The sequence below is a fragment of the Xiphias gladius genome, chromosome 8 (assembly GCF_016859285.1).
Source record: "Xiphias gladius isolate SHS-SW01 ecotype Sanya breed wild chromosome 8, ASM1685928v1, whole genome shotgun sequence".
NCBI classification, from domain to species: Eukaryota; Metazoa; Chordata; class Actinopteri; order Istiophoriformes; family Xiphiidae; genus Xiphias; species Xiphias gladius.
Genome location: NC_053407.1, coordinates 8,406,172 through 8,536,356, shown reverse-complemented (window position 1 = coordinate 8,536,356; position 130,185 = coordinate 8,406,172). Strand labels below are relative to the sequence as shown.

At 40.3% G+C, this 130,185-nt stretch overlaps 1 long non-coding RNA gene across 2 annotated transcripts; it reads left to right on the top strand.

Annotated features, from left to right (window-relative positions):
• Positions 1-17,906: 17,906 nt before the first annotated feature.
• Positions 17,907-116,993, top strand: LOC120792922. Of its 2 annotated transcripts, XR_005707899.1 has the most exons (5): positions 17,907-18,015; positions 58,468-58,616; positions 106,263-106,319; positions 115,922-115,985; positions 116,568-116,993. It is a non-coding gene; the product is annotated as an uncharacterized LOC120792922 (long non-coding RNA). The 2 variants fall into 2 exon arrangements; XR_005707900.1 differs by lacking the exon at positions 58,468-58,616.
• The last annotated feature ends 13,192 nt before the right edge of the window (positions 116,994-130,185 follow it).

Genomic DNA, 130,185 nt, shown 5'->3' with positions numbered 1-130,185 from the left:
TGTGATATAAAACAGTTTATTCACTATAATCATTAGTGAATTGCATCTGTTATTACTGCCACTTACAGTCACAGGTAAATTATAATGTAATTTAACATAATAAGACTATCGATCCATCTAAGCCTGTCAGTGAAATGTCAAAATGATATTTAAACGATCCTGTGGACTGTTATCATGAAGTCAAAGATATTTTGATGTTTATTTCAATTGTGCTCTTCACCCGTGGCATCAGGTGGGAGGACTGTGGAGATTTTAAGCCTCCTGTTGGCAGCTGTGGTTGAGGTCACCTGCTCAGAGGTCACTTGTTTTTTGTGCCATCTGAGTGCAACATCACATCTCCCGGTGATGCTGCTTCCTTGTACTTGGCCTCAATCTGGGTACCAATGTCCCTTTCAGCTATGTTGAAGGAGGTTCTACAACTTTATATACAATACACAGCCGCTTTAGTTCCTCTTTCAAACTATCAGTTTTATCTGTCTAAAATGCGCACATTCTGTTCCACAAAAATGTTGCCCTGAGCTGAAAAATGACTGTAAATTACTCATCGCTGGCATAAGAAAATTGTTTGGTGTCATAAAAGTTCAAATCTGCAAACTCTCTGCACTTCACTGAATAGACAGTTTTGCTCTGCTGTTATTTTTTAGGACATGATCCTTTGGGTGAACTAAGCATTATCACATGTTGCCAGATTTTTAAACTGCAATACTGTGGTCTATACAAATCCCCTGGTATTTCTCAAACTCTGGCCACATATGGGATGACAGTGGGGCTCTGTTCTGTGCTTTGATCAGATTTTTTTTCATTGTCGATCTGGTGTATTTCTGTCAGCCTTTGTTTGTATTTTAAGTGAGAGTTAATCAGGCACAGCAAATAGGCTTTTAAAGCTTCTGTTCCTTAACTTTAGCCTTTGTGTTTGGTCATTTTTTCCTGGGAGTTTATTCAAAGGCGTGAATCAAATGCAAGGTTAAATCCCTGCGTGACATCAGAACTGAAGAAGCCATTTGGATGAATAGTGAAACATGTAGTTTAGCTGATTGTTTTGCCCATAATGTGGTTGTACATGGTAAAGATTCTTAAAGGAAATGTTCGACATTTTAGGAAATACACTTATTTGACAAGAATTAGATGAGAATTTTTTTTTTAATTTTAGACATAGGAGAAAGTCAATAAGCATATATATATATATAAGCAGTATATTTCCTGAAATTTCCAGCTGTTCATTTAAGATATTAACATAGTGTAGATTTCTTAGCTTCTCTGGCTGGCTGGTCTGAAAATGAGAACCCTGTAAACAATAAACATGTACAAAATCTGCCTCTGCCTTTTCCATTCATTACAATAGAATGACATACAGTATACTTTCACTTATGTTTCACAACATTTGATTTTATTTTTCATTTTAACTATTTTTCCACATTAAACTGGTAACTTGCTCACACATACTGTTTTAACTAAAACTACAGCTACTACTACAAATATTACAATTACCAGTATTACCAATGGTACTACTGCTATAGCTCATGATTTTACTACTATTTTTCTGTCAGACTTAGAAATTAGCTCTGTCAGTCCCATTCGCTTAATTTTTCTGAATGTAATCAAGAACATCTGAGTTTTCAGTAAGACAGCAGACAGGTTGTGTGTTGCTCTGTATGGATAGAAATCTGTAAATCAGCTATTCAACCTGTCAGCGTTTGAGGGGAAAAATTAAAATTTTGCAGGATATTGCAAATCATGATCCTGTCATAATGATATGCTTTTAACTGCCCCCCACCTTTATTTATAAGTTTATACTGACATGTGAATGTAATTCGGTTTAAGATTTTCTTTCTGTCATTCAAGTTTGACATTGTGAAAAGCTGAACTCTCATGAGTTCCAAGGATCTTTTGGGCTGTGAATCAACATGTACATGAAAAGCACAGCAGTGAAGAAGAAAACCAAAAAAATTACATATTTTTCCCTGCTAAAGGGACTGTTCATTTGCATAAGTGGGCATGCCCACAAACACATTGATTAACTAACACATTGATCAGATCTCTTTTGCTATAATTCACTATTATTTTGTGCTGGTGGTGAGACAGATTGGAATGAAGTTTGTTATTAATAAGAAATAGACTTGAAACACAGTCTTTCTGTCTAGTTTGATATTGCTTAAGATTATTACAATACAGAGAACGGATGATCCTCCTGTGTAGTTATCAGTATTTAATACTTGTTCCCATTCTGACATAAGAACATTTCACTTTTTATCTCGTTGCCCTTAGAAATGTGCTTTTAATGAAAATTGTGTTTTAAAAAAAAGTGAAATCTTTTATCTGTTCTTCCATCTGTAGTCCAGCCTTTTTTAAGCTTGACGAAGGATAACAGACTGTGTATAAATTCCCAAAAAGCTGTGTGTAGAAAGAGCATATAGGAATGTAAGATTATCTAGCAACTCCTTGCTTAAAAAACATGATGGTCTTAGATTCCTCATTACCTTCCTGTCTTCTCCACAGCACCATGATTAAAAACATCAAATGCTCTGGCTTTCCATGTGTTAGCTTTTTTTCCCTCACTGCAAGAGAAAAGGAACTTACAATTTCCAAAACAAGCTCTAAAGACCAAAGATTGTCCAACTAATTATATATTATCTGAGACAACAGACAGCCATGGGAGTACCAAAAAGGTACACGCTCAACCACTAAGCAGGCAATTACAATTAATATCAGTTCCAGAGTTTCACTGATGAGGAAGGTGATAATGGTGATAGCAAAGGAGTAATCAGAACTGACGATTGGACCCTGCAGCCACAAGGACAGTGCTAACAAGGTACCCTGCTGAGAGACAGATGCAATCCAGGTAAACAGGACAGGAAGTGTAATCAGTCACGTAATGCTGTGTGTGGAACCACTGATGGCTGCAGAAAGAAAAAAATCTGTTTTGACAGTTTTGAGCACTAGACAGAAGCCATGTAGCCTTTTGACAGTCACCAGGGGTCTTCCCTACAGAAGAAATAGGAAGAAAATACTCCTATGGGAAATGGAAAATGTTCTCACCTTCACAAAAAAGTCCAGGGGAGAATTTTAGGTGGCATCTCTCTCAATTAATTATGCTTTATTGAAAAAGAACAAACATCATGGGGCATTATCTCTCTCAAGCAAAAATTAATCAGCCACTTATTATTTAGTACTACTTAGCTGGAAAGTAATTGAGCTTAGTGTCCAAATCCTAGTGGCAACACTATTCTAGTAACTGACTCTCAGTTTGTGCAAGACATAGTCATACAGTCCAAGTGAAATTAGATTAATTGAAGAATTTTCTTATGTCTGGTCATATATTTTCCACACATTTTCAGCCACCTCCTTGAAGGGTCACTAAATGCCCAACTGGCCAATTTGTACTACAGCATGAAGTCAGTCTCTTGTGGTGCTCAGCTGGATTGCTCTCGCAAAACAAAGTAGCTTGCAGGGAGGTGAAATAATGACTATGGTTTTCATTAATTTAAGTCACAAGAATACATTTGGATAGTATAACATGCAAATTTACATTTTATATTTAATTCCCTGAAAAAATCAACTCTTTCACTTTTTGTAAATGTTGGAAGGACTGGTTCCACAAGGATGTACCCTTCATTTTAAAATCCTCTTTTCTACCTAACATTTTAAAAATTGTTTGAATGCATCCAGAATTTTTCTAATTCAATTTGTGTGACTAATAGAACAGTATATGTCACTGAAGGTACAAGGAGGCATCATTGGCATCTTGCTTTTGTAATGAATTCTTGGTTAAAGTGGCTAGAGATTTTGTGTAGACAGACTGTTCAAAATTGTTTAAAAGTGTTTACAAATATTGGTTTGCAAAATTTTATTATGTGATTGCAAGTGGATGTGATGTTAGGATTTGAAAAATATATATGAATATATATAAATATAATTTCAAAAGTTAAAGTGTGGTTTTTGCATTAACAAAGACACAACAGTGTCATAGAGTTAAAGCTCTCCAAAGTGTGGTAAAGTGGAGGTGAGTGTAGGGCTACCGAACAACAGGATGAATCTGTGTGGGGAAAGTAAAAAGAAGCATTTGCCTATACCTAATGACCACCACTTAGGCCCCCTCGAGCAAGGCTTAAACCCCTGAGTGCTCCAAAGGAGCTAGTTTGTGACCAACAGATCAGACTGTGGCTGTACTAGGCAGCTGGCGTGATTGTATGTAACTGTGTGAGTGTGAACAGGATGTTCCTGAAAAAGAGAGCATTACTCTAATTGAAACTTCCCTGCAGAACGACAGTTTTAAAATAGTAAATGAGCCTGCTTCAGGGTTATCTGAGGACACTGCCATGCCCCTGCTGACCACTAGAGGGAAGAGAAGCCAACTGCAAATGAACGAGTGATTGGATGAGTTTCCTGAGAGATATGGACAATTCGGTAGCAACATAAAAATCCCTCTAGCAATTCATTATGACCGGAACACTAAAGTTAGTCCATTACATAGGTCTACTTCAAGAAGAAGTAAAGAGTAACACCAGTGTTTTGCTGCCCTCTCAGATTTAAAGTTTCCAGCCTGTGACACTTCTGACCACACCCAGCATCACTGAGAGGCAGAGTTGCGTGTAGTGTGGTCAGAATTGTGCTTTGTTGTACCTATAACCATACCTGTGAGGCTTATGTCTAATTTCAGATGCCACCTTAGTGGATTTGTTGTATACCTGACACAGTTTCAGGAGCAGGGCACTATTTAATCAAGCGGCTCACTTCACTCTGATCACCGCATCTTGCCTCACTAATCCGTACCTCCTAATTTAATCACTCCATCCTCTCCAGGGATGCAGTGGTAAATATAATGCTGGCCTTCAGTTGGAGATCAGGAGAACAACCATCACTAAACGAGGAGACAATATCATGTTCTAATCATTACCTTGTGAGTTTACTGTTACACAAACAGGATACACAAGAGAGAAATACAGATGCATGTGCATTATATGCTACTGTATGTGGTGTCTGCCTGACTCAATCACTATTTTTTACAAGATATTATAATGACGTATTTTGTTTTTACATGTACTCATTTGTTTCCACTTTTGTTTACCAGATTTGCACACTGTCTAATTATGTGGTAATTTGTCATAATGGGCTCACATGATTTCATGTATACGTTTATTGTATGACAATACAAACATATAATCATACAAACTTGTATATTATAGCTCATAATATGACAGGCAAGCAGCATAAAACTCTTTTCAAGAGTACCTTTTTCAAGGGATCTTGAAAATAGCCTATATATTCAATATATGAGCTGATGCTAAACTCCACTCCTCCTACTACAGCTAAATGTCATCAGTAAACCTCCATTAGCTGTTCCCAATAATGCATGGTGATGCTATACACTCAGCAGTTTATTCAAAATACCATACTAATACTGGTTAGTGCCTCCCTTTGCTCTCAAAACAGCCTCAATTTTTGTGGCATGGACTCCACGAGCTGTTGGAAACTCTCCTTTGAGATTCTGTTCCATGTTGACATGATTGCATCACATTATTTCTTCAGATTTGGCAGCTTCACATTCATGTTCTACCACATCCCAAAGATCTTCTACTGGTTTCAGATTTGGTGACTGGGGAGGCCATTGAAATTCATTGAACTCATTGTCATGTTCATGAAACCAGTTTGACATGCACCATGTCACATGGTGCATTATCCTGCTGGAAGTAGCTATTAGAAGATGGTAAATTCAATAAATAAATTGTGGCCTTAAAGGTATCCACATGGTCAGCAACAATACTCAGATAGGCTGTGGCATTCAAACCATGATTGACACAAGGAAGGTTGGGTCCGTAGATTCATGCTGTTAACGCCAAATTCTGACCCCGCCATCTGCATGTCTTTGCAGAAAACAAGATTCATCAGATCAGGCTACGTTTTTCGAGTCTTCAGCTGTCCAGTTTTAGTTAGCCTGTTCCCACTGCACCCTCACATTTCGATTATTGGCTGACAGGAGTGAAACCAAGCGTGGTCTTCTGCTGTTGTGGTGCAGCCACCTCAAGGTTTGATTTGTTGTGCATTCTGAGATGTTTTCTGCTCAACACAGTTGTAAACAGTGGTTATCTGAGTCACCATAGCCTTCCTGTCAGCTCCAACCAGTCTGGCTATTGTCCTATGACCTCTCTCATCAACAAGGCCTTTCTGTCTGCAGAACTGCCACTCACTGGATGTTTTTTGTTTTTTTGCACCATTCTGGGTAAAGTCTAGACACTGTTGACCACGAAAGTCCCAGGAGATCAGCAGTTTCAGAAATACTCAAACCAGCCCGTCTGGCTCGAACTACCATGTCATGGTGAAAGTCAATGAGATCACATATTTTCCCTATTCTGATGTTTGTTGTGAACATTAACTGAAATTCCTGTCCTGTGTCTGAATGATTTAATGCACTGAACTGCCACCACATGATTGGCTGGATAATTGAATAATTGCATGAATAAGTGAGTGTACAGGTCTTTCCTAATAAAGTGCTCAGTGAGTGTATACCAATCAGCCACAAAATTAAAACCTAATGTTGTGGCTGAATGGCATATATATATATATATATATATATATATATATATATATATATATATGCTGTATGTACACATCATTCAGCCACAACATTAAAATGGGAAACTGGTTTTAATGTTGTAATGGCTGATCAGTGTACATCCATTTGAAACCAAGGGCTGGGATCTCTGCTTTATTGTGACCCAATGTATTGTACAAATTTACACATGCTATCAGTTTTTAATTCAACTCATATTTTTTTTTCTGTTGACCCAACTGATGAAAGAGCATTATGAAACAAAAATTAAATAACACAACCTCCCTGACTGTGCCTCTTCTCCTACCTCCTTCTCTGTTTGCAAAGAATCAAGGATATAACATCTGCGTCCTTGCAGCCCAGATGGATCAGTGGGTGGCCTGAATGCACCTGAGCTTTGCTGTTGCACCGGAACCCCTGGTGAGATGAAGGACTCTGTTTACTGAAAGAAAAGACCTTCAAAAGATGGCTGACATCATATCTACCTGCTGTAACAGAAGACTTACATCAGGGCGACATCTCAGCATCTCTTTTGTGCAAAGCCTCCTGCTACAACTGAATATGTATGTGTTTGTGTCAACTTGTCTAAAATTTTCCTCTCTTTTCCTGTGCATAAGATTTTTACATTAACAAATTCCGTGTTTATGATTACATATGCATACACGCCTACAGCTAGCCTGTCTGTTAAAGATACTACAATGATGAGGAGGGCAAATAAATACAGGAAAGATTTCCATTTACTGCTGTATGTATCTTGTAAACAGATGACTTCATTTGCCCTGTGCTCTCTGTGACTGAAGCCTCATGCCACACAGTTGTTTTTATCTGTCACTCTGTGTACTTTTCCTCCACCTACTGGCAGTGGCACACACCTGCAAGCCTCTGGGTGTTTTGTCCATCACAGATCATAAACATAGTCATTTTTCACTATAGCCCTACTATAAAAAGGACATAGCTCAAGAAACAGAATGTTGAGCTACTGCCAGCTTTACAAATATATATATATATGTGTGAGTGAACAACTACACAGCCACACATCTGTGACATTACAGCATGAATATTTCTTTGGAGCCAGAATTTTGTGTCTGTGGAGGGGGGATGAAAAATATGAATCGAACTCAAAATGTTTTAATCAGGGTTATTAAAGTGTATTATTATTATTATTGTTGTCGTCATTATTGTTGTTGTTGTTGTTATGTTCCTATTCTTTATGCCAAATGACAATTTCTTTAGAACCAGACTCTTGATTAAAAATCCCTATTTTTTGCTTCACTTTATATGTACAGGTATAGATGCAAATATTCACAAACACAAATAAGCTTCAAATGGGGAGCTTATCTTCATTACTTGTCACTGTAGTAGACTCATTTGTTTATTGTCTTGACATCTCTTTCTTTTTTAGGAGCATGTGCAGCTGGGGCTTTTCTCAGCATGCCTTATGTCGCAGTCAAGGAGACACTCACATTCATACTTATTTATAGTCTCTGATGCATCCAACCTGCTTGTCTTGGGGCCCCATGTGCTAGGCAATTGTTTTTTTCATTGGACAGAGCTGAGCCAGCTGTTTTCATGACATGAAAGTGGTATCAATCCTCTCATCTAATCAAAAGAATAAGAGTTTTTACCAATAATTTTCCAAAATGTTGAACTAATCCCTCCCTCATTCAAATTGTACCATTCCAATCTTCTTAAATTTCAAAGGGTAGTAGATCATTAGTTCTCTTTGTCATCAGACAAAAGCTGGGTGCAGTGTAGCAATTTACAAGCGCTGGTAATCATGCCTGTTTTACCACTAGAAGACTATGGATTAATCTATGTCATAATATAACATCCACAAACTACCCACCCACCACATACTGTATGATTAGGCTCCAGGTTAGTTTTCCTAGGCACTATGCTCTCAGCTTGCAAATGAATGCTGCATCCAATGTGATATTACAGAAAAACAATGCCTGCAGCTGTAGGACTTTACATCAGAGCCACAGAGATTGGAAGTGATGGATTTACTGCCCCCCCCCCCATTTCTGCTTGTGTCCTTGGTGGGCATACCATGAACAGTTGACTTAGATTAATAAATGTCCATACACAGAAGCAATGAAATACCCTTTTTCATGAATCACACAATCACACAAATATCTGCTTTGATTAGGACAGTAAGAATATTCAATAAAATCATGCAATTTATGTTTTACAGTATGCCCTCCATCTGTTACCAGTAAGTAAATGTATCACTGTGTTTATAACTCCTTTTTCAAACCAGTGACTGTTATGACACCAATGTCTGTCCACTGGGCAGAGTTGATGTTTAGTCACTACAATCAAGTTACTGAGGTGAGACTGATAGAAATTACTCAGTAATGATAACAAGAATTAAATAAGCTGCCTTTCACTGTGAATCGTAAATTTCACAAGGGCACTCTAAGACATGTGTTCCCACAAAACAGAGACACACATGGTCATGGCTGGCTGTTCTATCTAGGCAGTTGAATTTAATGGTGTCGAATGTCAGCTGTGAGCTAATTTCAGCATGAGAAAAGTGGTAATAAATTAAAGAAAAGAATGCATTATGATTGAAGAGGAGTGCTGAAAAAGAGCAATTATTAAACTGGGATGACAGTTCTGCTGAGGATGCACACTTTTCACAGTAATTTTTGTAGGGCTCAAAGGAACAAGGTTATATTGTATTTAAATCCTCCTCACATACAAGTAACTTTATCATATTCATTTATATTTCCTTGTATTGGCCCTGGTTCTCTAGTCCCAAGTCAGCTGCTATCTGAAATCTGCAAATAATTAACATTCTCTGAATCATATCCTCTAAACATAATAACATTAACATAACCAAGATTCTCCTACATTGTTACTTCAGAAAAACATTTCCTCATTCCCATTCAGTTCTTTGATTTAATTACTGCTGTGCTTTGTTCTAACCCTCAGGAGAGCCTATGGATTAAGCATCATAATTAAGCAAAACCACAAAAAACTGCTGCATCCACTTAGAATAGTTTGAGCCAAAGATCAAAACTGTGTGGCTTAATTAAACAATCAATTGTTATATCTATCTATCTATCTATCTATCTATCTATATATATATATATATATATATCTTCTTAGTTTTTTTTAATCAATTTGCATACTGATTTCCTGTCTGAAAAAAAACAACCTATTTCTATTTTCATATCTTCCCATTAGTCTGTGCTCAGGTAACTGTACACAGACTTCTCAGAGATAGGTAGCTGGTTCTTGCTGTGAGCCATTAGTGTTTCTGTTAAAGAGGAACTGGGAGAGACAGATGAACATGAATAATTCTGTCATTCATACTGCCAATATGTAGTGCTTTGGGGGCAGCGTGGTCGTTTTAATTGTGTACAGATTTCAGAGCTAAATGAAGATGAAAATGTGTTCTTTTAATGGGATAACAAGACATAAACATACACAATGCATATAAATGCAGAAAACAATTTAAACATGTTGTAGGTTGAAGTCACTTTTGGGCAAAGTGAATCAAAAAGTGAATGAGCCATGTTAGGAGTGTTATTTTTCATGTTGTTCCCTTGAAAGGAAATTTCATCTAATAATTTGACAGAATATACAATTTACTGTGGCATATTAAAATTTACCTTGCACAAAAGAATCACATTGCACAAAAATATGATTTGGTTTATCTCTTACTGTGCCTCATTTGTTGAATTGGTATAATACTAATGTAGAGATGTCTGTTGGCAGGTTATACATAAGTGTAAATAGCTTAATGGCACACTGCAGGTATTTAAACAACCCATTTCAATTCTATTTTTAGCTTTGCAGAGTCAGGCATCTTTAAAATTAATATAAAGTGCTAGTAACATTTTGATTACTCTATCAAATTTAATATTTAATGACAAAATTTCAGCTCACGCTTGGACTTGAATTTCTAGGACTCACCTCACTAATAAGAAAACAAATAGGGAAACATGAATGTTATGCTTACTTATACTATATTGGTGCCCTTACTGACCGCAGCCTACAACAAAATTGCCATCAAAAAAAACTTCAGTAACAGGAGCTGAATTCGAAGCCTGCTGTGTGGAGAGTGAACATGAAAGGTCATGATGTGGTTTCCAGAGAGCCTCCTTTCTGTTCTGCAGCATTTCCAACACAGTGCTCTGGAGCAGGCCGAACTGCATGCTGGTGTCAACCGGCTTCACTTTGAGCTTCACCCTAAGGGGCTGGATGACCATGAAAGCAGTGCAATCAAAGAATGTGATTGCCATCATGCAACCACCTCTCTGGGTGGGAATAAGCCCTGTGGAGCTGGTACGTGATGAAATTGTCCACAGCCATTATGGTACTCCACCTCAAAAGAATAAGCTGCATTTGAATGGAAGAAAATGTCTTTATTGTTATATTATGACAGTTTGTCCAGTGTGGGGAGTCATTTCTTTCCATATTTAACTACTCTCAAATAGATCAGTTGGACTGCTGAAGATAAAAACCCACATTGCTGTCATTAATAATCTTTAATATGTCTATATTTATGAGGTTATAAATTGATTGATTTATTCTTAATATTATTTCATGTGTTTCCCACTGCTCCATTTCTACAAAACCTGCACTCTCTAAATAGCAGACTCCTAGGACCAAGCTCCCCTTCTCAGCAAACAGCACTAGCACAGCAGGATGAAAGTAATCATATACATCATTGGTGTTTTCTAAGAAGAACTGTGTGATTGCACACTGAAACTGAACTTCTCTAAGGCTAAAATGGCTATGGCTGGATTTGCTCTTTTCTCCACCAAGATCTACAAAATGTTACAATTATTTTTATAAGGCAATGACCTAGTAAGTGGCACTTCCAGCATATGATTACTTATCACTAAAAAAGTTCAGTTCTTTCACTACAAGAGGTATAACATTGCAAACCCATTGCAAGATAATCAGCCCAGTGGCATCAACAATGCGTGTGTTTGTGTGTGAATGTGTGGGTGTGTGTGTGTGTGTGTGTGTGTGTGTGTGTGTGTGTGTGTGTGTGTGTGTGTGTGTGTGTGTGTGTGTGTGTGTGTGTGTGTGTGTGTGTGTGTGTGTGTGTGTGTGTGTGTGTGTGTGTTAGGAAGCACATGTGTGAATGATATAAAGCAGGATGAGGAAAAATAAATGATTAAACCACCAAAAGGTCCCACTATGCATCTCTAAGAAATTTTAAATGTCACCTGTAAACAAATTTGTTTCATTCCTTCTTTGATATCCTCCCTCCTTGCTCCTTGCTCCTATCCTCCCTTTTACACAGACACCATGACGCCTATGGAAAAATAAATAAAGAAATAAATTTAATCTTTTCTTTAATAATCTTCAAGATTATTATTTTGTCTCATCAAAGCCACTCCTTCAGTTAAACCCACTGCTGTAATATACTTATTATGTGAACCCAGCAAGTTGAAAGTTGAATTCTATTTCTGGCTCTTCCTATGAAATTCATATTCATTAATCAGAACCTTTTTTGAGGCTGTAGAGATACAGGTGACTTTCACTAAAGCAGCAGGCATCCAGGGTAACATGTGATACCTTAAACTGGATAAGCTGGTGTGAATACGTACATAGACATATACTCAATATACGCACATGGATTCTCATTGCATTCTTATTAAACATGAAATATCACATAAACACAAGGATCAGAAATAGAAACATTGAAACACTATTGGCTTGATTTATGCTCACAAAATGTGCTACTGGTGCAATTAACATTTGTATTCTACTCTCATTGCAGATTGTATTTAGTAGATAAGAGGTCATCAAATTAGATGGTATTTACTCATTAAAAAATAAAATTTTACAAGATTAAATCAGCAGGAGGGTTAAGGCTTATTAATAGTTATTGGTGCCTTTTGTCTTCATTTGTTTCTTCTTTTGTTTTCACAGTTGCTGACCAAGCCGTATAGTTTTTGATACAGCACATCTCATTCATCAATGTAAAACAATGGCCGAGGAAAAAAATGAAATATCAACCGGACATCAGTTGCAGAGTTGAAGACATTTTTCAAGTCATCCATAAGCCTTCATCAGTTTTACTAGCTGGTGAGAGGTTACTGGCATTTAGACCTCTGGGGAAGACACTAGGATGTCACATAATGAGCATTGTTAAGATAAATATAGTCACATGCCTTACATGTAAGACGTTCATCTGAGTCATTTAAGGCGTGAATTGTAGTATGATGATTTGGAAAGTGGTGATACCAAAACTGGGGGGGGCCCTCTGAATGTCTCCAGATGATGTCCTGTCCCGCCATGGTGGGCCAGTGGATGAGTTGGAGAAACATATATTGGTTGCCAGCTGGGGCTTTTCAAGGATTTTACACATTCTTGCTGTGCCTCTGTATGTTTTCTCTTGGTACTCCGGTTTCTTTCCGTAATCTAAAAGCATTGATGTGTTAATAGGATACTCTAAATTGTCCTTAGGTGTGAAGTTTTAGCCTTAGGAACCAGTCCAGGATGCCCCACCTCTCTTTGAGCTAGGATGCTCCTGCACATGATAAGCAGATATAAATAATGGGTGGATGGTGTTCAGTGGTAGGAGAAGTACCTACAGTCCCGGTTGAAAAAATTGGAACTGCTGATTTTTAAGCACAGAATTTATAATATCTTCAGAAATAAATGCAAATAAACCAATTTTGTATAATCAAAATATTTTAATACAATGTCAAAGGTTACTGAGCAAAAGAAAATAAAAAAAACAAAACTTGCATAATAGTAAAATATTACAAACACAAAATGTACCCTAGACATAATTATTGGCAGGTTTCACTAATATTTGGTTGCAGAACCTTTTGCAACAATGAAAACCTATAAAAGTTTCTTGTTGCCATCTGCTGCTAGTTTCCGCCACTCTTCCATTGGTATGCGTTCAAATTCTTTTAAGTTTGCAGGAGTCCTTCTTGCCATGGCAGATTTCAGCTCTCTGGAAAGGTTTTAAATTGGATTTAGGTCAGGACTTATTGCTGGACAGTTCAAAACAGTCCATCTCTTCCTTTTCAACCATTCTTTTGTGCTGATATGTGCTTTGGGTCATTGTCCTACTGAATGATCCAAGACTTTCGCCTCAAACCCAGTTTTCTGATGCTTGCTATCACATTTTGCTCTAAAATTCCTTGGCAATCTTCTGTTTTCCTCATTCCTTTGATACATTCAGTGCCTCCAGTACCAGAGGCAGCAAAGCAGCCCTGCAGCATGATAGAACCTCCACCATGTTTTACTGTAGGTCAGGTGTTCTTTTCCTTATGGGATTAATTTAGTTGCCTATAAACAAACTGATGCACTGCATTCCCAAAGAGCTCTTCTTTGGGTTCATCTGTTGTTAGATCTAGCAATTTGTCAGCGCGTACGTTGATTTGGGAAGAGAATCCAGGAGATTAGTTATTTCTCAATGTAACAATTTATTAAAAACCAGAAAATCAAATTGAACATGTACATTGAGAAAACCACAGTCTGCAAGCAGTTCGCTATAGCCAACTTCCTAGAAAAGAGTGTCTGTCTTAACGTTACACAGAGTTTTCAGTGGGAATGTGCATCTATCTGATTGGTCAAGAACATTGGGGAGGCGCCGTGGCTTAGGCTTAGCCCTTCCATTGGCTGGCGGATAGGTTGGTCCCTCCTTTCTTCCACAGGCTTCAACCAGTCGCGAGAGATGGCACCCTAAACAGGAAGAAACCCTGCACTCCCTCACGTGTAGCTCGTTCTGAATGTATAGTGTTTATCTTATTCGACTGACCTGACCCAGTATGGGTGTAGTACAAGATATTCTTGTACATGATATTCTTTCCTTGTCTATCTCTTTGCACAACAGAAAGAGTTCTTACATGACTAATCAGATAATGTCTTTATGTTTGTGGCATTGTGACCATCAACTGTCCTCCTTAAGACATCGCCTACGGAATGGCCTGTTTTCATAAGCCAATACCTTTCTATGTACATACAATAAACTCTGTGTCCAAACAGCATATATCTTTGGCGTGCTTCTAATATTCGCATGATTAATAAAACAGCTAGATCTAAGACTATCCATAGAACTCTACTCCAGAAAGACTGTGGCTTATCTATAAAAGTTTTTGCAAACATTAGTCTTGCCTTTTTGTGTCTTTCTTTCAATAGTGGTGTCCTCCTTGGCCTTTTTCCATGGAGCCCCACTTGGTTTAGAGTGCGGTGTATGGTATGGGCTGAAACCACCACCCCATATTGCTCCAGGTCAGCCTGAAGCTCTTTAGATGTCTTGCGTGATGTTTTTTCCACATTCCATGTATGGAAGAGAGGTCCTTGAAGAAAACCTGCTCTAGAGTGCATGTGACCTGAGACTGAAGCGACGGTTCACCTGTCAGCACAACAATGATCCGAAGCATATAGCCAAGACAACGGTGGACTGGTTTCGGAACAAGTCTCTGACTGTCCTAGGGTGGCCCAGCCAAAGCCCAGACTTAAACCCTATAGAACATCTGTGGAGAGAGCTGAAGAGGGCAGTTCACAGATGCCTCCTATCCAATCTGATGGAGCTTGAGAGGATCTGCAAGGAAGAATAGGATAAACTGCCCAAATCCTGGTGTGCATAGCTTGTAGAGACTTATCAAGAAGACTGGAAGCTGTAATTGCTGCTAAAGGGGATCCTACTGAATTAAGGGTCTGAATATTGTTGTAAATGAGAGATTTCAGTTTTTTGATTTTTAATAATTTTGCAAAAAATTCTAAAAATATGTTTTCACTTTGTCATTAATTGGTTATTGAGTTTCGATTGATGGATAAAAATATAAATTTTATCAATTTGAAATAAAGTCAACAACAGAAAAAAGTGTGCAAACAGACAGGGGGTCTGTATACTAATTTTTGATGGTGATTTGTTTCTCCATTTTACATATCTGTACCCTTCTCAGTGCACTTCACTTCCTAGACAATGTTGCCCTGATGATGACTTTGTCTCCTAAAAACTGGATATATGTACTACTAGTCTGTTTTGCCAATTATGTTTTGAAGCGAAATATAATTGCTGCCTAGATTATATCGATATGCCCTGGCAATGTTCAATGTATTGTGATATAAATGTACAGCACACTAGTTATAGGGAAGAGTTGGTCGGGAGGGTGATAGGCTTACAAAGAGCAGGACTTTGACACAAATGACCAGGGGTTGCATCCTGAGTCCTGTGTGTTGTTAGGTTTAGGCGACAAATACACTTTGGTTGAGATTAGGTAAAAAGATTTTGGTTACATTTTTATGTTACATGTTTACTTTTTCAATATCTAACCAAGACCATGGTCTTTCTCTAACCTTAACCAAGTACTGAGACAGCACCATATCCATAGCGGCAGGGGTCTACCACAGCAGACAGAACCCAAGGTGCAGGCTTTGCAAAGATGCCCCTGATTAGCAGGGTATAAAATGCAAGCTGGGACAGCATCCACTGAGAGGCATAGCCAAGTGCCTGGGATAGTGCACAGGAACCCTAGCCCCGATGGGACACGCGACCAAAAGTGGTTGAGAAAAAACACAGCTAAGATCCTGTGGGACTTCACGTTTCAGACTGACAAGTAGCTGCTGGCCAACCAACCAGACATAGTGGTGGTTGACAAGTATCAGAAGAGGGCAGTTGTGATAGATGTGGTAATCCCTGCTGACAGTAATATAAGAAAGAAGGTGCACAAGAAGATTAAGAAGTACCAGGGGCTGCCAGAACAACTGGAACAGATGTGGAAGGTGAAGTCCAAAGTGGTCCCAGTGGTAATAAGACCATTAGGACCACACACACACACGCACGAACACATATACACACACACACACACACACACACACACACACACACACACACACACACACACACACACGCACACAGAAAAACACATGGGAGTGAGAGGGAGATATAATTTCTTTTTTATCATGCCGGAATTGCTGTGGATATTGTATTGGAACAAAACAAATGAAATACTACTAATAGATAAACATTTAGCAAATAGGTTCACAATCAATATTTTGTGACTTGGCAGATATGATACTTAATAATGTTTCTTTATTGTGTTGATAGAAAAAGTCATCCTTAGGGACATTATTTTTCTTACAAAACTTATTAGCTATTGCAAATTAGTAGTAGCTGCTCACTTACAACTTTAATGTGACCTTAATGAACTCAGCAACTCTATTGTGACATCTTGGGGTGAACACACCAGCCAGTAGAACTGACAGTTAACAGTTTCATCGCAACATGACAGGATTTTGGCAGATTGATGACTCAGTGAGCAATACAGCACAACAGTATTGCAACATACAGTACAATACCTGTTAAGGGATATGAAAATTGGCATTTAAAACTGTGGAGTGGGGAATATAAAGGCCATTATAGTATGACTGTAAATGAGACTGGGAGCCACCAGTTGCAAAGATGACAATTTATTATATGTTCAAGAGCAATTTCATTCAATAAAGCACATTTGGGGCCAAAAACAAACAATTACAGAGATATTCCCTTGAAATTCTTGTTTCTATTTGTCTAGTCTAACGGTGCTTGAGAAAGAATGGTGTGTCTGTCAGCCATGTGATTTATTGTTCTATAGTTGATATCAAATGAAAAATGTAAGAATTCAAACAACTTTTTATAAGTCCTATAAGTAGGGTAAGTCTATACAGCTATGTACTGTATCACTGTGCAGCAGAACCTATGTGTGGTCATCTGGCAACTCAAGAAACTCTAACTCACGGCAGAAGGCTGCATTATGTTCCATGTTCATAATACATCGCAAACTGACAGGCCTAAATAAGTACTAATAACAGGGGCATTGATCTATGGAGGGCATGTGCAAGATGTTAATTGAATTCAGGGAACAAGATAACCAGCAGGGGTTCAATGATGAAGTACCGCAAGTAGGCTATAGGTAGCAAAAAACATTTTTTACCATTTCTTTCTTTTTCGTATAGGCTGTACCTGTAGGGCAGAAACCTGGGAAGCCCTGAAAAATAGGGGGGGGGAATCTTTTCTCATTCTTACTTTTGTGGAAACGCGGGCGCCGAATGTGCTGTTGCAAGTTGTTACTGGTACTATAAGCTGTAGCTATAAGCACAGAGAGCGGTCCAGTTTTCAGTTATCACAGGTCTTGTTGTTTTGCTTTCTTCGTGTGTGTCTGCGTGCAGTTGACACTGGCTTAACGGGTAAACGTGTGCTTCAAAAAGCCAAGGAAAACAAAGCCCTGGGCAGCTTACCATCCATTGCACCATCACTGTCTCGCCTCCTTCCCTGCGTTTTCAGTCCGCGGGAAGGCAGCGAGTCCAGGAAACAACGTTTGAGACTCGGCCCTGTGACCGAGGTTTGGGGCGTCGACTAAACCTCACTCAGACCAATGGGAGTCCACGGTGGAACTTTGTAAACAACCCTTACACGTTGTTTTAAAGCTGATCTTATGTATTTACTCCACAAACGACTCCGCGGGGCCGCAGCAAAGTGAGTCTAAGGCCAAAATCAGGTGAGACGCAGTTGTGTTCGGTCGCCTTTTTTTAAGAAAACAATTTGTGCTGTGCTTTCGTGCCGTCTGCGCGCGCGCGCAGAGTGTTTGTGTGTGTCTGCTCGCGACTCGTAGTAGAAACGGTGCTAGTGCAAAAACAGCTGTCATGTAGTGTAACCAGAGGAGGGGGGTAATGTGAGGGATGGTTTTTGTAAAACGACAAAGGATACATAAGGGTACGCTATGTTACCTTCTCACGACATAACGTTATAAAACTCCTTAATGTACCGAACGACGTCGCCACTACACTGTACAGTAAAACGTAAAATTCCTGTCTTGATCACCCCAAACACACACTCTACAAGTGTCCGTTAGAGGATCACTGTCTGTTTTGCTTAAAGTTTGGCTTTTACCCCACTGAAAGAATCACTAGCCTGTTTGATAGGCCTGTTCAAAACATTAAAAACGGTGGATGAGATTTTAATCCAATTTGAGAGACTTTTAAGGGTGTGGTGATGTTCCCACCTCAGTGGCCGAGGACTGAGTCTGACTGTGCCAAAAAAAATCTTATAGTTCTGTTGACACTTTCTGCTTTCCTCTGTGTCCCTCTACTATTTTTTTTTTTTTAAACCGATAAGAGACTACGTGTTTTGGGTAGAATAAGGGCTATAGAGGAAACTCGACGGTTTAAACTCAACAAGGCTTTCGTCGATTTTCTGAGTAATTTCAACGAGCAGGCAAATGATGGAGGAGAGTTCATTTAAAAATCACCCAGCATTTGCCAGCTGACTGAGACCGAGACAGAGGCTACCTGTTATTAGGCAGTTTCGCAGCCTGTGAATGTGTCAGAATGGTGGTAAATGGCAAGAACTGCTTGGCCTGCTTCAAGTGTGAGACATGGACTTGGCAGGTGGTCACTGACAGGAGAAAGGGTTCATGTTAAAACGTCACTCACACACATACTCACAGACTACAAGTTCCTGCCCAGCCTAAATAAGCCATTGCAGTTGTTGTCTCTGAGCTCCGTTGTTGCTGAAAGTGAACCGCACCGTAGCTGTGCTGTATTTTGTTGCCTGTTGTTTTACTGTTAATCTGAACAGTTTGCCATAGGCTACAAAAGTCTTCACTCAGAACGGATGTGGGCACAACTTTCGTTGTGGAACGTCAACATCTGCATGCTCCGTCTTCCCTCAGCACGCCCACCTCAGCTGGGGTGGGTGTGTGTGTGTGTGTGTGTGTGTGTGTGTGTGTGTGTGTGTGTGTGTGTATGGGGGGGCTTCCTGTCAGAATGGCTGAGCAAATGAATGGCTGAAGGCTTGGCAGAGGCTCAGGCCTGGTTGGGGGGACTTTATACATGCAATCATGATTTTTCTTCACTGTAATTTATCTGGAAATGTGACGCATTTCTTTTTAGTACATTTGTGGTTTGGACAGCTTGCTAACTTTATTTCATCTCGATTGCACCGTATTCTTTGCCAGTGGGTTTTCTATTTAAAAGGAACTATCTCTACTCCTCCAGTCACTTCTCTGTCAACATTTGACAAACAGCTTTTACTAAAGGCTTAACGGCAGTATATACTCATCTCCAAAAGTCCTTGGACCGTCAAACACTTAGTGGTATTTTTGGCTCTATTGCTGGCAGCTTTTGGCTCCTTGATATTGTTTTGGATGTAAAATGACACTGTGGCAACAAGGTTAAAATGTAAACTGTGAGCTTTAACTGCGATCATATTTAAGCCATACTGGATAAATCACTCTAAAGAGAAAAATTAGTGGTCAGGAAGTATCATTAAATATTTTTCTTGAAGTCATTCAGCTGCTTACTCTAAACTGCTAATGTTACATGTTTAAGAGCAACAGATACAGTGTAAAGCAAAGCAAAGACAGATGGGAACGGAAGAAATATACCTCAATAAGGCATTCAAAAAGATAAATATCACATTAATCATGTCTGTCTGGAAATAGTTTCCAACTTTTAAATATAGCGACCGGTTTTCACAAATTCTTTTAGATTCCTCTACCGTTGCTCTGATGTGAACTGCTAATTGATACAGTCATATCATGTCCAATATAATGAAACTTACCTCATAAAAGCCAACCTATGGTTCTCACTTTTCTTACCTCGGTCTGGCAAAGTTCAAGAGGAAGATGATGACATGATTAACATTTTTTTCCTTCACTTAGATACACACACCTGACTGAATGAACACACCACTAACTGGACTGTCATTTTTCTTTGCATCTGATTTTACATCTGGAGAAAAAACTAAAATGCTATGACATGACCGCTAAAATACCCAGTAAAACCATTTTTTAATTAATTTGAGGTGAGAAATTGGCCCTGGAGTTTCAGAATGATAATTCGTTCTATATATCACACTTACTTTCACTAGATTTGGAGTTATGACTGACAGCAAGTCAAGTCATGATCTAAAAATTCCCCATATGTCACTGATCAGTCCATCACACATCTGGCAGGCTCACTTGCTCCTCCGTGGATGTTGATTCTTGCTGAGCTCGCAAGCGGTAATGTGGTTTGGCTTAATTTGTAGGTCACTTAAACAGAAGGGTTTGTCATAATATTCCATGCATCTATTCGCATTGAGTTACTGTGAAATGTTTACCATTGTCGGAATTCAGCTGAAAATCAAAACCTTAACCTGCTTGTCAGTAATCTCAAAAAGGAGATGAGAATTGTTTGTTTTCCTGTTGCATTGCCCTCAGCAATAACCAGCTCGCAGTCTTACATGAAGCACACTGATGTCACCGCTTCCTGTCACACTACCTATACACAAACAAGGCATACTGTATGTCAGCAGTAACATAGAGACCTTGGTGTTTCGCTTTAAATGCACAATGCAGTTGTACTAAGAAAACACTTAATTTTTGAAGAGAGTGTGAATCAACTTTATTGGCCAAGTGCTGTTCATGTGACATCAATGGACTGTACCAGATACATACGAAGGAAAAAAAAGCTAAGCTAGACAAACAACATGACTTCTCATTTACTGGAAAAAAGCAGAACAGTGTTTATTCATGCAGTCAGCATCTTTGTGCATGCGATATGAGCAGAGTTGTACTTGTGCTGGTGAACAAGAGAGTGTGTGAATGACCAGTTAGCTAAATCCTACATAAGACAAAAATAAAATAGTGTTATTCACAAGTAAAAACTTCATGTTGATGTAAGTAATGTAATTGTTGCTCAACAATTATGTTATTTACATAATTTTGTGGTTCTGCATTAAGTAAGGAGTGGCTTGAGAATTAACCCTCGGAGGAGACATGACTACTCTTCTTGTAGTAGGTATCACATGCCTGTATGCAACATAAACTTTTCATTGAATGTTCTTTTCATCATGCAAATCCACAACAGATGATGCAAGCAGGGAGGACTTATTTTTACTCTAAACTCATACCCTGAAAACCGGAACTTTGCAAACAAACCAAACTAAAGCTGTAGTGTTTTCTTGCTACTGCTCAGCATCACTAAGTGGGTTTTGTGTAGAGCCTGCCTGTGAGAGAAAGAAAACCGAAAACGGTTAACAAACATCCTTCGGTCTATGAGAGACAAGGTTGAAATGAAATGGTCCTTTAATGGCTGGCTGCTGGCATGTTTTCGGCGCCGCAGCAGCAGGAGGAGGTAGAGGAGGAAGGGCAGTGTCACATAGTGTGTACAGATGTGTCTACTATAGAATTGGAGCAGGATCAACTATGAGACTCTGCAGCTGCTCTGCAGGAAGAACATCCTGGCTTTGCAATACTGATTATGCCAGCTTACATACTGTTGGAATGCAGTTACATGAGTTAAACGTCAAAGCGTCCATGTCAAATGAGCTGTCTGCACGTTATACAGTATTACAGCAATTCGTATATTCATTTTCTGCTCTTTGTGTGCTTTTGGTTGTATTGTGTGCATCTGAAGCAGGTAGGAGTTTGTTTTTACAATAAGTGCAAAAACTAATTTCAACAATTTCATCCACATTAAGTGTGCATAGATTTATTTATTCTAACTCAACTCTTGCATGAATGTGTGTCTGTTTCAAGCCACGAATGCCAACCAAAAGAAATGACAGCTTGGTTTCTTTACAAATCTGTGAGCTAGAGCCTTAGACTATAGCACAGCTTTTTTGCTGCTTGTTTTCACAAACTGTTTTTGTTTAATGTCATTCATAGCCTTGCATTATTAAAAAGAAGCACAATGTGTGCCTTTGCCTGCTTGCTGAGGCTTGTCGTGTGGTATTTTTTGAAGTGATCAGTGAAGTAGAAACGTAACTTTTTTGCAATCATCATTACAGAAATTTTTCTTTAGTAGTCGGTACAGTTAGTCAGACATTACAGCTGTTTTAAGGTGTGTCTCGCTCTCTGATAGGTATGTCAGCTGCTGACATTGTAATAGTGCGGTGCTGAAAATTTCCCTAAGTGCCTACGTCAAGGCATGTCAACACATTTCCCAAAGGTACATGCAGAGTTGTTATGTCATGAAGTCTGCTAGGTAGTTTTTTTTTTTTTTTTGCCCTCACTTACGACTTATCTTGAAAATGATCTCTTCATCCGTAATGTAGATACACTCAAATATACTGATATTTATGTACACCAAAAAGTTGCTCAGCAAAAATGTATTTTTTTAGAAAGCCATAGTCTTAGATTCAGCCTTGAAATTTGTACTTGTTTACAACACTTTTTTTTAGAAACAAGGGTTAGTATTATGACAAAATAAGAATGTTTTGCCATTTATGTTATGATGAAAATATCAAGACTAGATAAATACTAGATTTTTCTCAGCACATCATCATATGTGTCTTTTAAAGATACTTGGCTCCTCTGTTTTATGTTTACCAGGACTGTTTTCTGTATCTCAATACAATCTTTCACTCATCTTTGCATGTGATAATCATGCAGTGCTTGATTAATAGTGACTTTTCCCTTCATTGCAGAAGAGGCTGTATTGGATCAAGCATCCCCTTGAACTCCTTGGATTTTGATTCTGCTGTTTTCAGTTGTTTTTTTCGCTCCACTGTGAGTGAAATTAATGTGGCAATGTTTTTTAATCCAGGGTTTAGTTCATAAATGGTTAATCTCTGACCTCTAGTGGTCAGAAAAAGTTCTGCAAAATGAAGCCAGCCCATCTACATCTACACAACATAATGAGCAGCGTGTGATGCACCAGGCTGTATTCCCTCTCCTAATGTGCATATACAAACATATACTAGACACACATCTCTCTGGCTATCAAGACAATGTTGTATCAACTTGATATGCATACGGACTTTCAAAAGTTTGATTTAATTAATTATTCTAAAGTGTTGTTTTTAAGAGCTTCCATTGAATTCCAGTCACCTAATTCTAAAGAGAGACTTACTATAAATATACTTTATATAACTATAAATACATGTCATCAACACTCACCATCATTTGTTGTCATCAGAAATTATTTATTATTAATTGTTTACTTTGCATCATCAATAATTAGTTTAATCATAGTTTTAAAGTTTCTGTAATATCACCATATTATTTTGCTTAGGGAAAACTAACCCCTACTTATATTTTAATAACTGAGGCATGTATTTAGTGTATAAGATTATGTTATGAATTTGTGGTTCAGGCACACCTATCTAAATTTGACTACAGATACACATTTACTATAATATCATATACTGTATATTATGTATTAAAAGTTTAAAAGTTCTGACATGTAGACCACATTTCTTCCATAAATTGATGGATTTAATTAACACCTCAGGGTGTATGAAAAAATGTCATTCAGATATTCACATTGCATTTTTGATGAATGCACAATAAATTAATACACTGTCTTCTTGTAATGATAAAATAAAATGGCAAACATCTAATGAATGTTTATAAACACTTATACGGTTATACTACGAGTCCTAGGGGACAGAATACTCATGGCTGCTGTTCTCATACCTCACCACCAGATAGCAGAAAAGTCAAGCTGCTGAAATCAAAAACAGGGTTTAAAGGTACACTTAGTAAGACACATTGCCTCATTGTGACATGGTTGTATGTGATGAGAGCATGTCTCAGCTTCAGTTATAGGAATAAACAAAATTGGGGTCTACGTAAGGTAATTTACAATGCAACACAAGAGTTTTCTATTAAATTTTTACAGTTGGGAATTATTTGGAATAATTGAATAGTAGTGCTCTTTTTGTTACCTTACTTTGAGAAATACAAGCACATTTTTCACTAAAGAAGTCAAAGTTCTCAAACGTTGAATGCTTTTTAAACACAAGTAGCCGTACAAGAACTTTGTGTAAATAAAATACTCTGAAATCGGCTTTAATTCTTTGAATTCAGTGAATTTGGATTTAATTCATGAGCTATGTGATCAAATAATAATTAACAAGAAGTATTAAAACTTGATATTCCGCCCTAATTAGCTTATATAGATCAATAAATGAGGTGGTTGAACTAGTTCTTACTATCAGTGGATAGTTCCCACAAGTTTCCACACAAAATCAATATTTATCTTAAAGGTCTTTGCTAGCCACTGAATTGCCTCACACTGTCACAGCATAGATTTAATAATCGAGTTACCAAATGATGTTTGGAATTTAATGAATACTAATAACCAATCAGAGAACACAAATGTTTTTTTTTAATTTCATTGCAAAACTGTTTTGTGCAGAAAAGTAGTTGAGACATTTTGAATGCAGCAGCCAGCTAACATAGCCTTGTCTGTCTATCATTAACAGGTGGAAACAGACATGCAGGGGATGTGAGAGGTGCAACTAAGGGCAGAGAAAGTACTAACAAACTAGCTCCCCTGCTTAGGCCTGTTTCTCTTTGAAGTCAAGCTACATGGCCTTCTGTTGGCCCCTGTGACACCAAAATCTGACCCCAACTGGGAAGTTTATATTAGACGCTAAACCAATCTAGAGTGTGCTCCACGAAAAGGATGGATGTGGAATAGAAGGGAATGTAGTGTGTTTGGGTACGTATGCTTGTATGTAAGAGAGAGACAGAGAGCATGGCAGAGTGAGAGAGGCAAACACTGATAATAAAGTAAAAGAGGCCAATTAAAGACAGAGCCCTATTCAGAATGCTCATATACCGTAGGAAGGATGTAGTATTTTTAAAACATTTCCCAGAGTTGAACCCTATGGTGAAAAGAACTGAGCCATATTGTTGCCTAATGTTACTTCTTCATTTTGTGCTCTGAATCTCCTTGTTTAATGTGGTGGATGGCTCAGGAGGCTTGGGGGTCACTTGAAGGTTAGTGTCGCTGTGTGTGCATATGTGAATGTTTTTGTGTTATATTTTAATTGAAAGTAAACTTCCCTTGATGAAGAGTTTCCAGTGAAAGATGAGCTTTGTATAGTTTTGGCAATATGGATGAGGAACTCTAGTCTGAATTGTATTACTACATGTAATCTGGTGTATGGCAGGTAATGGACACCTGAAAGACGCTTGTGTTTGAGGAGAATGAAAAGTTATGAACAAATATTGCTGTATCGGGAGTGCTGCTTCTATGTGTGTGTGTGTTCATCCTTGTATCCTTGGTTATGCTCCATCTTCAGATCTGCAGCTCAGTACAGCATAGATGCTCAACCCTAAATACAGTTTGCAAACACACTCCCTCTGAAGCACTCACACATAAACACAAACTCACTCTCATCACAACATTTCACATGTATAGAGGTTCCAGTGTGCGGAATTACAGGAGGAGAAACAATCTGAGTTCGCCGACTTACTGTGTTTATCCAGGCTGGTGGAGGAGGCCTCTTACTGTGCCGCCTCAGTCCACCTCCAAGCCCCCGCTGGCTCCAGCCTCATTTGATGTAGACATTGTGGACTATTTTCTACCTCAGGGCCATGCTGTAAGCTGCGTTTAGTTGGTTGGTTATGTGATGCTGCTGCTACTGCTCTGTTAATGCGCAGCTCACGCTCTGTCCTCTGTGTAGACGCAGAGTTACACAATGTAAGACATTATAGGAACACGATCACATGTACCAGGATCTTACATGCGGTATAGTGCTGACAGTCCATACTGTCCACCAGAGTGGTTGTAGACTAACCATACATGCACGCAAGTCTGAAGAAATGTCTAGTACCAGCATTGGCATAAAAGGTGGCAACACTTGAATAGGAAACAGTGTGCAGGCATTGTTATCCTTCTGTACATTCTTTCATTATGTGTGGGTGTAAATGTTAACCCTCTTTGACAGATTCTTCAGAGCCTGGTATTAAAGAAATTGCTCTTTTTCCTGGGGGTAATTGGCCTCCCCTGACTTGTCACATCAAGATGAATTACTTAATTTGTGAAGGCATGTGGCCCTAACCTGCTTAATTAGAACAAATAAATCCACCAGATTGGGTAAAGGTCACCGCTGAAGTTAGTTGTTTCACAAACTGGCATATCAAGTCAATCTGATCTATTGGCTGTACAGCTGTGCTGTCCTTTCTGCGTGCTCTGTCTTTCACTCTTCTCGATACATCTGGTGGATTATTAAAAGCTTCAGCTTTTCTGTGTGCACAAGCCTGTGAGCGTGTGTGTGTTTCATTAGCATGAGAAAAGAAATACTGTAAAAATAGACTTCCAGATCATAGATGTGTGTGCCTGAGTCCATATCTGCATTTGTCTTTCTATTTGTCTTCGGGTGTGAAACCGCAGCTGAGGCTCTAATAATTTTTTTTGGTTAAACAAGGATTCTTCTCCGAAATACTTCTTCTCTCTTCTTCCCACACTTCACTGCACATCTGTCGGTCTCTGGACAATCCCCATTTGATTTCTGCTCTACTGTGGTTCTCCAGAACAGCTGCAATTTCTGTCATCATTTTCATTATTTAATTTTTTTTTTCTCCACTGATCCATAATTGAAAATAAATTTGACTTTGATGTAGGCTGTAAAAAGAGGCAAATAATGTTATGCAGTTTTGGTGTGTATTAGACTGTTAATAGGTCTGATTTAGATTAGCCAACTTCTGTTTTAATTACTGGATTTTGTATGCCTGTTACCAGTATCATTTTTTCACCAGCAGTCATCAACATCAGCAGTCAATTTGATAAGTATTCCTTGAATGTTTTTTGTTAAAAAGTGACTAAGATATGTACTGAACTGGACATGTTACAGCTAATAAAATAAACTTATCAGTATTCTCTGGCAGAAGAGCTATGTAATTACACTGTTTCTAAATTAGCTCAAACATCTCTTTGGCATTTCTGTACTGTAATGTTCTTGTTACTTATTGGCCGACATATACTGATATGGATATATCTGTAATGAACTAACATTGGCCAACAATTACAGTCTGGCTCTAGTTTTGATGCATGGCAGTATGTGACACTTAATGAATATTGACTGTGCTTGAAGAATTAAAGAAACAAATCATTTTTGTTGAGAATTACAAATTATCAATATCAGTATGTTTTAGGATTGCATGTGTATTATGTTATTGATTGCATTGTATGTTTTATGCATTGACTTAAGAGACATGCAGGATTTTGCCATGCAAATGTTCATTCATAAATTCATACCCACTATACACAGAAATCAATTGGTCTATTTAATAATGGATATATGATTTGTGTTTGTGTCCTAAATTTGAATTAGTGCACCCAAAAAGGGTTTTCCCTTAAGGGAGAAATTAAGGTTTATTAAAACCTGCATTTTTATTTCTGTAGCTCTGCCCATTCGTTTGATCGATTGTGATGAAACTGTTTTCATGAAAGTAATTGCTGAGATCTTGGATTATGGCAACATTGCTTAAAAAGAGCAACAGACACAATCGGTCAGATGATCACACAGGTTATAAACACACCCCCATTTGAGTCAGATTTGGACCTATTTTTAGCGAGGTCGCTGCTCTATGAAATCTCAGCAATTAGTTTGGTGAGTGCGATGTATCATAATCGAGTGAAGCTATAAAAGTAATACTCAAGCTATTCTTTTCCTTCAATAAAAATCCGGTGACACCACAGTCCATTTCTTACTTCGTGTCAATGGAGGGTCCCTGTTTTTGCCTAGCCCCTTTGCTCTGGCTTTGTGCTTTGTAAATACTATTTTATGGTGGAATTTTTACTTACAAAGCTTTTCTTATTACTTTTCATTACAAAATACACAAATCCTGATCACTGTGGTGGCCGATTCCATTGGCAGTTATGCCCATTTGCTCCCAAATGACCCAGCTCTTTAACCTGGCTGAGCAGTATATGGTGTGATCTAGTCGCCAGCTTCTCCTGGCCATTAGGTACCATCAGATTGCCTTTCTCCATGTGAACCTCCTGTAAACAAATGAGCCAGCTGTCGCGTTGGACTGTGAGAGGAGACGGTGACCCCTATCCCTCGCTCCATTCTCCAGTCTAAACACATACAGTCCCTCCACCTTGTCCCACCACCCCATCGTGCAACCCATAACTTGGCTCCATCCTGCGCAGTGCATAATGATGTCAAAACTGTGCCCCTCCAGCACACACATATGCACTTTATTCTCCACTGTGGCTGGCTCTAGCCTTATACTCGCTAATTTACAGTAACTCAAAATCCCAGCCCCATGTCCTGGAAAGTGGGTCAAAGGTCAACAAAGCTTTATGGGACTCTGATGTGCATTCTTGTGTGTTTATTTGTGACTGTATGTATGTATGTGAGTTGTGACAGAGAGAGAAGAAGAAGAAAGGAGAGCATGTGTGAGACACAAATGAGGCAGAGGGCCCAGTGGAGGGGTACCCCGATAGGCCCTAGAATTCCCCCGAGCAGCACCGAGCATAGACGAACAACTATGGCCTTTGTTGGTCACCCCGTAGATCTCACACACAGTTAATATAGACTTTTCCCACTGACTCTGCCAAGAGTCTGAAGTCATTTAATGAAGTGGCGGCTGAGTTTAGAAGGAGCCAGTGTGCTCACTGCTTGCGCTGACAGAATGGAAAATGTCTGTGTTATGCAGCGAACAGCGAGTGACAAGAGGAGTGTGTTCTGATACTCACCTCTCTGCGCACACACAAATGCATTAGGGATATACACACGGTCTGATACAACAAAGCTCCATGAAGAGAGACAGTGATTATACAAATTCACACACGCATTTCTTCTGGATGGCTATGGCTTATTCATTCAGGGATACATCACTGAATCAGACAGGTTTTTAATCAGCTATGACTGGGTCTAACAATGTCAGTGTCCCCTGCTGAGCTCACAACAGCATAAATGTTAAATTGGCTTTTGGTCTCGGTTTTGTCTCTGTAAATCTGAATGTTTTTGTATACATTAAGTAAGACTCTCTGGTAAACAAAATTTCTCAAGGCCTAAACTCAGCATACTTTTGCCACTCTATTCAAATTTGAAAGGCTAATTCTTTCACAAATTCTTTGTAGATGTCTCTTTGTTTGGTTCATTTATCAGAGCAAAATCTCACTTTTCATGTCCATTTTCACGGCTGTCTATTTATCCACTTCTGCTATGAATGGACAGTATCTCTGTATGTATTTGGTCGCACTTCTATTCAAGTCCCTGTCTTTTCATCTATGTATCGGCAGATTGCAGTCTGTTTTGGTGTCCTATTGTGCAGCTGTCAGTTATTTTCAAAACACTCAAGTGTCATTTGCCTCAGATTCCATCCCTTTCAATTCTCGCTTCTTTTCTATGGCTCCACTAGCGTACATCTCATTGAGTGTGCATCAGCGGGCAGATTCATTCTCCTCTTCTTCTAAAAGAACATTTCTTTTTTCATAGCAGCCATAAGCCTCCTTTTTAAATCCAAGGACAATGTGTTTTTGTCCATCCTCCTCCATCCTTTTCAGTTGAGAGTGCAGGGATTCTTTCTCTTTCTCTCTCTCTCTCTCTCTCTCTCTCTCTCTGTCTGAGGGCATCTGGGGGGACCCCTGAATGTGGTGCTTCTCTTGAATCTCAATTGTCTGTCTGTAATGAACCATGATGAAAGATAACAGAATGAAATGTAATAATTCATGCGGGCCTCGGTGAGGAGCACGTGGCTAGCGGTTGGCCCGGGCCGTGATAGCCCCCTGCTCGGCTCACAGAACAATACGCTGGCCTTGCCAGCACCACTCGCCCTGCTCTGGTCCAGCAATCTTGTTGTTCTGTCCTCTCGCTGCAATTCAGAGTCACTTAACGCTGGAAGGCTGTCTGTGATCACTGACATGCCAGAGCATCTCTTTGGGAAACAAGGCAAACTGTCTCCTTGTGGACCCATTGTCTTCTTGGAATTCCTTCATTCTTTACCCCTCACCTCTTGTTTTATATGTTTGAGCCATCTTGTCAGACTTTGACCCATAGTTGAGCTTGTCAGATGAAGCCTAACAATGTCAACGTGTTGTAGCTGGATAATGTTCCTCCTCTTTTGTTGATTGTTCTAATTGTCTTTCTTTGCCTGGCACTTTTCATGATGGTTCCAAGAACACAAGGATGCTTTATGTCCTTTGTCAATTCAGGGAAAGTTGAAACAACACACTCACTTATTTACCAGCAATGCCCTGTTTCATATTCAGACAGTACAACACACCTTGGAGCTGTGTATTCTCCTACTTTTGGGCTGCTTAAACAGAATAAACAGAATAGTTGAGGATTAAGTATCTTGCTCAAAGGCCCATTGTCAGAAGTTATCAAGAGCTTTTTGTAATTCCCTTTCCCCAACTACATTTTTCCAGCTGCTCGAGGGAGTTGAACTAGTATTGTCCCTTTGGTCACAAAACCACTTCTCCAACTTCTGACCCGGTTTCATGGCACTATAGCCCTGATTAATGCATGTATTTGGAAGCTAGTGTTTGCTTGCAACATTGGCAATCAGGGAATTTAAACTTGTGAGAAATCCCAAGAATTTACTCCATGACAAGCGTTTGAGACAGCCTGTGACCTTCTCACTCTGACCGGTTACTGAATAACCTGGCAGAGTTCCCAAGGTAATACTAAGAATGGAATCCAACGAGACCCAGGCTATTCAGTATACTGTATAATCAAAGGAGAGCATGTACCTGATTTTAATGTAAGTCTGCTTTGAAGGTCGCTCGTCTGCTTTAACTTTGTGCTGTCGTATGACCAATTATGTGGTGTGGGTGTTGGTGGTTGAATATGGCAGTGGAGACGAGGAAGGCGAAGAGAACGAACAGAGACTCAATTGATGCTTCAGACCGGCCGTTTGGGGTTTTGATGCAGAGTGCTTGTGTGTGTGTGTGTGTGTGTGTGTGTGTGTGTGTGTGTGTGTGTGTGTGTGTGTGTGTGTGTGTGTGTGTGTGTGTGTGTGTGTGTGTGTGTCTGTGTGTGTGTGTGTGTGTGTGTGTGTGTGTGTTTTTGTACATTCCAGTGTATAGGCTCCCGTGTGCATGTTGGCCTTCTCGAATATTCCTGTGCTAGTTTTCAAGGGGGAAAAGACAATAGTGCGATGGAACACATATCTTTCCCATTAGTTACTCCGAAACCAGCAAAACAGCAAGGTCAACACACACCTCAGCTGCTCTCTCCTTTTTGCCAAGCTTGGTTCCCAGTGCAAAGCCAAAATAAGTGTCGTAATTATTCTCATGTGCTGAAATGTTTGGTACATCAGATCCAGGGACAGCTCCATGTGAAGGCTTAGGATGCTGAATGACACCTGGAAGTCAGATGTGTCATTGTCTGTAATCTCTGTGGAACATCATTTACTTCATCATTCACTTAGCTGCATATATACTTCTGTGTTAAGAGGTTATTCCATATCTACTGTAGCTAGGGAACTATAGTTAAAGCAGGACACAGCCCAATCATGTAAGATACATCCATCTAGTGTTGCGAGGTGCCATCAACATGTGAAATCCAAGGCTGAAATATAAATCAAAACCTGCGCTTTAGTAGTAATACATTTTTAGAGACCAATAGATGTCAAGGATCTGAGAAGAGACTCAGAAGAGATTCAGAATATGTCAGACCAGCTCATGAACCTGAAACCTGACTTATTAAAACAATAATAATCCTCCACTCTACTCTTGGACTAGGTGAAATTGGAAAGAGGATGATTAAATAGTTTGGATTAGGACACAAGTAAAGGTGGAAGACTGTAAAAGTGTTAAGGTGTAAATACAAATATATTTCATATTTCAAATTACTATTATACAAGCACGGTTACATACAATGTTGTATATTAGAGCATGAGATCAAATATTGTTCATTGTTTTCTGTACGTTACAGAGGGAAAGCTGCGAACTTGGCTCATGCCTTCAAGTGGATGTTGCAGTTGTTTATTCAGATACTCCGATAACATACATCAAGCCAATGGGTACTGGCTTACACTGCAAGACTAGCTGCCATGCAAGAGTTAGTAGCAGGGTCAATAGAAAGGGCACAGAGTATTTTCACTGCAAGTGTCTGAGAGTGTGGACGCGCGTGTGTTGTCTGCAGGAGGCTTAGGTTTCGATGGAGCTTCGTCTTAGATGGAAAGTTGTGTCGACTGATGCAACACAGCCTTCAACACAACACAGCCGTTAGAGAGTTGGGCAGAAAATGATGAGGGAGATGAAAACAGAATGAAAGAGAGTCTTACTATAAGCGTGCTCCGAGTGTGCCAGTTCAAAAGTCTGGTGGTCTTCCTCTGAAGGTTGTTAATTAGTGCAGAATGTAGACTACATTTCTACTGCCAGCACTAAAGAATAGAGGAAAGAGATAGACAGAGAGGGAAAATTGTATAGCTGCCAAGAAAGAGGAATTTGTGATAGGTTGAGAATGGTTCCAAATGCTGGAGCAAAGCATGGATACTACCGGGGTTCCTGCCTCCTGACCTATGTGTTTGCTGCAGGCCCCTTGAACGGCAGAGTCAGACACAGCACTACAGTGAGCAACTGTAGACAAGAGCAGTAAATGCAATGAGAAATTGCAGTGTTTGGACTTAGGCAAGGGGAGTAGTTCAATTCATTTCAGGTCTACATTTTGACCATAGGGATACCTTCAAGTATATGTTCTTACAGTGGTGATGGTCATCCTATTTCATACTCAAGATCTAGTATAGTATGTCAGAGCCATGTGTAGACACATGAGATATAGACTCCAGTGCTGTATTTCAGCACAGAAAGAGCATAATGTACATTATAAAGTACAGAAAGGAGGTGAATATGTTACATTGTAAAGTGTATAAAGTTAGAGGGGACTGAAGCTGCTTAGGGGGAAACGGGGAAGCCCACACAAACGTGTATGCTGGCCACACATCCATCTCACTTGCACACACAATAGAGGCATCAACCATCCCTGGCTTCCAGGCTTTGCCCAAGGAAATTAATGTTTACTCTCATTATTTGATGGTTCCCTTTTGTGTTGTTAAGGTATAAGGCCATGCAGGAGGATGTTCAAAAGGCCTTAAATCCTTTTAAAGATATTGCTCAATACTCTGTCAGGTGTTGCTTTGCAGATATGCTATATACTATATAGGTTAAGTCAGGTGCCGATTCAATCTGGCTTCGTTCAAGCCGTTCACAAACGACAAGTGTTCAGATACGCTTGCCAAATTGTGGCATTGCAATTCTTAGAATAACCACACACGGCAACACAAAAGAGAAACCAACGTCCCTGTCTGTCAAGTCAGACTGAATGTATGTCACATTTTGTGAAGAACGAACACCTCGTCAAACAAAGCAGAATGAAGCAGGATTGTGGATTTAAATAAATATTGCCAGGCTTCACAAAGGTGCTCTTTGGGATCACACATGTGAAGACTGGCTGAGGTGTTTATACTGTACAAGAAACAAAAAAAGTCATAATCCAAATGTACCACTGTGTCACTACAATTATTCACCCAACCAAACTCCACACACCCCACCACACAGCACGGATGGAGGTTTGATGAAAAAGACCATTATCTCATCCCAATTCAGTGTTTCCCACAGGTTGGGAATTTATTTGGGGTGGTGGGTGGCGCAGTGTGTGATCGATGTGCATGCAAAGACTCATGCAGTTTACAGGGGGAAAGTGTAAACCAAGTTATTTACTTTAGCTACTATTTACATACGTCCCCTAAACATCCCACAGGCAGACTATTGGTAAACTCTAGCTAGGCGCTTGCACACAGAGGGGCCCTTAGTCCCCACTCAGTTATAGCAGTGCACATAAATCTGACAGGTGTGTGGCCAAAAATTAGTTAGTTCGAAAAGAGTGAAATAAGGTGTTCTAATGTGAGATTGACCTAAATTGGTACCGAATGATTTTATCTACCCGGGCAGGTCTTAATCTGCCTGGGCAGGCCGCCCAAATACAGCATGTATGGGAAACGCTGCAGTTGCACCCCCCCGACTGGCCACACTGTGGTGCCTTGTGTGCAGCAGACAGAGGAGCTTGAAGGAATGATGAGCTGATGGTTGCTTTATATCAGGCTTTATATACAGACAGGGATGTAGAACTGCAATTTACAGAACTAACAGCTATTTTCATTATAGACTAATCTTTCAATTATTTTTTCGCTTAATTAGTTTATCGATTGAATGATTAATTATCAAAAAGAGGTAAAAAAACTGAAATGAAAAAAAGGACAGTTGCAGCCTCCCATAGCTCAAGACAATATCTTCAAATTCAATTGTTTTTTTCAACCAATGGTGAAAAAAAACAAAGATATCTGATATCTGGTATAAGAGGGAAAAGTGCCAAATCCTCATATTTTTGAAGAGGTAAACGGCGACTCTTTTGCGTTTTACTTGATGAATGACTGAAATGAATAGTTCTTTTATCAAAACTGCCGGTAATAGATTTGTTTTCATCAACTATCAATTAAAAAATTAACTGTTTCAGTACTACAAGGATCCATTTAAATTGGGAAGCCTATGAAAATCCAGTGATTATATGATAGTTGTATTTATAGTATAGAATCTTGTAATCATTTTCCATCTCTCCGTCTCACTCAGTCTCTGTCTTTCTGGTCTGCCTCCTAACATCTGCTTCCAGCCAGCCACCTGTCTGCTGTCAAATGCAAAATTAATGTACGCCGTACACTTGTTAATTATTTCCCCTGAATGTAGTCATGTCAAGCCGAATATGCATAACAGGATTGTAAAGAACCATTTTATTAGAGGTGATCACTCTCTTTCTCTCTTCTCTCTCTCTTTCTTTCTCTCAGTTCAAATGCCGTTTCTCAGGTCTTTTTATCCACTGAAGTGGTATGGTGTATGTGTGTGTGTCTCTCTTAGCTCAGCATGCCTCCATACACCAACTAGAGCTTGTTTCCCAGGAGACACACAACTGCGTGTGCTAGGAGGGTGGCAGAGGGATGGTTGAGGGGGCGGATGGAGGGAGTGGGGTGATAGAGGGGTGGCATGTTGAACTGGGGATGGAAAGGGGGGGCCTGTTGAGGGGTGAAGTAATGAGAGGTGTTGTGGGAGGGGAGCTGCGGAGGGGGTGGCAGCAAAGCGAGGCCAGGCCAGGCGGGTGGCATGGCAGTGGGGCCTCCTTGTGTCCTGGTCCCCCTTGTCCCTCCTGGTCCCTTTTGCGGACAGCATCTGCAGCCTGCTTTACATGCAAAACACACCCTGCAGAGAGGGCGTCTACACATGGGGCTAAGGGGGCCAGAAGAAAAGCATTCCTGAGGCAGTGCTGGGAGAAGAGGGAGGTGGATCTCTTCAACAGCCTCTCTCTACCAGTGTCTCTCCCAGATGAAGCCATGGGGGGATGCAGTAATGAGGGATGAGAGGATAAATTCACTGCAGATTATTTTGCTTTGGATCTGGCTCGAGCTCATTTCCATACACAGTTAATGCTATTGTTTTGTTACTGACAGGAGCTCAGTTTCATTTACACTAGACCTGACACCAACAACCCAAATTCACAGTGATGTCCTCTTTCCTTTTTTGCCCAAGAACAAGCTGCTATGTCTGTTAAATGTGAACGTGAGCAGACAGGAGAGTAGAGTCATCTTTGAATATTTGAAAAAGGTGGCAAGTAGCAACTGACTTTCTGCCCAGATCCTAATGTTTTCCACCTCTTGCCCCTGACCTCTCTTATGACTTCTCCCTTACCAGAGGGTAAGGGGTTGTTCAGAGTTGTTCTAAAACTAAAACTGTTCCCTGTGCCAGCAGTATAGCGTCCCATTGTTAATAGAGGAAAAAACAATGGAGAACTGGAGCCTAATATTATAATAATGTATTTTATTCCATGGCTTTCTCTTTTTCCTTTTTCCTTCCATTATACATAGTGTTAAGTCACTGCGCTGCCCCGAACAATGTATCCAACACTAACCAGATGTCATGGCATGTGAGTCATCTCATGCAGAGGACAGTGTGTGTGTGTGTGTGTGTGTGTGTGTGTGTGTGTATGTGTGTGTTTGTGTGGTGTGTGTGTGTGTGTGTGTGTGTGTGTGTGTGTGTGTGTGTGTGTGTGTGTGTGTGTGTGTCCTCAAGGGAATGCCACCTGCCAAGGAAAGCAGGCACATGTGTACATTCCACGTCCACACACCTGATATTTTCTGATAATATTTTGCCATAATAACGCTGTAACAACACAACATTTGCCTTCACGTCAGTCACATGTCATTACTTTCAAGTTGGGTCACATTAAGCTAGACAGTGTCTTTTAGAAGCATTAGAGAAAATAACACAGAGACATTTTGGGGCTGATGTCTCACAGGCATTGTAGTCAGAGCTGGACTGTCATTTTATGTCTGCTTTCTCTGGAGTCAGTCTGAGGTCATCAAATGTCTTGGCTTTATGTACTCTGCCAGTGACTGAGGAGAGGTGTAATTGACTAATTTTTGGGATTTAGGATACTCAAGTGACATTTTGTGGTGTTTCATCTGATGCAGAATAGGTCGTATTTCTTTGCTGGCCATGACGGGAAAAGGAGAAGAACTTTAAAATGTGGTTCTGGTGCCACTTGCCTTTGTCAGTCCATCTGTTTACTGTCAGATGCCCTTGGTTTTTTTGGAAAAACTTACTGCAGATGACTTTATTAGTGTGCAACTTCAACATATTATCTTCTAGACAGATAAGTGTTTGATCTGTCATACTACTAAAGGGCTCAGCAGGAAAAGTGGGTTCATAAAAATAGAACTGGTCAATTTTCACTTTTTCCAAACATCCATCTTTTTTTGTACCTAGCCTTACATCCCTCCATATTTAGGCACATTAAATAAAAGTGACAATATGACTCTCAGGCTGTCTTTTGACTTTTTCTGAACAGTCTTTTCCTCTGTGACTTTTGTTGTCTTTTTTCCTTCTTTTTGCTTTTATTCATTCCTTTCTCCTCCATTTGTCTACTTTCTCTCATTCTTCAGCTCTCTCTGACAAAACTCCACTATAAACAGTGTCTTGTCCCATCTGAATTCAGAATAAAGACCGTTTGATCAGCAACAAACAACTATTTTAGTCTTGTCTTCCATTTCCAAATGACCCACTACCTCTCCTACTCCACAACTAGTGTGTGTATTAATAAACTGAGGAAATGAGTGTTGTTGCCTCACTTAATGTTAACATTATACATATCAGGACATAGATTGCTCAGGTTTCAAAGCACAGGGCGTCAGAAGCAGTAGTTTATGGGAGAGATGAATGAGCTGTTTCCATGCTGTTATGTCAATCAAAGAGTTTGAACCCTATCTAAATGAATATGTCTTTTCATTCACTGGAGTGGAAATTGTCTCAGTGATTTCCTCGACTTAATACATACAGAAACACTCTGTAAAAGGAATACCCAGTACAGGAATAAGGTAAGCACTGTAAGTCAATCAGCAAGTTTGACCTGCTACAAAATACAAGCATTGTGTCGTTCAGATTTTAGCCGCAGCTCTCTCTCATTTATGGCAAGCAAGGATCCTCAGGCCTAAACTTGTGCATGTCCAATATTTAATGGCAATGCAAATCCCAAGAACATTGTTCAGCATGATTAACAGATACTACTTTATACCAAACCTCTGACGCACATCATGAAGCCACTTAGAAAAACCCCTTCTGTTGACATTTTTTGTCGTGCACACACTATGTGCTTAGAATATGATGTTCATCCACATTTGGTCTGAGAAAGGCCCCACCTTCAGTTCTATCTCCTTAAGAGGGATTTTGCACCATGCTGTGACTTTTCAAAGAGATGCTTACATTTTCTGAGGCATACTGATTGGTAACTTCTCTGGGACATTCAGGGCTATTAACTAAGACTTATTTATACAGTTGTTAATCATAGATACATGAAATTGTGAATTAATTGTACTGCACAGCCCTAATATTAACCATCTACCGCCAAAGATTTTAAATACACTGTGGTGAAGTTTGTGTATGTATGCTCATGCTTGCATGCAGCTGGTTGCACATGCACTGTGCAGCCTCGAGGGAGCTGCAAGGAGACCCCAGGAGCAATAGCTGCTACAGCTGGGAAGGTTGGTCTGACTGGTAGATTGAAAAGCTGGCTGGCTGGCTGGCCCACTGCTCTGTTCTGGGCCAAAAGAGGAACTCCAGGAATCATCTTTTGTGTGCTCCTCCAGCACATACCTCACATGCTTGCACACTAGAAAGGAAAGCCCTCATTTACTACTCATAGCTGCTGAATCTTCACCAATTTCTTTCTGTGCATTCTTTGTTCCCTCTCTCTTTCACTTTCTCTTGTTTTTTTTCATCTCACTTACTGCAGTTTAAGAAAGCCTCTATCATGCCCAATTCCAGATGTTTAAGTTTCTCTGATGGAAGAGGTAAACCATTGTATAATTGCAAACGTACACAATTAAGATCCGGTTTTTAGGTCATGCTCTAATCTTAGCTGGATGCCTCTCTGGGCTGCCCAAAGACTGTACTTAATGTCGTTGTGCTGAGCGAGTGCATGGTCAACTGTGTGCCATCCTCAAACAGAAACTCCTGTAAAATAATCCAGTCACTTTAAAAGCGGATGTTTTACTTTGCTGTTTTGGAATATGTGCACTTCTCAAACTCTAGTACTCACATCCCCAACAGGAATGCTATGTGCGTAACAGGATGTATGTGTGCAGCATGCAGATATACTTGTATACCCACTTATGTTTCTGTGTGCACACTCATTTGTGTGTTTCTGTATGGTGGAGTGCATCTTAATGTGTATACAGTATGTGTCAGAAAGAGCTCCAGCAAATTCATTTGTGTCTTATTAATGTAGATGACAACATCCCCAAAGTGTGGAAAAAACAAACACCAATAAAAACAAGTAACAATACAATTATAGAGAGATTCTTGAATAGTGCCATATCTTAAATGAAAAAACAGAAGTCTTTCATGAGACCTGACATCATTTGGTTACATTACTGTATGGTGGTTTACATTAAATGTTTGCCTTGAGTTTTTTATTTGAAAGTCGTATTTTCATTGCAGCTAGTAATTGTGGGTCTTCTGTAGCAATGAGTGCAGATGTAGCTGCTTAAAGTCCTTCTCCAGTGCTTGCATTGTGCCCGTTTGTCTTCAATAGCCTAGCCATATTTTCCATCATCATATGTGGTGGTCCACAACAACCTCACATGAGCACCCAGACGTTCATTTATGTTCATGTTCTAGGAAATGGAGGCTTGCTGTACTGCAGAATTAAGCTTTAATTTAACTTGAAACCTTCCTTGAACTCAGCTGAAACCTTATATATCTTTTTTCTATCTGTGTTCTTGAGCAGCTCAGTTTTCTCCTGTTTATAGTTGTCGAAAATAGTTTGTCTCCTTTTATCCTCCTCCCTTTTAAGTCACACTTCTCGGACACCAAAGACAAGATGGAAGCCACAAGTGTTCTTTCCCTGTAATTTTCCATGTCTCCCTAAGCTCAGAGCATGAGCAGATGGAGATGCAGCTCTCTGTCCATATGTGTGCATGTGCACCTATTTCTGTGTGTGTGTGTTATGAAATAGATGTATACAGTCATGTCCTAAATCTCTACTTTGCATTCTCGATTTCCCACTCCTTGCTCATTTCCTTTTTGGTGATGTACCCTAGATGTCATTGTGCAATGTTGCAACCACTGTTCACTGAAATCTCAGAGCCTGAAATGAACTTGAACATCACTGGCAGTAATTCTTCAACCTCACCCAGCCACACACTTCCTTCTCTGTCCCTACCCATCCAATCCTCTCCAGCTTTGGTCAGGGGGACCTGGCTGGTGATCCCTGTGTCATCCCTCCTACATTCCCTGATCCCCGTCTATCCAGCCTCCCTTTACACACACACACACACACGCACGCACGCACGCATGCACTCACACACACAACACCCCCCAGGCGGACATCCCTGTCTTGTCCCAGCTAGCTAGCGGCTGAGGTGCGAGGGGAACAGGAGGCCCCACCACTGGGCCAGCTGTTCCAGACTCCCTTGCCGCCCTGGGCCCCACATTCCCTCATTCAAGGGAGCTTTGTAGTTCTGACATCTTGGAACAGTTGAGCAGCTCAGCTTCTAATGCTGCTGTAATGGTGAGAGAGAGGGAGCGACAGAGAGAGGGAGGGAGGGGAGGAAAAAAGAATGAGACAGGCTTTATGTGTGCTTGCTTGTTACGCTCAATCGCTCCACTCCTCCCTCCCTCTATCCCTTCAGCCCCCTCATCTTGAATCCCTTTACTGTACTTTACCATGGCCTATGCATGGGTGTTTTGGTTACATCCCGTCTAGACCAGTGTATTTTGCCATGCTGTCTTGTATCTGCACCATACTGCACTTAGTGCAGTCTGCTCAATGATGCTATTTTGGGCTATACTGTAATATAATATTCTATAATTTTCCATCCTGGATATCATAATGTTCCATGCTGTGTTCTATCTGTTTGCTGAAGTCTGTTCCTAACCCAGACAGTCTGAGTCACACTGTTTTATACTGTGTTTGTACCAGGCACCTACTGTATTTGTAGAAGCCTGCTAGACTCCTGGTTAGGTCATACTTTACTGCACTGTGCTGTACTGTACTGTGCTGTGTGGCTGCTGTCTTTGCCAGTGATGGTGTCCTGGCCATGTACAGGAGCAATCTTTTGTGAACTGCGACGCTATCTGATACTGGAGTGTTAGCTGGGATGTATTGCACTGTACTGTAACTGTGACTCCCCTCTGCCTTCTTCTCAGCCAAACTGTTCCACTCTCAGTCCAGCTGCCAATTTCAACAGGGAGAGATGCCTGTGGATCATGCTGCAATCCAGTTCACCGAAATCAGTTAGACAGAGTTTAAGGGGAATATATGGGTAGAAAAAAGAGGTTTTCTCTGCAGTTTGTTTCATGCAGCTGTGATGTGTTAATCTAATGTAGCCAAACAGAGTAGGTGTTATCTTATGAAGTTAAATAACCTTTAACAGCAGCCTGAAGTCTGCTGCTGAATCAATAATGGCTTTCTCTCTATTTCCTAAGCCTTAGGATTGGCATAAAGTTCAGTATGATCACTGAGTGCCAATGCTTAAATGAAGTCCAGAAATGCATGTGCTCATCTTTGTTTTGGCAGACGCCTTTTACCTACCATCAGCGTATCGCTGTTTTTTGCACTTAAATGCTTTCTGTATATTTGTCTGGTATGCCTTCATTCCCAGAGCTATCTCTGTCATAGCCTATTATATGGATGATTGGCATCGGTCCAGTGGCGCTAAGTTCTACCTTGCTAAACTCCAGGACTTTTGCCAACCTTGCACTTTACATGGCCCCATTTCTCCTCAATGATATGCCATTCAGGAAAGGCCAGTTTTATGGGGTAATCAAGAAGGTTTATCTGAGGTTATGGAATTGTAGATCTCAAGACCGGACTAATTGCTCTCTCGACTCCCTTGTCACAGTGGAAGGGCTATTTGCTTAGGCCACTTATCCGCCGCAATCAGTTCAAGTCACTTTTGCTCCACAGAAAACTTCATGGGAAACTCAGTCTGATCAGGTGCCAAGAGAGGTTTAAACATCCCACCCCGAAACAAATTGCAGTGTATGTGAGCATGTGTGCACTTACGTGTGCACACATGCCTGTATTTGTGCATCTCTGCATGAGTACACATTTTCCCATCTTTCATGCGGGAAAGACGTGTGCCTGAAAATAATAGGCCTGCTCATGATTCAAAAAATCTCCATTTGAAACAAACAAACTGGGCTCTTAGCTTGAAGGATCCCTCTGGTCAATGACATGCAGACCTTTTAAATTCCTCCAAGTACAACTCCCTCAATAGTCTCACTGATGGAGCTTTCCTACGCAAATAATGGATATTTTCCCCCCTCATTCCACTGTCCTGCAGATACATTACACACCCGCAATGAATATCCTCTTGTTTGAATTTCGTAAGCAGCAGAAAAAGAGTGCCTGTATATGAGAGAAATAGATGTATAAATAGGGAGAAGGACCTCGAGTGAAAGATGTTTTGTTTCTTGCTGTAGTACCTACTGGTGACCTTAAGATGGAACTGCTGCATTCATTTTAATGCTTTCCCCAGTAAGTGTCCTCCTGATTCTGTTGTGGTGTTCACATGCCATAGTGAGGATAAAAACCCGACACTACAGAACACTATATGACTTAATGAATAATAAATGAATGGGAAGACCCCAAGGCTTGAAAAATGTGATGTGGATTTCTAATATCTAAAAACTTGTGACATTATGGCACCATCTGATTTGAACTAGACAACAGTGACAGCTTAGTTCCACCATAATATGCTTAGGGGCTCATAGGGAATCACATGTGTACAATAGGCTTACAGTGACAGTTTTAAAGAGAGAAGGACTCATGAAGATAATCATGTTGCTTCAAATGCAGAGATAGTACCAGAGAAATTTTGTTGGGGACAAATTTTTCTGCATATCAGTCGCTTGTGGATGAGTTTTGCTCAATCACAATTCTAATAGAGTTTTTTTAGCCCTAAATTCCACAACCAATCCCACTTCTAACTATAACCCCAGATCTACTATTAATAACACTCCACACAAGTAAAACCTGTTGACATATTTTCATATTATCAGGAGACTCACTGGAAATTTGAAGTATGTTGGTGTGCGATTTTACACATGAACTTCAGTTTACTCGTCATGAGAGGTACTACTCAGTCCATGAAAACAGTCATTTACTGTCTACTGAGGCGGTGGAGGAGCTTTCCAAAATTTTAAAATACTAACACACAACGAAATGTTTTACACAAAGCCTGCATTACAAACTCCAGGTGAGGAGTTTGAAAGATTTGAGTCTTTAGGAGGCAGGGGAATGTAATGGACGTTGCTGACGCTATCCTGTTGTATTATGAGAAATGTAGGATCCCACTTTTTTAGGAGCTTGACAATTCCTTTTTTTAATTTAATTCCTTTTTTAATCTGTGAGTCCAAAAACTTTATAGAAGTCTAATACTAAGTCACTGGACTACCTAATTAGGTCTTTAAATAAATTTAATGACATATTCAATCATTTGATTGTAAATCAAATATCTGCAGTGGACACAGTTGATTATAGTTTCTCAAAGTTAAACTATATAAATTTGTGTTGTAGCAAGTTTTTCAAACAGGCTACAATATATGATAATGAACAATTAGTTAAAAAAAATAATGATTATTTCACACGATTGCTGAATCATTAGCCGGGATAATCAATAACTGAATATTATTTATAGATTGAAACACCTGTCATCAATATCTGACTATTAATATCTTATATTGCTAAAATGGGTTTATATCATTAATGAAATATAATTCATCACATTATGACATCAACACAACCTGTCATTTCTGAGATACTGTGATGCTGACCCCTCAGTATCTTTATTGTTAAGTGAAACACTGGAAACCTATTAGTCATTTACTCACTACATTGAGACCAATTATACCAACACACTGTGGCAGGTGTGAAAGCACACAGAGTGAGGTCACAAATTCTGGGACAATTTAACCGTCCAAACATAATTGATTTATATTTAGTATTTACCAGGATCTGCTGAAGCCAAACACAATACATACATCTTAAATTCCACCATGTGGCACATCAACTTAACCGCCTGTGCTGCTTTTGAGTTATTTTTTGATTGCATTATCGCTTATCATGATTATAATGAGACAAAGGATGAACATAGCATCAGTCCTATGTTGTGACTACAATGCAAAGAAAAGAGTGTTTATATCTGGCATATGTATGTATAGAATTTCACAACAAAAGCTATGTTTGAGCAGTTGGGAGTTTTGAATGACGGGACGCCTGTCATAATGTGTTGAAGGACAGACAAGGGAATTTAATTTTTTTTTTCAATCTGTCTCAGTTTCAGTCTTGCAATAAATGTTTGGGTTTTTTTTGGTCTTTTTGTTTTTTTTCCTGAGAAGAGACAGGTCCCATATTTTCATAATTGTATAAACTGATCTGTGGTCATGGATGAATCAGATTTCAGCTCTCAGAAGCTTTATGAATACGTTTTTCAGGGCTAGGTGTTTTCTTTTGAGGCCTACAGGTGTGCAACCACCTGAGTCTTACCGTTGAACCAGTCTCCCTTGAAAGATAGTCTCCATTCTGCCAGCCAAACCAGCAGTTCACACTGATCCAGTCACACCTTGCCTATTCCACATCTTGACTATCCCAGTTTTACTGTAGCCTGCACATTTAGTTAATTGTGTGTGTATGTGTGTGTGTGTGTGTGTGTGTGTGTGTGTGTGTGTGTGTGTGTGTGTGTGTGTGTGTGTGTGTGTGTGTGTGTGTGTGTGTGTGTGTGTGTGTGTGTGTGTTTGACCATCCTAACAGATAAAATGATAAGTGAGGATGAGCAATTTGTGAGGTTATGCATGCATGTGATGATGGACCTGTCGTGTGGTTTTATGTAAAACATAATGTCCATGTTTACATGTTTGTTTATACAGCCGTTGTTAGGCACATCTGGAGAAATGTGCGGGTGGTTTCCCTGACTTAAACCACACATTTCGATAGAACACTACATGGTCAATTGCTAACCTTATTTTGTGTATCAAAGTACCTTTTTAGGTTACACAGCTACTCTTACATTCAAACCACAGTTGTGACAATTATCATTATCATAGTATCCTTAATTTAGAATTTAGATTTTCATTCATGGCGTAATGCTCTTCATGTTTTATCTACAGTTCAATGATTGTGACGGTTTTCAAAGCATGTGTGGATGTCGAACCTTACAGTTATGCAGAATAATTTCATCTGTTACCAGTTATTTTCAACCTCATTGTCGTCACAGTTCATGTAACATGTAAAAGTTTGAGCAAGGCGTGTAAAAGGCAACAAAGCGGCCATTGTCAAACTACCAAACAGCAGAATGGAAATGCAGTGACGCAGTGAAGACTTCATGTACGTCCTGTTCTCGGTATTCATTTTTTGGAGGATTTCTAGGAATGTGAGGCAACTGGTGTTTTGGGTTTGTTTTTTCTATTTCCTGTTTAGGTTTTTTTTTTTCTTTTTGTATAGCTACACACAACTCATAACCATACACAACTGATATTGTCAATCCTATAACGGTTGTCATGTTGTCATCAGTTTAGGTTTAGAGATGAAGGGTGGCTTGGTTAAATTCTGAGGGCCAATCTTCACCTGAAAGACTTTTAAATGAGTCCCCTCTATAAATATTATAAAGTATAATGATATTTGATTTGTGTGTCTGAGAAGTTATCATTTGCCAAAGTACTGTGTGTAATTTTACAAAACACGAAATCTACACAAATCTAGTTTTAAATTGTTGAAAACATTTTTTTAAACTATTTATAGCAGCAAAGACTTTGCTGTGATTGAGTGAAAATTTCAGTTTTTTTAGGCGTGAGGGCTGAGCACTTAGAACCGTTACCTTTGATGAGAAAATTGAGCAGTATGTGTGTGTTATGCGTCAGTAAATTCAAACCGACCCACCACTCCTTTTATGCGAGAGAAACAGATGACCAAAACCCACTTTTAACATGCTTTACGAAACTTCACCAGCTGGCTGAAACCACAGTGAACAGAATCTGCAACACTTCACCAGCTGGCTAATTTCACAAAGAACAGATATCCAAAACCTGATAAACTGGGGACTGATCAATGTCTTCCTAATGGATTTTTCTTTTGAATAACCATCCAAAACCTGCTAGCTTTACTGTTTTTTAACCCTACCTGTCCACTGCTGTGATAAGAAAGGATGGGAAAGGTAAATTTTTTGACCTCCTCTCCTTCATCTTTCTATTGGTTTCCCAACGGTGACGCCCATGTTTTGTCATGGCAGTGAGCAGTAGGCCTCAGGTTAAGTTGGTGACTGAAGATTTGAAGGCCAGGTACAATCAAGTACTGAAGTGTGACCACAGGATGTGGGCATAGATATATATCAGTATTATCTGTTTGGTTCAAGCCAAGAATTTTTTAACAATCACTTCCATTTTTGTTTGTTTCACAAAGCATGTGTCATTGTAGTATAGTTCTGGAAAGATGTAACAGACAATTGTGTCTTTTTCTCATGTGGCTTCTTTATCTTTAATTTTTTTCTGGTAAATTAAATCAAACTAAAATTATTATCATTTAAAAGGAATCCTAAGTAGGTAAACAGGTGTGGAAGGAACTTTTACGTGAGGTGGATTGCAGTCACATTTTAGGTTGTTTGTATTGAATCCTGACATCCACCACAGCAGCTCAATCCCAGAAGACTGTGGCTGTTTTGACCAATCAAAGAGTCAGTTGTCTGCAGAGGAAACATGTATTGGTGATAACATCCAAATTCACTCATTCTTGGCAGTTAGAGTCAGTGCCGGGAAGACTATCAGTGAGATGATTTCATAAGAGACTGTTTCATTAGATATATTGCTACATATCGAAAACACACACTAAACGAGCTGAACAGAGGAAATGATTTGGAAATAGTGCATTCAAGTTTCCTGTAGGACAAAAAATGTAGGATGTCTTTATCCACAAGCCAGACTTGTGGTCACTTCACTGATGATGGGAAAATCCTTGGAGTACCAATTGTTGCTGACTAAACAAGAATAGTACCTATGAATATTAAACTCTAAGCCTATGGTGCTTGGCAGGAGACAGATTTGTTTCATATGTCTCTGTATGATTAGTGTCAGTGTATTGAAGTTTACTGTCTGTGTTTGCAAAGTTTAAAATTCAAAATACTCACATCCACCAATCAGCCTCAACAGAGACCTTCTATTGTCTGTTCATTTCCAAATGATTTGATCTTAGGGTTGCATTCATCCAAGAATTTGACTCAGAAATAAGACACCTTGGCGAGCTATTGTGCATGTGTAATGGCATTGTGCAGGAGGCCTCAGGCTGAGCTGGTGACTGAAGGTTTGAAGTGTGTATACAGTAGACCTGGTGGGATAAGCCAAGGATTGGAGAGGGGAAATTGGGGGTTTTCTTCCTTTGACAGCATCATTGCTATATTCATAAAGCTAGACTGTAATTTTAATTACAAAAAAATAAAACTGGTGTCAGACCAGCAGAGTGTCATCCATGAAGGTATTTGTGACTTGTTAAGAGTGTAAGGCTTGAGGAAATGCTGTTGTAATGACTAATGCAACCCAGCCAGTCAGTTATCTACTCACTGTGACTTTGTTGGTCCGCAATCCAATACTGCTGTCTGAACCTTTAACTAGTTGGATGCTCAGTGGGTCTTGGAATGAGAGCAGACACTGTGAGACTCCTTAATCCTACCTTGTCAGTCAAGGGGCCTGACCAAAAACAGTCATTAGGAGTATTTCACTTTCCACTGCAAACAGGGCTCAAGGGGAAGCTGAGGAGACATGTGCACTAAATCGGCTGCTTCAAAAAGTAAAGAAATTATCTTGTCATTCACAATAAAGCCTGCTAAATTCTTGCTATAACCAATATGGCAGACAGCACATTCATCAGACACTCAGAAGTTGCAGACAGTAACAATGTTGTAGTTCAGGCAAAGCTGTAGCAAAGATTATTGGAAGTGAGGTTTGCTCAATATGAAGTGAGAGAGATGTGCTACATCAATTATTTGTTACTTTTGTTACCGTGTTGATATTGGTGCAAAGTAGTGATGCATCATTATGACCTACTTGTGTTGTTGGCAGAGTGGTTAATGACATAACAGTGTTCGCACTAGGTTGTATAGAGCTGAAGAAGTGGAAAAAAAATCCTGAAAACATTTGCCACTGCGAAGCAAATATTATGACTATCCAAAGTATTAAAAAACATAAAACTGAATGTGCCCAAACTAGACAGCTGATCAAGCCCTGGCAATGAGATGGAACTGAACAAATTTAGCTTAGTAGAAATTAAACATATGGCTTCACATCTTTGTTAACTAATTTTTCCTCTTCTTCCTCTTTTATAATTTTGACAGTTATGAGATTTTGGATTTAGTGGAAAGATAAATGAGGGAAAATCGGTCTGAAATGGTGTGTGGTCGCCCTGCGACAGTTGCTATGTTACTTATGTATCAATCTGCTGCTCTTGTGGAGGGGGCTGAGACAGGACCCAGGTCTTCAGAGATTTCTATCAGCCGTCGACTCAGATTTTGGAACCATCTGGCATGCCGAGGTTGGGGCTGTGCAGCTTACCTTGTGACTTTCTGTGTGCCGTGGCCAGCGACGTTTGACTTGCGCTTTCAAGGTCATGACCCTCAACTCATTTCCTTCCATGCAGCCATTCTGACAGCAGGGTTAAGTTTATATGATACCCTTAGATAAGTGCTACTTGAAAGTGCCAAGTTTCTGGAATCAGCCCTCTCAGCTTTGATACTCTGGTTTCTGTTATGACCCCACTCCGTCCATATTGGCCCTCAGTCCATCTGGACAGGCCCCACACACACACACAAACACATACACACAAACACACACATACACACACACACACACACACACACACACACACACACACACACGCACACGCACACGCACACACACACACACACACACACCATCCTGTATTATTATGCAGCTTCCCAACCCAATAGGATCTGGAGTCCCAGGTTGCTTATTGTTTCTTCCTTATCATCTAATTCTGCATATAAACAATCACTTTATAACAAATTGCTGCAAGTTTAGTCTTTCCCATTGCAGATACACACAGATCTTACTATATGTAACCACTAAATTAATATTTATTACTCTTATGGAATTGTTGCAGTGATAAGCTTAAGGCATCAGTACTGAGATAATGTTGTTTATTGAAATATTAATGTAATAGGTCATTTACAACTCTAAATAACTATATCCATAAAGCATTTTATCCAAAAGCATTCAAAAGAACAAGTATGGTCCCGGATAAGTTTAGTGAGTCTATAATTACCATTCTCAAATATTTGGAGGGTTTTTGGTTATGTGTGGCCGTTCACAAAGTAACTCTCCCCTGAGAGCTGCCCTGGAATTTGTTGAATCTTTGAACCCTGTGCACACCCGGCTGGTTTCACAGGCCTGAGGAATCTTTCAGTGGCCCTTGGTGCCAGGAGGAGGGCATCAGGTGTCGGGCCAGAGCCTCAGTCCCCCCTGCTTTGGCTGCCCCAGGGTTTTCGAGGAATGAAAAAGCTGTTGAGATTTCCCATGCTAAGACTAACTAATTGAGAGGAAAGATTGCAGGAAAAGTAAAAATATTAAAAAAAAATAGTGTTTAAAGTGATGCAGGTACTTTATGTGAACATATGTGTGTAGACGTACATATCTTTGTGTTCCTGCTTGTCTTAGGGGACGATGTTTGTCCATTTCTATCTAGAACTGTAGTAGATTGGTGGAGGAGTTCAGTTCCTTTCTCTCAGTGGTACGTGTGAGTGTTGTTGTCCTTGATAGACTTGGTCCTCTGATAGAAGTCAGCTGGTCTCCTGAACTGAGAGAAGGGCAAGGCCAATTGCAGCATCCCCCTCACAGGTGCCTCCCATCCCCCCTGAAGGACAGCAGCACTGGCTTGTGAAGCAGAGTGAAGGAGAGAGGCATAAGACTACTGATTGAATATTAGAACAAGTAACCATCCAACTGCAGAAGTAGTATGACAGGTCTTTCTAAATGACAGTCCTGTAGGTGCAAACCAGTTAGTGTGCTGTTTCATTTTTCTCTTAAAATAAAATATATTTACAGGAGGAGTTCCTGTTTATTCCTCTCCTATTCTAGAGGAAGATACATTTACCTTGCCAAAACCAAGACACACCTTGTTTTGTAAGATTTTTCACTCTTTTTTATAATGTTCATTTGTCTTATGTGGTATCACTTGAACAGGCAGCAACCAAAAATGGAAAAGCCCCGTTTGGTTTTGATATGAGATAAATACAACATTCGGTTTTTGTGTTTGATCATAGATTGGGCTGTGGCCTAGCAACAGTTTCTTAGAATTTAAAGTTACCCCTCTTACCTCAGGTGACAGTTTCATTTTTCGATACATTTTTACAATGTATGAGAATGAGACCTTTATGGAATTAATTTCCAAAATAAAAGACTTAAAAGTAGTGCCAGTTGTAGTATAATTATTTTTCACAGGTGAAAATGAGCACACCATAGAGTTGTTTGTTGTTATTGCATTAATATGGTTTGGGGTCTCAACACATGATTTCAGAAAATTTTAAAAGATATGCCAATCCGGTGAGCAGTTTATAATCACTTGTGTACAGTGTTGCCATGAATACCCTTGTAGTTACTTGAGGTTGGGACTATTTGGACCACAGTGGGCATAAAAAAACTAAACAGAAGCTCTATGATGCACCCTGATGTGATGAGCCATCAACTAAAGTCAGTTTGCAGCTGCTTTGGCTGCACTTCACAAGTGTCTTCTAAAGTGCTGTTTTGTATCCACATTGGTGTTGTTTCCTTCCATGTTTCTCTTTTTGCAAATTTGTCTAGGACTGCTCAATTGGCTGTTGATAAAGATCAAACTGCTGTAACAAGTAGCTTTCTACAGTAAGTTGCAGAATATACAACGGTCTTAAAGAAGACGGAAAGAGTTGGCCAGCCTTGATAGACACTGTAGCACAGTTCTGCCCTGGCATGTACAGTATACCTTTACCAGTGCACAAAAGTGGCTTATGGTGCTACTTTGGATATTGAGGAGAATCTTAAAATCCACTAAGTTTTCACCAATGCTGTATTCTTTTATGTGCTCTGGAAGTTACTGCTGTAGCTGTATTCTCAAAACATGCACCATCTCTGTCTGATGATATGTATTTGACATGTCTTGGTATTGCCCACAGCTACTAACCTGCTAACAGTCTTTATACTTTATACATTTTTCACTCATGTTTTTTTTCTATGTTTTGATGGGACCATGTGCAACCTTCACAGCTATTTTCTGATGTGAAGGCTTGCACAAGGATGGTATTCATGAATGGGCTTGAGTGTGCGAGACTTGCTGCTGGGTTACTGGGAGTGGTAGTCACCTTGAGTAAAGTGTCACGACTTAGGAATGCTATCGATGATCGCTATTTTTACATGATAGCCTTGAGGCCAAGGGGAGTAGTCGGACAAATAGGTGGGCACATGGTTTTACCTGTTCGAACTCAACATCTTAGATGGGAATGGATGGTTTTCAAACATGAATGTTAGGATTGTAATTATATTAAGGATATGGCTGTTGGCCAGGCATTTGCAAGGGTGTCAACCTATTTCTTAAATGTTTGATCTCCAAGCTCCATGAAAGCTTTTGTGTCATCGTTAATACCTTATTTATTCCTTACATCACTATTCATTACCATATACTAGGTTATGGTTTAAATAGTTTATTAGGTGCTATTGATATCAAATTGTCCTGATGGAAATTTAATTTGAGAGAAGGACAACAGAGGTTGGAGGCATCACCCTGGAACACAGGCTTTGATTGTCAAGCCTGTCTGACTTGGTCAGAAGTTCAGCCATTCCGCATTCTTGACTAAAGGATAAAGCAACCCTAATCCCCTTTACCAGGTAGCTAGAATTGGCAGTGGAGCCAGGAATTCCTGCGGCATACCGATTTGGGGAAGTTGCTAGGGTTTGGATGGACAATTTGAACAACAATAGAGTACACTCATTCAGAGAAAAATAGGGTTTAAGTTTTGTTAGAAAGTCTTTTCACCACATAGATAGGTACCATGTGGAATGTGACATATTTAGAGTACTTTTGATTCAGAGGCATTGGCCACTATTTAAAAAAGTGGGCTGGGTGATTTAGGACATCCAGAAGTAGGGTGGAGTGCTGGGAAAGAGAGCTAGAGAAAGAGAAAGACAGAAACAAAGGGGAGGGAAGGTGGTTATGAAAGGTATGGATGTGTGTTCCTGATCTCATGACAGCCAGGCCATAATGTGAGCATCCACCCGGGGCAGAATATAGTAACAGCAGGCTCTACAGCAGCTTACCTGGCCAGCAAACTGAGCCAATGACCTGCCAGCCTTGCTTCCAAAAGTCCGATGTCAGGGATCAGGATCAGCCCAACAAGAGTGACTTCAGAGACACAGAAGGCAGCATCTAGCTCTTTTATCTGCCTCCATAATGCTGCCAAAGACTCAGGCCTTCGCAGAGGTGGAGCTGCATTACTGACCTGTCCTGCTGCTTCTCTCAGGCCCAGTGGATTAGCTGTGAAAAGGCCCCCAGAGAAAAACTGTGGGTGAAATACACTGGCCTGTCTTTGTCCCGTCTGTCTGCTGGGCTGGGGAGCACTGACTTTAGCCCTCTGTCAACTAGGCCCGGTGAAACCCCTCAACAAAAGCCATTCATCTGTTGTACTGTACATGCCAAATGGCTGGCATTCCTCTTCACGAGTTGTTTTGTAAGCCGCATCTGTCTGTCTGTCTCTGCAATTACAAGTCTGTTAAGAGAAGAATGGTTTCTGTGCAGCTGGGGTTTTCTGCGTTTGCCGAGTAGATCTGATTAACCTTCTGTCTGCTCATTACTGACCATTGGCCAGACATGTTTTTTTAGCGATTCATTCATTGAGACACAAGATTAGGTTTTTGCTTATACAAGAGCTGTACTATGTAAGGTCACATACGCTATATGAGGTTCTTTGTCAGCACACTCTAATTGTAATTACGTGTATCCGGTGAATCAACCATTGTATTAGATTTCTCACATTATATTTGAATGGCTTTGTTACCAAGTTATAATGCATGATTATATGATAATTTTCCATCACTGGGGAGGATTTACTCAGTTTTATCTATATGAGAATGGGTCTATTATAATTTCTCATTATTCTCTGATAAATTACATCTTTGTGTGTGTAATGAACACATCACAGTCTTGTTGTATCAGCTGCAAAAGCATCTTTGAGTAGTTCTTGATTAATTATAAATCCCTTAATCAGAAAAAATGTAAAGAATTTGTCACACTGCAGAGCAGTCACATGAGCTTTGCAGGCTTTTAAAATGTGTACCAGTCTGAGATGCAAACACACAGAGATAATTTTTCAACTAGAAAATTTATATGGCAGGAGAAGTTAGCTAAACACCCAATTTGGACCTCAACTACTATTAATTTTTTGCCAAACCTGATGTAAGAGATAACAACTATACTGTGCAGTCTGTAAGAATTTGGTACAATTACACATTTTCTGTTCTGCTTACTACTCCAGCACATCTGTAATTTATAAATAAGGTTTACCGGCTGGATTCTGGCTTTAAATTTGAGGGTGTACAGGAAACAAAGAAATCATAAATTAGGAATTGAAGGACGATTCATAAATTGGGGAGACTATGAATGAAAGTGCTATGATACCTGTTCCCTATTCACAAAGTATGGATTTTCATACCCTCAAACATCTTTAAATCTGAAAGGAAGCACTTTCTTCAGTTTGGATTTGAAGCCAAAACAACAGAAAAATTTGCCCGTGTCAAATACCCTCTGACTACACTGCATGTCTGACTTGTTATTGTTACTTTGAAATTAATGATATTGTGGTGAGAGTAGCTGATTAGCTAGGGTTTGGTTTAAGAGCAGGTTCAGATTCAGAACTGGTTCCAAACTGCAAAAGAACCAGGGATGCATCTAAAAGAATATTTTAAGATTAAGGTAATCAATTCCTGAAAGCACAGATCAGGCATTATGCAATGTGGTCGACAGGAGCAAAGCCTGAAAAGTGTGGTCAAAGTTCACCAAAAAAGTAGTGATGCAGTAAAATGTGATAACTGTTTGATTAATCTCCGAAAGTGCAAGTTTATGGGAATAATTTAATGGATTTGAAGGAGTCATGACACAGCATTCTAACTGCATTGTATAGGACTAGCTTGTTTTTTAAGTCCTCAATTGTACTTCAGCTCAAGAATTAAATACGATTCAGATGATTCTGTAGTAATTTATGTCCAGTGGTCAAATTCAGTTTGTCCTTTGTGTAGTTGGGGGGAAGGTAACAAGTGTGACTGTCATGGTGCTGGATAGGCAGCAACTGTGTAGGACCTTTACATTACAGACCGGAGTTCTTTTTTTAACCTAAAATAACCTCAGTAATCTTAACCATACCATATCAGTTGATTTTTTTCCCAACCTTAACCACTTAGTTAGTCATTGTCTAACCTAACATACTATGATTGACATGCATTGATTTTGTCAAAATAATAAAAAATACAGCATTGCTGAAATTGAAGTTGGATTTTCGATTTAGACATCTTTTGCTTCATTATTAAAATAATGCAAAAAGAACCCGGATTTACTAAAAATCAGGGATTGATCAACAGAATCATTAAGATTGAAATTATTCCCAACCCCACAATTACAGTAGCTCTATGAGTCAAATCCATCGATTGCTGTTTAAAATAAAATCACTGTAAATTGTAAAGTACCAGGAGCACCTGGGCCCACACAGACCTGCAAACTCCACAATCAAACCCCAGGGCCTTTTCCTTTTTGCTTTTTTTGTGTGAGGTGACAGTGCAAATCGTTGAGTTTCTCTGCTTCCTGTGATAAATCATGGCTAACTATAAATTTTGGAATTCCAAACCAATGTGTAAATGTGATAAACTAACAATACAACCCTTCTTTGAACCAAAGCAACCGAACTACAGGTTTTGCATGCACCTATATGTCATCGACACCCAAAATTGTGTGTGTATATCTTTGCACGTGCAGGATTATGGTTGTATGTATTTGCATCTGTTCTCTTTGCAGATTACAGGGAACAGACACAGATTTGAGAAATAGCATAGTTTCTGTAGGCCAATAAAAGAGTGTCTCTTTTGTACTACTGGCTGCAGGACATGTAAGCAATGAATCAGATTTTTTTTTTCTCATCTGAGAACTCAATGAATCTCAAACCACTTTGAGTTGCCATAGCCTCCAGTAATGAAAATACTGCTATCTAATTTATTAGCGTTGAATATTTGTTCTTGACACATGAAAAAGCTTTATAATGTGTGTGTGTGTGTGTGTGTGTTTGTTGCCTAGCTCTGGGTGGTAACTCTTGGCAGTAATAAATGGCAGAATGATTAAATCAAAAGGCCCTGCACATTTTCATTCTCAAACACATACAGAAGAAGATGATGTTCCCAGTATGTGTTATGTTTTGTGGGTGTCTCCACAATGGGGTGTTTATGAATGCTGAGATGAACAAACCTCTTAATTAGGTTAGTGTCAAGCCAACATTGTAATATTGATGTGTGTAAGATTCTCGCTGTTTGGAAGGCAAAACTGGCAGAAGAAGCAAAAAGAAACAAACGCTATACACATCAATACACACAAGATGACTCAAACCAGTGTGACTATATTAACTGTAACTCTTGTTACTGTATTTTACTGTCACAGATGGAATGTTTTTATGCTGCTCATCAAAGCAATAGCCTTGTCCTCTAGATATATGAAAGACAACTGTATAATGTCTTCATTAATTGGCTTTGAGGAAGGGATGTGGGGTAGTGGAGCTCAAACTCTTGTCACTTAGTTGGTATCCTTTTCATGTCCAAAACACACACACACACACACACACACACACACACACACACACACACACACACACACACACACACACACACACACACACACATACATACATAAAGACACAAATTGTGGGACATTGTTAACCCCAGTCCTGTCACTTTCACAGAAAAAGGCCTGTGTCTGTGTGAAGGTCAGGTATTACTGATAGTCTAGGCTCATACCACAAGAGCCCTACAATTTGCCCTGTGTCATTTAAAATCTGCCCCATTGCTTTCACACAGTCAACCCAGCTGTGTCACCGAGTTCTTGTGCTCAAAGAAGTGTGCGTGCATTTGTCACCATGTCATCCTGTCCCACACGCAGCGCTCCGTTCCCACACGGTTAAAGAAACGCTGCCCAGAGGTCGGTTGCCCATTCCCAACCAGCTCACCTTTTCAGTGGCTGGAAATCCCCCAGTGCACAAAGAGGGCAGATATGATACCACAGCACTGCAGGCGAGGGAGGGAGCTAGGGACAGTATTGATATGGCAAGGAGTTTAGTCTGGGAAAATCCTTAAGGGAATACAACCAATTGTTGTTAATTGTATGGGACTGCATTCTATCCCAAGTGCTGCTGGTATGTGTTACTTGTTTTGAATTGGAGAGACAAGTATACTCACTGATGATCAGTGCTTGTGTTTTGGTTTTTTGGATTGGGCTTTTTTTTTCAGTTGGTGTTTTATCAATTCTCTGAAGCACACATGTAGCATCACATGTTCACATTGCTCAGAGATCGCCTGTTTTATCATGCATGTTCACACACAGCTCATTGTGATTTAAACTGCAGGCTTTTGTGCCTTCACACATCTAAATGTGCTTTTGAAGGCAATATATTGATACCTTTTTAATCTAACTTAGAAATTTCCACTTGGCATTTTCCCATTTAGTAGCTATCCTGGAAGTACACAGTTTCTTTCAGGATTATTGCAAATTATATAGGAGAAATATATTCTCCACAGAGTTCCCACAGTAAACTAAAGGGGTGGCAGCAGGATTAGTGGGGGATATTTGCTGATGAGAGGACGCGGGCTGTTCAATCCTGGTGGTCCAATAGGGATAGACAAGGTGCATTTCCAGTTAGTCACTGCACTGTGTAATAGAAATTGTTAAAGAAACCAGAGAGGCAAAGTCTACAGAGAAATCCATGATGCAGCCACAGAGATGATGTGTTCCCCAGGGCAGCATAATGATGCTCTCAGTAGGACGACGTGGTTTGAATGCACTTCAGACAGAAAGGGGGAGAGATGTACAGCCCCATATGCATCTACTCACCACATCATATTTCCACAGCCATGAATGAGGCCCTCACACAGACAGCCCCCACTGCTGTCAGACAGTCTGAGCCAAAACCCTTCACAACATGTCCTCTACACAATGCAGAGAAAAACTCCTTGGTTTTGCAGCAAGCAGAACCCTTGGGGTGGACATGGTCTTTCTTCAGGCTGCAAGAGCATAGTGATTCAGAGAGGGAGGGAGAAAGAGAGATGGTTTGCTTTTTTTCAGAAATCTGGAGAGCAATGTCATATATACCCTCAGTGCTTCATGTGGTCTCTTGCTCTTTTTAAACCATGTTTTCAAAATTGTCTACTGCAAAATTGGTTTTACTTGATGAATATGATGAATATTTGATGAATATTCAAATACTATTGTGGGTCTGATGGTGATGGAGATTGGAGTGCCAATTAGGGCCACATTATGTGAATATGACATCTACAGTAGAGATCTTTCAAGATAAAGCACTAATAGAACACTGTGCCACACGCTGTGAAGAGGAGACTAAATAGGACAGCTACCAGATCAAATGTGCCCCATTTCTCTGATTGCAATTAAGTCCATGGCTAAAAGCCAAAGAGCTCAATTGTGGATAAGCGCAAAACACTGTTTCCTCAGACAATAACATACCCAGACTTTGTAATTGTTGTAGTCCTGACCCACCGTTTGTTTTGTTATTGTATTTTTCATTAGAAATGAAAAGAATGTCAAAGATTTCAGAACTTGATACAGTGCAAAGTTTTCTTGTACTAATGATCATATTTTCATAGCATTTAGACTGCTTTGAAATTTTACCCTAAATCCTTTCCTGTGTCCATTTCTGATTGTTTGGTATTTTAAATTCTTGAATATACAATCAAAAAAGAAACAAAGGTCTCCAAATTGCTGTTCATTGCTGTTTTGTTTTTATATCTGTAAACAATGTAAATGAATCACCAGGATATTATGTTGATGAGATCATTTTGAGATTTCCCAGTATTGCATAACAGTTTTTACAACACATTGAGTAAAAAAAAAAAATAGTCCAAAATAGGTTGACTTTTTTTAATTACACCCAGCACTTAACAGTTATCAGAACATAATACAGATGTATTTTCAAGGTGTGTATGTTGATGACTCTTAAAGTACTTCCTTTTACTTTCTTTACCCTCCCCAGGCTAAAATCTTAGGGGAATTTTCAGTCAATAAGCCTATTTAAAGCCGTCATTTGTGTTTTTTGTGGGCCAGAAAAACCTGTTTTGACAGCATGTGTGTCCATTGTTGTTCCAGCAACGTGAGGCACTGTTGTCTGTGGTCTAATTTGGTCAGAGTCGGCTAATCTCAAAAGGGTTACATGGCAGCTGTGAGAGTTAGCAGAGGTCCATTAGCCTTTGGATGTATTAAATGTGCATCTTACCAAACCTTGAGCTACACTAGAGCTCTTCTCAAGACTGTCTTGCTCCTTGCCTGTTCGCTCTCTCTTGACTGCAGTGTGTGATGTATGTCTTAGTCCTTCCTCATCCCTGAGTCTCCCCATCTTCACAGCTGTACTGAGCCCTTCTCCTTATTTCTCCCCCATCTGCAGGTCTCTGCTCAACTGAGCGGACTTTGTCTCCCAACTGCCCCCTACATCAGTCTCTATTTGGAGTTAGGAATCATCTGGAATCCCCTTTTGATAAGGGGCAAGAGATATTGCAAGCCCAGGACACAGGCAGGAAGCTTGGCTAAAGCAAGGTACTATTTTGGTTGAACACTCCCATTGTCCGTGGACTGGGGATGGCTGACTGCCTGGGGGAGAGGGTGGAGGGTGACAGAGAGAAGAGGAATGATGTACTGTGAGGACATCGCACTAGTACGCACGCTCTGACTCTTCTCTCTGTCCTCCCTCCTCCAGCACTGATCATTCAGAGGGTCCTCTGTCCCCCCTTTTTACTGTTGAACTCATTGCAGTCACACTCTGAAACATGTGCAAAGGAAGGGGGTAGGGGTGGGGGTGGAGGGGGTCTCTGTTATGTAACAGTGCCTTAGCTAACAGGAGCTCCAGTCTCTTAAAGACGTAGTATGCAGAGGTGCAACTGAATTTGGACATCAAAAGCTATTAATAGAGACAAGGAAGAGATGATGTCAAGTTTTAGTCCCATTTCTGTTGTAGCAGACAATCCCTTTTGTTGTTTGGCTACAATGATGCCAAGTGCTAACAATAACTGCTTTTAGGAAAGGGTGGGTTGACACGATGAGAGAAAGGGAATGTCGGCCTTGGACTTTTTATAAATCAAGATGTAAATACAGAAAGATTTATGTGGAAAGAGAAGAGCCCGCTTAGTAGGAGTGTACTCGGAAAATGATGTGTTGTCATATCTTTACAGGCTTGTAAGGGAGTCCCAACTACCCCTAAACTGTAAACAGACTTTTAAATATTTGCAACAACTTTCATAGTAACTTTCTGTTTCATCTTTAGAAGTTTATACAGTATTTTACAGAAATTTCCCAGGCAGACTTGTAAGTCTGTGAACTCAGCAACATCACAAGGCCACACAAAGACACTTACCGCACAAACAGAAACACACACACAAAAATCAATGTATGTTACGGGAAATGGTTCTTGTTTTAGTTTTACTGGTACGCAAGGTCTCATGGCTGCATCCTCCCAACTGTCAGAGGCCCTTGTTCCTTTAGGTCTGAATCCCTCAGAGACCGTGAGACGCATCAGCTCAGACAGGAGTTAACGTAAAGCATCCAAATAACTCAAACTACAGGGGTCTAATTCCTTATTTTCCCCATCATCATCCTATCATCTGTCTGAATAAAAAGAAAATCTAGTAGCTGCTGTCCTAAATGAGAACAAACTGCCCAGCCATCTTTAAAATGAGAAAGTAAAACTACAGATGATTTTTTTTGGGGGGATATTTCCTGGCAGTATTAACTTATGTCAGATGTTTGCAAATTACTGTAACATTTAGACATTAACCACTGGGTAATCAGGACTAAAACAACACAGCAACAAGTATAAGCTTTTCAGGGTCCGCTCAGAAGGCTGCACAAACAAACAAGATGAAGGTCATAGTAAATGCTCTGGGCTACAAGTACGTCATGTGTGGGCCACCGCGTTGAGCAGCATTAAAGGCCACACACACTCACACCCACTCATACACGCAGATGTGGATATGTGGATAGATGTACTGTACCTAGAAACAGCATACATGTTAACACATGCACACGCTCCTACCACATGCAGACCCACGTGTTCCTGTTGCTGCACTCCTCTTACCGACTGCTCTGGCTGAGCCACTGAGCCAGCTGGTGATAACAGTACTTCCTCCTTGCTCCCCTTTTGCGCTTAGCTGTTGTGTTCTTACCATCTGTGGCAACTGGCTGGGGCTGAAGCATCATGTTACCTACACAACTGGAGACTCAAGATCCTGAGGACACACAAGCTACGGATGCATAGCTAAGATCCCGTGGATACATACACATCTCATGATAGTGACAACTGTAACGGCCATGAGATGTGGAGGTGAAGAGAGCAGAAAGAGGGCCAGGCTACTTATTGTGCATTTGGACACAGGCAGAAAAGGTGGGACTAAATGGCAGAATGTCCCTGGAAGGAAATACACAGAAATATATGTAACATTTAGAAACAAATGTCAGTGTTTTAGTGAGCAATATCAGCCAAGAGGAGTTCAGAAAGGGAATAGATCCTGAGAAAGGAGGGAGAGGAAAAAAGGCATGAAATAATTGCAGAGTCAAGTAATATACACTTTTAAATATTGCAATATTGAGTGTGGCTGTTGCTCAGGAGGTACAGCGGGTCATCCGTTAACCGGAAGGTTGGTGGTTTGATCCCTGGCTCCTCCATACCGCATGTTGGAGTGTCCTTGGGCAAGATACTGAACCCCAAAATTGCCCCCGATGCATCATCAGTGTGTGTGTGTGTGTGTGTGTATGTATAGAAAAGCGCTGTATGTATAAAAAATACTGCTGTATGAATGTGTGTGAATGGGTGAATTTTCTGTGCCACTTTCCGTTGGGACCAAATTGAAGAGTCTACAGCCATGCTAGCAGCTATGAGAGGCTAGTAGTGGTGCTCTGAGCTAAATACTAATATCAACATGCTAACATGCTCACAATGATAATGGTAACATGCTAATGTTTAGCAGGTGTAATGTTTACCATGTTCGTTTACCATGAGGCCATTTGTACAAAATTTAATAGCAATCCATCCAATTGTTGTTTTCTTATTTTTTTTCTGGACCACAGTGGCTGACTAATCAACAGATTAGTATTACCATCCATAGAGTGATGCTGGTAGCATCGCTAAATATTTTTAATGCTGCTCAGACAGGAAAGTGCTTATGTTGACGTCTTTAAACATAACCATGAGGGCTTGTTATTAGAATAGAAAGATTCTCCAATCAGGAGTCAATTCTTCATAAAGGTTACATCCTGGTAAGCTAGAGAAGGTGGTGAGGAGGCAGTAGAGGGAGGAAGGGACCATAGGAGGAGAGTGGGATGAGAGGAAAGTAGGGCCGTTCAGCTAAGAGGGAGGGCAAGAGTGGCATGTAGCTGGATGGTATCCTTGGGAAAGTTTGCAGCTCACTCTCCCACTCCCTGGATCTTAGCTGGGGACAAATACCACATGGAGCTGAGAGGAAGCCCGCTGGAGTGTGCAGGGCTGTGAGCACACAGGAATGTTTCACTTCAAATGGAAAATGTTCACAGCTGTTGGTTAGGCTATCTCTCTCACTCTATTTCTCCATCTATATCTGTCCATCTCTCTCAATGAGTTAGAAGCTTGCTGCTATGCTTAATTCAACTCCTTCTGTTCTTGATCCTGAGTTCCAGGACAAATCAACATACAGTACATCTTGTCATGTGGGTCCAAAACAGCAAAAGACCTGCAGTCCATTTTGTATCCAAAAACATAGCTTCCGAAACCCCATACTTGAAAAAGTGTGGCATCATAGTACCTGAAGGCCTTACCTGGCCTACAAACAAAAGCGACAACAAGGACAACACGGGGTTTCCTTCCCCTCATCAACCTTTCTGGAGTTTGATGAGGTTGCCTTGGCTGCACATGAGCTGGATCTCTCACAGTTTTGGGTGTGTTTGTTTGTGTGTGTGTGTGTGTGTGTGTGTGTGTGTGTGTGTGTGTGTGTGTGTGTGTTCATTTGTAATACATACATGCACACACCTTCCAGCAGCAGCCACTTTCCCTGAGGGATGAAATAAACACAGAACTCTGATCAAGCCAACCAGCAGGTGTATAGGTACATTACAATTGAATATGAGATACATTTTTACTGCTTTTTATTAGAGGTGGGCATTTCAAGCAAAAATACTATTCAATATTCAATGAAGACTATTCGACCATTCATCTGGCTTTGGATGTTTTTCCTGTTTGTACAGCAGCATCTAATCTCACAGCGCCACACATGTTTTACTAGTGCCTGGTAATAATGTGTTCTTCTTTTGTTGTTTAATGGCAATTAGTAAACAGCTTTTAGGTGCATTACTGCCACCTTCTGGTAGTAGTTACACATTACTTACTACCAGGCACCAGTAAAAAAAAGGGAAAATATATATATTTTAAGACCAGGCAATAGCTGTATAAACTTTTCATTTTTTTATAATTTAATAACTTAATACCTTTTTATGAATTAATGACTATTCAAAATTCATGACCCATCCATCTACTCTTTATTCGTGTGAATTTGATCATTGGGGTGTTTATGCAGCCATTGGACAACATAGCTGTGTGTCTGTGAATGTGTGCTATAGCTGGGACTCAGACTGGTCTGACTTAATCTGATTCTTTTACAGATCACTGCCAATTTTGACACAAAGATAAAGCTAACTAGGTACATCTGTACAATCTAATACAATCCAGTATAATAATCATGCAATAGATTCTATAGCTTTGAAATGCGAAGAATGTTTTAAACCTTCAAATCCATTTTCAGTGCTGTAGTTAGTGATGGCATTGTATTGGATTGGGTGCTGTGGGCTAATCTACAGTAGTACACAGAAACTCTGTGGAAGAAGTTCTTTTTTGTTAAAACTTCTACAGTGACTTTATGTCGGCGTTGTACAGCACATGTTCATGTTGTTTTCTACTTCCCTTCTTGTTCTTATCATCTTTATAAATACATAGTCTATCTGCTGATTAATGGTATGGTAATGGTAAAGGGCCAAAGGGCGCATTCAACTGTTTCAAATTCAAGAGGCACGTGCTGGGCCTGTTTGCAGAGGCTGGCACAAGAAGCTTGAGATGTGTTTCTAATATTTTGTCCATCCCCATTTATGATTGAAAGCGGTGGATAAATGTTTGCATGGAAAAATGTTTGGGATGTTGTAATATAAATTTTCACAACACCTACAGCCAAATAAGTAAGATATGAGTATTTGCCTGACTATGATATGAAGTCCAATAAAACACTATCACTAACTACGACTTCAAAAATTTCAGTAAAGTTACACAACCTAGTCCAACACAGTTTTGAGAAAAAACTGTTGTTTCACCAGGGAAGTATTTGTTGCTGGACTGCATTAAATTGTACAGGTGAACCTAATAAACTGGTACCTCAGGGTATGGTATTAAGATGCTCAAAGTATTGGTCAGTCCACCAGTTGTCATCAGCTTATTATTTTTGCAATGATGTGCTGATTGTATGTATTCAGTGCACATCTGCATTTTGTAATGCAGATATTTGGTTTCTTAATGCACAATGTTGATCTTGTACCTGATCTTGTACCTGTGTGCATATAAGAATGCAACCTCCCCTTCAGGCGACCCCCACAAAGCCTACCTACACACCAACTATGGGTATGTGTACACACATGCTCACACACACACACACACACACACACACACACACACACACACACACACACACACACACACACACACACACACACACACACACACACACACACACACATACACAGTATACAAAGAGTGTATATATACAACACCACCCAGCATACCACCCACAAACTTACCCAGAGGCTTAAACCAGGGTTTTCTTTTTTCTTCTAAAACCACTTCCCTGCCTTTCCCTTGCTCCTGGTGACGACATTCTCTTGGAATTCACTCCTTGTGCTGGTGGTGCTCTCAGAGAGAGAGACTGACTGTGTTGTTCAGATCTCTCTGTGCTCTGCAGCCACTAACCAGGACCATTTGGTGTCTCCTTTCTCCACACTCTTTTCTTTACCCCTCCTGTTCTCTCTGTTGCATTTATTCTCTTAATTTTTTTCCTTCACTTGTTCTCAAAATTCAGTTTTACATATTTGGTTTGAAATCAGGCTCCCTGTGAGCATAGGGGGTCCACAGACTGGAGGGTGCCATTGGGGCAGTAAAGGGGTGGCTAAATTGTGCTGTAGTGGAGTGGTGGGGTGTATGTACTGACGTCTGAGGTTTGAGAGCATTGCTTCTCTGTCATTGCATGCCTATATTGTATGTGTGAACAGTGCATTTACAGTCAACATGCAATTGCAGATATCTTTGTACACTGTGCATGACAACAAAAAGGCTGATTGTGCATGTGTGCGTTCAGTGGGTGTGTGTGAGAGAGACATGGGGGGCGTGCTGCTGGGTCTTCTGGAGGCCTGTGAAGGGAAGGTCTCCCCCTCCTTTGAAACCCTGCTGGCCCTAGATTGATGGGGGAGGTGTTGCCTCTGCTCACTCATCCATCACACACTTTATTTGGGTTTTAGAGGAAAGGAAAAAGGAAAAAAGACTTCCAAAAATATCAGGATTGGGGGCTAGGTCGTGGAGGGTTGAGGAGTTGAGTAAGGGGAGGCCCCTTGTCCTCCCTAGCTCCCCTCTCCTGCCCCCCTCTCTTTAAGCAGATGCTGGAAAAGAAGTCTTACCCTTGTGACCCCCTCCCATTCTGCAGTCCCTGCATTGATAACAAAAGACAGATAAAGCCAAATGGGGGGCAGATTTAGTGGAGATTAGCGAGCAGGTTTGTGATTTCCACTGTGGTTTCTGTCATGTATGAGTGTACGTGCACATGTTTATAAGCGCCTGATAAATGTGGGGTGCCAATAGCAGAATTTGGAATAGGATGGTTTGAGGGTGGTTGGTGGTCTTTGTCTACCATCCAGGCTGGGCAGGGTCTATTATTTGACAGGACAGTGAGGCTAGAAGAGGTTGCAATGCTGACTGAAGTAACAATGCATGTAGTGCCAGCCCTTGATGCCTCCCATGACATGATAAGACTTATGTAACACCCAGGGCTATAGTAACACAGCCTGTAAACTCAGATTAGACTGGTTTACTTACAGCGTAAATTATGTATATCCAGGATTTCTACATGTGCTTTGACATGATGGATAAAATCATACATATTTGTTTGTATGCCTTCATCAGAACTTATGTCATAAGAATACCAGTGTCACGCAGGTATGATACGATGACTGACAGAGGAGCTCCGCTGAAACTTTTTCAGTATTAAACAAATTGCAAAGATTAAACAACTGCACTTACTTACTGTACTTGCGTGTCACGCAGCATTTCGTTTCGTTGCTCTGATTGTTATGTAGGTCTATCCAATGGTGTCCAGAGGCATTTTGGTCTGCGACCGAGAGGTTCCAGACGAATGGGTGATGCCAGGCTAAGTAATCATCGCTTAATTATACCTTAGAACTATAGACACCTAATTTGATCAAAGACATGTGTACAGCAGAGGCTAAATGGCAGTTTCAATGGTTAAGAGTCTTGTAGACTTGTTGTCTGTGGGGAGTTTTACTCATAAATATCAAACATATTATCAGGTGATAGAACAGGTTTCTATTTAGACTTGGACATGTAGCAGCAAGAACAGCACAGCAAACAGTCAGTTCAGCTCTGCTCTCTGGCCTTTGTCTGAAGTGCCTATAGGAAAGTTGGACTTCTCCAAGGGGACTATCAAATAAAGAAATCACTGTTTCCTCTTATTGCTGTTGTCGAAATTGGAGGCGGCTCGTGTAGCTTATGCCAAACTAATATGAGCAGAATAATAAATAAATAAACAGAGAAAGGGAAAATATTACCCTCTGAAATTACACATTGGACTTTCTATTCATAGTTTTAGAGAAAATAATGCAGGTCTTGACAAACAATCTGTTTTACTGTTTATCATTCAAAACAACCCTGTCTAGACTTGACTAAGAAGACTCATATTGTTAATCATGGAATTCCTTTGCAGGAAAGACAGCAAATGTTACTGTGCTTTCTGTCCCACCGTGATTTGAATATTGAATTATTCATTTTGCCATAATCCAAATGAATTAAATAATTCATATTCAGAATAGAAGCTGCTTTTGTTCCCAAGTCAAAGTAAATCAAGCTAAATCCCACAGTTTTGTGATGTTAAAATATGAAAATGTGAAATTGAAGCAAAAAAGGGGACCTGGTTGGCTTATCCTTGTAGGTATGGGAGAGTGTTTGTTTCCTCTGAGAAGCCTTTCCAACTGCAGACCTCATGGTGGAGCCCCCAGAAGCTCTATTTGAATGACAAATGTCTTTCATTTCTCAATCGTTCACAGGTTTTGGTCAGTTGTGGAATTTTGGGACCTATTAAAGCCCGTTGACAATGACTTTCACCCCCAAGGCCACCACAGGGGTACGCCCCCCTACTGACCTCTCCATTGCTGCCCAGGCCTTACTCCAATGGTCTTGCTCCAGGGTTCTGATTGGTTCAACATAGTACCCAAAAACCCCTCTAGGGTCAATGTCTCTTTTTTCCCTGTTGCACTTTTCCTCCTTGCTGCCTTGTTCTGGCTCAAGTCGGGGCTTATCAAAGACAATCCAGTTCTGTCATGTGGCCAAATCATCTTGACACCCATTTAGCATGCTCATCAGAGGAAAGTTATGAATATTCAAGATGGCGCCAGGGGCCACTTAGAGGCAGAACGGAAGAGATGAGAGAGACAGATAATGGAGGGTCTATGTCCAGGAAAGAGGAGACAGTGTGACAAAGAGAGACAGAGAGGAGGATTATATGTGTACGTGTAAATTAGGACTAGGCAGTATATCAACTTTTTAAGGTATATGGATATATTTTTAAATGAGATATAGGATGACACAATTTATATAGCATTTAGATAGTTTGATATTGCGTTACATAATGCAACATCAAAGTCGAAAGTTAATTAAAAATATTGAGCAGTCAATGAATTTTGGAAAATACCATCAGTTGCAGCCAGAAGGACATTTGCTTTGTACAAATAGGTGGATAGTGGTGGATGATTGGATTGTACTCTAAGCATTCTTCGATGGATCCACCAGGGATCCGCCACAATAGAATAAAACTAAACAGAATGGAACAGAATAGCATTCATATGTTTATGTGATATTGAGTTCATATGGGTGTTCATCAGGAACAATGGTTGACTAAAGTTGTGAATTATATTTCCCAGCTGCACGGTACGGATTTGTAGTAAGTGTAGAGTATTATGGAAAACCCTTTGGCACTGCTTATGAATCACAGGCTTTTTATGTCCTTGATCCTCTTGGACTGTTGACCACTGTTTGGTTATGAATGTATTGGATCTTGTGAGAACAAGCGAACCGAGCCAGAAAGGAGCAAGTTTGTCTGAATGAGCCTGCCTGTCTCATTGACACTGATGTCAAAAACTTCTAGGATCCCATCCAAACTGAGACAAGTGGTCATTTTGATTTTGAGAATGCGGCACTGTTCCAAGCTTTGATGTTGCAGCTATTAAAAACTGTAGATGGAGACAGGAAGGGTTATCATGGGTGTTGCATTTTCATGAATTGTAGATATTTGTTGACCCAGATGATATTGTGTAGTTGTATTTTCAGCATATTTTCTGATTGACATAGTGTGGTTACAGTTGAATGAATAATCTCAATAAATTCTTTGGTACATCTCTAATTTGTCTCTTGTCTCAGTTGTAAATTTTCACATTTTGTTCCTGATATTACCCATTGAAAATCTGACCAGAGATTTTTTTGCCCTTAAGTTGAAACACTGAACAGACTGAAGAAGCTTCAGCTGTTTCTACTATGCTTAACGATATACGCCTTATTGTATCAGTTAATCAATTGTGCTTGAAAAAATGTGAATCTGTAGAGAAGACTTTATCAAAAACAGAATAATATAGAACTCACAATATTAATTCCCATGTCTTTTAAATCAAGGCCAGTGTATAGTGCACTGTTTAGCAGTGCAAATGTGTTGTTAAAAGAAAGGGAGATTGGCCTGGTGTACCAGGGGCATGTGAGGGGCAAGAGAAGGACTAAGGTATGGATATGGAGTATTTTTTCCTATATCTCCAAACCAAAATAACAATGTTTTTGCACAGTTGGTTCCAACCAGAGAGGAAATATGTGCACAAATTGAGGGTCCTTTCTTTAGCTGGTTTCCTTATCCAGAACTCACTTTCAAGATAGATGTATGCAGAGATGGATGGGTTTATAGATTGATGGCCTAAAACAAGTATTGATACTGTGGTTAGCCTGTTTCTTGAACTCTGAATGTGTATGTGTGCTTTGCAATTCATTGTTTGGGATGCAAAGCCTTTGAACGTCCCTCCACAACTTGGTCTTCTGTATCTCACTGAGATGAATAGGGGTCAGGGCTGGGCTACCCACTCCTCACCATAGCCCCAAACCTCTAAAAAGACTAATTGTAACTTGCCTAGATGAACAGTTGGGTTCACATACATGTTTATGTGTAGCTATTGTGTTTATTTTTAGCTCAGAGATGTTTGATCATTCATTGTTCAGGAGTCAAGAGTGTTGGATCCATTCTTTAGTAATTAATAGTTTGGGCCAAACTGTCGAGTACCAGTAGATGGAGCTAGTGACAGGGCACCCAATGCTACATGACAAAAAACTGGAAGGATCCTTCATAAATAGAAGTTAAAAACCCATTTCCAGATATGACCGAGAGTATGAATTATTGTACACAGTCCTCTGCATTGCCACACCAAAACACCAGTTTGCACCATCTGTAGGCTATAATGTAAGTCCATAAGTCTTCCCTCTTTGATCCTTCAATTCCAGTCATATTTCCTTCAAGAGAGCTCTCTTCAACTCTGCAATTTCAGACTGATGAGGAGGATGTCTATCTAAAACAGTCGTGGCCCATCTGTGTCACAGGCCATATCGGTCATTATCTGCATTTTATTGTTTTCTCCATGGTATTGCCTTATACCGCCTATTTCTGCCCTCTCCTCAGCACTGCGTTCTCCCTGATGAGTCACAAAGTTCTTTAAAAAGCTAGAGTTTGGTGACAGTGGTAGAAATGATGGTTCTTGTATAAAGTCACAGTTGAGTCATTTTAAAGGAAGAACCTTTGGCTTGGAAATGAAAGCAGCAGTAGTTAATTTCAGGAAGCAAAAACTTAATCCCTGCAGGTTCATCATCACTAAGTAGTGAGTTGCAAGGACTGTGCTGATAGTGGTGACTGTGAAGGATTCTGTTGGGTGAACACCAGTAAGTAATGAGAGGTGAGGTGGAGGAGGATTTGGAGGAGACCACATAATCAGAAGATCCAAGGATGAGTCACACCACAGCCCTTGTCAGTTATAATGGGGTTTCCTGCAAACACATCTGCAACATTGTGTAGATCTCAGTCTCAGAGCTCAGCTGTTTATTGACAGTTTTTCATTTTTCTTCTGATTTGAAAGTAGTAGGTTCGTAGACAAGCTTTCACTAGGCTTGTGCCACCTGTGTTACCAGACTTATAAATCAGACGTATTATAGATGAGTCTGATAGTGGTGGTGGGAGACTTGGGGTCAGAATGCCCTCATTGACCCTACACAGGCAGACAGATACTGTATATTCTAGCCAGACAAATGCTGCCCATCCCGTCAGCTTGCTAGCAAGGGCAGTGAGTTAGATGATAATTGTCAGCTTGGCTGTGCCAGTGCCAATGCCAGGGTGGGCTAGGCCTGATTGGTTTGGCTAAGAGGGAGTAGATCACTGTGGGCATCAGGAGTCTAGAGGGCTAAAGGAAAGAAGTGGATGTACAGAGAGGCACTCACACTCTCTCAAGCATGCCCAGGCTCAGATGACAGCCACACATTAAAAAAGAAGAGAAGACTTTAGTGAGCAAATGATGAATGGAGAAAATGATTCTTGATTGTGTCCACACAGGGTCCGTATTCAAAATGTGCTTTGTATTCTTTTATAACAGACAGTTATCCAGATGTGAAATCAAGCACCAGTATTTCTGAAGACAAGGGGAATGATACAATGGACCAAAAAGGAGGAGCAGCAGAAAGTCTGCCAGCCTCTTGTGGCTATACATAAAACCTCATGCTTGGGTCAGGCTCTTTCTTTGCACACCTGAGTGACATGATAAACATGGCTAAAATGACCAGCGAAGATCTGAGCCCACTTGTGAGCAATCCAAGCTTCTATGTAAGTCGTATGGCTTTATTCTTTTAATTTATCATGGCAAGTCTTGATTGTATGTCCTTGGGATTGTAAAATGGTCACCATGTCCCACAACTCAGCAACTCCTCTTGTGGCTTTTGAATTTTAAATGCCTGTCACTTAAAAGAACAGATGTGTGTAGATGTTGTACCTACAATAGATCTGTATTCATGTCTGTGTGTGCATGAAAACCAAGAGAAAGAATCTGCCATCAGACCCCACCTGAGCTCCATACCTGCTCTGGGTTTGTCTCAGCCTTAGAGGATCTGAGTTTTTCCATCAGCCTGTGCTCAAAAGAACATTTATCACTCAGATCAGTCAGAGTTGTGGAGAAGAGGAAAAATTGGTCTGGCATAAGATCTGTTGCTATGTCCTCCACATTTATGTCACTGAAGTATTTGGTGGCCACTGGAATCAGGACCTCCTGTTTAGATTGTGGGAACTGTTGGCAGTCGGTGTAAAATCAACCAATGTTTCAGCTCCTCATCTCTAAACAAACAACTTCTGTGATGCTTTGCTAACATCCTCACCTATAACGCCCAAACAAAATGAAATAATTATATTTTAAAAAATCAAAGTAAATCTAAGAATGTTGTGAACATTTACCAATTTCTACAACTTTAAAACAGGCTAAAACTTTTATGTATCTATGCAAGCTACCTCTCTGTATTTCATTCTAATTAATTCGTCAGTTTTTTTCTGAACAAAAACATCAATACCCCACAATATGTCACTTTTCAGACCATAGAATGTGTACTACAGCAGAGAACCAGGCATTTCTTTCATCATTGTAATGTATGGTTGTTATATAGGATGTTTTCACTCTCCATCTCCTTACAGTAATGGAGCAATGTGTCCAACAATGGCATCTCTGACATCATAAGTAAATTCCAAGTGTAGCTACTGTAGCAGTAATATGGTGTTAGAGAGAACAGTGTGTCAGCAGTGATACTGAAATGCATCCAAATGGCCCCCTGTTAACATCATAAAACAAATCCAGTTGTCCAGAGGAAAAGGTTCAGCCATGGAAAACACAGGCAACGTACGTCAGGACTTTGACACGGGAAGCAAACCTGGGGACCCTTGTAGTTGGACGTAATGCTGTAAATGTGTAGGGCAGGAAACTGCGGGTATTATGAGAATGGGGACCACCAGAGGCCTGAATATACAATATATCTCTTCTTTCTTTTATTTTTCCACATGTACCACTAATTTTAGTCTGTTGAATCAGAGGGTCACATGCCAGTTATGCCACATCCAGTGCCATTACTGAACTTTCAACACCTCTATATTGAGTTTCCCACCATCCTTGAATAGTGTTAGTGAGTAAACAGCCTGTAGATGTAAATGGATTTCTCTCTTGTCATAGTGGAGTTCACTTCCTGTCAGTGGCCCCAGGGTGGGAGCACACAATGACGAACACCACCCACATTAGCTCCCCAGCAGGCACTCAGGCCAACAGGCAGGGTGACACAGGGGTCATTTGTTTCTGTCAGAAGCACAGAAATAGTCTCCCAACTCCTCCTGGAGTGGACAAAGCAGACGTGTGTTCATTGGCCTCATCAGGGTGGGATGTGCTCTTGTTGTGATTACCTGTCCCTGCAAAGGAAGGGCTTTCTCTGAGGACTTATGGAAAAATGTTGCTGTCTGCCAAGTGCCATGATTAGCACCCCAGCCGGTTCCTGGGTCAGCTCAGAGGGCAAAAGTGTCTAGACCAGGCAGGGGATTTCCACAGGCTCTAGCCTACGCTGTAATTATTACTGCTTACAATAGAACCCCAACTCTCAGGGCCCACATTCCACTTGGATGGTTGTACGGCATTACTCCCTTCAGTGTGTGGTGGGAGTCGGATCAGACATTGGCTTTACATATGGTTTGAATATTGTACAGTTAATGGCCTCAATTTTTCATTGAGTCCTGTTATTTGATGTAAGCGGATCATGGGAGGGTGGGAACTGGCATGTTGATGTTAAATTAAAGAACTAGTGTAAGTGTAATTCTGAAAATCCCGTTTTGTACAGTTTTTATTCAAAATCTCATATCATGTTATATAATATTATATTGATTGATTGATTGATTGGTATTGTGCAGTGGAAGGAGCCCTACCCCCTAATGCTAGGATCTTCTAGCTTGCTGCCAGGGCTCTTACAGAGCATTCTGCATTACAAACTCAGTGCTGGCTTTTGCCAGAAAAAGCACAACCAGTTAATGGTTCGGAACTCTGGCTTATCTTGGCCATCGACACAACAAAAGCTATAATTATCTGCAAAATAAACTCACTTCCTTGATTTTTAGACAAATAATGCATTAAAACGTTCCAGATAAACTTTGTTTTCCACTGTGTTGCCAGCCCCTATGGAGAAGGAGAGGCATTCAGGCCACCAATAATGAAAGACCATTTCACTGGGCTAATCAGGAAGTTTTTTGCGTCTATGTTCCAGTGCTTCATAAAATACGAACACCTTATATAACCAATTATTACTTGAAAACTCTGTTTTGTTCTCTGAAAACAAATTGCCCCTGATGTGTCTCACCTGCCAACAGATTGAGTTTTTCTTGTGTATGTCAGCATTGTGTGTCTCCCAAGGCCTTCTTTATATAGGCCCAGACATTATTTTTGGCATTTTTTCTGATGTGTACCTCCCACTCCTCCCCTCTCTGGCCCACCTCCATGAGGGCCAAGGAAGCCTGGCACTAGCCTGAAGCTCTCAGCCAGTCCTGGGCAGCTGGGATCTGGGGGAGCTCCCTGCAGTTCTGCAGTGTGCTGGCAGCTCCCTTTCTTTTGCCCCCGCCACTCTTAATTCTGCCTTTTTACTTCCAGCCAGCTTCAGAATACAATACAGAGGAGCCCTATGCTGTGCTGTGAACACAGACACACACCCTTGGGCGTACACACATCCACACTTTTATAAGCCATTGAAAGAGACAAGACCAAAGGCAGAAAGAGGAGCAGACGCCTCTCAGATGCTCGGCTTGGCTTCATGTGCCACTTGGCACAGACAGCCGCACACAAGATAACTGTTGTTTATTGTTTATGGAAGGACCCTCTGCCACACTCCACACTCTCTTCATCTGGAGACCCCTAAAGGGCCATAGCCAAGAGCCACAGGGGAAAAGAAAGTTAAAACTCACTGTATATACTGTATGTGTGTAAGTGTGAACCCCTGTGTATTTGTAAGAATAAAGATGCGTTTGTGTTTGCATGTACAGTGGGTATGTACACTTATTGTACAATCTTGGGTGCTATTATTCTTCCTTAGCTTCCACATGGTGTGTGTGTGTGTGTGTGTGTTGTTTGCTCAGCTGGAGATGATTCAGTGAGGAGAGGATGAGGAAGTCATCTTGTTCCACTGGGGTCTCAGTCACAATAAAGCCATTACAGCAGGTGAGATGTGCTTCCTCTTAGATCTGACAGTCAATGCATATTCTACAATGTTATGTAATACATTTTGCCAATTTTAAGATGCATTCTCCTCAGTGAGTCTTAGGTTAAAGGGGAAAATTTAGAAACAACAAAAACTTGGTAGGATAGAAGACGGTCTATCTCGCTCTGACCATTAGGGGCTAATTCACAGACCCTTTGAGTTTCCTGTGGTTATACTCTTTACTCAATCCAGTACCATTACTAGCCATGAAATATCCCAAAGCACAAAACAACAGAGGAAGTGCACACTTAACTGCGTAGCTAAGGTGCAGACATAAGAACCATTAAAAGTTACTGAACTAGACAAAGAAGATCACACATTCATAGATTTCATGCAGCTTCACTGAGGCTCATCATTTTTTGTTTCTACTGATTTTCATGTGGTTTCATTTCGTACAAAGTCAAATGAAACCCTGAAGACATGTCTAAACCTTTCAATATATATCCCATAATCATAAAATCAGACGCTTGTTCCACTCTAGATTCTCTTTTCCTCCCCAGAATCATAAGCTTCCATTGTTTTTGAAAAAATATGTTGAAAACACTGAGACTGTCAAAGGTCCATACAGAGACGTACTGTACTGTATAGCACAATGGCTTGGTTAAAGTGTTAATTCAAACATAACAGTACTAGTACTGACACTTCTATGGCTTTTGTCATGCTGATAACTACATATGCTTAGTGTTTCTGTTATCACTTTTCCGTTTTGTGCACTTATCCTAGTGACAGTCAAGATGCAAAAATAAAATAGAACAAAGTTGATGGAAAAGTCAGGTAAAGATAGGCAGTGATTTCTCGTCCTTGAATTCCGGTAGAACAGAAGTACTTGTGATGTTAGTGTAGTGATTACAGAGCCTGTTAGCTGATTTTAGCTGGGTTTTTTTTTTTTTTTTTTTTTTTCAAAAAACAGTGGGAGTCTGTAGATGTTGGGAAAACACACAGTTTAACCAACAGCAGCACCTTTTAACTATGGAAAATTTATTGGTGGGTTTAACCTTTGATGGGTGTTAATAGTGATTAATTCTGCCTTCAGTCAATGACACCACTTATTAGTTGTACTGTGTTAAAAATATATCGTATTAAAAAGTATTACATGAAACTTTTTATTTTATGATTTCGTTTTATTAGGCTAAATATATAGTATTTGTACTCAGGCAGACTTTTCTGCCCACTCAGGTCTCAGCTCCTCCCTACAACTCACAGCCATGTGCTGACAGAAACTTGTTGGTCTGTACCAGGTTCTCAGCAGTTAAAACTAATAGAAAGAGAAATTCCTTCCTAATGGTGCATGAAAGTAATGATTCACCACTGTATTATTATTTGAACCCTTAGCGGATCTTTTCCACATTACCTAAACACTGCACCTAAAGAAAACCGTATTCTTTTTTATACAGTTTTATACTTTTTTTCGCTTGCACAAAGCTTGAAAAGATCTGCTCCACTCAGTTTTATGTGTCACTCTCGACCTTTCATTAAACTGTGCATTTGGTAGGGAAGAAGCTGCAGCTGGACACTGATCAGGCCTGATGGTAATAGAGAATGAATAGCAGGGTAGCCCTGGGCACTATGAAAAAGTCCTGCTGACGATTGCACCGACAGGGTCACAGCCCCGCCATGCTGCCCTGTAAAAGGAGAGTGAGAGTAAACAGGCGTAATAGGGAGAGACTAAAAGAGACTTGGACTGTGTTCTTGTAAATAATTGCATTCATTGTTCTCTGCCACTGTTGGTTATGGTCACAAGCTGTTTAGTAGGCCCCTGTCTGTCTGGTGCTCCCCATGAGCCCGGTGTCAGCCCCTATGCCCCTAAGGGGAGCAACTTGTGCCAGGGGTGAGGATGCCAGCTCCCTGACCTGGTGGCCCCGCGTCTGACGTGCCCACGCCAGGAGCAAACGGTCCCTGGGCCAGCTCGGAGACTCAGGGCGTGCTGTGCGCATGCCTCTCCGCTGTTAAATAAAGCTGGTTCAAAGAGCACATTCCTGCCCCCAGCCCAGCAGCGAAATAGCAAGCTCTCTTGCTTGTAGTGTCAAAGCAGCAGATTGTTTCATTTTATTGCTTTGCCTTTATCTCGGCCGCCTCTGGTACAATCTGATTGGATGCAGCATGTTATTAGCCTCTGTTGTTGGCTGTGGGAACAGCAGATGGCCTATTTGGACCAGATTACCTGTACTCCTTATCTTAAGTGAAGAATTCATTCCAAGTGTTCAAATGTTTCCAGAAGGCTGCTTGTCCCCATTATAAATGTGGTGCAGTACAGTTGAGCTTATCAGGAAGTTAGCCACCAACTACACTGTAAATCTGAAATAGCCAGCTGGAAAAAATACTCCAGTGGTCATTATGCAAATTTTATGTACTGTATTGTGATCATAACAGATGATGATAGCTTCGAATGGGTCATTGGAGTCAGACTGTTGAAAAGATATACTGTATGAGCATCACTACGATTACAACAGTAAGTTTTTTAAGTGAAGGGCAGTGTGAAATGTGTCATCCAAAGATTTCACTTGTTCAGCAGGAGCTACAGGAACTAGTTCATTGCTTTCTGTTTGCCTTCGAAACTCCTTAGAGGAATTTAGAGGCTCTCAGACGGATGCTGCAAAACTGATTGGTACACAAGAGGAATTTAAAAAAAAAAAAAGAAATCAGGAAGTCTTGTCTAGAAGGGTTCACTTTTCCTTGAATCTCTCCCTCTGGCTTTCTTTTTTCTGTTTCATCACGCAGCTCAAGTGTCGGCCAGAGACCTCCCTGCCTTATTGCTCCAAAAGTAAAGTTTGCAGAAACAAGCGTGGGAACCAACCCGGCCCAACACAGCATCATTTGCAGCCTGTAATGATAGAACCTCAATGACATCATGACTGTTTGAGTGTTGGGCGCCGGTAACTGTGCCGTGCATCTCCTCAAAATACCAGTGGCTGAGGGTAACACACAAGCTGAGCTCGGCAATGGAAGTCAGATGCTTTTGGGCACTTTCTTGCCGTCTAAAGTCACCCCTTTCCTTTCTTCATCTGCTGATACGTTTAGGAGACTCCAAATGAGGGACCTCCTCCACAAGGGCTAAGTCTGACTTTACTATATGGTAAATGTCAGCAAATAAATGCAGGCCTTGGTAACAAAATGGAATTGGATCTAATCTGCCCCAGGCCACTGCGTTTGATCTGCACCCCCATCAGTACAGGGACCCACTTCTTGAGTGTACAGCACATTCAGCATGTTATGGTATTTTGTCATATAATAATCTGACGTTGCAGTGAAGGAAAACTGTTTTCATTTATTGTTAGACATTATGAAAATCTTCATTATCATCTTATCCTTGCAAGTTTTTTTTTTCTCTTTTTAATTCACTTTCTATAAAACTGGTGACCACTTTTGTATAATATGTTTTTGTTTTTTTTTGTAACATACAGTATTGTATACATTATACTGTTGAGTACTTGCATCTGTGGTGCATTCTTGTAGTGTAAAGAGAATTGCAGTTTCTAACCCAGCAGCTTAAATTTTATACAATACTTGGATTTAATGGGGGCTTTACATGACTCTCGAGATCATCCTGTTGTGAATAACTTTTTCTTCATTTTAATTGCAAGAGTAATTGTAGGTGGGGAATGTTTTTATCAGGTCTGACTGAGGTCAATCATTCTGCCACAATTGAGCACTGATCAAAGACAGGAGGGAACAAAAACTCCTAGGCCTACAGGTAGTAAAACAGTTAAACTGGAAGTATGAAACATCCACCCACGTACATTCAGTTTCCCATCTAGTGTGGGATGATCCCTAAAGATGTGAAACTCAAACCGTGTTGTGTGTTGGTTTTGATCATGTGTTTGACATCAGATGGTTGATAAGTGGTGAATGCTCAGAACCCATAGGAAAAATTACTTTATTGTGTCATTATAACTGCACCAAGTGTGGTAACATTAAAACACAACATGCTAATATTGCTGTCCGTGCTAGTAATTGTTTGAAAATGTGCCTTGTTATATAGAAAAGACATTTCTCAGATATGTCAACAGCACTAAGGTGATAAATGTTTAAGACATATTTTCATTGTTGCATGCAATTATTTTGGTGCTTACATCAGACGTACCAGAAACTCAGTGGAAAGTGAGCTGTTAAGTTTTTTACTTCCTTTAAAAACCTGATATTGCTCTGCTGTGGCAATGGCATCAGAAAAAACAAAACAAAAAAGATGCAGCTACAAATTACTAAGAGAGAGAGAGTGTGCGTACTGTAATTGCACAGAGTACGAAACAGTCTCCTAAATCTTATGACAATGATAGATCATTTTTATATTTTTGGAACCAGATCTGCATAGGAATGCACATAGACAAGTACTGGATTGTTTTTATCCAAGTACAGTAGTTCATGAGAAAAAATATCAAGTATGTTCAAAGATGTCTTGCACAGCGTCTCAGTTTGCCAAAAGAAGAGATGTATGTTTTATTTTCATGATTTATGAATGAAAAGAAAGAAAACTAATACTAAAGAGCAAAAAGTAACGTCTCATGGCAATCAGTGCCTAGCTTTCTAGCATCCAATTTTATATATGGAATACAAACTTAACACTTCAGTGGGTCCTCGCAAATGTTTAGGGCTGTAAAGGACATCTTAAATTGCTGTCTGTATATCAACTACGTGCTGTAGCCGTAGCACTACATACTGTATGTGAGCAACAAGCATCACTGTCTTTGGGCCAAGTGTATTCAAATATAAAATAAACCCCCCTTCAGTTTGTTAAAGAATCATTTCTGACTGATCCCTTAGACTTTAAGGTAGCATAAATCTATTGTAGGAAGCTAAGAATAAAACATAACTTACAGTAATTTAACAAATAGCAACACAGAGACACAAAATTCAGAAGGTATTTGATCTTAGATCTGCCATACATCCATTTATCCCACTTATTCCTTAATAGACTCAATAATTTGCTTGGTGTAAACATGGATACTCCTAGAATATCAACCTTTGTGAAAAGCTTGCAGCAGTATTGCAAATACCTTTTTCATCATTTCGTGTTAATGATAGCTGTTTTCAGTCTCATGTTTTTTTAGGAGGCTTTCCTGTAAAAATCATCCAACAAAACAGTAACTAAACTACAAAGATACTTGTTGATAAGTAAAGCCAGAAAGACAAAAAAGATAATAATGTCATTTCACATGTGTGACATAGGAAACGAAACAAACATTAAGCCAGAGAAGGCAAGGCAAATGAGCGACTGTCTTAGATTAACATTAAATAATCATTAAAAATTTATAAGTGATTAGTGGTTTCACAGTGCCAAGTATGATTAGTTGTTTCTTTTCTATAGGAGAGGAAGGCATCCAGCAGAGTCCCAGTTTTACCATACCACCACTGATTACTTTTTCTCTCTGCCTCACTCACAGGCCTTCTAACTCTCAACCATTTCTGAAATTCATGATCTTATTGTACAGTCTCTTACTAGAATTGCCCTCTTGCTTTAAAAGGCAACTTTTACAGATTTGGAAATAAGCAATTTGATCTTCTAGTACTAGTACTAGTACTACAAGACAACAACATGCAGTCATCCCGACAAGATATTAAGATTTAATTAGTGTACTCAAAAATGTGAACATGCAGGTATATTTGGTGTTTCATCAAATATACCATTACTCAAAGCAGAAGAAAAATGTCAGTGCAGCACATGGTCGAAATGCTACGCTTTTCTGTACTTCCTTCCTCACGATGTATAATCTTGTTCCTCCCTTTCACATCCGTTTGCTCCCTTCCACGGGAACCAGAAAATCAATCTGCAGCATACACGTTGTCAAACAATGATCTAGACCCTGGTGTACCCCATCCATGGGGCCAGACGTGGTTGAGTCAAGATCTGGTCTGGGCTGTTTGAAAATACGGTCTCAATTACTCAGTGCAGGGCTCCCACAGCTCCTAGCTTTATACACACATATAAGCACACAGGCATACACTCACATCCCCATTTTACCAGTTAAATTAAAGTCAGATTGCTATCAGTGCATCCCACATGTGATTTTCAGTAAATACAGCTCTGCTTCCTCAGCCAGTCTATTCACATCCCCCACTGGGAGGCCCCTTCAGAAGCCTGCTTTGCGCTCTCCATGCTACGTACTAATTGACCAGTCCTGTTAGAGGTGAGGTGAGGTGGATGGAGATGGCAACGCATGGCAGTCACATGTGACTGAGGCCACTAAGAGAGTCTGGTGTGGGAACCATTAGCACACAGCGTCAGTACAAGCACGGAGGCACACACTGGGTGTGTGGCTTGAACAAATAAGGCCCTCTGTGTTTTGGAGTGAATACCCCTGCTGCCTTATTACCAGTTTGAAGTGTGGTTTGCTGGCGATGACATCAATGACAAACAGAGCGCTCTGGTTTCCTCTTCAGGGATGGAAACTGCTGCTTTGAACTTCAACAACTTCTCCATTCATTCCTTATGGATGTAGACACTAGGAACTCAGTCCCGCATAATCTGTGTGACAGCCAAGATGCTTCCAGTAAACACATGACAATTACAATGTTTCAAAATAATACAAATAAAAATATTCTTTGGTGATTCACAGTTTGCACTGAAATAGCAAACAACTAGATTCGGCAATTCCCCGCAAAAGTTCACATGACTATACTATTCTGTTCTAAAACAACAGTCTACACATCCAGTTTCTTGCTATTGAAAATGTATTGCTTAAAGGAAATATTGCACATACACTACAGAACATGCTAGATTTTGAGATGTCCAAATGCTTCAAATACTCAGACTAGGTAACGCTAGTGTTGTAGACCTTTTACAGTTCACTTGATATGACTGAAACTACCCTCAAATTATAGCTGACATTCTACATTTTACCTCAAAGACAATGTCATTAATTCACTCAGATTCTCCTCTGACATAATCCTCTTCGGGGTCAAAGAGGTCTGTAGCATATCCCAGCATCCAAGGCCATGCATCACAGGTCTGATATCATTGAATCTCCAATCCACCTAAATGATTGGACTTTCAGAAGAAACCTGTACAGTAAACTACATAAGAAGAGAAAGGACCAAAAATGAAACCCCTGAATGACAATGCTCTCTCCTAAGCCACCATCCAGATGGGCAACTCTCATTTCACACTCAAAGTTATATATTGATTGAAAAACATAGAATAATAGCTAGATGCTTTTGTACTTAACTCTTGGTCTTTCCTACCACTTGTTGTGTGATCCTGGCCATCCTATGGCAATCTAACCCCTGCTGCAATAAAGAATCTTGATTTTGACATTTATGTGCTCAACAATCATTTACTATTGTTCAGCAGAAATGGTGCCACATAATGCTGATACATTTGTTTCTCTTTTGTATTGCATGGTGCAGTGGAATGTGGATAATTTTAAAGTCATATCCAAGTCATGTTTTGCCACCAAAGTGTGTTTCAGTCCTTCTGTCAGCTTTTTGATTCAGACACTTTTCAAATGAACCTTCAACATCAAGATGCAGGCTGTAAATCTGTAAAGCTTAACAGACGTTCCTGTCAAATCATTACACTAAGCTTTGTTGCTGAGGTTTTTCCTTTGATTATCAAAAAATGTAGATGTATATACCTAATTTACCGGGCCAGTATCAGCCGGAACAGATTTTTCAATGAACAGTTGAGGTTCAGAACTACAAAAAAATTTTCAGTACCGACATCCATATTAAAGTAATAGTTTGATGTTGTTGGAAACACATCTTTTTGTGTTGTTGCCAAGAGTTAGATGAGAAGATTGATACCACTCTTGTGTCTGTTTGTGAGGTATGAAATTGAAGCCAGGAGGGGATTAGTTTAGCTAAGAATAGAGCCAGGAAGCAGGGGGAAGCCAACCTATCTCTGCCCAAAGTTCAAAAATACACCTGCAAGTACCTCAGGTCCCTAATAAACACATTGCATCTGGCTTGTTTAATCTATGTACAAAGAGAAATGTGAAAACAACAAGTTGTAGTTTTAGGGAAGTTGCTGTTGCGACCAGCAGCTGGGCACAGTTACTTTCTTCGGTTGTGACTTCACGATGAGGTTGCCAGGCAACCAGCAGACTCCAGGAAGGATGGGATAAACAAAGGAGATACAACATGTTAATTACTGAGCTTTAGAGGTATTGGTAGGCATAGCTGTTAACAAAGCCAGAAAAAGCCAGGCTAGCTGTTTCCCTTGGTTTTCCCCTAGTTTTGCAGTCTTTATACTAAACTCAGTGTGTGAATACAGTCCACTGGTACACTGAGCTGTCTTATGCAACCTGCTCCAGTTTTCAAAGGCTGCTGAGTGCCCTCTCCTGCTTTGTCAGGCTCGCACAAGGGTTTATCAAGTGTAGAGTGGGAAGGCATGACGCTGGAGGACTTTGGAAGTGTGTGCTTGTGTGTGTGTGCAGGAGGTTTGCCTCTCCGTGTGTATTCATCTATGTATTGGTGTGTGTGTGTGTGTGTGTGTGTGTGTGTGTGTGTGTGTGTGTGTGTGTGTGTGTGTGTGAGATGTTTCTGCATCCCAGTGGGCATGCTTGTGTTTGCATATGATTACATACTGTATGTGCACTTCTGCTCCAATGTGCGTGCACGTGTGTTTTCTTCTGTTTTCTCACTCAGGAACTTTGTCCTCTGAAAGGTGTGCCAGCCAGTCAGCTGAGAGAGAGGAAAATAAGATCTGAAGCGGGCAAGGGTGTTAGAACTGGGACAAAGACAAGAGAGAAAACAAGGGAGAGCGTGAGAGAATGGGCAAATGCAGAAAAGTGGCGCCGGAGTGCGGAGTGTGTTCCTTTGAACCATGTTCCAGATGTTTGTGCATTGCAAATATTGCACACACACATTGCAGGTACAAGCAAGATTATGCTAGCATTTAGTTAATGACAGGTGTACTATGCCCAGGTAACCTTCATTTACCATCTCTTGGATCATGATCACTATTCCATTTACTCATGGATTGATTATCCAGCTGAGTCACAATAACCCTGGATAATTAGGAAAAATAATATTTTGTGTAGTGTAGAATACAGTGTGTGATTCTTTATTGTCCTGAAGAATCAAGCTAAATTCTGATTATATGATTGAGTACTATACTTTCTGCAGACCAATGTGTAGTCGAGGCTAAATATTCCACATCTAAGGATTAATTTCTGCTTTACTGGATTGACTAAGTGACTGTGATAGCAGATAGAAAAGCGACTGACAGAGGGACTAGTTGCCCTGCCATCCACGCTGTTGACAAGGCAGGGTGCTTGATGACGTTGTCATTCGGTGAAGTACAAACAGTAACGGCACTGACCGACCCAAGCACTCTTTGAACTCCAGATGAATTGCAGGTCTATCAGCAGCTGTTCAAAATGACCTTACCCCACAAAAATCGATCAGCACAAACATACTGGAAAGGCCGGGGTAGTGGAGCGGTAAAAAGGGGAAGTAAGTGTGTGTGTGTTTCTCTCTTGGTGCACAAATTTGTGTGTGGGCTGGTCCAATGTGTTATGTACAGTGGTGATGCAGAAAAAACATGGATCTTTCCAGAAAGTCTTTTGATGTTTTGTTGTCATATTGTCATAGCACACCATAGTCCCCCCGTCGCTTTCAAAGCTGCTTTTTCCACTGACCCAAGTTCATCAGATTGGACTACTGGACTTAACCCAATGGAAAACTCTCTAACAAACCAGCCTAACACACACAAACACCAAGTGCCAATGTGTTCTTTTCAATGATTGAAAGGTGCTATTGCACTTGTTAACCTCTCACTTCTATCCACATACATGTAAAAGCCTAATACAGGACAGTAGAAGACAGGGTGGTTTAAGAAGCATTAGGCACATAAAGTTTAGCACTCCACTTGTCTGCCAGGTTGCCACACCCATCTGGGCACTGGGCAGGACACAATGATTGACTGACTGGCTGTCGAGCTGGCATTATTACCTCAGTTGGCAAAGCTGCCCTTTCCAGCCTCACTAAATTTTTGATGTTTTTTTCATGCCCGTCGCTCCCTTTCTGTCATATTGTGTGTCTCTGCCTGCCTGTTGCCCCGGTGCATGCAAATGTCGTCTGAGGTATGCGTTGGTTATCTCCTTCTGGAAAAGCAGTGCCCTTGTTGCTTCATATAGCCCGACTCTAGTGACCGGCCATTGATAAGGCTAATGTCTCCCGATAGCTACCAAGCTTTCAAGTCCCGTCACAAAACAGCCGGCTCCCTTTTATGTTGTTTTCCCAAGCCAAGGACAGACAGGCCTCCCTACAGGACCAAGCTGGCTAATCAGTAATCACTAACTTGCTGAGCCCAGCAGTACCCTTCAGATGGGCTGCTTTGTATCCCTTCGTCTTCTGCTTCATCTTCTCCCTTTGCTTCTTCTACTTCTTCCTTTCCTCCTCCTCCTCCTCCTCCTCCTTCTACTGTCCTGTTTTTCCTTTTTCCTTGCCTTCCTCTCAGACTCAAGCTTTTAATGATAATGCTTTTCTTCTGCATGGTGGGTAAAATGGATGGACAGTGTCTTTCTATTTCTTTCTTTGTTTTTTTATGTCTTTCTTTCTTTCTCTAGTTGCTTTCTACTTGTTCCCACCCTCCCGCCCCCCTCCCTTGCTCGAAATTGTTCCGTTGCTCATCTTCACTCACTTCTTTCTTGCCCAACCGCAGAACAAATGCCACCCCCTTAGCCTGCTAATGAATCAAGATACAGAAGGGGGGATCAGGATGTCTGGGGCCATAACTGTGCCACAGACACATGGCATTATATTAAAACATTAGTACCACTATATGACTTTATTTAGGACTTGCCAAAGAAAATTGATTAGGTGACAGAGATGGAACAAAAGAGGAATCATCCTTGGCCACCCTGACTGGGCTTCTCCTTTCAGAGCCAACAGCAGCAGTTCCCCTCCAAACTTTAGCCGAGAAGCGATCTGGCCATGTTTGGCCTCTTGTTCAAAAACACACCCTCCCCTGCCCCTTCGTTCAGTCCTACAGTCTGTATAGTCAATCTGATTAGTACATTGTTAGCTACCTAATTTGCAGTCTTTACCTGTACCACATACTGCAGACATTCATTTAAATGTTAGAATTTAAATGTATTTCGTGTTCAGATGAATATGTTAGGTAGATAATCATCAACTATGATTATAATGAGTTATCTGTTGTTTTTACTAAAAAAGAATTACTGATTGTACTTGATACACTTTTTCACCCCTTCCCTTTTCCCTTGCCTAATCATGCGTTGCAGTTTAAGCCAAAAAGGTGTTGTTGCAGAGCTGTGGAGGCAATCCTGTGTTTGTAGTCCCTGGCTGAAGCAAACTGCAAATCAGCAGCTGGGCAAAGGGTAGGAACTGTATGCTGCTTTACAACAATGGCAAACATCACTTGTTTACTAAAGTGAAGATTTGTGTTAAAGTTAAGTGTAAGGGATTCCCTCCAGACATGTTTTAAGAAATTTAAAAGACAGTCTGCATAGGATAATAACTTGTGTCTGAAATGGTTTTCCCACAAAAAAGTTTAATTATTTAGTTAAAAATTATAAATGATTAAAATTACATCTACTCCATCTCCTTCAACCAGAAATCCAGAATCTGTGAATATCCAAATATTGTTCACTTTAACTGCTGGGCATAAGTTGTCTCCTACTGAGCAGTCCATTCTCAGTGTATGTGAGGATTTTACATCAGTTTTGTAACCACCATTGTCTCCCCAAGCTAGTTGCAATGTCACAAAATCTTGCTTGTAGGTACACACCTTAAACTCAGGTTTAAGCACACAGAAATCCCTCCTCTTTAAGCAGATGAATGTGAACACATCCTTGTAGTGTCAGTCACTTCAGATACAGCAATACACATTTTTGAGTGGAGGGGGACTTTAAAATGAAGATGAAATGATGAAAATATGCAAGATAATTTTTCATTTTTCTCACACAGCATAGAGTCAAGACACAGCTTGGCCAAGCTTGGCCACAAAGATTGATATCTCCACAGGAACGGATGTGCTTGGTCCTTATGCTGTTCAATACAGACATGCGCAGTATGATACTATGATCCATGATTTATAATTTATATCCCCTTGCACCTCTGCTACAGAAAACAGTGATGGATTATTCACTTGTGTCCACTTATGCCCGTTTTGTCCGGTTGCTCTCTAATGAGTGAATGCCAAATTCCTGCCTAAATGAATATAGAAGCAATTTGTTATTATCTTCAAATTCTCTATTGTTCTTTATAAGCCAGTGTTCCATGACTGAGTATCCGTCAAATTCAGCCTCTGTGCTCCCATCCCATCACGTAAAACACTCCAGATACGTAAGGGTAGTAGCAACATTATAAGCTACAACTATATTGTCTTAATGTTTTTGTAGTAATATATATGTTATAAGAATATAAATCTCAAAATAGCATCTTACAAATTCATTTCTTTAGGTTATTTTTTGATATGGTGTAATTTTTTTGGTGCCATCATTACAATTTGTACTGTAAAATTATAATGTTCATCACCAGAGTATGTGTTGTTGATTACTGCCATGGACTCTATTAATACCTCACCGTGTAATGAGATTTTAGGTTTCTAACCCTCACAGTGTGATCCTTTCTTGTAAGTGACTAATTAATATGAGCGTATGTCAGTTAAAATCCTTTTCTTCAATTGTATAATTTACGAAAGTTATCTAAAAAATATATCCACCAGTTGTTATTACAGAAGTATAATATTTTCGCATGATGTGCTGTATATCTCTTCAGCAGTGAGGGTTTGCAGGTTGACCCCACTGCTAACCCACAAACTAGTTCACCAGCTGGCCCAGATGCATTGTGGGTAGAGGAAATGACCTCAATGATGACGAACGTGTTATCGGTTCTGTCCAGGACATCCTTCATACAGTAATGTCACCCAGCAGCATGACTTGGAGATAATGTTGGTGTAGCCGTCACACAGACAGGACAGTGGACAGTGTGCAGAGCATAGGAAAGTAACAGCATTGCGGCTCGCTGCCTCTCTGTCTGTTTGTGTCTACGACAGTGTAACTCACTTTTTCTCTTTCTTTCACATACACACATGCACATGTTGAGACACTGTTTTTCTATGCAATAAAGAACAACCGCTTTAATTATTTGGTTCATGTGAAGTGATGGCAAAGATACAATAGGTGTCCTTGCAAATGTTTCAGCTTAGTTTTTTGATACCACATAGATACAAATAGATTTTATAATTACTGTAACTCTGATCATGTTATTTTGTGTGTCAAGATTTTTATAGTGCTAGTCATATGTTCCTCAACATAAATGTTTCCACATGACAGGCAGTGAAAATGACAGTTACAGTGTGTACTGTATACATGTTCGTGTTGATTGGATAATGTAACTGAATCATTGTGGCGAGTATCGCATTCAGACAATGATTAGATGGATCAGGCATAGATACAAAACTGATTTGTTTGGTGTGCCACATGGAACTTGATGTCAGTGGTTTTCAGTCAGGTGTTCAGGACTCACCATGGGGTTGTCAAATCTGAGGGATCACAAGATGATTTTCTGACATTTATATTTGCTTTGTGCTTGTGAATTACTGAATATTTTATTTCATCAGGCCGTTAAAAGGTATTCATATTAGACAGTCTGTATCTTTGATTGAACTGGCCTCCAACCTGTGCTGAGGCGATGCATGATTCATAAAAAAAAGAAAGGGCATGCAGATACCTATGTCCAGTGTTCATCCTACTGTCTACTGGTTTTGAACAGACTAATAACCCAAATTTGGAATAACTTGCAAGAAAAAAATACTGAAGAGTAAATTGATGTGAAAGAAAAAACATACAAGACCCATTTTTCAGATCTTTTTGCTAGACTAATCTGTAATTTAAACCTCAGAAACAGACACATTAACATCTTCCAGACATTTGTTTATGTGTTATTACGATTGTGTTTCACATCGAAAGTTATGTACATACATCCTTGTTCTTTAGTAGGTTCTCGTGGGCCCTCAGTTAGTTTTAGAGGGGAACACATTCCGCCCTGCCATCATTCTCTGCCCCCTCCTCCTCTACTGCCTTCACTGCTGGGTAACCAGACCCAGATGGTACCTGGTACAGACACCAGCAGCTTGTGTTTTGCCTTTTGTGAGTCAGATGCTGCAGTCAGTGGCCAGGAAGCCCAGAAGTGAGGCGTGGGCCTTCATGTGGCCATGTTGGGGTGAGCTGAGGCTTAGGAAAGTAAAAGACAGGAGGGGGGGCTCAATGAAACAGTAGTTTTGTTCGGGGTCTTTTAGTGTATTTTCACAACAATTTAAAGTGAACTCAAATAAGGTATGCACAATATTGATAGAAAGTCTTCATATAATAAGGTGATTGATTTTGTGTCAGAATGGATTGTTAGCCACATTTTGCCACATAATCTGTGAGAGGAGTGTGTGTGGGGGGAGAACAGGGAATATCCCTGTCTGCCTATCATGTATTAGAAATCAGCGATCCAGTATTCGTCAGTGATACTGTTGAGGCACTGCACTTTAGCCATTAGTATTATTTTACATGGTTGATCTCAATGCCATATTGTCCCAACTGGGAAAGCGAGGGAATGACTTTGAGTGTTAAGATGAAAACACACTGCGGCTGCAGCGCCGCGGCACGTGATGTGACGCGCGTCAATTGCCGCCCCTAGCACCAATAGGAAGCGTCGCCGTGCAGCGCGCCAACAGGACTAGGACCACACACATAGCGGGATCATAGACCATTGATCATACTATACTAATAAAATGTCTACCATAAAATGTTTTCAACAACGTGCAGACATTAACTTAAAATCATGTGTCAAAACCCAATACTTAAACTTGATTTCCCCCACGAAAAGCCAATCTGCAGTGAATATCTTTTTTTGCCATTGTCTTCGTGATAACGCGATTGTGGCTTATGTAGCTCTCAACGACTTGTTGAGGACGAGAAACGCTCTCGTCCTCAACAAGTAGTCTCCTCATCCATTGTATACACACGAGAGACAGCAAGAGGCAAGGAGAGGGGACGTCGAGGTGCTATGGGAGCTGGGAAGTACAAAACAGCCTTTCCTCTGGAATAAAATTCTTCAGGGGCGGCGAGGCTGGAAACAGGACGGTGCGTAAAGTGTCGCGGGGCACACTGGCGCACACCAAGCCACTGCCGTTGTGGGTGTTGGACATGGAAAATAATAGGGATGGCTGTTTTGACGCTCACCGTTCGGGGATGGTGTATTTCGGCCGTGAGAGTCTAGACGTGTGGATGGGGTTGTGTGTGTGTGTGTGTGTGTGTGTGTGTGTGTGTGTGTGTGTGTGTGTGTGGATTACAAAAAAAGATAAGGGGAAGAAATGTGGTATTGTGCATGTTGTAGGTGGCGGACTGTCTGTGCATGAAGATGGATGGGAACACCAGGCTTTGGGAAGCAGGAATGTCAGACAGACAGACATTAAAGACATATGAGATGAAACCCCACTGTGCTTCACCCTTCTCCCCACCTGCCCTCTGATATTAACTGTGGGCCTGGCAGGACCCCACATTCCCGAGGACTCACGAGTAAAGAAACACCAGGAGCAGGCGTGTTATCCATAAAATACATGTTATAAGATGACTGGCTGCTCCAGCTGTTTTTCACACAGCTCTTTTATAGGCTTGTGGACAGAAAGGTTTCACTGACTCTTTGCGCAGATATGTATTACTCTCAGGTAATGTCACCTCAAATAAAAGAAGAATTGATGACTTATATCTCAACCATTGTGTTTTGAATCACAGAAACCGTTGCCTACCAGTGCTTGTTAGCAGATATATTCAGGTCTGAAACACAGCAAAGGGGTTTTTTGTTGTTTTTTTTTTACTTTGTTATTTTCATTTTGAAGTAGTCACTTTCCTGGTTTAAGGCACGTTACTCACACTGATAAGTTCCTACCTTTCCATACCATGGCTAATGTGGGGCAGCCATTCCATTGCAAACACTGATGTGAAAGAACGCCAACGGAAATAACACCCGCCATCCCTCCTCTCTTCTCCTCTCTCCACCCCAACTGATAAGATTAGGGCCACTGTGGCCTGAATCAACTCTGGTCCTAATTGTTATGCACTAGTCCTGTGCTTTGCAGGACCTAATTAAGTTTTGTTTTTTTTCCTTTTTTTAAATGAAGGATTTGTCTTTTTAAACATATGAATGACTTAAGTTTGAGATGACACGTCCTATGTATTTTAAGCATATGTTGCCCCTATGGCCCTATGGCCATATGGCCCCTACATGCGTTGATTTTAACACATCTTAAACATGTCATAGGTTTTAAACAAGTGCCAGTGACAATGCCGTAAAGCTAAGTTTTAAAATGGTTGAACTGTTAACTGTTTTCAGTCTTGGTTTCTTTTTTTACATAAGCATTTTAACGGTCCTCAGGAAGCATAATCTCATAAATTCCCTTTACACATGTCTCAGTCCATCATGCATAAACAATTTCAAATGAATGAAAATCAGGTCTCATGTTGAGTAATCATACAGAATAAATCATGTAGTAAATTTCCCCACCTACTTTTCTATGCTTTAGCCTCCAACATTTTCATTGGTAGCAGGAGCCTTTGATACTCAAGGTTTCTTTTTATGAAATTGAGAGTTTGCAAAATTGAAGATTGTATTCAAGGTATGTAAAAAGAAGATCATGTATTTTTATTTAAACCATAAAACTTAAGGAGAATGGGGCTTTGCACTTAAATTCCCAGAAAGTGAAACCTGACAGTAACCAGGACATGAAAGTATGTACAGTAATTTAAATTCAAAGAACAGGTGAAAGAAACCAAAGATAAAGTTCAAATGGCATGTTCTAGTTGTTAAAGTGTAAAATTGTAGGAATGTTTTGTGTGTGCAAAGAGAAAGAGGTGTTTTTCCCTTGATTAACTAGATTGTGATGCTCAGTGTTCACATAGGGGGCTATATGTAAAGTTTTCATGTCTTACATTTTTATTTTACACTCAAATCTTTCAAACCTTTCCCAATTTAACACCTTGCCTAAACCTATTCTACCACTGTTCTGAATGAATACATCCTGGAAACTGCTTTGTGCTGTTGTTTGTCTGGCTTGGTGGTCTGTGGATAAGTTGTTCACAGCTGGCATACACACACACACACAAAAACAAAGAACTCACAAAATAGAGTGTGAGTTGTGGGCTGTGTGTGCAGTATGTGACATAATTTAATTTTCAATTCAGATGACAACATTGGCATGCTATTGATAAAGCATAAAAAACTCAAATTTTTACACATGCCTATACCTCAACAAACTTACCCAAACATGATTATTATTTAATCATTTAAAACACACTCTTAAGCCTTATAAACTATGATTCCAGAAACCTAACTTACTCTATCCCGTGACTGATAGCAGAGCAGCTGTTTCCTTGGGGCTGAACCACTGTCTATGCGATGAGTACTGCCGGTGGCAGTGCTGCACTTGTCCCTGTCCAGCTGCCATGCTGTGCCGGTTTTGTTCTGCAGAAACATTTAGTACCTGTTGCCCATAGAGGGCGCTAGTCAGACTGGCTGGCTGCAGCCATACTGCCGGAAGGCACAGAGGGAAGTACTAGTCAGAGCCTGCTGCTGTAGCTAGAGAGGCTATAGAAGCAAACAGGACATACAGTGAATTTACAAACATGCAAACAGGACAAGTCATAAGAGAGATAAATGATTTAGATAGATGACAGTGATCCTTATATCTTTAAATGACTTTAGAGTGCAGTTTAGCCCATATTCAGTCACAACATTTTACTTCATATTATTGATTACTTAAATGTTTATTTCCCCTTATTTCCAATGCAATTTCACAAATTTCCTGGGAACAAAGTATCAGTATCTTGAGAACATGTAGAAGAAGTAGAAGAGGAAGTAGATCGTTTTATCAATATCAAGAAAAGGGCTAGAGATTTCACAAGATTCTGAAAACAAGAAGATTTCCCAACCGTTTTCACTTTATTAAAGAAATAATAATTTAGGGCTCAAAGCAAACCTTATGACTTATTGAGATATTAGCGGAGAGTATTATAAAACATCCCCACTGCTTTAAGTCAGAACTATGAAATAGTCTTATAGCAACCAGTGGCTCCACCTATGATGCAGCAGAAAAGCAGTGTACCAACATGCTGAGTCAAAATGAGAGCTCTCAGCTGTTCCAAACCTGCAGCCTGACACTTGCCACACCTAACACTTCACCTTTTGTTTCACATCCTCCATGGCAAACCCAAAGAAACTTCCTGTTTGCTGCTGATCAGAGGCTATCAGTGTACCATTATGTCCGCTTACCTCCATTCAACACATTTTAGCAGGAAGTTAGCTACACAGTATATTTACAGAATCTTAACTGGCCCACCCTTTTGACTATGAGTCACAGCAATAGCTGTTAACTCAAGTCAAACTGTTGAAATTGAAAGCAATGAAATGGAAATATTTTTTAAATCTTATCAGTGGTAAGGGTGTTAACTTGTACATACTTTTACTTTACTTGCAAAATTATTATCTTTTCTCAGGAAAGTTAAATCTGGTGTATGGTATTTGCAAGAGTGAGTGACCTACCTCCAGATAGTTAGTTAATGTATTGTTTCTGGATTAGGGTTCACTGAAGGTACAGTTAGTCTTCTAACATATTGGCTTCTGTTAATCAGTGATACCGCCTTTCCCCTTTCATGTACAGTAAATTGCCCATGAACAGTGGCGACACAGATTTGAAGGAATCTTTCCATCCTTCCAAACATGGCAATTATCAACCAATCACATGGGAATCAGTCCCCCTCATGTTTTGGACTTATTTTGCCCGACAATAGTTAAAGTTTAGTCAGATCCCTCTGGGAGTGAAGGAGAGTTCTTCACAAGGAACTCAATCACAGGACCTTTTTCAAGCGGCTAAATAAAGAGAAAAACTGGCAAATACCACAATCCAAAATAGAAAACGGCAGTGGAATGTTTTGAGGCACGGGGAGGTGACATAGGAATTAGCTGTAATCAGTGAAACACTTCGAGAATGCTGCTGCTTTGTGCCAGTGAGTTAATCACTGTTGGAGTAACACAAATGGAAATTTTTTTCATCATTCAATTTTGTACCTCATTACAAACATAGTGTTCCTAAGAGTCGATCGATCATTAAAGCTACAGTATGTAACAGTCTGACACTAAAATAACAATAAATGAAGATATCATACCTCATCAGTCTGCATCTGTGACCTTGTGATGATATGCTCTATACCCCCTTTGCTTAACGATGGCTTTCTCAGTGTATACCAATGTGGGTTGGGTCAGCAGTAGGCAGACGTAATAGCAACAATAGTGGCGAAGAGCATGTATGTCAAATCCATTCAACACAACTAAACTTTAACATTAAACATTTTTTGGGCAAGCTATTTTCTACTAATGAAAAGATCAATATCTGGATATTAAGAAAAGGCGTTTTTCCTAAGAATGATAGGATGAAAGTGGGGTAAATCTTAACCGCATACATTTAGGATGATAAGATATGAATACGGTACAAGGAGTTCTGTTTCGTATAATTTATCTAACCTTTGCTCCTATAGTTTTTGTCTGGACCAAGGAAAAAAATTGGTGTTCCGGTTGTTGGTCATACTGACTTTTTACAGACTGACATAACTCATTCATTGGGCAGTTTTGGTGACTCTCATGCTGCAAATACACAGAGTAGAACACATGCCCTACACACCTGTTTCAACCACTTTTTCACTTTCTGATTTATCAGAGAAAATCTTCCTCCTTACCATGGTTATGAAATGATTTGCAAAAATGTATACTTTACTTGTATAGATCCCTTTTACAATCTCTTTCTTAAAAGTTTAGTATCAGCAGGTAGCTGCTTAGCTTTGGAATTCATACTAAAATTACCTATCTACTATCATTAAATCCTGGGGTTGGTCTGTTTTGCTTTCACACCAAAGACATACCGTACTGGAGTTCACTTGGAAGTGGACTGAGATCCTCATTTCCCAGTGGACTTGGTCTTCTTGCTTAGTCCAGGCCAGACTTTGATTGAATGCTTTCACAACAGCTAAATAGGCAAACTAAAATCAGAGTTCATTTTAAACTACCCGAACAAGTTAGGTGTAAATGAACCCTAAGAAGCGTAGATCTTTATGCACCCAGGTGAAATCTAGTAATTAACCTCTCAGTGTTGAAACTGATTATGTTAGATTTGTTACAATGTGCAATCTCATTCATATGGATAATGGATTTCGTTTTGTTTATTATTGACCTGGGAGTCATGCAGTACATTATTTAGTAAGGTAAAAGCAAAAATAGACTTTATTTTTAAAACATGGGCAATGGATAAAGACTTAGTTAGTTAAAGACTTGCAAAGCCAGGGAGATGACTGTATCATGACAAAAATTAAGCTATAGCATAAATAGATTCTTTCTTTTTTTTCTGCTATTCGGTGAACAACAAATCTTTCTTTGGACTTTGTATATCTACTAGAAGATGTATTTTTGATGTTTGCTATAGAGGTGTCTTGTATTCTTATGTGGGATGGGCCAAAGGTTCGGCATGACAGAAATAAAAGTTTACCAATATAACCCTTTGTATTTCTAATTATTTGCAGAAAGCTCATCAAGATGAGTATTGCTACAGGAGGCCGGTACTAATAATATCTTTAGATTAGTCATTCCATGCTATAGCCATTCTGTATGTTTATGTTGTTGTAGTCAAAAGTACATTTTTTCATGAACCAGCCCCTGTCGCATCAGCTGATTGTGGCCATTTTGGTTTGTCTCTCTGAACTTCCCCTTTTTAAGTTGGCTCTGTCCAAACTTCCCTCCACGATCATGAATGAGTGGAATTTGAAAGTAGAGCCACAGTTTGAACAAACCTCTGGTCCATTCATCATAGTGACACTCTCAGTCTCACTCACTAAGTACAATAGATTTTTACTGGTGTGAAAATAACCCTATATGGATGGATGTCTCTTTTGAATGTTCTGCATGTCCCTTGACTGAATTATTCAGAATCCAGGCCTGATTGTAAAATAAACTTTTGTCACAACTCATAACATCTCAGACCCTGAAGGACCTGTAAATGGACCAAAGATTAAGTAAGTTTTTAGATAAGACAATGTTGTGGGATATTAGTCTCAGATTCTATTTTAAGAACAAAACAGTTATATTTGTATGTGTATGCATGACTGTGTGTGCATACATGTGTGACCATCCATATCTCCCCGCGTTTTATATCAGTGATCTCCTTTATGATAGGCTAATTCTGTGGATTAAACACTGAGACTGTTCCCAAAAGAGACCAAGTCCCAGGTGTTTCAGACACCATAGTGCCTTCTCACTCTTATTTGCGTACACAGATGTTTAAGCTTCCACCTTCTGTATACATACTGCAGTTCTGCAAAATCCCCCAAGCCCTATTCCTCCATGCAAGCTAATATTTCACCCAAGAGTGTGTGTTTGAGTATGCTATTTTTTTTGACAGAAATGCACATTTGACTCTTCTTGTTTGCATTGTGTAGATTTAAGTAATTTTGCCCAGCGACCATATCTGTATGTGTTTTTTAGTGTGTATGTGTGCGTGTGCTTGTGTGTGTGTGTGTGTGTGTGTGTGTGTGTGTGTGTGTGTGTGTGTGTGTGTGTGTGTGTGTGTGTGTGTGTGTGTGTGTGTGTGTGTGTGTGTGTGTGTGGGGTGTTCAGTGGAGGTTATGAATGAGGTACAGCTGCATGGCCCACTGGTCAGTATGGAGGGCTGATGAATGAAGTTGAAATTATTAAAATAAACTGCTTGGTGATGCAGCAACATTCATGCAGCAGTTTTCCATATCTTCCTCACACATCTGGCTTTACACAGATGCACACCCTGTTGATGCAATGGACACAAATATTTAAAACACCAAAAGGCCATCAAGTTTGTTTCTGCACTTAACAGGAACTCCCATGAGATTATAAATTGATACTGATTTTTTGCAAAGTCATATGAAAAAAAGCATACTTTGCATGAAACAAAGAGAGGAGAGGGAGCAGTATAACAGACCACAGATAGATATGTGAGCATTAGAGGGGAGTGGTGATATCGACAGATGGACAGAGATGGGGAGGTGACAGAGAGAGAGAAAGGGCTGGTGATGGATAGACAGATGGAGAGAGCGAGGAAGAAGAAGGGCAGCGATAAGGACAAAGACATCAGTCACGTTTAGGGGTGTCCCCCCCCTTTCTGCAAGTGGACCTTGATCCAAGCCACACAGACTCTACTGTGTCATGGTGTGTGTGGCCCTGTGTCAGTGTTGGCCTGCAAGTGGTGACTGGACAAATCATGACTCAGCAGAAATAGAGCCACATAGAATAGAATAGAGCACAACTTCATTGCTGAAGCAGGTTTCTTTGACTACGCATTGGCAACTATTCAGAACACAATAGATCTGACTCTTTTCACATCTCATGGCTGGAGTTTTTGCAGTAATTTATATAAAAGTATCACTCTCACTAAATACTTATAGGAAACCTGGGTGGGAATTTCTTGACATATGTGATTACGGAACCTTTAAAGTGAGTTTATGTAACTTGCTGAACAGCAGCCACTGTGGCAGTTAGAACACGTATGCTAATATGTCAGCAAATTGATTCAGTCAGTTATGAATAATGTCAGTTACACAACTAATCTTACCCAATGTTTGCTAACAACAGCTAACATTAGCCACCAAAAGCTACTGGCCATACCAGAGTATGTAAAGTTGTAGCGACAAAACCCCTGAGCGTATAGAATTGAGCGAGGAAGCATTTTATTGCTTATGAATTCAACTTTTCATTTGTAAGAGGAAGAAAATGATATATGTTCTTTCCAAAGTGACTTAGTTGTTTAAACAAAATATGTTTGAATTTGATGTGTAAACACAAATAATTGAAAATTTTCTCTCGAGTACTGTAGACTTTATGCAAGGACAGTGGGTGATAAGAAAAAAATAAACTTAAACCTTAATTGGTTGTCATGGCAAATCTTAGTTTGTTATGGTGATAATGAATCACTTCTTGAGAAATGTAAATCTTAATCTCCCTCAGTGATCAACAAGTTTATCAACAATCTAAAATATTTCAAACAGGCTCCATAATTAAATAGAAGTAGGTCAGCAGAGGTGGGCTTTCACAAATCAACAAATCTGCATGCATGTTCTCCTCACATACTCAAACAGGTACTATTCACATACATGTGTGTGTTTTCCTGCATCCCTGTGTGTGTGTGTGTGTGTGTGTGTGTGTGTGTGTGTGTGTGTGTGTGTGTGTGTGTGTGTGTGTGTGTGTGTGTGTGTGTGTGTGTGTGTGTGTGTGTGTGTGTGTATGCAAGGTCCGAAAACAGTTTTGCAAAGACAAAAATGCTGGATCCCCCCCCCAAAAAAAAATTTAAATGGCTGTTTAAAGGTTAGACTTGGTTTTAGTTTAGGGTTAAGGTTAGAATTAGGTTTAGGTTAGGGTAAGGGGCTAGGGAATATATTATGTCAATGACAGCCCCCCACAAATTTAGTAAAATAAGGGTGTGTGTGTGTGTGTGTGTGTGTGTGTGTGTGTGTGTGTGTGTGTGTGTGTGTGTGTGTGTGTGTGTGTGTCTGTGTGTCTGTGTGTCAAACACTTGCACTTGCAGTTCCTGTTTGGGAAGGTCCACTGGTTCTGGCAAACAGTGTCTGGTCTTATCTCTTGTGTTTTATGTTCCTAGCGAGCTGGGGGCACAAGCAGCCCTTTGTGGCCAAGAGGTGGCTGGTCTCGCTCCAGACTGACCCATGCAGCTGTTCACCACTGTTGGACATATCCACGTGTGTGTGAGCCTGTGTGTGGGGGTACATGTGTATAGTGTGCCTGTATGCATGTATGTCTATATGTGTGAGTGTTTCTGCGCACAGCATTGTATGTGTGTGTTTAATGTATGAATGTTTGAGAGAGTGTATGCGTCTCTGTATGTACAGTAATTATATCTGTATGCATGTACATGTGTATATGCAATAATAATGCAATATTGTCAGTAAACCCTACAATGACTCTTTCATTTAGTTTTTTGAGTTTCTGACATCTCAAAGTTTTCTGGTTAAGACAGAACTTAACACATGGAGGAGCTGAGTGTTCAGCCTGCATGTCTGAAGTCCAGCCGTATATGTCATCAACCCATGGGTCTCTTTCTTTCCTTTTCCCTCTCTCCCTCTCCATTACCTTAACTCTCGTGACACCACCGATCGCCTCAGTGGAGGTTCACTGCTCAGTAAAATAAAGTGTATTGTGCGTGTGACCCATTAAGAACTTCTAAAAGGAGCCATCGGTGAAGCCAGCACAAAGCCACGTGCTGTGTTGGCAATTGAGTGTGGAGAGGGCAAGAATGTGGCCCCAGACTCAGCTTCTGGTTATTCGGTGTGTAAAAGACAGAAGGAGTAAGAGAGAGGAATATTAGGCATGCCTTTGGGCATTAATGGTTTTGAGACTGAAAAATAACCTCTGATCAGAAAAAACATAATAAACATTCCTCTTATTACATTTACTACATGGCTGCTTTCCTTTTCAGACAGCTTAGACATACTTTGTACTTGAATTTGACACAGGAGGGCTGAGTTCAGGTCCTGTCTTATACAGTAGTTCTCGTCAATGTTGACTTTTCCAAAATTGGACAATTGCAGTCCTCTTTTCAAAACTTGAAACAGTTCCTTTCTTTTTATCAAACTTTAAAAGCCAACAGCAGTAGGGTAAGGGGTATGACAACATAATCCATTAAACAATGAAGAATTGTTTACCAGCAGAAATTTTAGCAAGGTATCACTCAAATAATTCTGTTTTGGCCTTTGTGGGCAGTATTGAAAAGCGACGCCTGACTAAAAACAATGATCTTAAAATTCGAACCAATGCTCCTGTTTGAGACCTTTTTTCAAGACAGTCAGTAGTGTCATAGGGGAGCAATGGTCATGTTGTGTGTGCTGCATAAAAAAATCCACATTGCAAACAAATTAAAAATTGCACAAGCATCCATCATCAGTGACATTTTATCATTTTAGTGTAACATTTAGTCTTTATGAGGGCCAAACTTAGAATGTATATAATTGCATTAAGAAAATATTAGGCTACCAAATTGCAGTCTCTTTAAGTGATGAAGTTAGGAAACAACAACATTATACTGCAGTCTCTGATATAGCTTTAGTGTTATTAGCAGTATAATTGTAGATTCCAGCTTCAGTGAAAGAGGTAAAAGATTTGAAATGTTCTTGCCATTGTTGCTGTCATTATTTATGGCCAGTATCATTGTTGGCAGAAGATACTTGTTGTAATGTTAAATTTGAATCAAATAAAAACAAAATTGCCTAGTTCTGTATCCACTTAATAGATCTGCAGTTTCTTTGACTAGACAGCAGTTTGACCCCATTAAAATTAATTAATTTGTCACTCATATAGGGAAAGTTACATTACATAAATTTTAGTATGTGGTAAATGTTCAATTGAGCTCCATATACACTGCATAAAATGTCATGTCCAAAAGATTGTCCCCTAAAAGACACACAATATAAAAAGAAGTAACAAAACAATGGAAGAACAGGTTTTCTCTGGCTTTTGAATCCTCTCTTGTTAGAGGTGTGCCTGTGCCTGTTTCCAAAATCAACAGGATCAGGCACTGCCAACTCACTGTCCTCTAAGGTACATCCACTAACTTTGACAGATGGTGTTGATTGAAGGTCTGTTGGCTTGTTATTGTATTGTTAAGACCATAAAGCTGATGATAGCATATGTGTTAAAAAAAAAAAGACAAAACACATAAGAGGATAAAAAAATTCTACAACTTGAAACAGGACAAATAAGCTCATGAGAAAGGGATCGAGCACTGTCTTTCAAAAGAAGGGGGGTAAAATAGCCTTTTAAAAGTCTAATTTCTTGGGCAAACTATTTCAATGTTTGTAAAACATTTTCCTCTCTGCATCCTTGCAAAAACTTACTGCCACCAGTGTGCTTATCAAGGTGGCTCTCACAAGGCCAAAAAAAACTTAATGGTCTCTGTTGCAACTGCAGAGGGTGACACCAATGGCTAAACCTAAGACAAGTCCAGGTCAGAAGATCCACAAGATCAAGACAAATTAGATAAAACAGGGTGGAGAACTCAAGACCAGATTTGGGGCTCCCAGTGAAAGTTACTCACTACGTTTACATGTACAAAATATTCAGTTTTTTGCCCTTATTCCAAAAAAACACAATATTCCTACTAAGCTGTTTACATGGCTAATGAAAATGAATATTCCCCTAATATCACTGTTTACATTCAGCCATGCATACTCCGATTAACATAACCTCCCTCTTTCATTCCTTCAACCACCTTACTGAAAGGGTTGGCGCTGCGAAACTTGCACATATCCAAACACCTGTTGATGTCCAAGTCTTTCATGATGTTTAAAAATAGGTGAGTTTCTCCAAATGGAATATGCTGTTTAAATGATCCATATCACATTCCAAATATTGTCATATTCGGAATGATAATGGAATAATAGTGTGCATGTAACCGTACTGACTGATGGCCCTTTAGACCGCCAGCATAGGGGCAGGACTGGCAGTGCGATTTTTTTTTTCTTCTTCACGTCATTGACCACTCTGGTTTTTCTTACACATTTGCTTTCCCTGCTTTGGCTATCTCCTCCAGCCTTCAACACAACCCACTGGCCATGGGTGTCAAGGTTGTTGCATTTGTTGTTCTAATTGGCCACTATGGTGTGATAAAGAGTATAAAGTATATGGTCTTCAAGTCTTGGCAGAGATGCAATGTTAATATTGATAAAAGAAAATTAACTGGATAAACAGCAGCTTGAATCACTTCTGTACTCCATCAGTCAGCATTAAAGTAGTCCAACTAGTTATTCATGTCCTTCCTACATTTATTGAATGAGATGCATATTATTATTTCCACTGTATATCAGGTATTGTTCAAATGCTCTGGCCTTTGTCAGTATATGTTCTTGTCACTATTTCTTTGTTTCAACAAGACACGTTTGTTGTACTCGGTCAAAAAAAAACTATTTGAGATTCTTTGACTTGTAAAAATATGTTGCTTCCACTGCAGTAACCACCCTCCATCTTGTTCCTTCACATTTGAAATGCATCGTCCGAATCGACCTTTCACCTCCGTGGTCGTGTCACTTCCTCTCTCCAGTGGTGGCCCACTCCAGGGGGAAGGGATAGGCGGGTCACAAAGGTTAGCAGGTTGAGCTGTCAGCAAAGGTTTCATGTCTTAAATGCGTGCCTGCTAGGAATTGGGGTGGGATGCAAAGAGATTGCAGGGAACAGTGTGGGGCCACATAGTTCTGATTTATTACTATTATCACTTTGAACTCCATGTTCTTTAACTCCGTCAATTTCACTGCTTTTTCCCTCTGTCTCCCCTGGCTCTCTCCCTTTCTGTCTTCATGCGACAGTAGTTACTCTCTGTACCATCAGGCCTGTACATGCAGTTCACCTGCCATTCATGTTAGTATGTAGAGATTATAAGTGCAACTGTTGCTCAGTGTATCTTTCTCATTAAGTTTTATCCATCCAATTAGTAGGAAGTTTGTCCATTTTAAGCTGAAGTTAACTTTTTGCTATTAGGTATGGGAACTAACTGAAGTTTTTATTGATACCATTGCCATTGTCAATTCTGCTTATCAGTACGATTCTTTATCGATTCCTAATCAATTTTCTGTGTTTAAAAGAAGTAGGCCTACACAGGTTTTCAGCGTCAATGCAACTCTTTTATCTCTGATTCTGAACACAGCATAGAAACAGAGTAGGAAAAAGGCATGCTGTTTAACCGCTGTTGTCATTTAGGTTTTCTTAGTCAAAGAAAAAACCTGCTAAGCCTGCCTGCGTGGCGCTAAAGTTATCTTAAAATAGGATATTTACCCTCGTTAATAGACATGGTGCTCAGTTGGGAAGCAGTGACACTTTTCTGCAGTGTCAAACACATGGCAATCCTGGAATTTAAGCCCATGTAGCGTAGAAAGACGTTTTGAGTATATTGCTGGTGTTTCCACCCTTAGCTGAAAATACCATTTTACAGACATTACAACCAGCACTGTTGTCATCTTTCTTCAAGAAATGAATCAAAGCTTTGGACCATTTCTTCCTCTCTGCCATGACTCGTTCTTGTTGCAAGTTTCCAGCAACGCAGATGCATGAGTTTGAATTGATAAGACAGGAGGAAATTTGGAACCAGTTCTCAACTGGAACTGGTTCTTGATTCCCATCCCTATTTGCTATTGTTTCAGATGAATATCACCCGCAGAGTTATGGAACTGCCTGGGTAGAACAGGCCATGAACACAAAAATTGTATTAAATAAATAGCAATAGTATACAGCAGACAATGTTCTTAATTTTCTTCCCATGAACAGATCAAAACCAGCAATACATTTATCCTCTTAACAAGTATTGTGTCTGTGTATCCGAAGTCTGATATAGATTATTCCTCTGTGCCACAGACCTCTGTTGTTGCCCAAAAACTATTGAGAACACATCAGTGAGTCACACCGTTGCACATATTCCTTCAATACTATGAACATGGGCGCTGTAGTTTTAAAGTTAATCCCACATACACCATCCCAACACCATAAATACTCACCAGTGCAACAAACATGTATTAACCCAGAGCTGAAAATAGTCCTCAACAAAATTCCCTACTTACACCTAACATCTGGTAAAAACTGTAGTGCTCTGCTGTTTTAGGATTATTTTTTATGTTTATTTCACTCACATAAATGCAGAATACATGAGGGAAATATAAAAATACGTGTGAGAGGTGTGATAGAAACCTGTAATGGCTTATATGAAAACCACACCCAAAAGACATACAAAAGATGAAAAACCAACAATACAAAAACACTAATACCTTTTAAATATTAGTGTTCAATAAATGCATGTATAAAATAATTATAGAATTATAGAAAAAAACAGAGAAGTAGGAGTAATTGCCGTATTTACAGTATAAAACAATACTTTCTAATGATCATTATTAATCCAAATCAACTGTTTTTGACAACAGGGCATTTCTAAGACTCTTTTTGTACACAGACAATGACACAGAGGAAAATGTACATTTTCATTCCACAATATGACTCCTTGTTTTAAACAAAGGAAGATGACGATTCTTAGCCTGTCTAGATGGGTTATGAAACTGTGAATTATTAAATTACGTTATTACCACCACCAAGGAGGTCATGTTTTCATCTGTGTCTGTTTGTTGATAAGTATGTTTGTTTTTCAGCAGGATTACATTAAGTGCTGAACTGATTTGCACCGAATTTGGTGAAGGGATTGTGTATGGCCCAGGGAAGAACCCATTAAATTTTGGGGCACATCCAAATCATTTACTATGTATAATAATGTTTTCCTCTTAGGTCTGGTGTATGTTGTTTGATGTCTGTGCTCTACTGGGTCCAATTGATTTTGTTTTTTTCAAGGGATTTGTGGAGACTAAGAAAAATATAATATCATCCCTAATACCATTATTTTCCGATTTCATTCATTCTCACACGAGCAACATTTATTCTCAGTGGTTTACCAACCAGGTTGATAAACAGAATCTAGTTGGGACTCGTATTTGGGACTCTGTATTTTGCTAATGTTTCTAATGTACTTTAGCTGACTGAGCAATCCAAAACTTGCGGACATGTTTATTGTTTTTTTTTCTTTGCAAGTTAAACATATTTTAGATACTGTCAGGGTCACTCCCATCAGGCACATAACAGCTGAATAACTTTTATAACAATTTTGTTGTGCCTTATTGCTAAAAGCACCTGTGTACACCAATTTGTAAACAACTGAATTGTATTTACATTACGAATTATGTTAACAAATGTCCAAATCTTTCTGTAAGATTAACTGTTTTTTTGTTGGGGTCTGATCAAAATGTGGGTTAGAATAGATATGACTTTGGTTCTTGTTATTAGCCACCCACACAGATCTTGATTCTATATCAGGGCCATCAGTTTCTTTAGTTTAAGTATAAAGTCAAACAAGACTGGGTCAAAACTTATTAAATGGCTGGACCATGTATTGTTAATGTGTGAAACTGAGGATGTATTTGAAAACTGTTGTGGAGCCACTGTAAACAACTACTTTCAATGGAAAGTGGCTAAAGCCTGCTTGAAAGGTCGGTAGTTGCTTGATGATGTAATGTTCTAATTAGCATATTTTTTGACATAAAGTTGCTAAAGGGGTCTGAACAGTCAGTAAATCTAGCGACAAAGACGCTAAGTTGGCAACACTGCCTCTAAACAAGCTTCTGATGATGTAATAGAAACTGTTCACAGCAGTTCATTTAGAAAGATCAACAGCCAATGGCGAAGCTCCAACACTCAGCAGGCCGACCAATGGTGTAACTTCATCACTCAGTCAGTCAGTTATTGACAGACATTCTCATTTATAGGGCTGGTCCCGCTGTTTCGGTCCAGCCAAAAAAGAAAAAAGACACTGTCTCATTTTCTCTCACAGAGCAAATTATACAAATTTGCAAAATACAGGACAGGAATCCATTGTTTTGTCCTATTTCGCGCCTGCAGCTCTTCCACTCTGTCTCCTTTCTCTCGTTCTCTCACCCTCCTTTTCTTTTTGGTAACATATTATGTCTTCTTTATCTTGCCCCTTTCTTTGATGATGTGAAACATCTCTGTCAGCATTGTGTGATTGTGTGTTTTCATGCATTTATCTAGTGTGTGTGTGTCCTGACCTCTGTGTAGGAACATCTGTCTGCTCATGCTAGCGAGGTCTCAAATAAACTGCTTCACAAAGGAGAAAAGGGAGGACACTGTGGTCTGCCAATCAACTGAATTTGTCCAATTAACCTGGGGTTAAAAAGATAAGTGAACCGCCTTGAACAAATGCTGAGTAGACCAAAGAGTTGATTGAAAGTTACTTGTAGTTTACTTAGGTGGCGACAGGATGGGCTGTTTACTCAGGCTTTGGACAGACTCACAAATCAAAGTGTGTGTAGGAATGGAGAGATTAGGCAGCCAGAATAGGTCCGGGATTCTACCTGCACCCTTGTCTCTTTGTTGTCACCCACCTGGATGAACTGTTAACATTGCGTAACACACAAACAGACACACACACAAAAGAGAAACTTTCTAATACCCTGATAAAATGCAGCTGTTTTTATCTCCTGCTTCAGGACTGAGGAGGCCTAGAAAGCACCAATGAGTGTAGCATTGTTCAGAGTGGGAGATTCCCCTTCTACTGAAGCATTCGGCTGCTCTCAGTGTGGCCCGTCCCAGCAGCTGCTGTCATTTCAGGACACGACACAGACCTTAAAGCTGGTAGAACACTATCAGTAAACTCACGCATGGAACAAAAGGGAAGGAGGGCACGAGGGAAATGCACAAAAATGGTGACAGAGTTTCAAAGAGAAAGAGGAAGTTGCAACTTCTCTGCAAAAGCTGTGTGATTTCTCTTTCATTAACTGCAATAGATTTTATCAGATGCTATCATACTGGTTTGGATCGAGTTACAGCACAAAGTATATAGTCAAGTCGGGTTCTACTGAACTAAGTGTCCTGGTGTAGTTGTCTTACATTTGTTTATCTGGAAACACGTAACTGATGTGCTCTGCCAGGAGCTCAGGTTTCAAAGACAAGGCTGGATAATGGAAGATGTTTAAAAAGCCATTTCAGACAATGCAGGATCTTAAGTCCTGGATGTCTTGCTCATCATTCATCTGATCCCATTTCCTGACTTCTAAAGATTGAGGGATCTAATTCAAACCTCTCTGCTTTTCACCTGGTTTGTATTCCCACTGTATTCACTTTGTTTGAAAAAAGGAAATATGTGTTTTGACAACTTCACATTTCACTGACTTTCATGCTACAGTTTCTCCGCCTCCCCTGCTTCATCACTCCTTCAGTCCTCTCCTATTCCTTGTAGTCCCGCTAGGTGAATTCAATCTTGTCTTAATGTTAAATGAAGCTCTGCAGGAACCCGGGAGGGAGGGATGGGGCATTACCTGTCAGAAGTGAAGCTAGCTCCCTGACCTGCCGTGGTGAAAGGCCCTTAGGCTTCGCTGCACCGCTAACATAAGATGATCTTTATGGAGAAGCAGGAGATTACACCTGATAGGAAGGAGACTCAGCATAGAGTCAGTTGGCTCCTTTGTGAAATAATCCACTCTTCTCATCCAAGTCATTGTGATGAGTGATAAGGCCTCAAGTGCGTAGTAGTGGAGAACAAAAAATAATGTATTCAAGCTGCTTCTGTTCTCATGTTACATCAAACCAATATTATGAGATTTAGTCCCATGTGATTAGGCAAACTTTTGCAGTAATTGTGATTTCATTGAGGAATTTTAAAAAACTTTTTTGTGCAGCTTAGTTCTGGAAATGTCGAATTCTTTTTAACTGTAAAGATATACTGACAGGACACTGGAAAGTATGACACATCAAAGATTTTTTATACAATATTCAGAATGTGTCAGAGCTTATTTTAACTAACTGTCAGTAATAGGAATTTCCAATTTATTATAAACATTGTATCAAAATTATGAAAACTTACTGTTCAAAGAACTAAGCCACATCCCATCATCAGCAAATCTTTATTGTGTGATCTCTGAAATGTCATTACCTGAAATCATTCATCCTCATCACTCTGACTGTCCTCATACTTCACTGTATATTGTGTCTTCTAGGAATGGGATCCTTTCAGTGGGTTATGCTCTGGAGTTAGCCTCAGGAGGTGATCTCAGGTAAGATGAATTACCTTTTTTTTTCCACTGCTCTCATGTAGCCTGCTGATTCACGTGAGCAAGTATCCATCTGTCTGCTTTCTTTTTGTGCTTCAACTTGCTGGTTCCCAAGCAGAACTAGCTTGAATTATCATATTTTGAATGACTCACAGGCTGTGTATGAACAGACACAAGATATTTCAAATGGCCCTTGGCTGAGTGTGTGTATCTTTAAAAAAAATATACATTGCATATGATGATACACTAAACGGGTCTGTAACAGAGAAACAGATGATACATTACAGAGGAAAAATCAATTAGATGTTTTGGAAATGCCTCCAGATGAAGCAGTCCTTTTCTGAAAGTATAGATTGTCTCAGTAAATACCCCTGCTATCCCCAGATGCCACCATCTCTGTTAACAATAGATCATAGCACTGCTTGTAGTTTTGTTTTGATTGAAACCAGTCTCGTTGGCTTGTCTGTCTCATGCAGGGGCCTGAAAAGCTTTCTTCTGCCTGCTTATAGTCTTCTTCTGTCATGGTTGTTTCTGAAAAAAAAAACTTTATGAGGGAGTAGTGGAAATCTTTGCTCATTACACTTTTAGTGATCTTACTTTAGAAACGAAACCTAATGTAGCTGGGATTATACTGCCTACAGTTGTGCTGACATTGACACAGGTTTCACAGTCATATTTGCGCTTCTTGACTAAAATCATATTGGCCAGGTTTACCCAGTTCATGGCTGGTATTCTCCATTGACATACTGTACATCTGTTCTCAGACCCACTGCAGGTGTATAAATCCCTGCTAATGGGAAACAGAAGTCGCTTTCAGTGAGGTAAAGGTCAGCAGAGAATCTATTATTGACCTTGTTGTCTGTCATTTTCAGTATCAAAATGATATGATACCACTATTGTCTTTCTCTGCCATCGAAACCCTACAAGCTTGGATTCCTGTAAATGTTAGCTTTAGGTGGTTTCTCTATTTCTATCATTTTGCACACAATGACTGACTTACTTTGTAGATTGCTAATCAAAATTTCTTTTGCACTGAAAAGATATAGTAGAGTGTTATTACATGGTGCATTTTAACAGAGATGAGGTTTGTGGGAATGTACGTGCTGTATTGGCCAAGACAGGAGAAGACCCTGATTCACTCATCACTTGTTTTTTCTGATGTTTAAAAAAGACAGATTAAAACAAGGTATTCTGATGTGCTATATGTGATATCTTCTCTATTAGCACATGTATTATCACATTTAAATAAAAATTAAATGCATAAATTAACAAAAATTAGACAACTCCATCAAAATAATCTCCTTTTAAATATAGTAATATAACAAAGTCTAATGTTATTTCTAATTACATTATACAAATGCAGATTGCAATAGGGATTAATTAGCTGTTACAAGTCACGAGTGCTGCTGTTCTCCTCTACACCAACTAAAGACACATTGATAGTCAGAGAGAGCGAGAGGCATTTAGAAGGGCAGAGGCAATGATAGATTAAAGTCCAAAACACACCAACGTCACGACGCAACTGCATAAATGAAGAAGAGAAAGCACAAGAATCAGAAGGAGAGAACAACTACAGTCAGAGAGAGAAAGAGAGATGCTGGGTGCCTAATGATGTTTATAAAACTATTTACCTATGAATCGCATATTCAGAACCAATTCAGTAAATGCTTAAACTATTGGCACTGGATTGAACACAGGTCATGTGAACCAATGGTATTAATCACCTTGATCTAACTAATAGTGAAATGATTTTCATACATCTTGAATTGGCTGTTGTTGCTCTACAGATGTTGACATACAGTGTTGATTGTGTTTCCTAAGAAACAAAAGGGGCTTAAAAACCCTCTAAAGGTCTCCACAGGGGGCTTGATAAGTGATAAATAAATGAGCAGCTCACCTTTCATAATCTTGCATGTAAACCCAAAAACACATGGCCATTACTCCTTTCACACTTTACCTCATCGTGTAATTTCTCCACACTAATTGGCCGCAGCCTGCAAGAAAAAAAATGCATACAGTGTAGTCCAATGTGATAGAGCATTCCCAGGTCAAGTGGCTGCTCTCGGGGTGACTTGACACGTTTGACATGTGGTTGGCTGTTCAGCAGCAGCAGCAGCAGCAATACAACACTTGTGTTCACAACATTTGCCTGGTGGGATTAGCGCTGCGCAGCTGCCCTGCTCTTCACAGCTGACCAAACATGGGACTATTAGGACAGAGGTGGACCTCAGTGGACGTCTATGCAGCAAATTCTAGTCATTCAATCATTTTCACACACATTCACACATCTTCATTCACAAACACTGGGCTGACTCATTTTTACTGGTTGGTGCAAACTTGTATTGGATGTTTTTCTGCAAATTGAATGTGAGAACAAGTGACTTCTACACATGCATTACTTTGCTCCCTCTATCCCCTATCAAGTGCTAGTTGATATACAATATAGTGATAAAATATTAAGATCCATCATTGGTGAATTGTGTCAGTTTCATTAATTATTTGGATTCAGATCACTATTAAGATATTCTTTTATTTACCTAAAAGGGATTAAACTTTGTGATGATTACTTCAGTATGAGCTTCCTTCCTTTATTGGTTCCAGTTCTGCCTCAGTTACTGTACGTATGATCAGTGAGATCCTGTCTTCTGGGTTAGGCCCTTGTTTTTCTTCATGTTCATGTTCTAGGGCCAAACAGAGGAAACATCTGCTTTACTGCTGTTCTAACTGCTCCAGATCTACACACACACACACACACACACACACACACACACACACACACACACACACACACACACACACACACACACACACACACACACACACACACACACACAGGCAGTCCTAGTGGTTGCTCCTGCCAGAGGAAGAGTGTTACTACACAAAGCACACATGCATTGATACTTAGGCACACACACCAACACACACATGCTGCCTGTCTTCCTCTCATCCTCATCCTGTCACAATCACTGGGCAGTTTGTCCTCCAGCCCACCGTCTCTGCCATCAGGACCTGCTCTAACAGCTGCTCTGGCATCCAAATCTATTGGTCCCATTTCCTCTCAGTCCTTATATTGGTCTGTCAGTTCTTTTTCTGTTTCACTGTCTCTTCCTCTGTACTGACAACCAAGTATTTCACAGGCAGGATTGTGTCGTCACTAATTTAAACATTTGCTCAAGTAGGTAAATTGCACCAAATATGATTTTATAGTGTAATAAAACCAAATTATCCCATTTAAATAGTTAAATTAACACATTGAGTCCTTAAAGCTGTTATGGATGAGGTTTAAATGAGTATTCAACTTTGGTGCAAAACTATAATATCAACATGTTTTCATCAAAATAGTTGTTTGTGTTTGTCTTTGCATACTTGAATCTTTAGCACAAATTGGAAAATACCTATCTTATGGCATTGAAAATATTCAAATATCCTTATACCTAGACTTTTTAGGCTTTTTTCTTCATTCCACAATGAGTCTTCAAAGAGGTACTGTATATGGACAGAGTTACATTGTGTTGAAGCAGAAGTAAAGTAAGTGGACAGCAACACTTTTTGCCCAGCAATGGTCAAATACAATACAGTAAATGTGAAAATGATAGTATTTAAGTAAAAAGTGTACAAATGAGCACGCAAGCACACTCAGTAAATATACATTAGTTACTTACAATTAGCCATTATTATCTATGCAAACTTAGAAAAATAACACAAAATTTTTCAAAAACAAAATCTGTTTTAAAGAGTCTATAGTTACTATTGTAAAGGAAATACAAAATGCAGAAATTCAACATGGTTTTGCAAAGATAGACCAACATTTTTAACACATGTATTAATAATAATACCGTAATAATTTACGGTAAGAGATCTTCACTGCCTTACAGTGAGGAACAAGTAATGAAAATAATAATTATTAATAAATGTGTTATTATTTGTTATTATGAATTATTATTAAAGAATAAAAATAATTTATGTGTTTTCTCAACTGCCACTAGGACTGCAGTCAACCAAAGCAAATCTTGGTCGACTGAAATCATAACTTCTCTGCCTGTTAACTCTACATTAACTAAATTAGCATCTCTACCTGGTAGCCCTATTATTATAAATAAATTATAAATAAATATGAAAAGCAAGTATTTCCAGATTAAGATATTGAACATATTGTTTGCAAAACCTACACTTGAATTGTGCTCATCCAAAATGCAGCCACACCGACGACTTCTTTGACATGGTGTCAATTAGTTTTTAGCCGAGTCTGAGTAAACATTCAGTAAACATTAAATAAGTTAGCAATCTCCATTAGGTTGGGCAAGTTCAAACTTGTGAAAACGGGGGTGTTAGGTAGTTTAGCCCATGAATTAAGAAATAGTAATCCAACGTTATTCATTATGCATCAACATTAATTATTTTTAGTTATTCTTAGACAAGGTCATTTAATCTTAGTGATAGTTTTGTGCGTCAACTGACGCAGTCACGTTACCAGTTCTGACACTGGGACAATGCCACGTGATCATGTAGCCGACTTACAAGTTACATCTATGCTAGCAAGATGTGGGAAAAGTCAAGCGTTTGGAATAAATTCAAAAATTGCGAAGATCACCCCCAAAAAGTCAAATGTCAGATATTCCAAAGGAAAACGGGCATATGACAAATCTACGACAAACCTGAAAACCGATTAGAACAGATTATATATCTTGCAACTGCTAAAATGTCCTTTTTTTCTATTATGGCTGATGATAGACCTGTATGCTAACACGGCCACTAGAGGTCCTTGTTAGGTAGTCGTAGGTCATTAGCATTCGCAGAAACAATCAATGCTGTTATTTTTCTTGAAAGGACAGTATTAACAAAATTTGTTTAGGGAGATCAACAGAGATTACACTGAATAAAATGATCCCCAGAGATTAGGCCACGGTCCTGGGGGAGGGGAGGCTGTAACAACGACTGCTGTATGGTGCTACAGTTGAATAAGACTCTAACTCTCTATTGCCTCGCCATCACTGAGACACAGAAATAGCCCTTGTGTAGGCCCTTTTGAAATTTTAGAATAATAACCCTCGTCACCCAAAAGGGAAAAGGCAAGGTCTGTCCTTCCCAGAGATTATGGTGGGAAGAATCAATGACTTCCTCCATATTTCTCCCTCAGGGGACAGGGAGACAGAGTCTCACTGGTATTAATAGTAGTCTTCTGATAAGCTAGCCAGTATGCTGCCTTGTGGTGTCACAGCCTTTCGTCTCGTTGTGAGAACCTCTTGTTATAGTATCAAAGAGCTCTTATAGAATATACTGTAAATTTCCTTGACTTCCCATTTTTGTTCAGCTCCCTGTGCTTCACTGTACATCACAACATTTTTACAATACAACACGGGACACTTGAGTGTCCCATCAGTAGAAACTTGACACTGCATCTTTGACAGTTTTCTCTTCAGCTCTCTGTTGGGGCTGTGATGCTGCCCCAGAGCTGTGTTTCTAGTGGAGCCTTGTGTTGTAAAATACTGAGAACAAATGTGATATGCTTTTCTCACTGACACAGCTATCCTGAATGGCGGGTTGTATGTTTGCCTCAAGGCCTGCGGAGGCATTCACTCCAACACATTGTTCCCAGAAGGAGCTGTAAAACTGGTGCTCCGCTTTTCGATTAGCTCATTGTTTCTGAAAGCACAGGAAACATCATGTAACACTTCAGTATATAGTAAAAGAAAAAAGAGAGAGTTGTGTTGGCAGAAAGTTGTTTAAAAAAAACCTTTTTTTAAGACTGATACAAAGCCATGAGTACAATTAGCAACAATAGTGTTGTTAACCTGAGTTGGGTCCATTGAATCGAATTTTAGGTTTCTTGACTTCTCAAAGAATTATTTTTTTTCATTCTCAGCTGGTTTCGATAGCCTCAATGCCCCAAATAGGTTGTCTGAAAGGAGAGCATGGGAAAAATAGCTGTCATTGTGGAAACTGCTGGGAAAAGGCAGTGTTCTCATTGGTAGCATTACAGGGCATTGTGGGATGTGAGTGAGCTGAGAAAGTCTGTTTTGCTCCCTCTGAGAAGGAGGAAACATGGAAACATTGACACAAAAAGCACTGTGATTAGACCACTCCAAGCAGAACTAACTCACTGCAGTTTATGCTCTGTTGGCTTCACATCAGTCAGAGATGGGAAGATGAGAAGGGGATAGTCAGTGATAGTGGCAGTGAGTGTGGCGAGGTGGGCAGGGTGGCCACTCTTGCTTCACAGTTGTCTTCTCCAACCGATTTAAAATCCCCTGACGTCGGCTCAATCAGTGGTGGCCTGCATACCGACATACCAGGCTGATGGTTGCCGGCCCATTAGCGAGGCCCAACTGGTGGAGCCCACCCAGGGCTGCAGACCCTCTCATGCCCACCTTCTGCCTTCCTGCCCAGCCCTGGCTCTGGATCAGAGGCAGGCCGCACGTCGGGGGACAGAGCTAATGATGGCCACAGCCATGCCATCCCTTTAAAGCCCCAACCCAAGAGTACAATTTTGGCAAATGCTATTTCCTGCAGATAAGATGCAAATAAGCTCCTTTTACTTCTTTTTCCTCATCAGAGGTTTGGGAGGTGAGGGAAGGGTGAGCTGTGGCAAAATACGTGATTGAGTCCATGCTTTGTTTCATCATCAGCTGGTTGGGTGTTGCTTACTTTCGCTAGTAGATATCATGCTTGCTATCACACTGAATTGTTTTAAAATATCAGAGAAGTGATATATGAAGTGGAAACAATGGAATGAAATAAAGATTGGCCACTTTATGTGCATAGAATTCAAACTAGTAATCCGTATCGGACCACTTTGCCCTCCATCACTCCCTAAGTGGCTTAATCAAGGCTGTGTTACATGATTATTTTACTCACCCAAGACCTTCTAAATTGTTTCCAGCTTAAAAGGAGATTGTTGGAGATATTCATGCTACATGGAAATGGTCTCCTGTTTTGCCACTCCTGTTTTGTTTTCACACATTGTCTTTCTTTGAGACTCCAGATTAGAACCTTTGTAGTAAAAAATAGCTCCAAAAATCATGCCTGTGACAGCGTTTCGCTGTAAAATACTCAGAAACAGACTGGTTCAAGCAGATCCCTGGTGTTTATGTCCCTGTGAATCCAAAGTTATTGTGATTTCTGCTGCAAAAAGAGTCCAGGCTATGCAGTTGACAGTAATCACGTTCCATTGCAGGGAGTGTTTTATGAAAATAAAGAAATAGTGTTTTGCTATAAAAGCATTTTTAGAATGTGATATCTGAACTTTGTGGAGACTCACATAACTATGACAGGAACACACGAGAGGACCCTATAACTGACTTTATAACAAATTTGTTTTTGCTCAATGGTAATTATTATCTATATTATTAAGACATACGTATCATCCATGTAAGTGAGATCATCTATCTGACATTTGATACATCATTGATAGGACATCAAGGCAGGATGTCAAGGCAGGTCTCACTAAAATAAATCTTTGATTACACACAGTGTACTGTTTGCTCTAGATGTCAAGTTCTAATATCAAAACTGTATGATCTATCATGTAAATGATATTACCACAGCAGCTCAGATCAGTCTTTGAGTTACTCAGAAGTTGTATGCAAAGCGCATTGCAGTGTCATCCAGCAGTCCACTGTCGGCCAATGAAATACATGCAAGTACAGATGGTATTCAGATGGAATACCCTATAGCATGTATCTTCTTGCATTTTGTTTATTTTAACTAGCAGGATTGAGACAGAGAAGAATTTACATCATAATGATCATTTCTGAGCACAGTACCAGGTAATCTGAGCTCAGTGAGTTAAAGACCGCCATGTGGTTTCTTGGGATTGGCATGAAGTTGTATCTTCAGTCTGTACACTGTGGTTACACACTCACACCAACACAGCCCATTCCATCGTTTTTTTCTAGAGCTATAGTCAGTCAATGTGGGCCTGTAAGCCATACTGTGTTTGTTATTGTGATGTCTGTACAGGGAAAAAAATTTTTTCCAATAACTACCTTTAAGAAAAAATAAAACAAATATACATAATAAAAAAATAACAGCTGAGTAAGGTGAGTGTGTGCTTTGTGACTCTGGAATCTCCTTGCATTTTGTATTATCCCGCCGTCTGTCTCGCTCTCTCTGTCGGATTTGTGATGGCGGGCATGGTCTGAACAGGGCACACACATCCGTCCACGTGCCCCTCCGATCCCAATCATTCATAAATTCAGCCAGAGAGATTTTTATCCACTATCCGCCCTGCAGTGTCTGTTATCTCTGCCCCCCCACCTCCCTTTGGCTATTAGGAAGGAATGAGATGTCACAATGCATACATACACAAATGCACTCACTAGTCTGATGGTGGGGACAGCTGTCTGTCTCCAGAAAATTTTCTCACTTCTTCTTTTTTTTTTTTTTTTACCCTTTTATGTCCATCATTTGGTTAGTTTTTCTACTTTAATCTTTTAAAGGCAATGTTCTCTACAGAGGCAACTTAAATCTCCTCCTATATTTGTGTCTTCTCTTTTTTGCTTCAGGTCTTCCGTTTACTCTCTATCTCCACTTTCTCACCATTTCTCCTTGTCCCTTGTCCAGAAAAAAAAGCAGTGAAATTTCCCCTCAGTCATTTAGCCCAGATCCAACACTGCAGGCAGGCAGTGTAGAGGCTGTAACTTACCAGAATGTAAATAGAGCAGTGTTTTTCACATTACTTCACCGTTTATTTTTAGTAGCTGAACAAGAGCAGGCAAGGGTGTGCCTTTTCAAGCCCCAACTGTAAGTCTTATCAGCTGAATACACAGAAAAAAAACAGAGAAATTATAAATCAAATAAAACAATAATGACCCCATACAGGAAGTGATGTGTTGATTTTTGGTTTAACTTTTAACTGTAACTGGCTTTTGGAAAGAATGTTGCCTCGGTATCTCTGTTTTACTCTTTCACTCTGATGCACTGCACACGCACTCAAGGTGTCATAAATTTCCGTTGCAGCTTGAAAAGAGTTAAGTATATTATATTGTATTCCTTGGTGCTGTAATAATGCAGTCTTAAGTGATGAGCTACAGATGCCAGGCTTCTGCCAACTCGATTTTCCCTCCCACTAACACCTTTGAAAGGCAGATTAACCTACTATATAATGTAGGTTATAACTTGTAGTACTTATGTATTACCAACAACAAATGCACTTCCCCAGCAAGGTCAAATCACAGACTGAGCTACAGATCAGTTGAGTACTTTGCCCAAAGACTCTTCAACAGCGTTCTTCGAGCGTAGTTGCCAGCCATTCCTCGATTACTGGGCCGCATCCAGCTCATACCTTCACTTTACTTCCAGGGATCAAACCAATAACACCAGTCTGTTTTAGCAGACACAGCACCTGCAGCAGTGGGGAAGCTAAGTGGTGGACAGTGGCTATGGCAGTCTCCTTGCCTCTGTGCCTGGCAGTCTTCCTCCCAGCCACCCCTCTGCTCACACCAGGAAATGTCTTTTTCCAACTCAGTCTCCAATGCACTTAATTCCTCCCGGCTCTCCAGCGACAAAGCCAAAAGAAAAAGAGATCAGTTGCTGGCAATAGCTAGCACTTCTCTAGCGTTCACTGTCTTCCTCCACCTCTTTCACACTTTGATTTTCCTTTGCAGAAATCGACATCAGCACTTGTCAAATGCAGCTTTGAAAATGAGAACACTAAGCAAAATCTGCAAGGTAATGCCATTCACACATTGCATAGATAAGCTACTTTTTTCTCAAACAAGCACAAGTCATGAAAGTTTTCTCACACAAAAGGAATGAAAGCAGTCTAGGTGTTTGTGTGTGTCAGCGTATATATGTCTGTGCGCTGATATGTCTGTTGTGAAAAAGGAGGTTCTGAACCCTCCATGTTCAGCACAGTCACTGATCATGATGACTCAGTTGAATTTCCACTGAGGTAAGCTGTCACTCTCTGATGAACAGTGAACTCACAGAAGCACTGAGTCACACACCACACACACAAACAATCTAATGTCCCCAACTATCTTATGGACCAGCTAGGATTATATGCTGAATATTTTCAGTGGAGCCATCAGTAAGTACAACAGAACGCAATTCTCTGTCCCTCTCTGTGATGATCTTGGTGCGTAGCCATAGATGCACACATACACACACACACTTGCACTTGGCCTTGTCCCTGTCCAAACAGCCCTTCTATAGTGAGAGGTTCCAATGGAGTGGATCAGCTCCAGCTAAGACACCCTTTCACACTTCCTCCCTCCCTTTCTCTAAACCCTCCCTCCTGTGCGACCACAGGGCCTTCCTTCCTTCCTTCCTCCTGACACAGAGGCCTGGGGGAGTTGCAGGGGAGTCAGGATGGCCGGATGTTCCCTGATCAGACAGACATACAGACTGACAAGGAGCAGACATGCAGACAGGAGGATGCTGCTGCTACTGTGGACTTTGGGCTCGGTTTTGTTCCCATCCGGAGCTATAATGAGAATGACATCATTCCTGTTTTGATAGAACAACAGGAAGATCGAGGAAGATGGAGAACAGCAGGGTGTGCGGGTGAGAGTATGAAGGAGTATGAGAAAACAAAAGGAAACATAAGTGTTGGTCATAGAGAAGGCAGAGCTATGATCATGCCAGTGGAGATATACTGTATTTGACCATAGGCATGCAAGAGGCTTTGATGTGCCCCACGGAATTATTTATTTTCAGATACATACTGTACATAATTTTTTCCCTCTCTCTTCTCCTTCTGAATCTAATAAAGCAATAAAATTCATAAAGTCAATTAAGTCTAGAGCCAGACTTGCCTCACAAGAGTTCTTTTATAGATGTCAGTCTCAAATACAGAGCGTAGGGTTAGCAGGCACAGTGCCTGCACTGCACATAGGAAGAGCCCCAGCTATACAAAGCAACCTCTCGTCTCTGTGTACAGCTCTGTACCTGCAAGCGTTTCATATAGTGAGACTTACAGAAGCTTTGTAGTTTCAGAGCACTTCTCAGTGCAGTTTATCTCCTCTGCAAGACAGCCATTTCCTCCACCGTTCTCAGGGGGAAGAGAAGAAGAGAAATGATAGCAAGTGGCTGGAGGAACAGAAGAAAGAGAGGAAAGAAAGACAGAATGAAAGAAAGTAGGGGGAGAGAGGGAGGATCACAATAATAGTAATCTCTCTTCTCTCCCCTCCTCTGTTTTTTTTCTTGGAAGAGGATACCGTGAGTGCCAGCTGTGCTCTGCTGCTGCTGTACAGTGCACACTACTTCAGAGAAGTCAACCTCACTGCACTCCATCCACCCCATTGAACTGCCAGCTCTGGCAATCAATTCTGAGCCTTCTGCTGTCACCGCGGGCCTCTGGACACAGCAGCTGGCTGCAGGAAGACAAGCGCTCTTCCACAGAGTCTGTCCCCCCATCAGCTGCACCCAGCTGTCTAGCAGCAGCCCCACTATTCAGAGCAATGCCTGCTGCCACTGGTGAGGGAGGCCTCTTTCACTGCTGTCACCGGTCTTTGCTGACTTGAGTCCTCTTCACCATACTTTCTTTTTCATTTCTTCCTTCCTAAACTTTCAGCCATACGAACACATCCACCCTTGAGCTGCACAGCAGGCCTCATATGTCTGGGCTCACTTTCTGTCTTTCTTTCTCTTTCTTCCCGAGTCAAATTGTCCATCTGTCTCTGCTTTTACCAATTTTTTTCCTCTACTTCCATCTTGCTTTCTCTCTCTGTCCCATTCTCCTCCTGTATTCAATGCTGGGTCTTTAGATAAACTTTCCTTCTTTTTTGCCATTGTAGCATTTCGTTCTTTCGCCACCATCATGTCCCTTCTGTCTTTCTGTTTTGTGGTACCCATTCCTCTTTTCCGTCTTTGTTGGTTAGCATGTCTCAGTTTCTCCACTCCTTTCTCTGCAGTTCTGTCCCCTTTTTTTGCCAATCGCTCTTATTTCCGCACAATTTCCATCTCATTCTTTGTCACTCTGCTGCAATCTAAACTATGTCCCCTTTTTCCAAATGTCACAATACTGTATCTTTTCTTTCCCTTTTTCTTTAGAGTAACTTCTTTTTCTGAACCTCTTTCTGCTGTATTTTTTTCACAGGTGTCTGTAAGGCGGGGATTTACATTTTCTCAGGACAGGCAGCCCGTGGAGAGAGGCCTGCTGGCAGATCAAAGGCTCCGGCTGTAAAACGATCTGAAAGAGTCCAGCATTAGCATCCATCAGGGTACCTTGAAAGCTCCCTGGTCAGCCGAGAGGGAAGCTGAGGGCCCCCCAAAGTGAAAGCCCAGTCTGGAGAGGGGTGATGAAGGGGCGGAGGGAGGATAGAATGGGGTGGATAGAGAGAGAGAAAGAGAGAGAAAGAGAGGGGGAGGGATGAATAACTCAGCTAAAGTCATGGAGGAAATATTTCCACGAGGGAGGAAAATTCCTATTACAAGCTGCAAATGTTTTTATTTCTCTTTTGGATTCAGCCCCCCATCTCTTCCTTTAACTCTTCCTCTCTCTTCCTTCCTCTGTCTTTTTAATTTCTTCTTTGCAGCATTGAGGCAGTAAGGGGAGAACACCTCCATCTGTGCAGCATTTCCACTCAGCTCAAAAGGCCCAGACTTTTACTACTCCACCCTGCAGTCTACACATAGGGTCATGTCTGGTGGAGGATTGGAAGTGGGGTGAATGAAGGAGGGAGGGATAGAGTGTGGGAGGAAGAGAAACATTGGGTGGCTTCATATATTGTATCTCTTTACATCAGAATTGAAAGTGGGAGAGAAAGAGAAATGACACCAGTATCTGGGTTTTGTGTGTGTGTGTGTTCCTTCTTTCATGCAATAAGCATGATTCATTGCCTCAAAATGGATAGGTAACTAACATGTGTGATAGGGATCAAGATTAGATCTGCATTCCTGGTGTGTTCCAGTGCCTCTGCATTTGTGTCTTTTTCAATAACAAAATTAAGCCCGTATTAATCACATAAATCTTAAAAAATAAGTCTGCATCTTTCTGGCTGATTTTGTGATAAAATTCCTTCAAGAAACAAGATTTATAGACAGTGAGACCTGACCACACTGAGTTCCTTCTTTCCTGGAAAGACTTTCAGCTACGTATGTTACACACTGACATTTTCAAATGTCTGCAGTTTTCAAATAACCAGGTAGAAGCACAACCACTGCTGACTATAAACCTCTTAGCGCTGACTTTCTCTCAGGCACCCTTAATGTGACAAAAATTCAGGTTGGGAATGTTTTGTCCATGAATGATTGATCTATGAATGAGTCTAAATTTTAGTGAGGTCGTAGTTCTCTCTGTGTTTTCTACAGTTCCGCAACTTGCAGCCATCATTAATGGGTCCTGGTTCAGTGTTAGATAAGGCTGAGATCTCCTAGAGGATGGTGTGAGAAGATTTTGCATGACTAGTTTATTTAGTAACAGTAAAAATACAGGTGTTACAGGTGTCTACAAGGTCATACTGGACTGAGAAGAGGGAGCAGAGACTGGCATTATGTAGCATGAATAATTTATGTTGTATTTATACTCTTTATGTTGCAAGGCATGAACTAATGCAGTGTCCACATAGACTGTAGTGAAAGCAGCGTTTTAGCAGAGCAGCAACAGCAGCTTCAGTATTGAGTTTAGGCCACAAGCATTTTGGAAGCACTCAGAGCCCAATACACAATCACTGTAGTTACACAAGTAAAATGATGACTTGAGATCTAAAGTAATTCTTCAGGTTGTGTTTACATGCATAAAGCATGAGTTAAATGCAAGATGTTGTGGACATTAGAGGGACAGTTGGGCATATAGCAAGTCTGACTTTTATGCAGGAGACTACACGAGAGTTTGCATTCAGTCAGAGATCTGCATTTAAGATTTAACAAAATACTATCAAACCGTAAAAAACTTTTAGTTGCCTAACGTTAACTATACCTTAAAAGTTTACTCTCCCATACTGTAGTTGCCATGCACAGAAAGACAAAAGTTAAAAAGCATTATATATATATATATATATATATATATATATATATATATATATATATATATATATGTTTGTGTATGTGTATGTATATATATATGTGTGTGTGTATGTGTATGTGTATGTGTATGTATATATATATGTGTGTGTGTGTATATATATATATATGTAAATATATACATGTGTATGTATGTATATATATATATACTGTAATAGAACCAGTAACTGGTTTTAATGTTGTGGCTGATTAGTATACTTTATATATAAAAAGCTCAGCTCAAAAGATTTAAAATAAATGTCAATTTACAAGTACACAATTTCCTTTATTATAGTTTCACAATTTTAATGTTTACTATAGTATTGATTAAATGAGATACGATTCCTGTATATGTGCTAACTTGAAATTTCTTGCATACTTGCACCAGATATTAGGAGAATATTAACCGTGCTTTTATGAAGAAGCAGAAATAAATTTTTCAGCCCTGTCAGTGAATAATGCAAACAATCTCATCCACACAGTTACTTACTAACAAAGATTCATTCCTCGATACATGCTTACACTCACTGTCTGGACCTTCTCAGGTGAAGCACACTCACAAATATCCAAACACATACTACTCATGGACGCAAAGTTCTTCCCAAACAGGATCACCCAAACACACACACACTCTGGCTGTGTGTCCCTCAGTCTGCAGCTTGCTGACATGTGTGGAGCCTCTACTGTACAGGGCCAGGGCTGCATGCCACTGTCTCAGCTCAGGAAAGGGATGTCCAGTTTGTTGCACATACACACAGAGACAGAGAGACAGTAGCGGAGCTCAGCACGGCCGTCCTGTCCACCCGAGGATGAGTTCCTCCTCTGTTTAGGGAAAAGGATGTGATCTCACTTGTTAAAAATCCAACCTATGTCGCTTGCCACTCATGACTTAATCCAGGCTTCTCCTTTGTGCACAGCGCCCTCCCATTCCCCTCTTCTCCTCTTACTTTCTCTTGCTCTCTCTGTCTCTTCCTATCTCTCTTCTGTCTGTCTCACTCTCCGTCGATCTAGCTATCTACATGTATGTGCCTTTCTATCTGTCTGTGTATAACCTAACATTTGTTTTCTTTACTACTGATGATGAAAGCCTATGTAAGAAAACAATGTATAATTCAGGATGGATGGTCATTTTATATTGTGCAGATTTACTATTAGTAGGTAAATACATCACTTCGGGTCATGGAAGGTGTACAAAACACATGCTTATAGGCCTTGCAATATGTGTGAGAGTAGCAAATTTGCAAAAAAAGATAAACTAATCAAAAAACACACAGTCAAAAAAATGCATGTCAGACTAGCCAAATTCCTAACTCAAACTGGCTACCATATAAGTGTGTGTGTCTGTGTGTCATGCTGTCTGCACATGATCACTAGCAGAATTTATTTGTGATGGCTTGACCCTTTATTTTTTTTTAGAGGAAAGCAAAGATGCTGTATCCATCTTGGGTATTCCTCACAGCTGGGATTTTACACATTGCCAGTGCACAAGTTAAAATTATTTGAAATTAAAAGTTTGGTCATAATCAACCTTTTAAAGTAAGTCTAATCAAACTGCATCTAAAGAAGAATCTTAAACACGAAGAAAGAGTTTTTCTTTCCGCATAAATTTTATCAGTTCTTCTTTATAAATTATGTAAATAATATGATGATTGTCAGTGTTGAGCTGAGCACTTAGCTCTGACTCTGCACCCAACCCTGCAGGGAGCGCAGCTGTGATTGTAGAAAGCCTTAAGTCCTCTGCATGGTTCTTGCAGTGGTGTATGCAAGAGAGGTGTGCAGCCACAAACCTTTGCAATTATGTAATTGAAAGACCCAGCACGTGCCTCTCGAAATCTGAAACATCACGGCCAGAGACCATGATGCACGTGCTCCGATCATTAACTCTTCTGCCTCCTCCGAAAACACACAGCCAGATAGCCAAAGTATTTTTAAAGACCTGAACTACAAGGAGGCAAGATTAAAGCAAGCATGTATGTATGTATGTATATGTATTTGTTGTAAACATTGCACACACAGCTGCAGAGGTGAGTGCGCACAGTTTGCTGCGAGGAATATGATGAGCCCCTTATTCTGCGAATGTATTTCTGTGTGTGTCTGGCAATTTTCATATGTGTTTAAGTAAATGCTAATACATATTCAAGCACAATAAACAGCTATTATCTCCCGCAAACTTAAACAAGAGATTGTGCATCTGTTACTGTTTTTAACACACTTTACTGTATGTGGGACTGTTGTTTCCAGTGCAACATGTTTGTCAGCTCTCTTGTTCACATCTACATATGTACATCCAGTGAAACTTTTCTGAGTGTTTTCATGATGCTCCTCATTAGGCTAGTCTATATAGGGGTCTGTCAGCATAACTGTGGTAACGGCAAGTGAACCAATGGGTTTTTTCTGAAAACCAAATACAATGTGCTAGTGACAGACACAATTATACAGTGGCCTTTAATCTGTGTCTTTCATGGTCAAAGTGCACATGAGTACAGAACTGGGCAACAGCTTGTTGAGTTTTTTGTTATGTTCAGACCAGCTGTGTGCAAGTATGTTTGTGTGTGTGAGTGTGTGTGGCTGTTCGAATTATGTGTTTGTTCATACAATCCTTTATGTGTTTAACATATTCTTATGCTTTATTAACTCTGCACCCCTGTCATCCTGGCCAGTGATCCCCATCTCCTTCCAGCAGGTCCAGCAGCCCTCCCTGCTTACACTGTCTTATTTGTCACAGTTTGCCAGGGCAGCTGTCCGCATGGAGCAAGTGACTGTGGCACCTCATAACTCAAGCTATAGGAGAGAATGAGAGAGAGGAACTTGATATACTTCATGCAAACAAAGCCTGTTGGACTTAACTGGCTGAGAGAGAATTTCTTATTCAAAACTTCTCAAACCACTCTGTTTCATTTTCAGACTTCAAACAACTTCCTCTTAATTTTCAGTTTATTTTTCTTTCATTTTCTCCACCTGGTTAATACTTCTTGTGTTCAAAGCAGGTTGGGGCCTGTTTCCCAACATGCACTGGATAGAAGGTGTTAAGACAATGTGGATGCGACATCAGTTCTCTTTAAGGCTTCATAGTAAATAAAGATGTGCATACACACATTCACATACACACTCTCCAGGAGAGAAGGATGTAAGGAATGAAAAGAAAGAGTGAGAAAGAAACATGAAGAGAAGTAATCTCATCCCATTCTCCTAGATAGCTGTTTATCTGTCTGACTCACTTTTTGCACCCACATCCTTTTCCAAATTTAAAAAGTTTCACTAATCCCAGTATGGTGTCATTTAAGCAGTCAAAACATGGTCCCCTCTTATATATTCAATATTACATTTCATTTCATTATATAGGTCCAGTAAGGACTGTAGAGAATCATCGAAGCCTACAAGATCAAAGCAAGTCTGAAACCATGAGGCGCGAGATAAAATAGATCCTGGCCAGGCAGCATCAAGGGCAGTAAGAGATATGGAAGTAATGAAGCCACCCCTGTCCTCAAAACAGGCTGCTGAAGGATGAAGAACTCATATGTAACAAGTTTATTACCCTCTGCATTTGCATTACCTGGGGTGTACTGTCATTTCCTACTTGCATGCAAAAAGCCCAAGGGAACAAACCGTCAGGAAGTTCACTGAGAGCCAAGTATTGTGGCCAGAGAAACTGGACCAACCTGACGTCTGCTGTTTGAAACTGGAGTAGCACAAGGATGTTTGGAAACGTCTTCCTGGTTCCAATACTCTCTGGGTGATCATATATATCAATATTTGCATTATCATTTTTATTACATTCACTTTAGACTTAAAGCACCATTCTGTCAGGATATGTCTGAAACAAATATCACGTAACTGGAAGTATTAACTGCTGTAAAGGAATTTAGTCTTGTCAAAAACTGCGAATATGAAAATGCAAGATGAAAAACTTCCTGCTGTATTTCAGTTGAATATATGCACTACATAATACTGATTTCATGTGAATACATATTGTGCATTTAAGACTTTATCTTATTATGGGTGCACTCTCGCTCTTCAGAAATATAGATTGGGGACCCAATCACTGATTTGTGAGGTCACCCTATAGGAAATAGACAATTCAATGTCTTTAATTAAAAAAAAAAAAAAAAAATCAGGCAGATTGCCAGTGTCACAGGCAAGCCGATTCGGTGACATTTGCAGATCTCTAACATAGCCTGACCCTTTATGCATATGGCAGGAAGCTTTGTTTCACAAATACAGAAACTCTTAAATCAGCAGTGTTGTAACACTTTTTTATTACACATTACTCACTAAAAAAGTAAACTACATTACTTTAGTTACTCATCCTGGATCTCTGAGAGGTGCCTTTAAAACAACTCCAGATCCTCCTCAACCATAGGTCTCATTTCTGTTTTCATTCTATGATGTAGAAATACATACCAAGATATTTGATATTAGCCCCAGTGACTGCACACAGCTCTTCAGAAGTCCCATCCTCACAGTGAAGCTACGAGGGTCACACACCCTCCAACTCCAAACAAAACCCAGAAGATTCCTAAATACAAGCTTACCGGTGGCTAATGTTAGCAAGCAAACTAAGTAAGAATGTAAACCATAAATAAGACAACTTTTTTCTCCCTTCAGGCGCATTTCTTGTTACAAGAAGTCGCATTTCTCCTATCTTGGTAGAGGCTAACCTCTCATCACCTCCCGCGCCAAGTTATTCTACTCTACTCTACCTTAACGTGGGACAGCACTTAAAGTCACATGGACAGACAGAGTGAATCAGAATCAGAATCAGAAAATCGTTAATGATCCCCGCAGGGAAATTATAGAATTTCAAACTGAATCTCTTACACTAATCTGTACTTAAAATGTAATCACATTACTAAGTAATGCGTAACTGCCCAACAGCATACTTCTCCCCAAGAATTACTGTCATAATAAGTAAAAATTCTATCATGGACCTTCTCAGGTAAACTTTACGTCTTTAGAGTGATACTGAAATACAAATGAGGATAATACTGCTTTTGTTATTTGAAACATCCTTAACTGATATATAGATTAGTAAACCACAGAATAACATAGTTATACCATCTGTAGAAATCATACAGGAGGACTGGAAGTTTCTATATTGATGATAAGGTTTGTTATTACCTACCTGTGTGATATTCTGCTGCAAACTCTCCGGGCCTCGGATTTCTGGTATCAGTTTTGTGAGCACTGTTGACCACACAGCGTGCCCTCATCGGCACACACACATTCAGCTGAGGAATGTCTCTCACAATCAACGTTATCAGGTGTTTTGTCTGTTTTGTCTGAGGGGCATCCGAAGAGGGCTTGGCGTTACTACTGATAGGCTTTTCGGAATACACATCTCTCTCCTCTTTTCTCACACATCCCTCTCTCATACTGTATCATTCCCTGCTTCCTTCTAGAACTCTCTCTCCATTTTTCACATATCCCTCATCTGTTCACATTTTTCTTAACTTCACCCAACATTAAAGCTCGTTCTTTCCCCTTTCTTAAAGTTATTTGGACGAGTAATACTTAAAGCACCTCCCTAGTCTTCTTTCAGGGCCTGTCAAGAGTTAAGGTATGCCAACATGTTTGACTTTGATTTGCACAGGGTCTTTTTTCTTTCAGAAACACTCCATAGCCTAGCCCTCCTCCACGCAGGAAAGATGTTGTTACCTTGTTCCCAGGCCTACCTCCTGCAGCACCCCTACCCCTGACCCGTAACATCCAATTGATTTATCCCTGATTGTTAGGAGGCCTCTGGAGCTGCTTCTCGATTGGCTCCATATGAGAACAGTGTCAAGAGGTCATCTATAACAATCATTTTCAGTGGCTCATTATTCCCAGGCCAAACAACCCAAAGACCCAATTTCCTACAGCGCTGTTCATAAAAGTGACAGATGGACCTGGAAAAGCTTTCCTATAATCGTTAGCCTGCTGAAGTGCTACATACAATGCTCTTTAGTATAGTGGAGTTTGGACTCTGTTCCCTCTCTCTCTCTCTTTCTCTCACTCTTTCTTTCTCGCTCTCTCTCTCTCTCTCTCTCTCTCTTTCTCACCCACTCCTTCCACCTTCTCTATCCTGTTCATTTTTTCCAAGGTGAAGAATGTGAAGGAGGAGAACGTAGTGTGTTTAATAGCTTTAGGCCATATTCCACCCAGTTTAGCTTTCCTCCTCGTCATATGGCCCACAATGTGAATCCAGCACACAAATATTTGCCAGGTAGTTTGTGTCTATCTGAAGGCTGACTCTACCTTAACGTGGGACAGCACTTAAAGTCACATGGACAGACAGAGGCCAAGACAAGGTCTCCTTTCATCCAACAGACCTGCCACTCTCTGGTATTCAGGGTCATCTAGTCACTTGAGCAACTCTGCACCCCTCCATGGCTGCCTGTGAGGGTCTTTTCTTGCTGGGGAAGTGTCTGTTTGATAAATGTGTGCCTTGGAACAACAGCTGAGACTAAGACTTGGCTCAGCCTTCCCGCTGCCTGTTTCAGACACAAGTGTGGTTTCCTCATATCTTGGCTCTTTGTCATGAATGACCTCTTCCATTTTTCCCCACCTCCAATAATAACCAAACTCCTCTACTCAGCATTTAAGAAAAAAAAATCATTCCATTTTTCTCTGAGGACTTTTTTTTCTCATATTTGTTTCCACTCCTGTCTTTTTGGCAGACTGAAATGCTAGGTCATTGCAGTAACTGTATCCACTGCCTGGTGGCTTGCAGGATTGTGTGGGGTGGTGGTGATGTTCAAAACATACATTCTCTTGCCAGTGAGGTTTTTCATTCACCGAAAAACAATGTCTTACTCCCACTCTCTTTTTTTGGCTTGTACATCTGGGTTTGTTTCCGCTTGTGTTTTTTTTTTCTCCTGCAGGGACAGCGTGGCCGCTGGGCTCAAAAATGTCACAAAACTGTGATATGATAAATGTTACAAAACTGTCAACTCCTACATAAGCTTGGTCTGCGAATGGCTTGTGCAATTTCCAGATCTTTTATGTTAAATAAATCATCCACCCAAGTTCAGTCAGCTCACTTAAGCCACTTGCAGATTTTACCTTCAGACAATTCATTCATCGTGGTGACACTTCAACCACTGATTCATCTTATAAAAATAGGGGGCCTAGCCCCCATCTCCCTCAACCATCTTTCATCCTGGTTTTGTGGCCCTCCCATATGTGCCTGTAATCTCTCCCTTGTGGCTCTGAAATGTCAGTGTGGAGGAGCGAGCATGTACTTGCTCGCTATGGATTTCCCATGGAATGCGCCATTTTCGGTTCACCCTGCGTACGTTGCCTGTTTTGATAGGTGGTGATTATGGAGTATTTGTTTTCCTACTGGGTGTGGGAACCCAACCTGTTGGTACACTACCATTGTGAGGTGGGTTGCTGTTTCTTCTTAGGCTGTGACTCATACACGTTAGCACACACAAACATACACTGTTTATTAGACTAGGTAAGATTAGATCAGATAAGTAATTAAGATTCAGGTCCACACCGACAGCCACCTAAAGGTGTTTTCTTGACAAAGGAAGGATTAAAAAATGAAGTGAACCATCAGAAAATAATCAGAATGAGAAAACCTGTCCCTGTGTAACTGGAGAGGGATGAGCGTCAAACGGGATGCAGGACACAGTACTTGAACCAGTGTAAATTAGTGTGAACCTTTGCCAGATACTTACAAAGTACTCAGGTGAAATCTGGGTTTCGTTCGCATTGAGTTTTTTTTTTTTTTTTTTACAGTTTGTCTGGAGTGTCAGGTTGCTAACATGTCTGATTTTTTATGCAAATTCTATTTGTATGCAAAACATGCACACATGCAGGAGTGTACATGTATGCTCATGCATATATGTGGGGGAGTTAGGGTGTGCATGCCTTTTCCTGTTTGTTTGTGTTCGAGAGAAGAGAGCCCCAACAAGTCACAGAGGTTAAGCCCCAGCTATCTGAGTTATTGGTGAATGGTGGAGGTCTGGGATCGGGGCTTAGTGGAGGAGGGGTCAAAAAGACGAAGAGAGTGAATGATGGAGGGAGGGAGAGAGGGAGGCCCTGCAAGACAATTCCCCTGACGTTGGGTCATTCACAGACACAGGAAATGCTTGACCTCACACCCTGAGAAATGCCCACAGCGGCCCACTTGTGCTAAAGGTGTAATTGGGCATAATTAGGAGCTGGCAGAGAGAGAAATGGAGACCGACTTGCGTGCCCCACATGCCTTCCTTCCCCATGCCGTCCTCTGTCTGGCAGCCTGCGACACACCGGAGCCAAGCTTTCACTGCACAGATTTACAGCAAATACCATCTCTAAACAAGCAAGGGAAACTTCACAACAACAAGGATCCTTTCAGCTCAGCTTCTTATTTTCAGGTTATAGCAGGAAAAGTTTTACTCGCAGACTTTTTCTGAAATCTTTGTTCTGTGCTGTGTAATGAACAAAGTCAACTGCACACATCTTAATTTTTTCATCAAGCTCTAAACAAGAAATAAAATTGTCTATGAGGTGGCTTTGACACAGACATGTGAAACATGCTTGAGATAAAGAACTCTAAATCATCACAACAGATATTAGCTCTGCATTCTGACCCTTCGCCTTGACATCAGCCTCAATTCCTCCTTTGTCCCGGCCTACAGTTCACAGAGGGAACAACATCAGGTGGTGTGATAGCATTTCCACAGCAGTTCTCTGCACATTATCCTCCTGGGCCCCAATTCTTGTTGTTGATGTTTTTCTTGCTCATGTTTTTCTTCTTCTTCCTCTTGCCTTTACTCTCAATCATATGCTTAATCTTATTCTCACGTGTAGAACATGGATGTAAAAAACCAACGTCTGACATGAAGTCACCAAAGAGCCAGCTGCTTCCTCTCAGAGCTGAGACAGGAATGCACTTTCGTTTGGGCCCTTCATTCATAAGAAATAAACCATCTACCCGCATGCAGGAGTTTTAGTGAGAGTAAGGGCTGTTAGCCATTGATGTGTTGGGTTGTTGGGTTATGGAGGATTGGTCGGTGTGTGGGATAAGGCTTGGGATTGGGAGCATAATGTATGGAGCATGGTGCAGAGCTCTCTGTAGAAACATGAGACTAATGAAACAAGTTCCAACTGATCAAACTCAATTTGGCTTTTGTGTGCCATTCTCTCCAAGGGCAAAAGGTGGCTTTGTCTTGTCAACGGTAAAATGACAGTGGGAATGAGAAAAAAGGAAGGAAGAAATGAGGCAATGCTGAAAGTAGAAATGGAAAGAGATTTAATACTGAAAAGATTTGGTGATTTGGGAAGGAGGGCAAAAGGAAACCCAAGAGGAATAGAGTCAGGGAGGAGACCTAGAAATGTAAGAGGGCTGGTGAGGGTTGGAGCAGGAATGGATGGTAGGCGAGTGGGAGAGCAGGGAGGGGGTTAGCAGAGAAGTCAGAGCAGTCAGTGATCACTCAGGAGGTCTGGAACTCTGACCTCCGACCCCACAGCGGAGCGGATGCCACCATGGTGAAAATGTGAGAGGTGAGGTATGTGACCCCCCCCAAGCCTTGTCGGAAGCCATTCCCCCCATGATGAATGGGATGTTAGCATTGACACAAATTGGCCCATAATAATGACACAAGGCCACTAAGCACACAGACACAGAGTGACAGAGTAGGAATTATAGAATGAAACACCAGGAAGACAGAAAGAGAAGGAGAAGAAGAAGAAGAGGAGAGAAAGACGGAGAAGAGATGAAAAAGTCTTGCAGGAAAGAATTACCTTACCCAGTGGGACAGACAGAGGAGGGGAGAGGTAGATTTATGGCTTAGGGTATCTTTGGTGTTTTCTCTCCACTCTCCTGAACCGCGGGATTGCAGAAAGGCCTGGAGTTTAGAGGGCCCCTGACACATACACAAATACACAAGCAGACCGAGAGGCTGATTGAGACATACACTCAATCTGTGGGTTTGCTAGCTTCTCATTCTCGCTG